At 46.8% G+C, this 144,179-nt stretch overlaps 1 protein-coding gene and 1 long non-coding RNA gene across 3 annotated transcripts; both read right to left on the minus strand.

Annotated features, from left to right (window-relative positions):
• Positions 1-622: 622 nt before the first annotated feature.
• On the minus strand, positions 623-59,644 carry MSL2 (MSL complex subunit 2). Of its 2 annotated transcripts, none has more exons than XM_073576495.1 (2): positions 59,495-59,644; positions 623-6,132 (listed from the first exon to the last, which is right to left on the minus strand). In XM_073576495.1, the coding sequence occupies exon 2, from the start codon at positions 6,050-6,052 to the stop codon at positions 4,547-4,549; it is 1,506 nt and encodes a 501-aa protein (XP_073432596.1). In that variant the 5' UTR covers positions 6,053-6,132; positions 59,495-59,644; the 3' UTR covers positions 623-4,546. The 2 variants fall into 2 exon arrangements, with proteins under 2 accessions (XP_073432596.1, XP_073432595.1); XM_073576494.1 differs by lacking the exon at positions 59,495-59,644 and adding an exon at positions 13,341-14,128.
• A 9,890-nt stretch (positions 59,645-69,534) lies between these two features.
• LOC141091216 (uncharacterized) lies at positions 69,535-77,694 on the minus strand. Its single transcript, XR_012232457.1, has 2 exons — positions 77,610-77,694; positions 69,535-71,172 (listed from the first exon to the last, which is right to left on the minus strand). It is a non-coding gene; the product is annotated as an uncharacterized lncRNA (long non-coding RNA).
• Between the last annotated feature and the right edge of the window lie 66,485 nt (positions 77,695-144,179).

Genomic DNA, 144,179 nt, shown 5'->3' on the forward strand with positions numbered 1-144,179 from the left:
CTTTAGGGGTTGTGTCAACATATACTTTTTTTTTTTTTTTTTATACTTTTGAATTGCACTTGCTCCCTCTTGTACAGGAATCGCATGGCTACAAGGCCACGAGGAGGAAGCTACGAGTCCACAACACTCATTCACCCCTCTGTATACAGCAACTAGAAAGAAAGAGGGGGTAATCTGTCTCCATGGTGGAGAGTTTGGGTGGTCTCTGACAGCAGGCTCCCAGCTTCTGTGTGCGCTCTCTTGACAGCAGATTATTCTGGAATGACATTCCTTAATAGTACATAGAGCGGCCCAACCTTTTAAGACTATGAGCCAGTCACAAGTAGTTAGAAGACACCAGCAAAGTTAGGACGCAGCATGTCGAGATCCCAAACAAATAGCAGTCGTAAGTCATAAAGAAGTCATTGCTGGAAGTGAAAAAGGGAGAGGAACTAGGAAAGCGTCAGCACGAAAAAGGCAGGGAAGAGACGAGCAGTACTCCTTTATTTTATATTACTGGCAGCTGTTGGGAAAATATTTCATGGTGTTATGAAGAGCCAAGTAAGGAAACCACAGAGAACCAAGGAAAAAAAAAAATTAAAAATAAAAATTGGATCAAATCAGTAAGCCACAACAAGGACCATAACGAAATACAATTTGGTTTTAATAAGACATCACAGAACCTCATTTAATAATTATAAAAAATAAAATAAAACAGGTGCCAGTGCAGGCAAATAATGACAAGAATTACTAAATTATATTACTCCCCATACTCTCATTATCAAAAATAGTTTGAAAATCTTCTTGCAAAAACAAAAAAATAATACAAGGAGAAGAAGGGGCAGATGGGACCTGTGTGGGGAGCGAGTTATACAGGACAGACATTACACCTTCCTATGGCTTTTTGCCTTGATTTTTCCCCTACACAGCAGATCTACCGGACATTCACAAGGAGGACATCGTGAAACGAAACAAGACGGGACAAAGTGTCACTCACACGGTGTGGTACGGAGGCATTTCTCTGCATCCCAAACCAATCTTCTAAGAAGCAGCAGATAAGAACTCGAGAAATCTTACATCCCAACGCTATTCATGGTGAATCATCTGGCCAACTTACTAATCAGACTTCTTCCCATCTAGAGACTCCATTGTCCAGCACAATTGAAATGATTGAGTCATGATTGCCTAAGATTTTGATCAAATCTGTCCAAAATAATGAGACAAGTGTAACCACCGATCACTGCAGAAGCTGGACCTTCCTATCCAGACAATGTCAGAACGTGGAGGCAACCAACCATGGCTAACATGTCCTAATCCTCAAAGACAGAATGAGAAAAGCCTGACCCACTGGTAACAGCCTGGACTTACAGCAAGATACTCGCTCCATCAGGATATTGTGTGAACAGGGACTACAAAAAGGATAGTGGAGACGTGGTGTATCAACATATGAAAAATACCTGCAGTGACAACCATGCGAAGGCCAGACTACACCACCGGTATTACCTCCATCCACTTCTAGCGCACAGTTAATGTCTTCCTCACAATAACAAATCTGAAGGTGGAGAAAAGGCCAGAATGCAGAAATCTGATAAATGGAAATGGCCAACTTCAACAGCAGAGCCTCCCGAATCCTGAGTGGTGTGATTGCACATACTCTGCTGGGTGTAGTAGATGACTACCTACATCGGGCACTCGAGAAGCGCATTTCCCTTTTAAAAAAAAAAAAAAAAAAAAAATAATATGTAATAGGGACACAAATATAATGTAACATCCCACCTGTGCAAGTAAAATACCACATCAGGTCTCAATAAGTTAATGAATTTCTGCATTTATAACACTAATATCAGTGATTTAAATTTGAGGGAAAAACTATCGACAGCAACAGAAAAGGAAGTTGTACTTAATGTCCATATCAACACAATGCATCGAGCCACATAAGATTTCGACCATGAAATCTAGAATACTCCAATTCTAAATGTATACAACATGAAGGCTTTACCTGAGAGTCAGAAGATCCAGAAGAACATTCCCCGCTATCAATACTGCTATTAAGTGCGATGTAGCACAATGGAGGTGATGGAGCTTTGATAGTCACATGCAACAGCCTGTGTTTGGACATGATCAATATACAGTTCATGTATGTAGAGTCTACATCACATGCATCCTCCAGCTATTAAAAACAGGTCACATTAGAAAAAAAAAAAAAAATACTTTAACGGTAAATCCATTTCAAGGTATCTACTCCCATAAACTTTTAAGTGGTAAGGACATTAAAAAGTAACTTAAGTCTATGTAATATACTTCATTACCTAATTGTGCGCCTTTCTCTCCTAAAGACAATGCTGAAAGTGCTGTTTTATCTGCCCAGCTCATGCTTTTTAGAAGCTGTTTTCAACTGCTGCTCTAGAAAGAATCTGTACTCACTTTCCTTGTGTGAGGGCCTCGGCGCCCTGCCCCATACTCAGTGAGGGTCCGTGACAGTTCTGCTAGAGCAGCAGGTGAAAGCATTTTGTGCAAAGTATGAGCAGGGCAGATAAAACAGTACTTTCAACATCACGTTTGGGAGAAAAGGAAGCAAAATAAAAGGCAAATCAAATATATAACAGTCATAACTTTGCAAATGCTAATAACCACAACAAATTAAATAAAGTGTCCACTCTTTAAAAAGGACTAGTAAACTATATCCCATTGGAAAAGTAGATGATTGCTATTAAATGTTATCCACAACATTGCAAGATACTTGTTCACAGAAAAGGTGACATTTTGCTAACCAGTGCGGATCAGAGCTCCACCAGACTCCAGATTGTGGTTATAAAATGTGCCATCGCACTTGTGCACCATCACTCCACAGAACTTCCGGAGACCGCCCTACATTGAATGAGGCCATTTCAAGACCTTGCCTCGTGAGCAGTGGTGGTCTGGGGACCCTGCACTGATCAGCAAGTTATCACCTCTCATGTATGTAGATGAGATCTTGCAATGTTAGAAATAACCTTTTGAGTTAAGAAGAGATAATATCCAGCACACCCTACAATGACTCGAAGGGCAGAAATGCCCTCAACACGACATGATATTTGCGTTGACGAATAGCAAAGAGAGGAAAGAAAAAAAAAAAAAAAAAAAAAAGTTGTGAACAAATCATACACGACTCTTGGGCGTCTTGGCCTAATTTAGGAAATTCTTTCAAAAGGATGAGAGGCACCATGCCAGCTCATTGTATAGCAAACTACAGATCCTGTAAAGGTACTCAAGATGCAGATGGTGAATGGTTCTCAGATTTACTCTATATTCGATGTGGTGTACTTAGAAAAACATTGGGTGACAAGGTAGTTCTGTCTTGTGACAAATAATTTAATATCTAAAATCTGTTCCATTAGTGCATTAGTAACAGATTAGGGTCACAAGAAGCAGTCACAAGACCAGGACCCCCCCATGGTTTATAATAAGATGGACTTTGAGCCAAACGTAGATCAGATTTTCTTGTTTCAAAGGGAGTCAAGAAGTCTTGCGGCCATAAGAGATGCTAAAATATGGCCACATTTCAGCCATCTGAAAGTAGCACAACTCAACTACATAATGGAAGTAGCAGGCTGCTTCATAATTGCCTAGTGTGGACATTATATTGAGTTGACGTGAAACAAGTGACACATGTACAATTACATTTGTGGCAGAACTTGTCTCTAAGCCTCAAAAGAAAAGAAAAAAAAAGTCTGATAATTGCAGCCCTGTTGTCCTGTTCTCTAAAGGACTGATCCGAAAATACAAGACGTACAAGTCTGACATCTTCCATCCGTTCCAGGCAGATGGTCACTATGATTAGAGGTAAAGGAGGCCACATACATATGATATTCAGTACACCCACCATGTGTATAGACATTTTTATAAAACGATAACTGTGAACCATCGACTAACAAGTCATCTAGCAGACATGACTTACAGCTCCAAGATCTCATCTAGGACATTCGTAAGTGTTGGGGAGATGACGAGGACTGAAGGATGGGTTACTTCTTTGGAATGCAGCGTGTACGTTAGAGGGGGATGTGATTTATCATTAAATTTACAGGGATAGGGGGATATATTGCTGAATGTAACCCTCATATGGATAGTTTCAATCTAAACTACCATGGAATTTGGAATTCTAGATGTAAAGATCAAGCATTTTAATTGCCCATTATAGCTATGGATGCAGATGGCTATGGTTAAAACAATGTATGACAGGAAACAAGAGGTTGTTGTGAGGTTGCTCTTTCTTGCCAAAGATCATTTTCTATAAATCAGGTGCATCAGAGAAATTTAAAAAAAAAAAAAAAAATATCTTCTCGTCAAACCCTCATTGTGAAGAATAGAAAACCGACGAATGACGTTAGGGTTCCAGTTCCTCCTACAACAGAATTCTTCACCCCGTCCTCCCACCCAGTCCCGAGCCCACAAACATGAACACATAACTTAGCAATAAACACACTTGATACAAGTGATCTATATGCAGAAGCTCTGGCAAGTAAACCCAACAGAACCATAGCTGCCATAAAACTGCAACCATTTTCCAGCCAGGAAAAAGCCGGCTCAACTAACAGTCAAATCGCAAGTCTATCGCTTCATCTAAACTTTTGTCATCGTGGGAAGTGGCAGCTAAAAACGTCGCTACGGGAGAACCCGCAACATTAATGACACTGGCACTTGTGCTGGCATTGCGCACGGCAATGCTGGTCACATTAATGCCCAAAGTAAGCCGGGTCTGTTCTAAAGCCTTCTCGGGCACCGCAAACGCCTCCAGCTTTTTCTCCCCATTTGCCATGTAAGAGTTTTGGCAGCCACGGCAAATACAGTCCAGACAAGCTTTCCGATTGGAGTAGCAAGGACATCGCTGGCCTCGGCATGTAAGAACACTTGGATTTTGAGTAGCACGTCCGCATTTGCAGCCTTTTTTTTCTGGAGGCTTTTTATAAACAGTTTTCGTTGGGCTCCCAGGAACCACATTATTGCTGGGGAGTTTGTCCTTCATCTTGTCCTTAGTTTTCAGCAATGGTGGCTTGGATTTTGGATGTGTTTTCTTATGCATGTGCTCAGGATTTTTCTTCAAGGTTTTATTGGATAAAAGAATAGTCTTGCTGATTTTAGATGAGCTTCCCCCATTGGGGACTGTAACAATGGGCTGCAAGAAGTTTCTATTTTCCCGAGTTAGTAGAAAAGGAGTCTGGGCTGGCCCTAGGATAATGCTGGAGATGGGAAGTGGCAGAACTTTCTCGCTGTCGCTCTCGGAACGTGACCGCTTGCGGTTTGTTTTCACCATTTTTAGGGTCGCTGCTGTACAGGAGACACCAAGAGGTGGCACGTGGCTGTCAGACAACAGAACAGTATGTGTAAGGGGTTGCGGGCAAATATCCAAAAAAGTTCCATTTGACATGGAGGTGTCCAGAGTGTGATGCAGGTCACAGTCAGTGACGTCTGAACTGGAAACAGTTTCTAGACTCTGGAGAACTTCCTCTACACTAAGCAGCAGAGGGTCACTGCTTTTCAGGTCATCACTATAGCCACATATATCGAGTCCAGCTGCACATAGTTCACTAGTGGACACCGGGTCACAGACCGTCTCCAAGCTCTCTGACAAATCCTCAGTTTTAATATCAACAGCTGTGCAACAGAGATCAATGGTGCCGGGGCTTTCAGGCGACGAGATATTTATAGTTTCAGACGACAGCCCGTTGCAGTTGGGCAAACCATTCGCAACTGTGCATTCACTATGGAAATCGGGTGTATGTTGGGGAATGGGGCAGAGGTTTGCCTCGGGTTCAGTAGCTAGTTCTGAATTAGAAGGTAAGGAGAAATGAGAAGGACACAGCGGTGAGGGGGGCTCAGAAGTTTTTCCATGTTCCTCCTCAGGTGTAGATTCTTCAGGAAGAAATGCCAAAATGTCACCCGAGCAATCAGGAGTATTTAATAGGTCCTGTGCCAGCGGTGTGTGAGTGATGTACTCACAAAGCTTTTTGTAGCAGCTCACCAAGATGCCCAGTTGCGTGTTCTCCTCAAACTGGTCATAGTCCTTACACCAGCTGCAGGAGGGCTTCATCATCATCTTCTTGCCTTTGCACTGCTTGCAGACGTAATGTTGACAAGTTGAATTGATTGGAGATATGGGGTCTTCAAGCAAGTTTCCTGGTAAGAAAAACAAAGATTTGGTACAGTTAATTCTCTAGACACAAATACTGGTAATAAAAGCCAAAAGCGGTATATTACATCACATACTGATTGGTGTGAGATGTACACGGTCTGTATAAGCCACTACATGATGGCTGTGAGGCTCCGCACTGTCCTTAAAGCAAGATCAACCCTCCAAGCCACATATACAGTAGGTATGCAGTCCGTAGAAGATAAAGGTGACGGTGGGTTTACATTTCAATCTGTTTCTGCAGTCCAGGGAAATCAGCGGTGTTATCCATATGCAGATGAGGCATTAAAGGAGCTGTCCAATCCAAATTGATAATCTGGAGTCACACAGAGTGACTGCAGATTTGACTCCCCCAGCACCCACACTGTGCGCTGCAGAGATTCGCCAGTTTCTGACCCGGGGCCGGAGGGTATGTATGAGCTATACATACTCCCGGCTAGTGAGCATGGACCTGCTCTCCTCCATAACCATGTATAGGGCTAGGCCGCACCCCATCTTGTGACGTGGCCAAATAAAGGACATGGCCTAGCTCTATACAATTGTATGGAGAGCGAGGCCATGCCTACTGACCGGGAGTACATATAGCACATACATACCCTCTCCGGCCCTGGGTCTGAAACTGGCGAATCTCTGCAGCGCAGTGTGCGTGCGCTGGGGGAGGGGGGAATTTGGACTTGACAAACCCTTGAAGTGCTCTAGTCGTGACAAAGCACTTAACCTTGGGAATCAAAGGCTCCTTGTTTCTACATCCCGCACCACCCTCTTCAGGCCACTATCTGATTTCTTTGCCCAGCAGCTGGTATCACACAGACTGGCCATCAAGCTAAAGAGGCTTGTGTTGACCAGGGAAATCACCTCAAGAGGAAGAGGCTTGGAAATGCCCAATTTACATGAATATAACTGCTTGCAACAGATAGAAATATAAATCATTTGACACCTTTATATAAGGGTTATAGGGATGGAAGTCCCCTTAAAAGGGAATCTGTCACCACTTTTCTGTCCTACCAGCTAAAAATATTTTATTCAGTATCAGCTATGCATTCCCTAAATACTTATGTAACACCCCCCCCCCCCGACTCATGTATCACCCATAAAAACCTTTTACATTTCTCCCGCGCTGTATGCTAATAGGGTCCATCGGGCGTGACTTCGGGTCACTCACTCCACCCCTCTCCTTGGCTGCTGCACGCAGTCCTTGACGTGGATGACAGAGATCGCTGCGAGTTATCATGCCTGAGCAGTCAAATGGTTTCTTGGGCAAACTATACTGCACGCGCGTGAGAAACCATTTGACTGTGCAGGCGTGATAATTCGTAGCAATCTGCATCATCCATGTCAAGGACTGCGTGCAGCAGCCAAGGAGAGGGGTGGAGTAAGTGACCCAAAGTCACACCCATCGGACCGGACGGACCCTGTTAGCATACATTGCGGGAGAAATATAAAAGGTTTTTATGGGTGATACATGGGGAGTCAGAAGGTTACCTAAGTATTTAGGGAATGAATAGCTGACAGTGAATTATATTTTTAGCTGGTAGGGCAGAAAAGTGCTGACAGGTTCCCTTTAATGCTTCTGTAAGTGAGCATGACACAATAAGGTACATATAGCCTATGGCAGATGGTGGACACCATGTCCAGACAGCACAGCCTCACAATACAGGTGGGCTTTTTTGTGCTCCAAACTTCTTTTGTGTGGTGTCTGTCTTTGTGTCAACTAAGCGCGGTTATACAACTGTTCCAGTAACTCCACCTTATCTGCTGGCTCAGTGCACACATGCATGGCTGCACAGACATTGTGGTGTCTGAATCAGATGCTATATCAGGTCAGCGGCTCCCACGTTGTCGTACAGAGACATGAATTCTTCCCCACAGCGGGCCATAAGCTTTATTTATGGCATTTAGTCCTAGCTTTACCAGACATTTAACCCAGGAAACATCTAAACTTGTGCAAAAATGTAAAAAGACTGCAAGGTTGTGGCAGTTTCATGCCACGCATGGAGTTTACGCTCATCACCTAGAAATAAAAAGGCCACACACGAGGACCATAATCTGCATAGACAATGACGCCTGCTCTAAACTTGAGTTGCCTTTCATGGCCAGCATATACATGTGGTGCAATGTCAACGTACAACATCTCACATGGAGAAAACCTCCTGCAGCTCATCACGGCCCTCATGTATCCCTACACCAAGGCATACAAAAAAGCAGAATAGTCTGCGAGTGTTTTCTCCCTGCTGTCAGCACTAACACTCCCCCAGCACATACCAGCGATTAAGATGTCCAACACAGAGGAGGCGCTGCACAGCACCAATCGTGTGATAAGGGACGGCTTACAAGAAAAAAGGGAAGAGGCCGACAGTCACCAATGTACAGCGAGAGCCGCACCTCCAGCACAGACACAACACAGGAAGACAAGGGGAGTGTGCTGCACTAATTTCACACAATCAGTATGCCATTGTATTTAGCTGTGCAATAAACGCAGCATCTTACAGTTCCAGAAAAGGGGACGAGATTTCTGGAAATCTCATGCCGTTATTTTTTAGACTCCTCTGCAATGCATATGTGAAATCTGCTACATATCTCTTGGGCACACTGAGGTTTATGTGCAGATTTTCATTGTAAGCAGAATATCTACAGGTATACATGTTTTTAATGTACTTTGCTATGGAAAAGCAAAACGTAGTGCAAAAGTGCACACATGGTTATATCAATAACAGTCTGAATGTGTGTTCAGGTTCTTCAGATGTGCATGGCACGATCACGGGTCGCTCAGTGTGTGGGCTGCCACTGCTCATGGCAGCACATATCCTACATACACAGGATGATGCCCTACCGAGAACAATGATCTTTTGTACGGCCAATAAATCATTTCACCCTATGATCGAGCATTTCGCTTGTTCGTTGGGTGATCAGCAGCCTGTTTACATTGCAAGATTATTGGGAAATGAACCTTGCTTGGAACACTCATCCCTGATAACCGTGCACTATAAATGGTCCTTCCCCTTATAAGACTAAAGGGGCCAAAGTGACATTAATCCAAAATATCAGACTGTAATTGCGCTCACCAATTCATTTCCACAGCAGAAAAAGCTGGCTATATTGTGATATAGGCATAAATCCTGAAAGTGAAACTGAACGTGTACTCAGTGGGACTTTTGACAGAGGACATTACCAAGACCAGCTCTTCATACAACCATCTTGCAGGGGTTGCCCAGGTTTGGGGATAAAGTCTGCAGTCACTATGTGACAGCAGACTTGTGAATGCCCAGCACACGTTGTCACAATTCTCTGATGCTGGGAAACAGAAGGGCACGTGAGCGCAAGTTTTGCGATTTGAACCCATGCGGCTGGTCACATGCTGACTAGACATGCACTACCTCACTTAATACAAATGGATCGAGTCTAGTTGGACAAGTCTAGTAGGAATGTGGCTGGAAGTATGCAAATCACCTACTTGGGGGGGGGGTCACATGATTGCCCGGTCCCGGCAAGGGAGAATCGTGACAGCACACACTGTGACCACAGACTTGTGACGCGCTCTGCATTTCAGAAGAGTGAAAAATTTGCGCTTTTGTTTTTTTTTTACTTCCTTATCACTTTTCTAAAAATCAAACATAGCTTACAGAAAGGTGGCATGGCTGTGCAGCAAATTTACAGTAATGCATGTCAGAAAATACCGCTTAAAGAAATTGTCCACTGCTTGGACAACTTCTCATACTCCACGACTGGCACTGATAAAATAAAGCGTATACTGCCCTCCTGTGTTGGCACTGTTACCGCGGTGTCGGCACTCCGTCTCCCGTGACACCAATCAGTGCTAGCATCACTGTCCTCACCTCCTGCTGAACTGAGAAGGAAGAGGCAGTCTGAGATCAGCAGCAGCCCTGACTCCCTCTTCATGTTCAATTTGTCCAAAGGGAAAGAGTGACGTCAGGGCCCTTGGGGCGCCAGGGTCACAACAACCGCACAGAAGCCCCGGGATAGTGAGTGCTGCCACCATGGGAATAGCGCCGGCACAAGAGGGACAGACGTTTTGATCAAGGGCTTTTCCTAGTAGTGGTGAACCCCACCAAGACAAAAAAAAAAAAGTTTTGCAGCAATGATCCCAGAAAACTGATGACGTGGGCTGCCAGTACCAGTTCATCATACATAGTACGCTCACTCAGACGTATGTGAAACCTCAACCATGTGTCGCCGTGATACATACATGCTTACAAGACTGACTGGCAGCCAGTGCGTACTACTCGCACCACGACACACAGATGTGTGATGTTCATGTGTAACACATAGGCCAGGTATAGAGATGTGTCATGGCAACCTGAACAATTGTGCGGCTTGATGATATTTCAGAGCTGACAGGTGCAACCTACAGCAAGCAAGTGGAGACGGTAGTCAGCTCGTGTATACAGGGAGTACACAAGTGCTGACTCCCTCGCTAATAGGCCACTAGGACTCTTGCAGACTTCCAGGGAAAATCAGTCCAAGCACAAACCACAAAGCACAGACAGTCCATGGGCCATTCCGGTATATGTCTACCAGGCTGTGGAGAAAAGGTCTGGAGCCTGCAGGCAATGCATTGAGATTCCTGCTTAGACAGGAGTTTCCCGGACTTCTGCATGAGCCCTTAGCTCAGCATGGGAGCTGTAGACACTGTACCTGTAGAAATGTAGATGTAATGAGGAGCACAGCAGACACCACCCCGGGCCACATGTGGCAGCACTGGGAGGCAGCACACACCATCCTGTCCACATGTAGCCAGCACACACCCCACAGCGCTGGGAGGCAGCACACACCATCCTGTCCACATGTAGTGGCTCACACCCCACAGCTCTGGGAGGCAGCACACTCCACCCTGGGCCACATGTGGCAGCTCACACCCCGCAGCTCTGGGAGGCAGCACACTCCACCCTGGGCCACATGTGGCAGCTCACACCCCACAGCACTGGGGGGCAGCACACACCACCCTAGGCCACATGTAGCACTCACACCCCGCAGCTCTGGGGGGCAGCACACACCACCCTGGGCCACATGTAGCAGCTCACACCCCGCAGCACTGGGAGGCAGCACACACCATCCTGTCCACATGTAGCAGCTCACACCCCACAGCGCTGGGAGGCAGCACACACCATCCTGTCCACATGTAGTGGCTCACACCCCACAGCTCTGGGAGGCAGCACACACCACCCTGGGCCACATGTAGCAGCTCACACCCCGCAGCACTGGGAGGCAGCACACACCATCCTGTCCACATGTAGAGGCTCAAACCCCGCAGCGCTGGGAGGCAGCACACACCATCCTGTCCACATGTAGAGGCTCACACCCCACAGCACTGGGGGGCAGCACACACCACCCTGGGCCACATGTAGCACTCACACCCCGCAGCTCTGGGGGGCAGCACACACCACCCTGGGCCACATGTAGCAGCTCACACCCCGCAGCACTGGGAGGCAGCACACACCATCCTGTCCACATGTAGCAGCTCACACCACACACCATCCTGTCCACATGTAGAGGCTCAAACCCCGCAGCGCTGGGAGGCAGCACACACCATCCTGTCCACATGTAGCGGCTCACACCCCGCAGCACTGGGAGGCAGCAGACACCATCCTGTCCACATGTAGCGGCTCACACCCCGCAGCACTGGGAGGCAGAACACACCATCCTGTCCACATGTAGCGGCTCACACCCCGCAGCACTGGGAGGCAGCAGACACCATCCTGTCCACATGTGGCAGCTCACACCCCACAGCACTGGGAGGCAGCACACACCATCCTGTCCACATGTAGCAGCTCACACCACACACCATCCTGTCCACATGTAGAGGCTCAAACCCCGCAGCACTGGGAGGCAGAACACACCATCCTGTCCACATGTAGCGGCTCACACCCCGCAGCACTGGGAGGCAGAACACACCATCCTGTCCACATGTAGCGGCTCACACCCCGCAGCACTGGGAGGCAGCACACACCATCCTGTCCACATGTAGCGGCTCACACCCCACAGCACTGGGAGGCAGCACACACCATCCTGTCCACATGTAGCGGCTCACACCCCACAGCAGCAGACACCATCCTGTCCACATGTGGCAGCTCACACCCCGCAACTCTGGGGGGCAGCACACACCACCCTGGGCCACATGTAGCAGCTCACACCCCGCAGCACTGGGAGGCAGCACACACCATCCTGTCCACATGTAGAGGCTCAAACCCCGCAGCGCTGGGAGGCAGCACACACCATCCTGTCCACATGTAGAGGCTCACACCCCACAGCACTGGGGGGCAGCACACACCACCCTGGGCCACATGTAGCACTCACACCCCGCAGCTCTGGGGGGCAGCACACACCACCCTGGGCCACATGTAGCAGCTCACACCCCGCAGCACTGGGAGGCAGCACACACCATCCTGTCCACATGTAGCAGCTCACACCACACACCATCCTGTCCACATGTAGAGGCTCAAACCCCGCAGCGCTGGGAGGCAGCACACACCATCCTGTCCACATGTAGCGGCTCACACCCCGCAGCACTGGGAGGCAGCAGACACCATCCTGTCCACATGTAGCGGCTCACACCCCGCAGCACTGGGAGGCAGAACACACCATCCTGTCCACATGTAGCGGCTCACACCCCGCAGCACTGGGAGGCAGCAGACACCATCCTGTCCACATGTGGCAGCTCACACCCCACAGCACTGGGAGGCAGCACACACCATCCTGTCCACATGTAGCAGCTCACACCACACACCATCCTGTCCACATGTAGCGGCTCACACCCCGCAGCACTGGGAGGCAGAACACACCATCCTGTCCACATGTAGCGGCTCACACCCCGCAGCACTGGGAGGCAGCACACACCATCCTGTCCACATGTAGCGGCTCACACCCCACAGCAGCAGACACCATCCTGTCCACATGTGGCAGCTCACACCCCGCAACTCTGGGGGGCAGCACACACCACCCCGGGACACATGTGGCAGCTCACACCCCACAGCGCTGGGAGACAGCACACATCATCCTGTCCACATGAAGCGGCTCACAACCCACAGCTCTGGGAGGCAGAACACACCATCCTGTCCACATGTGGCAGCACACAGCCCACAGCTCTGGGAGGCAGCACACACCACCCCGGGCCACATGTGGCAGCTCACACCCCACAGCAGCGCTCACACCCCACAGCAGCGCTCACACCCCCGCTCACCGCAGACACAGCAGGCCAGGGCCTGCCTGAAGAAGGGCAGCATCCTGCAGATCTCGGCGGCAGAGGCCTGGGGGTCCCCGGGGTCGTAGTTCAGCACCAGTCGGCTCGCTGAGATGAACAGAGAGGTGGCATTCACCGGGTTCATTGCAGCCTCCTCCCAGGTGCGGGCTCCACATGCAGAGAATCAGATGCGCGGCTCTCGGGCTCTCCTCCCCATGGATCGGCGGCCTGAACACTGCGGGCTCCCTGCACATGTCCCCGCTCCTCACCCCCAGGTCATGGCCTCTGGGGGGCGCTGTCTAGTGCAGCCTCGCCGGGGTCCTCATCATCACATCCCGTCCTCCTCCATCCGCAGCGCAGTGTAGGCCGCAGAGGCCCCGGGCTGCTAATCCTCCGCCTAGGCCTCCTCCGCGGCTGCAGTGCCTGACAGGAAACGGCTCCGGCCGGGTTCTCAGTGATGGGCCTGCAGAACACAGGCCGAGCAGCATGCGTCCGGAGGATGGCGCTGTGTCCCGGCGGTGTCCGCGCGCTGCCGGTATTATTGTATGTTTAGGGGGGAGGGGCAGCTGGTGACGTCGCGAACGCGCCTGGTCTTCGTTCAATCTCCGGTCCAGCCGCGCTCCCAGTGGCGGGAAAGACGGTCAGGTGACCCGCGCGCGCACTCGGTGCTCGTCACCGGGAGGAAACGAAAAAAAATAAAAGGCGTGGCCGCAGCTATGGGCAGTGAAGGAGTGCGCTATGGAGACGCGCAGGCGCAGTAGTGGTAAAGAGGCGAGGCAGGACGATGAACCTATGGCGCAGGGAGGGCGGCCCGCGAGTTTGCACTTCGAAGGGAGGTTGTGTAGTGGGAGTGTCAGGGAAGTGACAGTCTCTGGGAGCTGCAGCCGCTCATTGGCTGTGCTGCTCCGTACTTTGATTGGCTGCCAGGATGCAATTGGCCTGACGCCGATTGGTGCATCAGGGCAGCGAAGGCGCGCATTCGGGAGCGCGCTCAGTCAGTACGGGCTTGCGCCTGTGATAGTTGCTGTATGCTGTGGGCGCGCATTCCCGACCTGAGCTATACACTGTATAGGAGAGCATCCCCGTCCTGAGCTATATACTGTATAGGTGAGCATCCCCGTCCTGAGCTATACACTGTATAGGAGAGCATCCCCGTCCTGAGCTATACACTGTATAGGAGAGCATCCCCGTCCTGAGCTATATACTGTAACCAGAGCTATATACTGTATAGGAGAGCATCCCCGTCCTGAGCTATATACTGTATAGGTGAGCATCCCCGTCCTGAGCTATACACTGTATAGGAGAGCATCCCCGTCCTGAGCTATACACTGTATAGGAGAGCATCCCCGTCCTGAGCTATATACTGTATAGGTGAGCATCCCCGTCCTGAGCTATACACTGTATAGGAGAGCATCCCCGTCCTGAGCTATATACTGTATAGGTGAGCATCCCCGTCCTGAGCTATATACTGTATAGGTGAGCATCCCCGTCCTGAGCTATACACTGTATAGGAGAGCATCCCCGTCCTGAGCTATATACTGTATAGGAGAGCATCCCCGTCCTGAGCTATATACTGTAACCAGAGCTATATACTGTATAGGTGAGCATCACCGACCTGAGCTATACACTGTATAGTAGAGCATCCCCGTCCTGAGCTATATACTGTATAGGTGAGCATCCCCGTCCTGAGCTATATACTGTATAGGAGAGCATCCCCGTCCTGAGCTATATACTGTGTAGGAGAGCATCCCCGTCCTGAGCTATATACTGTATAGGAGAGCATCCCCGTCCTGAGCTATACACTGTATAGGAGAGCATCCCCGTCCTGAGCTATATACTGTGTAGGAGAGCATCCCCGTCCTGAGCTATATACTGTATAGGTGAGCATCCCCGTCCTGAGCTATATACTGTATAGGTGAGCATCCCTGTCCTGAGCTATACACTGTATAGGAGAGCATCCCGGTCCTGAGCTATATACTGTATAGGTGAGCATCCCCGTCCTGAGCTATACACTGTATAGGAGAGCATCCCCGACCTGAGCTATATACTGTATAGGAGAGCATCCCTGTCCTGAGCTATATACTGTATAGGAGAGCATCCCCGTCCTGAGCTATACACTGTATAGGAGAGCATCCCCGTCCTGAGCTATATACTGTATAGGTGAGCATCCCCGTCCTGAGCTATACACTGTATAGGAGAGCATCCCCGACCTGAGCTATATACTGTATAGGAGAGCATCCCTGTCCTGAGCTATATACTGTATAGGAGAGCATCCCCGTCCTGAGCTATATACTGTATAGGAGAGCATCCCCGTCCTGAGCTATATACTGTATAGGTGAGCATCCCCGTCCTGAGCTATACACTGTATAGGAGAGCATCCCCGTCCTGAGCTATATACTGTATAGGTGAGCATCCCCGTCCTGAGCTATACACTGTATAGGAGAGCATCCCCGACCTGAGCTATAAACTGTATAGGAGAGCATCCCTGTCCTGAGCTATATACTGTATAGGAGAGCATCCCCGTCCTGAGCTATATACTGTATAGGAGAGCATCCCCGTCCTGAGCTATATACTGTATAGGAGAGCATCCCTGTCCTGAGCTATACACTGTATAGGAGAGCATCCCCGACCAGAGCTATACACTGTATAGGAGAGCAGACCTGAGCTATATACTGTATAGGAGAGCATCCCTGTCCTGAGCTATATACTGTATAGGAGAGCATCCCCGTCCTGAGCTATACACTGTATAGGAGAGCATCCCCGTCCTGAGCTATATACTGTAACCAGAGCTATATACTGTATAGGAGAGCATCCCCGTCCTGAGCTATATACTGTATAGGTGAGCATCCCCGTCCTGAGCTATACACTGTATAGGAGAGCATCCCCGTCCTGAGCTATATACTGTATAGGAGAGCATCCCCGTCCTGAGCTATATACTGTAACCAGAGCTATATACTGTATAGGTGAGCATCACCGACCTGAGCTATACACTGTATAGTAGAGCATCCCCGTCCTGAGCTATATACTGTATAGGTGAGCATCCCCGTCCTGAGCTATATACTGTATAGGAGAGCATCCCCGTCCTGAGCTATATACTGTGTAGGAGAGCATCCCCGTCCTGAGCTATATACTGTATAGGAGAGCATCCCCGTCCTGAGCTATACACTGTATAGGAGAGCATCCCCGTCCTGAGCTATATACTGTGTAGGAGAGCATCCCCGTCCTGAGCTATATACTGTGTAGGTGAGCATCCCCGTCCTGAGCTATATACTGTATAGGTGAGCATCCCCGTCCTGAGCTATATACTGTATAGGTGAGCATCCCCGTCCTGAGCTATACACTGTATAGGAGAGCATCCCCGTCCTGAGCTATATACTGTATAGGTGAGCATCCCCGTCCTGAGCTATACACTGTATAGGAGAGCATCCCCGACCTGAGCTATATACTGTATAGGAGAGCATCCCTGTCCTGAGCTATATACTGTATAGGAGAGCATCCCCGTCCTGAGCTATATACTGTATAGGAGAGCATCCCCGTCCTGAGCTATATACTGTATAGGAGAGCATCCCTGTCCTGAGCTATACACTGTATAGGAGAGCATCCCCGACCAGAGCTATACACTGTATAGGAGAGCAGACCTGAGCTATATACTGTATAGGAGAGCATCCCTGTCCTGAGCTATATACTGCATAGGTGAGCATCCCCGTCCTGAGCTATATACTGTATAGGTGAGCATCCCCGTCCTGAGCTATACACTGTATAGGAGAGCATCCCCGTCCTGAGCTATACACTGTATAGGAGAGCATCCCCGTCCTGAGCTATATACTGTATAGGTGAGCATCCCCGTCCTGAGCTATACACTGTATAGGAGAGCATCCCCGTCCTGAACTATATACTGTATAGGAGAGCATCCCCGTCCTGAGCTATATACTGTAACCAGAGCTATATACTGTATAGGTGAGCATCACCGACCTGAGCTATACACTGTATAGGAGAGCATCCCCGTCCTGAGCTATATACTGTATAGGTGAGCATCCCCGTCCTGAGCTATACACTGTATAGGAGAGCATCCCCGTCCTGAGCTATATACTGTATAGGAGAGCATCCCCGTCCTGAGCTATATACTGTATAGGAGAGCATCCCTGTCCTGAGCTATACACTGTATAGGAGAGCATCCCTGTCCTGAGCTATACACTGTATAGGAGAGCATCCCCGACCTGAGCTATACACTGTATAGGAGAGCAGACCTGATCTATATACTGTATAGGAGAGCATCCCCGACCTGAGCTATATACTGTATAGGAGAGCATCCCCGTCCTGAGCTATATACTGTATAGGTGAGCATCCCCATCCTGAGCTATATACTGTATAGGAGAGCATCACCGACCTGAGCTATATACTGTATAGGAGAGCATCACCGACCTGAGCTATATACTGTAACCAGAGCTATATACTGTGTAGGAGAGCATCCCCGTCCTGAGCTATACACTGTATAGGAGAGCATCCCCGTCCTGAGCTATACACTGTATAGGAGAGCATCCCCGTCCTGAGCTATATACTGTAAAGGAGAGCATTCCCGTCCTGAGCTATACACTGTATAGGAGATCATCCCCGACCTGAGCTATATACTGTATAGGTGAGCATCCCCGTCCTGAACTATATACTGTTTAGGTGAGCATCCCCGTCCTGAGCTATATACTGTAACCAGAGCTATATACTGTGTAGGAGAGCATCCCCGTCCTGAGCTATATACTGTATAGGTGAGCATCCCCATCCTGAGCTATACACTGTATAGGAGAGCATCCCCGTCCTGAGCTATACACTGTATAGGAGAGCATCCCCGTCCTGAGCTATATACTGTATAGGTGAGCATCCCCGTCCTGAGCTATACACTGTATAGGAGAGCATCCCCGTCCTGAACTATATACTGTATAGGAGAGCATCCCCGTCCTGAGCTATATACTGTAACCAGAGCTATATACTGTATAGGTGAGCATCACCGACCTGAGCTATACACTGTATAGGAGAGCATCCCCGTCCTGAGCTATATACTGTATAGGTGAGCATCCCCGTCCTGAGCTATACACTGTATAGGAGAGCATCCCCGTCCTGAGCTATATACTGTATAGGAGAGCATCCCCGTCCTGAGCTATATACTGTATAGGAGAGCATCCCTGTCCTGAGCTATACACTGTATAGGAGAGCATCCCTGTCCTGAGCTATACACTGTATAGGAGAGCATCCCCGACCTGAGCTATACACTGTATAGGAGAGCAGACCTGAGCTATATACTGTATAGGAGAGCATCCCCGACCTGAGCTATATACTGTATAGGAGAGCATCCCCGTCCTGAGCTATATACTGTATAGGTGAGCATCCCCATCCTGAGCTATATACTGTATAGGAGAGCATCACCGACCTGAGCTATATACTGTATAGGAGAGCATCACCGACCTGAGCTATATACTGTAACCAGAGCTATATACTGTGTAGGAGAGCATCCCCGTCCTGAGCTATACACTGTATAGGAGAGCATCCCCGTCCTGAGCTATACACTGTATAGGAGAGCATCCCCGTCCTGAGCTATATACTGTATAGGAGAGCATTCCCGTCCTGAGCTATACACTGTATAGGAGATCATCCCCGACCTGAGCTATATACTGTATAGGTGAGCATCCCCGTCCTGAACTATATACTGTTTAGGTGAGCATCCCCGTCCTGAGCTATATACTGTAACCAGAGCTATATACTGTGTAGGAGAGCATCCCCGTCCTGAGCTATATACTGTATAGGAGAGCATCCCCGTCCTGAGCTATATACTTTATAGGTGAGCATCACCGACCTGAGCTATATACTGTAACCAGAGCTATATACTGTGTAGGAGAGCATCCCCGTCCTGAGCTATATACTGTGTAGGTGAGCATCCCCGTCCTGAGCTATATACTGTATAGGAGAGCATCCCCGTCCTGAGCTATATACTGTATAGGAGAGCATCCCCGTCCTGAACTATATACTGTATAGGTGAGCATCCTCGTCCTGAGCTATACACTGTATAGGTGAGCATCCCCGTCCTGAGCTACATACTTTATAGGTGAGCATCACCGACCTGAGCTATATACTGTAACGAGAGCTATATACTGTGTAGGAGAGCATCCCCGTCCTGAGCTATATACTGTGTAGGTGAGCATCCCCGTCCTGAGCTATATACTGTATAGGAGAGCATCACCGACCTGAGCTATACACTGTATAGGAGAGCATCCCCGTCCTGAGCTATATACTGTGTAGGAGAGCATCCCCGTCCTGAGCTATATACTGTGTAGGTGATCATCCCCGTCCTGACCTATATACTGTATAGGAGAGCATCACTGACCTGAACTATATACTGTATAGGAGAGCATCCCCGTCCTGAACTATACACTGTATAAGTGAGCATCCCCGTCCTGAGCTATACACTGTATAGGAGAGCATCCCCGTCCTGAGCTATATACTGTATAGGAGAGCATCCCCGTCCTGAGCTATATACTGTATAGGTGAGCATCCCCGTCCTGAGCTATATACTGTATAGGAGAGCATCCCCGTCCTGAGCTATACACTGTATAGGAGAGCATCCCCGTCCTGAGCTATATACTGTATAGGTGAGCATCCCCGTCCTGAGCTATATACTGTATAGGAGAGCATCCCCGTCCTGAGCTATACACTATAGGAGAGCATCCCTGTCCTGAGCTATACACTGTATAGGAGAGCATCCCCGTCCTGAGCTATACACTGTATAGGAGAGCATCCCCGACCTGAGCTATACACTGTATAGGAGAGCATCCCCGTCCTGAGCTATACACTGTATAGGAGAGCATCCCCGTCCTGAGCTATACACTGTATAGGAGAGCATCCCCGTCCTGAGCTATACACTGTATAGGAGAGCATCCCCGTCCTGAGCTATACACTGTATAGGAGAGCATCCCCGTCCTGAGCTATACACTGTATAGGAGAGCATCCCCGTCCTGAGCTATACACTGTATAGGAGAGCATCCCCGTCCTGAGCTATATACTGTATAGGAGAGCATCACCGACCTGAGCTATATACTGTATAGGAGAGCATCCCCGTCCTGCGCTATACACTGTATAGGAGATCATCCCCGTCCTGACCTATATACTGTATAGGGGCGCATCCCCGACCTGACCTATATACTGTAACCAGAGCTATATACTGTATAGGTGAGCATCCCCGTCCTGAGATATATACTGTATAGGGGCACATCCCCGACCTGAGCTATATACTGTAACCAGAGCTATATACTGTATAGGAGAACATCCCCGTCCTGAGCTATACACTGTATAGGAGAGCATCCCTGTCCTGAGCTATACACTGTATAGGAGAGCATCCCCGTCCTGAGCTATATACTGTATAGGAGATCATCCCCGTCCTGAGCTATACACTGTATAGGAGAGCATCCCTGTCCTGAGCTATTCACTGTATAGGAGAGCATCCCCGTCCTGAGCTATATACTGTATAGGTGAGCATCCCCGTCCAGAGCTATATACTGTATAGGGGCGCATCCCCGACCTGAGCTATATACTGTATAGGAGAGATTCCCCGTCCTGAGCTATATACTGTATAGGAGAGCATCCCCGTCCTGAGCTATATACTGTATAGGAGAGCATCCCCGTCGTGAGCTATACACTGTATAGGAGAGCATCCCCGTCCTGAGCTATATACTGTATAGGAGAGCTTCCCCGTCCTGAGCTATATACTGTATAGGAGAGCATCCTCGTCCTGAGCTATACACTGTATAGGAGAGCATCCCCGTCCTGAGCTATATACTGTATAGGAGAGCATCCCTGTCCTGAGCTATACACTGTATAGGAGAGCATCCCCGACCTGAGCTATACACTGTATAGGAGAGCATCCCCGACCTGAGCTATATACTGTATAGGAGAGCATCCCCGACCTGAGCTATATACTGTATAGGAGAGCATCCCCGACCTGAGCTATATACTGTATAGGAGAGCATCCCCGACCTGAGCTATATACTGTATAGGAGAGCATCCCCGTCCTGAGCTATATACTGTATAGGTGAGCATCCCCGTCCTGAGCTATATACTGTATAGGAGAGCATCACCGACCTGAGCTATATACTGTATAGGAGAGCATCACCGACCTGAGCTATATACTGTAACCAGAGCTATATACTGTGTAGGAGAGCATCCCCGTCCTGGGCTATACACTGTATAGGAGAGCATCCCCGTCCTGAGCTATATACTGTATAGGAGAGCATCCCCGTCCTGAGCTATATACTGTATAGGTGAGCATCCCCGTCCTGAGCTATATACTGTATAGGAAAGCATCCCCGTCCTGAGCTATACACTGTATAGGAGAGCATCCCCGTCCTGAGCTATACACTGTATAGGAGAGCATCCCTGTCCTGAGCTATATACTGTATAGGAGAGCATCCCCGTCCTGAGCTATACACTGTATAGGAGAGCATCCCCGTCCTGAGCTATACACTGTATAGGAGAGCATCCCCGTCCTGAGCTATACACTGTATAGGAAAGCATCCCCGTCCTGAGCTATATACTGTATAGGAGAGCATCCCCGTCCTGAGCTATACACTGTATAGGAGAGCATCCCCGTCCTGAGCTATACACTGTATAGGAGAGCATCCCCGTCCTGAGCTATACACTGTATAGGAGAGCATCCCCGACCTGAGCTATACACTGTATAGGAGAGCATCCCCGTCCTGAGCTATACACTGTATAGGAGAGCATCCCCGTCCTGAGCTATACACTGTATAGGAGAGCATCCCCGTCCTGAGCTATACAATGTATAGGAGAGCATCCCCGTCCTGAGCTATACACTGTATAGGAGAGCATCCCCGTCCTGAGCTATACACTGTATAGGAGAGCATCCCCGTCCTGAGCTATACACTGTATAGGAGAGCATCCCCGTCCTGAGCTATATACTGTATAGGAGAGCATCACCGACCTGAGCTATATACTGTATAGGAGAGCATCACCGACCTGAGCTATATACTGTAACCAGAGCTATATACTGTGTAGGAGAGCATCCCCGTCCTGAGCTATACACTGTATAGGAGAGCATCCCCGTCCTGAGCTATATATTGTATAGGAGAGCATCCCCGTCCTGAGCTATATACTGTATAGGAGAGCATCCCCGTCCTGAGCTATACACTGTATAGGAGAGCATTCCCGACCTGAGCTATACACTGTATAGGAGAGCATCCCCGTCCTGAGCTATATACTGTATAGGAGAGCATCCCCGTCCTGAGCTATACACTGTATAGGAGAGCATCCCCGTCCTGAGCTATACACTGTATAGGAGAGCATCCCCGTCCTGAGCTATACACTGTATAGGAGAGCATCCCCGTCCTGAGCTATACACTGTATAGGAGAGCATCCCCGTCCTGAGCTATATACTGTATAGGAGAGTATCCCCGTCCTGAGCTATACACTGTATAGGAGAGCATCACCGACCTGAGCTATATACTGTATAGGAGAGCATCACCGACCTGAGCTATATACTGTAACCAGAGCTATATACTGTGTAGGAGAGCATCCCCGTCCTGAGCTATACACTGTATAGGAGAGCATCCCCGTCCTGAGCTATACACTGTATAGGAGAGCATCCCCGTCCTGAGCTATACACTGTATAGGAGGGCATCCCCGTCCTGAGCTATATACTGTATAGGAGAGCATTCCCGTCCTGAGCTATACACTGTATAGGAGAGCATCCCCGACCTGAGCTATATACTGTATAGGTGAGCATCCCCGTCCTGAACTATATACTGTTTAGGTGAGCATCCCCGTCCTGAGCTATATACTGTAACCAGAGCTATATACTGTGTAGGAGAGCATCCCCGTCCTGAGCTATATACTGTGCAGGTGAGCATCCCCGTCCTGAGCTATACACTGTATAGGAGAGCATCCCCATCCTGAGCTATATACTGTATAGGAGAGCATCCCCGTCCTGAGCTATATACTTTATAGGTGAGCATCACCGACCTGAGCTATATACTGTAACCAGAGCTATATACTGTGTAGGAGAGCATCCCCGCCCTGAGCTATATACTGTGTAGGTGAGCATCCCCGTCCTGAGCTATATACTGTATAGGAGAGCATCCCCGTCCTGAGCTATATACTGTATAGGAGAGCATCCCCGTCCTGAACTATATACTGTATAGGTGAGCATCCCCGTCCTGAGCTATACACTGTATAGGTGAGCATCCCCGTCCTGAGCTATATACTTTATAGGTGAGCATCACCGACCTGAGCTATATACTGTAACCAGAGCTATATACTGTGTAGGAGAGCATCCCCGTCCTGAGCTATATACTGTGTAGGTGAGCATCCCCGTCCTGAGCTATATACTGTATAGGAGAGCATCACCGACCTGAGCTATACACTGTATAGGAGAGCATCCCCGTCCTGAGCTATATACTGTGTAGGAGAGCATCCCCATCCTGAGCTATATACTGTGTAGGAGAGCATCCCCATCCTGAGCTATATACTGTGTAGGTGAGCATCCCCGTCCTGACCTATATACTGTATAGGAGAGCATCACCGACCTGAACTATATACTGTATAGGAGAGCATCCCCGTCCTGAACTATACACTGTATAAGTGAGCATCCCCGTCCTGAGCTATACACTGTATAGGAGAGCATCCCCGTCCTGAGCTATATACTGTATAGGAGAGCATCCCCGTCCTGAGCTATATACTGTATAGGTGAGCATCCCCGTCCTGAGCTATATACTGTATAGGAGAGCATCCCCGTCCTGAGCTATACACTGTATAGGAGAGCATCCCCGTCCTGAGTTATATACTGTATAGGTGAGCATCCCCGTCCTGAGCTATATACTGTATAGGAGAGCATCCCCGTCCTGAGCTATACACTGTATAGGAGAGCATCCCTGTCCTGAGCTATATACTGTATAGGAGAGCATCCCCGTCCTGAGCTATACACTGTATAGGAGAGCATCCCCGACCTGAGCTATACACTGTATAGGAGAGCATCCCCGTCCTGAGCTATACACTGTATAGGAGAGCATCCCCGTCCTGAGCTATACACTGTATAGGAGAGCATCCCCGTCCTGAGCTATACACTGTATAGGAGAGCATCCCTGTCCTGAGCTATACACTGTATAGGAGAGCATCCCCGTCCTGAGCTATACACTGTATAGGAGAGCATCCCCGTCCTGAGCTATACACTGTATAGGAGAGCATCACCGACCTGAGCTATATACTGTATAGGAGAGCATCCCCGTCCTGAGCTATACACTGTATAGGAGAGCATCCCCGTCCTGAGCTATATACTGTATAGGGGCGCATCCCCGACCTGAGCTTTATACTGTAGCCAGAGCTATATACTGTATAGTTGAGCATCCCCGTCCTGAGCTATATACTGTATAGGGGCGCATCCCCGACCTGAGTTATATACTGTAACCAGAGCTATATACTGTATAGGAGAGCATCCCCGTCCTGAGCTATATACTGTATAGGAGAGCATCCCCGTCCTGAGCTATACACTGTATAGGAGAGCATCCCTGTCCTGAGCTATACACTGTATAGGATAGCATCCCCGTCCTGAGCTATATACTGTATAGGAGAGCATCCCCGTCCTGAGCTATATACTGTATAGGTGAGCATCCCCGACCTGAGCTATATACTGTATAGGAGAGATTCCCCGTCCTGAGCTATACACTGTATAGGAGAGCATCCCCGTCCTGAGCTATATACTGTATAGGAGAGCATCCCCGTCCTGAGCTATACACTGTATAGGAGAGCATCCCCGTCCTGAGCTATACACTGTATAGGAGAGCATCCCCGTCCTGAGCTATATACTGTATAGGAGAGTATCCCCGTCCTGAGCTATACACTGTATAGGAGAGCATCACCGACCTGAGCTATATACTGTATAGGAGAGCATCACCGACCTGAGCTATATACTGTAACCAGAGCTATATACTGTGTAGGAGAGCATCCCCGTCCTGAGCTATACACTGTATAGGAGAGCATCCCCGTCCTGAGCTATACACTGTATAGGAGAGCATCCCCGTCCTGAGCTATACACTGTATAGGAGAGCATCCCCGTCCTGAGCTATATACTGTATAGGCGAGCATTCCCGTCCTGAGCTATACACTGTATAGGAGAGCATCCCCGACCTGAGCTATATACTGTTTAGGTGATCATCCCCGTCCTGAGCTATATACTGTAACCAGAGCTATATACTGTGTAGGAGAGCATCCCCGTCCTGAGCTATATACTGTGCAGGTGAGCATCCCCGTCCTGAGCTATACACTGTATAGGAGAGCATCCCCATCCTGAGCTATATACTGTATAGGAGAGCATCCCCGTCCTGAGCTATATACTTTATAGGTGAGCATCACCGACCTGAGCTATATACTGTAACCAGAGCTATATACTGTGTAGGAGAGCATCCCCGTCCTGAGCTATATACTGTGTAGGTGAGCATCCCCGTCCTGAGCTATATACTGTATAGGAGAGCATCCCCGTCCTGAACTATATACTGTATAGGTGAGCATCCCCGTCCTGAGCTATACACTGTATAGGTGAGCATCCCCGTCCTGAGCTATATACTTTATAGGTGAGCATCACCGACCTGAGCTATATACTGTAACCAGAGCTATATACTGTGTAGGAGAGCATCCCCGTCCTGAGCTATACACTGTATAGGAGAGCATCCCCGTCCTGAGCTATACACTGTATAGGAGAGCATCCCCGTCCTGAGCTATACACTGTATAGGAGAGCATCCCCGTCCTGAGCTATATACTGTATAGGAGAGCATTCCCGTCCTGAGCTATACACTGTATAGGAGAGCATCCCCGACCTGAGCTATATACTGTATAGGTGAGCATCCCCGTCCTGAACTATATACTGTTTAGGTGAGCATCCCCGTCCTGAGCTATATACTGTAACCAGAGCTATATACTGTGTAGGAGAGCATCCCCGTCCTGAGCTATATACTGTGCAGGTGAGCATCCCCGTCCTGAGCTATACACTGTATAGGAGAGCATCCCCATCCTGAGCTATATACTGTATAGGAGAGCATCCCCGTCCTGAGCTATATACTTTATAGGTGAGCATCACCGACCTGAGCTATATACTGTAACCAGAGCTATATACTGTGTAGGAGAGCATCCCCGTCCTGAGCTATATACTGTGTAGGTGAGCATCCCCGTCCTGAGCTATATACTGTATAGGAGAGCATCCCCGTCCTGAGCTATATACTGTATAGGAGAGCATCCCCGTCCTGAACTATATACTGTATAGGTGAGCATCCCCGTCCTGAGCTATACACTGTATAGGTGAGCATCCCCGTCCTGAGCTATATACTGTAACCAGAGCTATATACTGTGTAGGAGAGCATCCCCGTCCTGAGCTATATACTGTGTAGGTGAGCATCCCCGTCCTGAGCTATATACTGTATAGGAGAGCATCACCGACCTGAGCTATACACTGTATAGGAGAGCATCCCCGTCCTGAGCTATATACTGTGTAGGAGAGCATCCCCATCCTGAGCTATATACTGTGTAGGTGAGCATCCCCGTCCTGACCTATATACTGTATAGGAGAGCATCACCGACCTGAACTATATACTGTATAGGAGAGCATCCCCGTCCTGAACTATACACTGTATAAGTGAGCATCCCCGTCCTGAGCTATACACTGTATAGGAGAGCATCCCCGTCCTGAGCTATATACTGTATAGGAGAGCATCCCCGTCCTGAGCTATATACTGTATAGGTGAGCATCCCTGTCCTGAGCTATATACTGTATAGGAGAGCATCCCCGTCCTGAGCTATACACTGTATAGAAGAGCATCCCCGTCCTGAGTTATATACTGTATAGGTGAGCATCCCCGTCCTGAGCTATATACTGTATAGGAGAGCATCCCCGTCCTGAGCTATACACTGTATAGGAGAGCATCCCCGTCCTGAGCTATATACTGTATAGGAGAGCATCCCCGTCCTGAGTTATACACTGTATAGGAGAGCATCCCCGACCTGAGCTATACACTGTATAGGAGAGCATCCCCGTCCTGAGCTATACACTGTATAGGAGAGCATCCCCGTCCTGAGCTATACACTGTATAGGAGAGCATCCCCGTCCTGAGCTATACACTGTATAGGAGAGCATCCCCGTCCTGAGCTATACACTGTATAGGAGAGCATCCCCGTCCTGAGCTATACACTGTATAGGAGAGCATCCCCGTCCTTAGCTATATACTGTATAGGAGAGCATCACCGACCTGAGCTATATACTGTATAGGAGAGCATCCCCGTCCTGAGCTATACACTGTATAGGAGAGCATCCCCGTCCTGAGCTATACACTGTATAGGAGAGCATCCCCGTCCTGAGCTATATACTGTATAGGGGCGCATCCCCGACCTGAGCTTTATACTGTAACCAGAGCTATATACTGTATAGGTGAGCATCCCCGTCCTGAGCTATATACTGTATAGGGGCGCATCCCCGACCTGAGCTATATACTGTAACCAGAGCTATATACTGTATAGGAGAGCATCCCCGTCCTGAGCTATATACTGTATAGGAGAGCATCCCCGTCCTGAGCTATACACTGCATAGGAGAGCATCCCTGTCCTGAGCTATACACTGTATAGGATAGCATCCCCGTCCTGAGCTATATACTGTATAGGAGAGCATCCCCGTCCTGAGCTAAATACTGTATAGGTGAGCATCCCCGACCTGAGCTAAATACTGTATAGGAGAGATTCCCCGTCCTGAGCTATACACTGTATAGGAGAGCATCCCCGTCCTGAGCTATATACTGTATAGGAGAGCATCCCCGTCCTGAGCTATACACTGTATAGGAGAGCATCCCCGTCCTGAGCTATACACTGTATAGGAGAGCATCCCCGTCCTGAGCTATATACTGTATAGGAGAGTATCCCCGTCCTGAGCTATACACTGTATAGGAGAGCATCACCGACCTGAGCTATATACTGTATAGGAGAGCATCACCGACCTGAGCTATATACTGTAACCAGAGCTATATACTGTGTAGGAGAGCATCCCCGTCCTGAGCTATACACTGTATAGGAGAGCATCCCCGTCCTGAGCTATACACTGTATAGGAGAGCATCCCCGTCCTGAGCTATACACTGTATAGGAGAGCATCCCTGTCCTGAGCTATATACTGTATAGGAGAGCATTCCCGTCCTGAGCTATACACTGTATAGGAGAGCATCCCCGACCTGAGCTATATACTGTATAGGTGAGCATCCCCGTCCTGAACTATATACTGTTTAGGTGAGCATCCCCGTCCTGAGCTATATACTGTAACAAGAGCTATATACTGTGTAGGAGAGCATCCCCGTCCTGAGCTATATACTGTGCAGGTGAGCATCCCCGTCCTGAGCTATACACTGTATAGGAGAGCATCCCCATCCTGAGCTATATACTGTATAGGAGAGCATCCCCGTCCTGAGCTATATACTTTATAGGTGAGCATCACCGACCTGAGCTATATACTGTAACCAGAGCTATATACTGTGTAGGAGAGCATCCCCGTCCTGAGCTATATACTGTGTGGGTGAGCATCCCCGTCCTGAGCTATATACTGTATAGGAGAGCATCCCCGTCCTGAGCTATATACTGTACAGGAGAGCATCCCCGTCCTGAACTATATACTGTATAGGTGAGCATCCCCGTCCTGAGCTATACACTGTATAGGTGAGCATCCCCGTCCTGAGCTATATACTTTATAGGTGAGCATCACCGACCTGAGCTATATACTGTAACCAGAGCTATATACTGTGTAGGAGAGCATCCCCGTCCTGAGCTATATACTGTGTAGGTGAGCATCCCCGTCCTGAGCTATATACTGTATAGGAGAGCATCACCAACCTGAGCTATACACTGTATAGGAGAGCATCCCCGTCCTGAGCTATATACTGTGTAGGAGAGCATCCCCATCCTGAGCTATATACTGTGTAGGTGAGCATCCCCGTCCTGACCTATATACTGTATAGGAGAGCATCCCCGTCCTGAGCTATATACTGTATAGGAGAGCATCCCCGTCCTGAGCTATATACTGTATAGGTGAGCATCCCCGTCCTGAGCTATATACTGTATAGGAGAGCATCCCCGTCCTGAGCTATACACTGTATAGGAGAGCATCCCCGTCCTGAGTTATATACTGTATAGGTGAGCATCCCCGTCCTGAGCTATATACTGTATAGGAGAGCATCCCCGTCCTGAGCTATACACTGTATAGGAGAGCATCCCCGTCCTGAGCTATATACTGTATAGGAGAGCATCCCCGTCCTGAGCTATACACTGTATAGGAGAGCATCCCCGACCTGAGCTATACACTGTATAGGAGAGCATCCCCGTCCTGAGCTATACACTGTATAGGAGAGCATCCGCGACCTGAGCTATACACTGTATAGGAGAGCATCCCCGTCCTGAGCTATACACTGTATAGGAGAGCATCCCCGTCCTGAGCTATACACTGTATAGGAGAGCATCCCCGTCCTGAGCTATACACTGTATAGGAGAGCATCCCCGTCCTGAGCTATACACTGTATAGGAGAGCATCCCCGTCCTGAGTTATATACTGTATAGGTGAGCATCCCCGTCCTGAGCTATATACTGTATAGGAGAGCATCCCCGTCCTGAGCTATACACTGTATAGGAGAGCATCCCCGTCCTGAGCTATATACTGTATAGGAGAGCATCCCCGTCCTGAGCTATATACTGTATAGGAGAGTATCCCTGTCCTGAACTATATACTGTATAGGAGAGCATCCCCTACCTGAGCTATACACTGTATAGGAGAGCATCCCCGTCCTGAGCTATACACTGTATAGGAGAGCATCACCGTCCTGAACTATATACTGTATAGGAGAGCATCCCTGTCCTGAGCTACAGTTGTGGACAAAAGTATTGACACCCCTGCAATTCTGTCAGATAATACTCAGTTTCTTCCTGAAAATGATTGCAAACACAAATTCTTTGGTATTATTATCTTCATTTAATTTGTCTTAAATGAAAAACACAAAAGAGAATGAAGCAAAAAGCAAAACATTGATCATTTCACACAAAACTCCAAAAATGGGCCAGACAAAAGTATTGGCACCCTCAGCCTAATACTTGGTTGCACAACCTTTTGCCAAAATAACTGCGACCAACCGCTCCAGTAACCATCAATGAGTTTCTTACAATGCTCTACTGGAATTTTAGACCATTCTTCTTTGGCAAACTGCTCCAAGTCCCTGAAATTTGAAGGGTGCCTTCTTCAAACTGCCATTTTTACATCTCTCCACAGGTGTTCTATGGGATTCAGGTCTGGACTCATTGCTGGCCACCTTAGAAGTCTCCAGTGCTTTCTCTCAAACCATTTTCTAGTGCTTTTTGAAGTGTGTTTTGGGTCATTGTCCTGCTGGAAGACCCATGACCTCTGAGGGAGACTCAGCTTTCTCACACTGGGCCCTACATTATGCTGCAAAATTTGCTGGTAGTCTTCAGACTTCATAATGCCATGCACACGGTCAAGCAGTCCAGTGCCAGAGGCAGCAAAGCAACCCCAAAACATCAGGGAACCTCCGCCATATTTGACTGTAGGGACCGTGTTCTTTTCTTTGAATGCCTCTTTTTTTCTCCTGTAAACTCTATGTTGATGCCTTTGCCCCAAAAGCTCTACTTTTGTCTCATCTGACCAGAGAACATTCTTCCAAAACGTTTTAGGCTTTTTCAGGTAAGTTTTGACAAGCTCCAGCCTGGCTTTTTTATGTCTCGGGGTAAGAAGTGGGGTCTTCCTGGGTCTCCTACCATACAGTCCCTTTTCATTCAGACGCCGACGGATAGTACGGGTTGACACTGTTGTACCCTTGGACTGCAGGGCAGCTTGAACTTGTTTGGATGTTAGTCGAGGTTCTTTATCCAACATCTGCACAATCTTGCGTTGAAATCTCTTGTCAATTTTTCTTTTCCGTCCACATCTAGGGAGGTTAGCCACAGTGCCATGGGCTTTAAACTTCTCGATGACACTGCACACGGTAGACACAGGAAAATTCAGGTCTTTGGAGATGGACTTGTAGCCTTGAGATTGCTCATGCTTCCTCACAATTTGGTTTCTCAAGTCCTCAGACAGTTCTTTGGTCTTCCTTCTTTTCTCCATGCTCAATGTGGTACACACAAGGACACAGGACAGAGGTTGAGTCAACTTTAATCCATGTCAACTGGCTGCAAGTGTGATTTAGTTATTGCCAACACCTGTTAGGTGCCACAGGTAAGTTACAGGTGCTGTTAATTACACAAATTAGAGAAGCATCACATGATTTTTCGAATAGTGCCAATACTTTTGTCCACCCTCTTTTTTATGTTTGGTGTGGAATTATATCCAATTTGGCTTTAGGACAATTCTTTTTGTGTTTTTTCATTTAAGATAAATTAAATGAAGATAATCATACCAAAGAATTTGTGTTTGCAATCATTTTCAGGAAGAAACTGAGAATTATCTGACCGAATTGCAGGGGTGTCAATACTTTTGGCCACAACTGTATATACTGTAACCAGAGCCATGTAAGTGAGCATCCCTGACCTGAGCTATATACTCTGAACAGAGCTGTATACTGTATAGGTGAGCATTCCCGACCTGAGCTCTATACAGTAACCAGAGCTATATACTGTATAGTAGAGCATCCCCGACCTGAGCTCTATACAGTAACCAGAGCTATATACTGTATAGGTGAGCATCCCCGACCTGAGCTCTATACTGTAACCAGAGCTATATACAGTGAACAGAGCTGTATACTGTATAGGGGAGCATCCCCAACCTGAGCTATACACTGTGAACTGAGCTGTATACTGTATAGGTGAGCATCCCCGACCTGAGCTCTATACTGTGAACAGTGCTATATACTGTACAGGTGAGCATCTCCGACCTGAGCTCTATACTGTGAACAGAGCTGTATACTGTATAGGTGAGCATCCCCGACCTGAGCTATATACCGTAACCAGAGCTATATACTGTATAGGGGAGCATCCCCGACCTGAGCTCTATACTGTGAACAGTGCTATATACTGTATAGGTGAGCATCCCCGACCTGAGCTCTATACTGTAACCAGAGCTATATACTGTATAGGTGAGCATCCCTGACCTAAGCTATATACTGTAACCAGAGCTGTATATTGTATAGGTGAGCATCCCCAACCTGAGCTATATACTGTCAACAGAGCTATATACTGTATAGAAGAGCATCCCCGACCTGAGCTCTATACTGTAACCAGAGCTATATACTGTGAACAGAGCTGTATAATGTATAGGTGAGCACCCCTGACTTGAGCTCTACACTGTGAACAGTGCTATATACTGTATTGGAGAGCAACCCTGACCTAAGCTATATACTGTAACCAGAGCCATGTAAGTGAGCATCCCCGTCCTGAGCTATATACTGTGAACAGAGCTGTATACTGTATAGGTGAGCATCCCCGACCTGAGCTCTATACTGTTACCAGAGCTATATACTGTGAACAGAGCTATATACTGTATAGGAGAGCATCCCCGACCTGAGCTCTATACTGTGAACAGAGCTGTATACTGTATAGGTGAGCATCCCCGACCTGAGCTCTATACTGTAACCAGAGCTATATACTGTGAACAGAGCTGTATATTGTGTAGGTGAGCATCCCCGTCCTGAGCTATATACTGTGAACAGTGCTATATACTGTATAGCTCAGGACGGAGATGCTCATCTACATTGCACTGGTTACATTATATAGTTTAGGTCAGGGAAGCTCACCTGCATTGCTCTAGTTACAGTATATAGTTTAGGTCAGGGATGCTCACCCATACAGTACACAGCTCTGTTCACAGTATATAGCTCAGGACGGGGATGCTCCCCTATACAGTATATAGCTCTGTTCACAGTATATAGCTCAGGACGGGGATGCTCACCTATACAGTATATAGCTCTGGTTACAGTATATAGCTCAGGTCGGGGATGCTCACCTATACAGTATACAGCTCTGTTCACAGTATATAGCTCAGGTCGGGGATGCTCCCCTATACAGTATATAGCTCTGTTCACAGTATATAGCTCAGGTCGGGGATGCTCACCTATGCAGTATACAGCTCTGTTCACAGTATATAGCTCAGGTCGGGGATGCTCTCCTATACAGTATATAGCTCTGGTTACGGTATATAGCTCAGGTCGTGGATGCTCCCCTATACAGTATATAGCTCTGGTTACGGTATATAGCTCAGGTCGGGGATGCTCCCCTATACAGTATATAGCTCTGGTTACGGTATATAGCTCAGGTCGGGGATGCTCCCCTATACAGTATATAGCTCTGTTCACAGTGTATATCTCAGGTCGGGGATGCTCCCCTATACAGTATATAGCTCTGTTCACAGTATGTAGCTCAGGACGGGGATGCTCCCCTATACAGTATACAGCTCTTTTCACAGTAAATAGCTCAGGTTGAGGATGGTCACCTATACAGTATATACAGTAGCTCTGGTTACAGTATATAGCTCAGGTCGGGGATGCTCACCTATACAGTATATATCACTGTTCACAGTGTATAGCTCAGGATGGAGATGCTCTCCTATACAGTATATAGCTCAGGTCGGGGATGATCACCTATACAGTATATACAGTAGCTCTGGTTACAGTATATACAGTTGTGGCCAAAAGTATTGACACCCCTGCAATTCTGTCAGATAATACTCAGTTTCTTCCTGAAAATGATTGCAAACACAAATTCTTTGTTATTATTATCTTCATTTAATTTATCTTAAATGAAAAAACACAAAAAGAATTGTCCTAAAGCCAAATTGGATATAATTCCACACCAAACATAAAAAAGAGGGTGGACAAAAGTATTGGCACTGTTCGAAAAATCATGTGATGCTTCTCTAATTTGTGTAATTAACAGCACCTGTAACTTACCTGTGGCACCTAACAGGTGTTGGCAATAACTAAATCACACTTGCAGCCAGTTGACATGGATTAAAGTTGACTCAACCTCTGTCCTGTGTCCTTGTGTGTACCACATTGAGCATGGAGAAAAGAAGGAAGACCAAAGAACTGTCTGAGGACTTGAGAAACCAAATTGTGAGGAAGCATGAGCAATCTCAAGGCTACAAGTCCATCTCCAAAGACCTGAATTTTCCTGTGTCTACCGTGTGCAGTGTCATCGAGAAGTTTAAAGCCCATGGCACTGTGGCTAACCTCCCTAGATGTGGACGGAAAAGAAAAATTGACAAGAGATTTCAACGCAAGATTGTGCAGATGTTGGATAAAGAACCTCGACTAACATCCAAACAAGTTCAAGCTGCCCTGCAGTCCAAGGGTACAACAGTGTCAACCCGTACTATCCGTCGGCGTCTGAATGAAAAGGGACTGTATGGTAGGAGACCCAGGAAGACCCCACTTCTTACCCCGAGACATAAAAAAGCCAGGCTGGAGCTTGTCAAAACTTACCTGAAAAAGCCTAAAACGTTTTGGAAGAATGTTCTCTGGTCAGATGAGACAAAAGTAGAGCTTTTGGGGCAAAGGCATCAACATAGAGTTTACAGGAGAAAAAAAGAGGCATTCAAAGAAAAAAACACGGTCCCTACAGTCAAACATGGCGGAGGTTCCCTGATGTTTTGGAGTTGCTTTGCTGCCTCTGGCACTGGACTGCTTGACCGTGTGCATGGCATTATGAAGTCTGAAGACTACCAACAAACTTTGCAGCATAATGTAGGGCCCAGTGTGAGAAAGCTGGGTCTCCCTCAGAGGTCATGGGTCTTCCAGCAGGACAATGACCCAAAACACACTTCAAAAAGCACTAGAAAATGGTTTGAGAGAAAGCACTGGAGACTTCTAAGGTGGCCAGCAATGAGTCCAGACCTGAATCCCATAGAACACCTGTGGAGAGATCTAAAAATGGCAGTTTGGAGAAGGCACCCTTCAAATATCAGGGACCTGGAGCAGTTTGCCAAAGAAGAATGGTCTAAAATTCCAGCAGAGCATTGTAAGAAACTCATTGATGGTTACCGGAAGCGGTTGGTCGCAGTTATTTTGTCTAAAGGTTGTGCAACCAAGTATTAGGCTGAGGGTGCCAATACTTTTGTCTGGCCCATTTTTGGAGTTTTGTGTGAAATGATCAATGTTTTGCTTTTTGCTTCATTCTCTTTTGTGGTTTTTCATTTAAGACAAATTAAATGAAGATAATAATACCAAAGAATGTGTGATTGCAATCATTTTCAGGAAGAAACTGAGTATTATCTGACAGAATTGCAGGGGTGTCAATACTTTTGGCCACAACTGTATCACCCAGCAGGGATCTAGTCTTTGGCCGAAAAGTTCTCCGAGCCGTTGTCCCTCCCTAGTGCCAAATTAGTTGGTATTCCTCCGTATACCGTCGTGGAAGGTGACTAGAGAAAATAGAATTAGACTTACCGGTAATTCGGTTTCTAGGAACCTTCCACGACAGCACTATTTCCCACCCTATACTCCTGGATAAAAATCTGGGAATCGGAAGGTAAACCAGTGCTATGGTCTCAGTTATAAGTCACTGGCAGGTGGGAGGGCCTTTTTAACCTCTCTGTGTTTCCTGTCCCCCATCAGGGCAAAGAGGCAACCTCCGTATACCGTCGTGGAAGGTTCCTAGAAACCGAATTAGAAACCTAATTCTATTTTCAGCCATGGGTCTGCAAGGAGCATCATCATTTCCAATATTTAGTTCATTCTCATGTTTTCCTGTAACAGAAATCAATATTTTGATAATAAACACTTCTCTATGATTCTCATAGATTATTACCTCTATGCAGTAGCGTAGTTACTGGGGGAGGGCAGAGGGGGCAGTCGCCCCGGGCCGCATCCCATGAAAGGGCCCCCCCAATCCATGAAAGCTTCTGTCATAAGGCTGCCTTCCTGATAATCTACACACAGGCTAGCAGAGTGTCAGAGTCCTCAGTGCAGAGTAATGGAGCTGACCTGATAACTTTCTGACATGCTGGCCTCAGCTCAGTCAGCTCTGCTCCTTGCTCTGGCTCATGCAGGTTGGAGCTCCCCTGGGTCCTAGTGCTGACCCTTGAGTTTCCTCTGACACTGGGCCTGACCTTATCTCATGCTGTTAGCCTGCAGCACTGGATGAGAAATTGCCAGGGCCCCTGCAAATTTCATCTGAAGGCGGCCAGAATGTATTATGCTAAGTAAATTCAGGTATGTAATGATCACTGTGGGGTGTATGTGATAAGATGGGGGTAGGGTGGGAGCTGAAGGGGGGGTGGTGGAGGGAGGACAGGGCGGGGGTGGGCTTATTATTAGTGTTTACTTACTGTTTTGCACTACACCACATGTGCTGTTTGGGGGGCTGAAAAGGAGGTAGGGGGCTTATTCTTACAGCCAGGGGTCTTATATGCCCAGCCTGTGAGTATAACAAGTCCCCATACAGTAACCGCGGCATGAGCTGCATTATATGTAATACTGTTATAGTAAATGACTTATTATAATAAAGTTATTAAAGCTCTCCTGACCAGTGATACAGGACGCTCATGGGTTGTGCAGCGTCTATCAGCAGTGGCTGTAGTGCCCCAGCCGGGTATGTTCCCACGATCAGTAAACGTTGCGGGTTGGACGGTGCGTACATCCACAGCGCCCAACCCGCAGCGTCCAGATGTTACAGCATAGTGGATGGGATTTCAAGAAATCCTATGTCCATTATGCGTGCACCGACATCCGCAGCTCACCCGCAGAGACGGACGTGTGCTACGTCAAAAGCGCTGCCAATTCCTGAACTTCTGCACATACCCAAAAGCTGCAGCGTTTCAGAGAAAAACATACTAATAGCTGCTGGGGAGCGAGTGGCGCTGTGCACTACTCCTACAGACAGGTCCCTGGCGGCTTCTCCCCGGCTGCTGATGGTGACTGACAAGTCTCTGCTATACGCGCACGTAGGATGACACTTTTCAGTCACTGTCAGCGGGTGCGAAGAGGTCGCCAGGGACCTGTCTGTAGGACTAGTACACAGCGCCGCAAGCTCCCCAGGAGCTATTAGTGTTTTTTCTCTGAAACCTCACAGCTTAAGGGTTTGTGCACACGTGGATTGCTGTGCGGATCCGCAGCGGATTTGCCCCTGCAGATCCACTGCAGATCCGCAAGAGATTACAGTACAATGTTTTCCTATGGAAAAAAAAACGCTGTGCACATTGTTGTGAGTTCATTTTCCCCTTCGTCACTGAGGTCTGGGACACCAGTCTGATTCCTGCTCCTCTAAAGCTAAGTTTTCTGCTTTGCCTTTTTGCATTTGTGTTTTGCTTTTGTTTGCCTTGCTTTTCTGGTTTCTGCCATTCCCTGCTGGGCGAGCTGAATCTCCTTTTGCCGGTTGCTCTGTCTTCAGAATATTCCTGAGTACTGACATAGTCTTTTTGAAGCCTAGCGTCTTCAGGGCCTTTTTCACTGTCAGTCTGTTGGCTCTTATTTTCTTAGGGTTTTTCACGGATTGCAGACAGCAGCCTTCCTGTCCTTTCCTATCTAGTTAGCTTGGGCCCCGTCTTTGCTCAGTCTATCTTTCTGTCTGTGTTAGTGTTCTTTCTTCTTGCTTCACCGTCATTATATGTTGGGGGCTGCCTTTTGCTTTGGGGTCTGTTCTGGGGCAGTTTAGATTTCCCTTTCTGTCTTTAGGCTATATAGTCCTCCGGCTGCGATCGAGGGGTCTAGGACATCGTAGGAACCCCCCACGGCTACTGCTAGTTGTGTTGATAGGTTCAGGGGTCTGCAATCCGATAGCTGCCAACTTCTCTGGTTTTCTGGACTTAGCTAGCATTTCTGTTTTTGCCTCCTACGGTGACTTATTCATAACAGAATCACCCGCCATACTGCAGATCCTAGGGTACTCAATAGCAGGAAAGAATTGTGTTTAAAAAAAAAAAAAAGAGTGTGTATATTCTTTCCTCTATATCTCTGAGGCCGTAGGGGGAATTTTTTTTTCTCTCAATGGAAATAAGGCAATTGTCTGATCGTGTGGAGCAGCTCGCTGCGGAAGTGCGGGGAATTTCCACCTACCTTGCTCGTTCGCATGCTGTTGAACCAAAGATCCCTACACCTGATGTATTTTTTAGGGATCGGTCTATTTTGAGTTTCAAAAATAATTGTAAATTATTTTTTGCCTTGAAGCCTAACTCGTCAGGGAGCTCCGCGCAGCAGGTTAAAATTGTCATCTCTTTGCTGCGTGGCGATCCCCAGGATTGGGCGTTTTCTTTGAAACCAGATGATCCTATTCTGACTAATGTGAACGCATTCTTTCAAGCCTTGGGGTTGTTGCATGACGAACCTAATGCTATTGATCAGGCTGAAAAGACCCTGCTGGCATTGAACCAGGGTCGAGATTCTGCAGAGTTGTACTGTCAAAAGTTCCGAAAGTGGGCGGTCCTTACTACCTGGAATGATAATGCCTTGGCTGCTCTCTTTCGGAAGGGTTTGTCAGAAGCCGTAAAAGATACTATGGTGGGATTTCCTGTTCCCTCTGGTCTGGACGATTCTATGTCATTAGCCATTCAGGTTCATTGGCGTTTACGTGAATGCAGGATTGCACGAGAGGTGTTGCCACCGGTTGAACAGACATCTGAACCTATGCAATGTGATAGAGTTTTGTCTAGGGCGCAACGTCAGGAGTTCAGAAGGCGTAATAAGCTGTGTTTTTTCTGTGGAGATGCCTCGCATATTATTTCTGTTTGTCCTAAACGAGAGAAATGCTTTGCACACACGTTTTCTGTTGTTTCTTCTGGCAATTACTCTGATCTTCTCCCTGTCCACATTTTCCGCCAAGGCTTTTGTGGATTCGGGAGCAGCACTAAACCTAATGGACTTGGATTTTGCTAAACGTTGTGGATTTCCGATGACACCTCTGCAGACGCCTATCCCTTTGAGGGGGATTGATGCTACTCCTTTGGCTAAAAATAAACCTCAGTTTCGGACCCAGGTGGTCATGCGGGTCGCCCCAGACCATCAAGAAAATTGCAGATTTTTGGTGTTACATGGTCTGCATGATGCCGTTGTTCTGGGGTTTCCCTGGTTGCAAATTCATAATCCAGTTTTGGATTGGAAATCTGTGTCTGTGGTGAATTGGGGTTGTCGGTGTGCCTTTAATGAGGCTCCGGTTTTTTCCACCTCTCCTCAGTCGCATGATGTTCCTGACTATTTGGCGGACTTTTATGATGTATTTAGTGAGAATGAGACTGCATCTTTGCCTCCGCATAGGAGTTATGACTGTGCAATTGAACTGAGCCCGGGGTGTAAATTTCCCAAGGGTCGGCTCTTCAAGTTATCTGTACCCGAGCACGAGGCTATGCGATCCTATATTAAGGAGGCGTTGGAGAAGGGTCATATTAGACCATCCTCTTCACCCTTAGGTGCCGTTTTTTTTTTTGTGGCCAAAAAGGATGGTTCTTTAAGGCCTTGTATTGATTATCGTGCCCTCAACAAAATTACTATTAAATATCAGTATCCGTTACCCCTGATTTCGGATCTATTCTCTAGCGTTAGAGGTGCTTGCTGGTTTACCAAGCTTGACCTCAGGGGGGCGTATAATCTTATCCGCATTAAGCAGGGGGATGAATGGAAGACGGCGTTTAATACTCCGGAGGGACATTTTGAGTACCTGGTGATGCCTTTTGGGCTCACTAATGCCCCTTCTGTCTTCCAGTGCTTCATGAACGATATTTTCCGAGACTTTGTCGATACATTTTTGATTATCTATCTGGATGATATTTTGATCTTCTCCAAGTATTGGGATTCTCATGTGGAACATATTCGGACTGTGTTCCGGATCTTGAGGGAGAATTCCCTGTATGTCAAAGGATCAAAATGCCTTTTTGGAGTACAGAGGATTTCATTTTTGGGATTTATTTTGTCTCCGTCAACTATTGAAATGGACCCGGCCAAGGTACAGGCCATTTATGATTGGGTTCAGCCCACTTCTTTGAAGGCCCTCCAGAAGTTTTTGGGTTTTGCTAATTTTTATCGGAAATTTATAGCAAAATTTTCTAGTATTGCCAAGCCATTGACTGATCTGACTAAGAAGGGTGCTGATGTGTTGAATTGGTCTCCTGAGGCTGTTGCTTCCTTTCAGGAGCTGAAGCGAAGATTTACCTCCGCCCCGGTTTTGCGGCAACCTGATGTCTCACTCCTGTTCCAGGTAGAGGTGGATGCTTCTGAGATTGGTGCAGGAGCTGTTTTGTCCCAAAAGGATCCTGTAGCATCTAAAATGAATCCCTGTGCTTTCTTTTCCCGAAAGTTCTCTCCATCTGAACGTAACTATGATGTGGGGAATCGGGAACTGTTGGCCATGAAATGGGCATTTGAGGAGTGGAGACATTGGTTGGAGGGAGCTAAACTTCAAGTTGTGGTCCTCACTGACCACAAGAATTTGATTTACCTAGAGTCGGCTAAACGCTTGAACCCTAGACAGGCTAGGTGGGCCTTGTTTTTTACACGTTTTGATTTTGTGGTCTCTTTTCTTCCTGGAACTAAGAATGTCAAATGTCAAGGCAGACGCCCTCTCTAGGAGCTTCTTTGCTGATTCTCCTGTGGTGACCAAGCCTGCTACCATCTTAGGCGAAGGGGTGGTTCTTTCTGCCATCTCGCCCGATTTGAGACTTGCTCTGCAAGAGTTCCAGGAGGACAAACCTGAGCGTTGTCCCAGTGGAAAGTTATATGTTCCTGACCAGTGGAAGAAGAGAGTGATGTCTGAAGTTCACTGCTCTGCATTGACTGGTCATCCAGGTATTTTTGGTACTAGAGATCTGGTGAGTCGCTCTTTTTGGTGGCCCTCCTTGTCTCATGATGTCAGGAATTTTGTGCAGTCCTGTGGGACTTGCTCCCGGTCTAAATCTTGTTCTCGCTCTAGTGGGTTGTTGATGCCTTTGCCGGTCCCCAGGAGGCCATGGACCCATATTTCAATGGATTTCATCTCTGATATGTCGGTCTCTCAAAGAATGACTGTTATTTGGGTGATTTGTGATAGGTTCTCTAAGATGGTTCATCTTGTACCACTCCCTAAGTTGCCGTCTTCCTCTGAGTTGGTGCCCCTGTTTTTGCAACAGGTGGTTCGCTTGCACGGGATTCCTGAGAACATTGTATCTGACAGAGGAGTTCAGTTTGTGTCTAGGTTTTGGAGGACTTTCTGTTCCAAGCTGGGAATTCAGTTGTCCTTCTCCTCTGCTTTTCACCCTCAGACCAATGGGCAGACAGAGAGAACAAACCAGACCTTGGAGTCGTATTTGAGATGTTTTATTTCCGCTGATCAGGATGATTGGGTTTCATTTTTGCCCTTGGCCGAATTTGCTTTAAATAATAGAGCTAGTTCTGCCACTTTGATGTCACCTTTTTTTTGTAACTTTGGGTTTCATCCTCGATTTTCTTCAGGGCAGGTGGAGCCTTCTGCCTGCCCAGGTGTTGACACTGTGGTGGAGAGAATGCACCAGATCTGGGACCAAGTGGTGGATAAGTTATCTCTCTCCCAGGAAAAGGCCCAGCGGTTTTCCAATCGACAAAGGACCATTGGTCCCCAGTTTAAGATTGGTGATATGGTGTGGTTATCATCAAAAAATATTGCTATGAAGGTGGCTTCTCCTAAGTTTAAGCCTAGATTTATTGGACCTTACAAGATTTTGGAGATTATTAATCCGGTCTCTTTTCGTTTGGCTCTTCCTGTCACATTTAAAATCCATAATGTGTTCCATAAGTCCTTGTTGAAGAGGTTTGTTGAACCAGTTGTTCCTGGGGTGGCACCTCCGGACCCTGTATTGGTTGAAGGTAACATGGAATATGAGGTAGAGAAAATACTGGATTCCCGTCTGGCTAGACAGAGACTCCAGTATTTGGTTAAGTGGAAGGGTTATGGTCAGGAGGATTCCTGGGTCTCTGCCTCTGATATTCATGCCAAAGATTGGTGTGCGCCTTTCATCGGGCTCACCCTGATCGCCCTGGTGGCGTGGTTGAGGGTTCGGTGACCCCTCCTCAAGGGGGAGGTACTGTTGTGAGTTCATTTTCCCCTTCATCACTGAGGTCTGGTGAACTCCCTATTCTGGTGAGGGAAGGTAGTGAGCCTGATTATCAGGCACCTGAGCCTAATGATGATGAGGAAGCGATACCTTGTGTACGCGAAACGCTCGTCGGGGTATATGACCAAGGTCTAGACGGGACTCTATACATACCACTATGGGTAATTATTTTGTATCACTTCTTTTATAAACCTTTCCTTCACCGCGCACTGAATTATACACTTGTAGAGGCGCTAATTAGTGTCTATGGGAGGTTGTTTACCTAGCGGTATAGGAATTGTATGCTTTGGGGAAGTCAGTACTGTTTAATCCCTATCGCTGGATAACATGTGTTTCTAAACCTTTTCTAACTTTTTATATGACCTTTCTTGAATGGTTCATGTGTTATTTAAATTTTGGGTCCCGCTTTTCCTGGTCATTATATTGACCCATGGAGTTAGTCTCATGATATTTATGTATGCCCATGCATGTTTGTTAACATATGATGTTTGTATTATATATATTTATTAAAGTATAACTTTTGATAAATACAATTTTTCTCTGTACTTTTGGCTATATATACTCGTTGTTCCTCCTTTTCTGAAGTATGATATTGAGTCGCCTTATAGCATGGACATTTGATATCTTTTGCTGGTGTTTCTATTTACAGCTGTGCACATACTGTAGAAAAATCCGTGCAGAAACACAGCGGTTTATTTTCCGCATCATGTCAATTCTGTCAGGAACACCGCACTGCACTTGCTCACTGAGCCAGTGCGCGTATCCTGAGTAAAGCGAACTGTGCTCAAAGATACCTGTGGAGCGGGCAGCAGCCGAGTAGGTGCGTACTTCAGAACAGCAGGCCCTGAAGCATGTGACTGCTGGGGGGCGTGGCCTAAACTCCAGAGAGCTAGGAGCTGCACGAGAACTCCTAGCAGGGTAATTGTGAGACAAAGTTACCAAGGAGCATAGACAGGGAGGATAGTCAGGACATAGCCAATGAGTCATACACAGAGATAGCTGCAAGGTACAAGAGGGGCGAGCAGAGAGTAGTCAGTGTAGTGAAACCTCCACCAAGGGGATCTGGTGAGGGAAGAGAGGTTACACACTAAGAGCAGCAACCCTGAGCAACAGCACAGGTGCCACAGGTAACGAGAGAGAATAGTCAGACGAACTGAGTCAGAAACTAGCAGGAGCAGACGTACCAGAAGGAGCAGCAATACACGTAGTCAAAATACCAAAACGAGAGTCAGAAAGCCAGAACATGAGCACGGGGTCCAAAACGTGAGACGAAATACGTGGTCGGGGTCCAAGGCGGGGAGTCAGATGCCAGAGAGGGAACGTAACAGCAGAGACGAATACCAAGAGACGGGGTCAGAAATCAGTCCGGGTCACACACGTGTACATCAGTCAAAGGCTGGAGGAACACCAAGGTATAAGGGTCAGAGGCTCTAAACTGGAAGCTTGAGCTATCACCAACACTGGTCAGCAGGCTGTGAGAGACTGAAATAGCCCAGCTAGCTCCAGAACGAGGCTGAGGAGATTAACTCCCGCATGACCAGTCCGGAGTGAAGACAGCAGAAAATAAACTCCGGACTGGACCATGACAGTCAGATCACAGGCAATGAGTCATACACAGGGAGGGTAGCGAAGTACAGAATCAACAGGCAAACTCACAACGGGGAACAGAACCGGATCAGAACCATATAAACAAGCTATAACAACGAACAGGCACAGGCACATAGAGGTCACCACACTCGGCCAAAGGCAAAAGTATAACTGACAAGGATTGGAGCTTCCCAGGGGTTTAAGAAGCTCCCCCAGAACCATAGAGAGGCCACAATCATTAACCCCAGGTGTGCAGGTCAAAACCTGCAGTGAGCTCCAGACATTAACCCCTGACGTGCAGCTCAAAAACCTGCACTGGGATCATGACAAATTCTTTGTGCGTATTCCGCAGTGTTTTTACACCCATTCCATTATAGGAATCCGCACAAAAACCCAAATAAATCCGCAGGAAATCTGCAGGTAAAACGCGCTGATTTTTACCTGCGGATTCTGCCACAAATAGCAGATTCTGTGCAGAAAACTCCAAACATGAATCCACAACATGTTCACATACCCTTACAGAGACATTCATACCTGGTGAGATGCTACAGCCGGTGCTGATACACACTGCATATAGTTTGAGCAGCCTGTTTCACCTGTCGGGCTCCCTGTAAAGGGGTAGTCCAGGCTTGAGATAAAAGTCTGCAGTCAATCTATGTGACTGCAGACTGCCAAATCATGACAAGGTGCAGTGTGCCTGCTGCAGCGTCGGACTGGCCCACCAGAGAACCGGAGGATTCTCCGGTGGGCCCTGGCATCTGGTGGGCCCTGGCACCTGCTGGCATACAGGGCCAGCAGTTGCCTAGGGTCCCCGCTGCTCTAAGGGACCCCAGCCAGGGTTGTGTCGCACACCATGCAGCTGCTATGGGGGCCCATGCCAGCGGAGCAGCAGCAGGTGACAGGAGGCAGGAACCCCAGTCCCCGCTGCTAAAGAGAAATGAATATTCACTGCTTTCCATGCCCACATGGGCGTGGGAAGCAGTGAATATCATTTCACGGTCTCCACTCCCCCAGGGGCCCCGCCCCCCAGCCCAGTAAGCCGCTATGCGGCTGTAAATCAAGTCCGACGCCGCCCTCAATTGTAAAGGGAGAGAGGGCGTCAGCGTAAGCTGACGCTCTCTCTCCCATCAGTCCCCTCTGCTGACTTACAGCCGGTGCGCGATGACGTCACCATCGCGCACCCGCTGTGTGTCTGGCAGACGGGGCAGCTCCTGACACAGAAGCCGGGATCAGCGTGGGAGCAAGGAGGAGAGGTGAGTATTGTGATTTGTTTTTTTATATCTCTATCTCTCTCTATATCTATTTTTCTTTCTCTATATGATATCTATCTCTATATCTCTCTATCTCTCTATCTCTCTATCTATCTATCTGTCTCTATATCTATCTATCTCTATATCTATCTCTATATCTACCTCTCTGTCTGTCTATCTATCTCTCTATCTCTATATCTCTCTATCTGTCTATATCTATCTATCTATTGATCTCTATATCTATCTATCTATCTATCTATCTGTCTCTATATCTATCTATCTCTATATCTATCTCTATATCTACCTCTCTGTCTGTCTATCTATCTCTCTATCTCTATATCTCTCTATCTGTCTATATCTATCTATCTATTGATCTCTATATCTATCTATCTCTATATCTATCTAGCTAGCTATCTGTCTATCTATCTATCTATCTATCTCTTTATCTTTCTAGCTATCTCTATATCTATCTATCTCTATATATATCTCTATATCTATCTGTCTCTATCTATCTCTCTCTATATCGATCTCTAAATCTATCTATCTCTATATGTATCGCTATCTATTATCTGTATCTATATATCTATCTATATATCTCTATATCTATCTATTCAGGATTGAGAGTCCTCAGTAGTTGATACCTTTTAATGGCTAACTGAAAAGATGGTAATACATTGCAAGCTTTCGAGACTACTCAGGTCTCTTCATCAGGCTAGCTGATGAAGAGACCTGAGTAGTCTCGAAAGCTTGCAATGTATTACCATCTTTTCAGTTAGCCATTAAAAGGTATCAACTACTGAGGACTCTCAATCCTGAATATTTTTCTATCTACTGGCTAACACGGTACAAACATATACATCTTTCCTATATCTATCTATCATCTATCTATCTCTATATCTATCTTTCATCTATAGCTACAGTATCTATCTATCGATCTATCGATCTATCCATTTATCCCATATCTATCTAACTCTATATCTATCTATCTATCTATAGCATTATACCCTATGAGGGGGGGCAGCATTATACCCTATGAGGGGGTGCATTATACCCTTTGGGGGGGCAGCATTATACCCTATGAGGGGGTGCATTATACCCTATGAGGGGGGCAGCATTTTATTCTATGAGGGGTGCATTATACCCTATGAGGGGGCAGCATTATATCTTATGAGGGGGCAGCATTATACCCTATGAGGGGGCAGCATTATATCTTATGAGGGGGCAGCGTTATACCCTATGAGGAGGCAGCATTATACCCTATGAGGAGGCAGCATTATACCCTTTGTGGGGGGCAGCATTATACCCTATGAGGGGGTTCATTATACCCTATGAGGAGGCAGCATTATACCCTATGAGGAGGCAGCATTATACCCTATGAGGAGGCAGCATTATACCCTATGAGGAGGCAGCATTATACCCTATGAGGGGGCAGCATTATACCCTATGAGGAGGCAGCATTTTACCCTATGAGGAGGCAGCATTATACCCTATGAGGAGGCAGCATTATACCCTATGAGGGGGGCAGCATTATACCGTATGAGGGGGGCAGCATTATACCGTATGAGGGGGGCAGCATTATACCCTATGAGGGGGGCAGCATTATACCCTATGAGGGGGTGCATTATACCCTATGAGGGGGTGCATTATACCCTATGAGGGGGCAGCATTATACCCTATGAGGGGGGCAGCATTTTATTCTATGAGGGGTGCATTATACCCTATGAGGGGGCAGCATTATACCTTATGAGGGGGCAGCATTATACCCTATGAGGGGGTTCATTATACCCTATGAGGAGGCAGCATTATACCCTATGAGTGTCATGGTCACGTGTGTCAGGACGCAGATGATGCCGCAAGGCGAACCCATAACACACGTGACCCTGGATACACCGCCTCCAGTGGGGCGCATTTAAATAATAAAAACGTGCAGGTGGATACGCCGCCTCCACCTGGCGAATTTAGGTATTACACGTTATACATACAATATCTGGAAACACCGCCTCCAGTAAGGCGCATTTAAATAATAAAGGGGGGAACCTGGGTAACTTTAACAACGGTGGGCCCTGCAATAGGGAAAAGGGAATTGGAGACCTCCTGAGCTCCCCTGAGCCAGTGTCCCTGCACTCCTAACGTTCCCTATGCCGGTTTCGCACCGGGCGCCGCACGCGTACCTCAACGCCCTTGCTCACCCTGAACCTAAACCCTCACTAGGGAATAGGTCGGTGCGGAAACTAATCCCACCACTGCACTAATAGCACACATGAGGAAAGAGACAATACAGGGGAAACACCACTTAGCTTTGCTCTGTTGCGTGCGCTCCTAGCAACAGAGCCCTCCACCTGAGTGCATCTTCTCCTCCACCCGGATCCATCACCATAACAGGATCCTTCACCTTAGTGCAACCTTGGAGCAGAGTCCAACACCAGTTGCAGCTGCTTAGTACCAGAGTCCCAAGGACGAGTTCAGCTGCTGACACGAAGTCGAGCATGCTTGAGTCCAGCTCAGCGGCCAAGTCCCACATGGTGAGTGCCACTCTCCATAGTCGCCACTCCACCAGCCCATGCAGACACTTCCTGCTGACACCATCACTGCGACTCCACCACGCCATGCCAGCCCTTCGTCCAGACACCATAGCTGAAACACATCCCCCCTGGCTAAGCTGCGCAGGACTCCTCACCAGCTCCATCCTTCATCCAGGCTCTCCAAAAACAGAGTGAACACACTCTCACAATATCACAGGCAGTGATTGCACACCTCTAGCACACCTTTATAGGGTGTAACACCTGATACGTGATTAAGTGCACAAAACCTAAAGTGCAATATCAAAACCACCACCGGGGACAGTCAAGACACCTTGGAACTTTCCAAAGTAAAAAAAGTTCACCCAGTGATTTAAAACTGTCAGATCACTTCAGATCATGACAATGAGGAGGTGCATTATACCCTATGAGGTGGCAGCATTATACCCTATGAGGGGGCAGCATTATACCCTATGAGGAGGCAGCATTATACCCTATGAGGGGGCAGCATTATACCCTATGAGGGGGCAGCATTATACCCTATAAGAGGGTTCATTATACCCTATGAGGAAGCAGCATTATACCCTATGAGGAGGCAGCGTTATACCCTATGAGGAGGCAGCATTATACCCTATGAGGGGGGCAGCATTATACCCTATGAGGGGGTGCATTATACACTATGACGAGGCAGCATTATACCCTATGAGGGGGCAGCGTTATACCCTATGAGGAGGCAGCATTCTACCCTATGAGGAGGCAGCATTATACCCTATGAGGAGGCAGCATTATACCCTATGAGGAGGCAGCATTATACCCTATGAGGAGGCAGCATTATACCCTATGAGGGGGCAGCATTATACCCTATGAGGGGGCAGCATTATACCTTATGAGGGGGCAGCATTATACCCTATGAGGGGGTTCATTATACCCTATGAGGAGGCAGCATTATACCCTATGAGGAGGTGCATTATACCCTATGAGGAGGCAGCATTATACCCTATGAGGGGGCAGCATTATACCCTATGAGGGGGCAGCATTATACCCTATGAGGGGGCAGCATTATACCCTATGAGGGGGCAGCATTATACCCTATAAGAGGGTTCATTATACCCTATGAAGAAGCAGCATTATACCCTATGAGGAGGCAGCGTTATACCCTATGAGGAGGCAGCATTATATCCTATGAGGGGGGCAGCATTATACCCTATGAGGGGGTGCATTATACACTATGAGGAGGCAGCATTATACCCTATGAGGGGGTAGCGTTATACGCTATGAGGAGGCAGCATTATACCCTATGAGGAGGCAGCATTATACCCTATGAGGAGGCAGCATTATACCCTATGAGGGGGCAGCATTATACCCTATGAGGGGGCAGCATTATACCCTATGAGGGGGCAGCATTATACCCTATAAGAGGGTTCATTATACCCTATGAGGAGGCAGCATTATACCCTATGAGGAGGCAGCGTTATACCCTATGCGGAGGCAGCATTATACCCTATGAGGGAGGCAGCATTATACCCTATGAGGGGGGCAGCATTATACCCTATGAGGGGGTGCATTATACCCTATGAGGAGGCAGCATTATACCCTATGAGGAGGCAGCATTATACCCTATGAGGGGGCAGCATTATACCCTATGAGGAGGCAGCATTATACCCTATGAGGAGGCAGCATTATACCCTATGAGGAGGCAGCATTATACCCTATGAGGGGGCAGCATTATACCGTATGAGGGGGGCAGCATTATACCCTATGAGGGGGTGCATTATACCCTATGAGGGGGACAGCATTTTATTCTATGAGGGGGCAGCATTATACCTTATGAGGGGGCAGCATTATACCCTATGAGGGGGTTCATTATACCCTATGAGGAGGCAGCATTATACCCTATGAGGAGGTGCATTATACCCTATGAGGAGGCAGCATTATACCCTATGAGGGGGCAGCATTATACCCTATGAGGGGGCAGCATTATACCCTATAAGTGGGTTCATTATACCCTATGAGAAGGCAGCATTATACCCTATGAGGAGGCAGCGTTATACCCTATGAGGAGGCAGCGTTATACCCTATGAGGAGGCAGCATTATACCCTATGAGAGGGGCAGCATTATACCCTATGAGGGGGCAGCGTTATACCCTATGAAGAGGCAGCATTATACCCTATGAGGAGGCAGCATTATACCCTATGAGGAGGCAGCATTATACCCTATGAGGGGGCAGCATTACACCCTATGAGGGGGCAGCATTACACCCTATGAGGGGGCAGCATTATACCCTATGAGGGGGCAGCATTATACCCTATAAGAGGGTTCATTATACCCTATGAGGAGGCAGCATTATACCCTATGAGGGGGGCAGCATTATACCCTATGAGGGGGTGCATTATACACTATGAGGAGGCAGCATTATACCCTATGAGGAGGCAGCATTATACCCTATGAGGAGGCAGCGTTATACCCTATGAGGAGGCAGCATTATACCCTATGAGGAGGCAGCATTATACCCTATGAGGAGGCAGCATTATACCCTATGAGGGGGCAGCATTATACCCTATGAGGAGGCAGCATTATACCCTATGAGGAGGCAGCATTATACCCTATTAGGAGGCAGCATTATACCCTATGAGGGGGTGCATTATACCCTATGAGGGGGGCAGCATTTTATTCTATGATGGGTGCATTATACCCTATGAGGGGGCAGCATTATACCTTATGAGGGGGCAGCATTATACCCTATGAGGGGGTTCATTATACCCTATGAGGAGGCAGCATTATACCCTATGATGAGGTGCATTATACCCTATGAGGAGGCAGCATTATACCCTATGAGGGGGCAGCATTATACCCTATGAGGGGGCAGCATTATACCCTATAAGAGGGTTCATTATACCCTATGAGGAGGCAGCGTTATACCCTATGAGGAGGCAGCATTTTACCCTATGAGGGGGGCAGCATTATACCCTATGAGGGGGTGCATTATACACTATGAGGAGGCAGCATTATACCCTATGAGGGGGAAGCGTTATACCCTATCAGGTGGCAGCATTATACCCTATGAGGAGGCAGCATTATACCCTATGAGGGGGCAGCATTATACCCTATGAGGGGGCAGCATTATACCCTATGAGGAGGCAGCATTATACCCTATGAGGGGGCAGCATTATACCCTATAAGAGGGTTCATTATACCCTATGAGGCAGCATTATACCCTATGAGGGGGGCAGCATTATACCCTATGAGGGGGTGCATTATACACTATGAGGAGGCAGCATTATACCCTATGAGGAGGCAGCATTTTATTCTATGAGGGGTGCATTATACCCTATGAGGGGGCAGCATTATACCTTATGAGGGGGCAGCATTATATCCTATGAGGGGGTTCATTATACCCTATGAGGAGGCAGCATTATACCCTATGAGGAGGTGCATTATACCCTATGAGGAGGCAGCATTATATCCTATTAGGGGGCAGCATTATACCCTATGAGGGGCCAGTATTATACCCTATAAGAGGGTTCATTATACCCTATGAGGAGGCAGCGTTATACCCTATGAGGAGGCAGCATTATACCCTATGAGGGGGGCAGCATTATACCCTATGAGGGGGTGCATTACACACTATGAGGAGGCAGCATTATACCCTATGAGGGGGCAGCGTTATACCCTATCAGGTGGCAGCATTATACCCTATGAGGAGGCAGCATTATACCCTATGAGGAGGCAGCATTATACCCTATGAGGGGGCAGCATTATACCCTATGAGGGGGCAGCATTATACCCTATGAGGAGGCAGCATTATACCCTATGAGGGGGCAGCATTATACCCTATAAGAGGGTTCATTATACCCTATGAGGAGGCAGCATTATACCCTATGAGGGGGGCAGCATTATACCCTATGAGGGGGTGCATTATACACTATGAGGAGGCAGCATTATACCCTATGAGGGGGCAGCGTTATACCCTATGAGGAGGCAGCATTATACCCTATGAGGAGGCAGCATTATACCCTATGAGGAGGCAGCATTATACCCTATGAGGGGGCAGCATTATACCCTATGAGGGGGCAGCGTTATACCCTATGAGGAGGCAGCGTTATACCCTATCAGGAGGCAGCGTTATACCCTATGAGGGGGCAGCATTATACCCTATGAGGAGGCAGCATTATACCCTATGAGGGGGCAGCATTATACCCTATGAGGGGGTGCATTATACCCTATGAGGGGGGCAGCATTATACCCTATGAGGGGGTGCATTATACCCTATGAGGGGGGCAGCATTATACCCTATGAGGGGGGCAGCAAGTTATTCTATGAGGGGTGCATTATACCCTATGAGGGGGCAGCATTATACCTTATGAGGGGGCAGCATTATACCCTATGAGGGGGTTCATTATACCTATGAGGAGGCAGCATTATACCCTATGAGGAGGTGCATTATACCCTATGAGGAGGCAGCATTATACCCTATGAGGGGGCAGCATTATACCCTATGAGGAGGCAGCATTATACCCTATGAGGGGGCAGCATTATACCCTATGAGGGGGCAGCATTATACCCTATAAGAGGGTTCATTATACCCTATGAGAAGGCAGCATTATACCCTATGAGGAGGCAGCGTTATACCCTATGAGGAGGCAGCATTATACCCTATGAGGGGGGCAGCATTATACCCTATGAGGGGGTGCATTATACACTATGAGGAGGCAGCATTATACCCTATGAGGGGACAGCGTTATACCCTATCAGGTGGCAGCATTATACCCTATGAGGAGGCAGCATTATACCCTATGAGGAGGCAGCATTATACCCTAAGAGGGGGCAGCATTATACCCTATGAGAGGGCAGCATTATACCCTATGAGGAGGCAGCATTATACCCTATGAGGGGGCAGCATTATACCCTATAAGAGGGTTCATTATACCCTATGAGGAGGCAGCATTATACCCTATGAGGGGGGCAGTATTATACCCTATGAGGAGGCAGCATTATACCCTATGAGTAGGCAGCATTATACCCTATGAGGGGGCAGCATTATACCCTATGAGGGGGCAGCATTATACCCTATGAGGAGGCAGCATTATACCCTATGAGGGGGCAGCATTATACCCTATAAGAGGGTTCATTATACCCTATCAGGAGGCAGCATTATACCCTATGAGGAGGCAGCATTATACCCTATGAGGAGGCAGCATTATACCCTATGAGGAGGCAGCATTATACCCTATGAGGAGGCAGCATTATACCCTATGAGGGGGCAGCATTATACCCTATGAGGAGGCAGCATTATACCCTATGAGGAGGCAGCATTATACCCTATGAGAAGGCAGCATTATACCCTATGAGGAGGCAGCATTATACCCTATGAGGAGGCAGCATTATACCCTATGAGGGGGCAGCATTATACCGTATGAGGGGGGCAGCATTATACCCTATGAGGGGGTGTATTATACCCTATGAAGGGGGCAGCATTTTATTCTATGAGGGGGCAGCATTATACCTTTTGAGGGGGCAGCACTATACCCTATGAGGGGGTTCATTATACCCTATGAGGAGGCAGCATTATACCCTATGAGGAGGTGCATTATACCCTATGAGGAGGCAGCATTATACCCTATGAGGGGGCAGCATTATACCCTATGAGGGGGCAGCATTATACCCTATAAGTGGGTTCATTATACCCTATGAGAAGGCAGCATTATACCCTATGAGGAGGCAGCGTTATACCCTATGAGGAGGCAGCGTTATACCCTATGAGGGGGGCAGCATTATACCCTATGAGGGGGTGCATTATACACTATGAGGAGGCAGCATTATACCCTATGAGGGGGCAGCGTTATACCCTATGAGGAGGCAGCATTATACCCTATGAGGAGACAGCATTATACCCTATGAGGAGGCAGCATTATACCCTATGAGGGGGCAGCATTATACCCTATGAGGAGGCAGCATTATACCCTATGAGGGGGCAGCATTATACCCTATGAGGAGGCAGCATTATACCCTATGAGGTGGCAGCATTATACCCTATAAGAGGGTTCATTATACCCTATGAGGAGGCAGCATTATACCCTATGAGGGGGGCAGCATTATACCCTATGAGGGGGTGCATTATACACTATGAGGAGGCAGCATTATACCCTATGAGGAGGCAGCATTATACCCTATGAGGAGGCAGCGTTATACCCTATGAGGAGGCAGCATTATACCCTATGAGGAGGCAGCATTATACCCTATGAGGAGGCAGCATTATACCCTATGAGGGGGCAGCATTATACCCTATGAGGAGGCAGCATTATACCCTATGAGGAGGCAGCATTATACCCTATTAGGAGGCAGCATTATACACTACGAGGGGGCAGCATTATACCGTATGAGGGGGGCAGTATTATACCCTATGAGGGGGTGCATTATACCCTATGAGGGGGGCAGCATTTTATTCTATGATGGGTGCATTATACCCTTTGAGGGGGCAGCATTATACCTTATGAGGGGGCAGCATTATACCCTATGAGGGTGTTCATTATACCCTATGAGGAGGCAGCATTATACCCTATGAGGAGGTGCATTATACCCTATGAGGAGGCAGCATTATACCCTATGAGGGGGCAGCATTATACCCTATGAGGGGGCAGCGTTATACCCTATGAGGAGGCAGCATTATACCCTATGAGGGGGGCAGCATTATACCCTATGAGGGGGTGCATTATACACTAAGAGGAGGCAGCATTATACCCTTTGAGGGGGCAGCGTTATACCCTATCAGGTGGCAGCATTATACCCTATGAGGAGGCAGCATTATACCCTATGAGGAGGCAGCATTATACCCTATGAGGGGGCAGCATTATACCCTATGAGGGGGCAGCATTATACCCTATGAGGAGGCAGCATTATACCCTATGAGGGGGCAGCATTATACCCTATAAGAGGGTTCATTATACCCTATGAGGAGGCAGCATTATACCCTATGAGGGGGGCAGCATTATACCCTATGAGGGGGTGCATTATACCCTATGAGGAGGCAGCATTATACCCTATGAGGAGGCAGCATTATACCCTATGAGGGGGTGCATTATACCCTATGAGGGGGGCAGCATTTTATTCTATGAAGGGTGCATTATACCCTATGAGGGGGCAGCATTATACCTTATGAGGGGGCAGCATTATACCCTATGAGGGGTTTCATTATACCCTATGTGGAGGCAGCATTATACCCTATGAGGAGGTGCCTTATACCCTATGAGGAGGCAGCATTATATGCTATGAGGGGGCAGCATTATGCCCTATGAGGGGCCAGCATTATACCCTATAAGAGGGTTCATTATACCCTATGAGAAGGCAGCATTATACCCTATGAGGAGGCAGCGTTATACCCTATGAGGAGGCAGCATTATACCCTATGAGGGGGGAAGCATTATACCCTATGAGGGGGTGCATTATACACTATGAGGAGGCAGCATTATACCCTATGAGGGGGCAGCGTTATACCCTATCAGGTGGCAGCATTATACCCTATGAGGAGGCAGCATTATACCCTATGAGGAGGCAGCATTATACCCTATGAGGGGGCAGCATTATACCCTATGAGGGGGCAGCATTATACCCTATGAGGAGGCAGCATTATACCCTATGAGGGGGCAGCATTATACCCTATAAGAAAGTTCATTATACCCTATGAGGAGGCAGCATTATACCCTATGAGGGGGGCAGCATTATACCCTATGAGGGGGTGCATTATACACTATGAGGAGGCAGCATTATACCCTATGAGGAGGCAGCATTATACCCTATAAGGAGGCAGCATTATACCCTATGAGGGGGCAGCATTATACCCTATGAGGGGGCAGCATTATACCCTATGAGGAGGCAGCATTATACCCTATGAGGAGGCAGCATTATACCCTATGAGGGGGCAGCATTATACCCTATGAGGGGGCAGCATTATACCCTATGAGGAGGCAGCATTATACCCTATGAGGGGGCAGCATTATACCCTATAAGAGGGTTCATTATACCCTATGAGGAGGCAGCATTATACCCTATGAGGAGGCAGCATTATAACCTATGAGGAGGCAGCGTTATACCCTATGAGGAGGCAGCATTATACCCTATGAGGGGGGCAGCATTATACCCTATGAGGGGGTGCATTATACACTATGAGGAGGCAGCATTATACCCTATGAGGAGGCAGCGTTATACCCTATGAGGAGGCAGCATTATACCCTATGAGGAGGCAGCATTATACCCTATGAGGAGGCAGCATTATACCCTATGAGGGGACAGCATTATACCCTATGAGGGGGCAGCATTATACCCTATGAGGAGGCAGCATTATACCCTATGAGGAGGCAGCATTATACCCTATGAGGAGGCAGCATTATACCCTATGAGGGGGCAGCATTATACCCTATGAGGAGGCAGCATTATACCCTATGAGGAGGCAGCATTATACCCTATGAGGGGGCAGCATTATACCCTGTGAGGAGGCAGCATTATACCCTATGAGGAGGCAGCATTATACCCTATGAGGAGGCAGCATTATACCCTATGAGGGGGCAGCATTATACCCTGTGAGGAGGCAGCATTATACCCTGTGAGGAGGCAGCATTATACCCTATGAGAAGGCAGCATTATACCCTATGAGGAGGCAGCATTATACCCTATGAGGAGGCAGCATTATACCCTATGAGGAGGCAGCATTATACCCTATGAGGAGGCAGCATTATACCCTATGAGGAGGCAGCATTATACCCTGTGAGGAGGCAGCATTATACCCTATGAGGAGGCAGCATTATACCCTATGAGGGGGCAGCATTATACCCTATGAGGGGGCAGCATTATACCCTATGAGGAGGCAGCATTATACCCTATGAGGAGGCAGCATTATACCCTATGAGGAGGCAGCATTTTTCCCTATGAGGAGGCAGCATTATACCCTATGAGGGGGCAGCATTATACCCTATGAGGGGGCAGCATTATACCCTATGAGGAGGCAGCATTATACCCTATGAGGAGGCAGCATTATACCCTATGAGGGGGCAGCATTATACCCTATGAGGGGGCAGCATTATACCCTATGAGGAGGCAGCATTATACCCTATGAGGAGGCAGCATTATACCCTATGAGGAGGCAGCATTATACCCTATGAGGAGGCAGCATTATACCCTATGAGGAGGCAGCATTATACCCTATGAGGAGGCAGCATTATATCCTATGAGGGGGCAGCATTATACCCTATGAGGAGGCAGCATTATACCCTATGAGGAGGCAGCATTTTTCCCTATGAGGAGGCAGCATTATACCCTATGAGGAGGCAGCATTATACCCTATGAGGGGGCAGCATTATACCCTATGAGGGGGCAGCATTATACCCTATGAGGAGGCAGCATTATACCCTATGAGGAGGCAGCATTATACCCTATGAGGAGGCAGCATTATACCCTATGAGGAGGCAGCATTATACCCTATGAGGTGGCAGCATTATACCCTAAGAGGTGGCAGCATTATACCGTATGAGGGGGGCAGCATTATACCCTATGAGGGGGTGCATTATACCCTATGAGGGGGGCAGCAGTTTATTCTATGAGGGGGTGCATTATACCCTATGAGGGGGCAACATTATACCCTATGAGGGGGTTCATTATACCCTATGAGGGGGTTCATTATACCCTATGAGGAAGCAGCATTATACCCTATGAGGGGGCAGCATTATACCCTATGAGGGGGTTCATTATACCCTATGAGGGGGTGCATTATACCCTATGAGGTGGCAGCATTATACCCTATGAGAGGGCTATATTCTATTAGATGGCTGCATAATATACTGTATTCTGTGAGGAGGCTGCATTATACTATATCAGGGGGCTGCTTTATATTCTATGAGGGGGCTACCCCAACTCCTGCTACATAATTCAGACATGTACTACCTTATATTATATCCGGATATTAGCGTGTTTTACCGCACAATTGGTGGTCTTGTATTTATCTCTATGTAGCTACATAGTGGGCCCCAAGATTGATTTTCTCTGTTGGGCCCTAGGTGCTCCAGTCCAACGCTGGTCTGCTGCCATGAGTCCGATCAGGTGCGAACAGGCAGTCATGCAAGTGCACGTTTGCTACTTGCACATGCTGACTAGACACGTTGGGCATCTTTCAATACAAAAGAATTGCGAGAAGCCAAAAGAGTGCAGTCGACACATGTATACTTGTATACTTGCCGTCACATGACCACCTGCTCACATCACCGATACAAGGGCCATTATTACTGTACATGGGGGACTCAGGGGACTTTATTAAATGTTAATATAAGTAGAACTCAGCACTCAAGAGAGGTATATAACAAGAATTACATTATATTCACAATCCATTTAGTCCAATGTGAATACAATTTCAGGGGGGCTGTCATATGGTGTGGGGGCCATTATAGAGTGTAAGGACTACTGTTTGGGCCTTTATACAGTTTGGGCGCTAATGAGAGGTCCATCATACAGCTTGGGGGCTAATATGGAAACTACTGTGAGAGGCCCTCATACAGTGTGGGAGCCAATATAAAGTATGGGGACTACTGTAGGGCCATTGTACAATGTGAGAGCTAATATGGGTGCTATTCTACAGTTATTGGCCATCATATAGTGTGGAGACTACTGTAGAGGCTAATATAAAGTGTGAGGGCCAATATATAGTATTGGACTTACTGTGGGAGCCATTAGACAGTGTGGAGGTCATTATATAGTGCGGTGTTACTGTGGGGGCCTTTATCCACTGTGATGACTACTGTGGAGTTCATTATATTGTGTTTTAGAGAGCAGTGGGCCCATCATATTGCTTATAGGGCAACTGTGGGCCCCTCATACCGTGTATAGGAGAGCTGTGGACCCACCCTGCTAAGTATAGGGAAGCTGTAGGCTCTTCATACTGTGCATGGAGGAGCTGTGGACTCACCATACTGTGTATAGGGAACATGTGGGCCCATAATACTGTATATATGGAAGCTGTGGGCCACCCATATTTTATTTAGGGGAGCTGTAGGGGAAATATACTGTGTATAGTGGATCTGGGAGTCCCTTATACTGTGTATAGGGGAGCTGTACATTTTGGGACTCGGGACAATATTAAACGTTAAGTGGGCACTTAAGAAACATTATTGTTATGGGGCGCTCAGAGTTTTGTGACTGTCAAAGGTGGCAGTATCAGTAGGATGAGAAGTTTGTGCAGGCAGGGAATAGATGGGAACGATGCTGGAAAAGTGAGAAATCATATGTGTCTTTGTTTTAATCTGTGCAGCTGAGACCTGGCTGAAGAAGTTGTCATGATGGTCTGGGCCAGATGGAAAAGACAGGAAAAGTGAATGTTTACATCAGAAAGTCCATCACCTGTAAGTCACTATTTATACCTGTAGTGTAAACTCCTGTATGTTTTGCAGCAGAGATATCTAGCACCATATGGCAGTAATAACAGTGTTTTTTTTATAGAGATTTATTTTCAGTAATACCATGGTCATCAGCAAGTTCCCCTATGCTGACAATTAGGGTGTGCCACTATAGTTGTAATCAGGGTTACCTGGTTAGGCGCCAACTCAGATGTTTCGCCCCCCCTCTGAGCTAAACCCCTAGCTACGCCTCTGCTTTCCCCTTTATAGAGCTGGAGGTGAGACTCCATATAACCAGCAGACTGTACATCACTAATGGCACAAGCATGTGAACTCCACACGGGAGAGTGGCCATGTAGTTTCTCACCTATACACAAGGAATAGATTAGTCAAACCGGTGAGGAACTACAAGTCCCAGCACCTGCCCACTAACGATTTCCACAACGCTGCTGCCGTCTTGCGCGTCTTTATCCTCCACACAGACCACAGAAAACAAGATAGGAGCTTTGATGACGTCAGGCCATGTGATCAATCACGTGTCTGGGAGGAGCCAGTCTTCGGGCTGTGCCGTATAGCACGTGTAGGGGGCGGTGTAGGCCGGTTACATGCCTATAGTATAGTATTAGGTTATATTACCCTGTGGCTTCACCAGACTGTGTCACAGGACGTACTGACATGGGGCGTAACTGACATGGGACGTACTGACACGGGACTTACTGACACGGAGAATAGCCGACACGGGACGTACTGACATGGGGCGTAACTGACACAGGACATACTGACATGGGGCGTAACTGACACAGGACGTATTGACATGGGGTGTAACCAGTGGCGGATTATAATGAGGTCAATTTGGGCAGTTGCCCCGGGCCCAGTGGGGTTAAGGGGCCCACAGCCCAGGCCAGTAAATTGCCCCATTATAATCCGCCACCGCGCAGGGCCGGATTATAGGCAGGGCAGGCGGGGCTTCAGCCCCGGGGCCCCCACCACAAGAGCTTCTAAGGGGGCCCCCACCACATTCCTGCTGGCTGCTGCAATGGCACTCCATCTTCTCCCCACCTAAAAGTGAGTGACCGTGGGGGCGGCATTATGTGCTCTGCTACCAGCAGCATCTACAAGTAGCGTGAACGCTGATGCTGCTGGTAGCGTGCAAAGGCTTGTGATGAGATCACAGGAGGTAAGGTGTCAGGGCCCCCGATCATGTGACCCCTGTCTCCTCCCCTCCTGTGACCTCATCACAGGTCCTGTGCGCACAGCACTGAGAGCAGCCATGTATGTGGAGTGCGGCTCTGCGGGTGGAGGTCGGTGCTGGAGGCTCCATTATTCTCTATGTGGAGTGCGGCTCTGCGGGTGGAGGTCGGTGCTGGAGGCTCCATTATTCTCTATGTGGAGTGCGGCTCTGCGGGTGGAGGTCAGTGCTGGAGGCTCCATTATTCTCTATGTGGAGTGTGGCTCTGCGGGTGGAGGTCGGTGCTGGAGGCTCCATTATTCTCTATGTGGAGTGTGGCTCTGCGGGTGGAGGTCGGTGCTGGAGGCTCCATTATTCTCTATGTGGAGTGCGGCTCTGCGGGTGGAGGTCGGTGCTAGAGGCCCCATTATTCTCTATGTGGAGTGCGGCTCTGCGGGTGGAGGTCGGTGCTGGAGGCTCCATTATTCTCTATGTGGAGTGCGGCTCTGCGGGTGGAGGTCGGTGCTGGAGGCTCCATTATTCTCTATGTGGAGTGCGGCTCTGCGGGTGGAGGTCGGTGCCGGAGGCTCCATTATTCTCTATGTGAAGTGCGGCTCTGCGGGTGCAGGTCGGTGCTGGAGGCCCCATTATTCTCTATGTGGAGTGCGGCTCTGCGGGTGGAGGTCGGTGCTGGAGGCTCCATTATTCTCTATGTGGAGTGCGGCTCTGCGGGTGGAGGTCGGTGCTGGAGGCTCCATTATTCTCTATGTGGAGTGCGGCTCTGCGGGTGGAGGTCGGTGCTGGAGGCTCCATTATTCTCTATGTGGAGTGCGGCTCTGCGGGTGGAGGTCGGTGCTGGAGGCCCCATTATTCTCTATGTGGAGTGCGGCTCTGCGGGTGGAGGTCGGTGCTGGAGGCTCCATTATTCTCTATGTGGAGTGCGGCTCTGCGGGTGGAGGTCAGTGCTGGAGGCCCCATTATTCTCTATGTGGAGTGCGGCTCTGCGGGTGGAGGTCGGTGCTGGAGGCCCCATTATTCTCTATGTGGAGTGCGGCTCTGCGGGTGGAGGTCGGTGCTGGAGGCTCCATTATTCTCTATGTGGAGTGGGGCTCTGCGGGTGGAGGTCGGTGCTGGAGGCTCCATTATTCTCTATGTAGAGTGCGGCTCTGCAGGTGGAGGTCGGTGCTGGAGGCTCCATTATTCTCTATGTGGAGTGCGGCTCTGCGGGTGGAGGTCGGTGCTGGAGGCTCCATTATTCTCTATGTGGAGTGGGGCTCTGCGGGTGGAGGTCGGTGCTGGAGGCTCCATTATTCTCTATGTAGAGTGCGGCTCTGCGGGTGGAGGTCGGTGCTGGAGGCTCCATTATTCTCTATGTGGAGTGTGGCTCTGCGGGTGGAGGTCGGTGCTGGAGGCTCCATTATTCTCTATGTGGAGTGCGGCTCTGCGGGTGGAGGTCGGTGCTGGAGGCTCCATTATTCTCTATGTGGAGTGCGGCTCTGCGGGTGGAGGTCGGTGCTGGAGGCTCCATTATTCTCTATGTGGAGTGCGGCTCTGCGGGTGGAGGTCGGTGCTGGAGGCTCCATTATTCTCTATGTGGAGTGCGGCTCTGCGGGTGGAGGTCGGTGCCGGAGGCTCCATTATTCTCTATGTGGAGTGCGGCTCTGCGGGTGGAGGTCGGTGCCGGAGGCTCCATTATTCTCTATGTGAAGTGCGGCTCTGCGGGTGCAGGTCGGTGCTGGAGGCCCCATTATTCTCTATGTGGAGTGCGGCTCTGCGGGTGGAGGTCGGTGCTGGAGGCTCCATTATTCTCTATGTGGAGTGCGGCTCTGCGGGTGGAGGTCGGTGCTGGAGGCTCCATTATTCTCTATGTGGAGTGCGGCTCTGCGGGTGGAGGTCGGTGCTGGAGGCCCCATTATTCTCTATGTGGAGTGCGGCTCTGCGGGTGGAGGTCGGTGCTGGAGGCTCCATTATTCTCTATGTGGAGTGCGGCTCTGCGGGTGGAGGTCGGTGCTGGAGGCCCCATTATTCTCTATGTGGAGTGCGGCTCTGCGGGTGGAGGTCAGTGCTGGAGGCCCCATTATTCTCTATGTGGAGTGCGGCTCTGCGGGTGGAGGTCGGTGCTGGAGGCTCCATTATTCTCTATGTGGAGTGCGGCTCTGTGGGAGGAGGTCGGTGCTGGAGGCTCCATTATTCTCTATGTGGAGTGCGGCTCTACGATTCGTGACCCCCGTCACGTGACGAGGGGGGCCCACAGAGTCTGAACTGCCCCGGGCCCTGGCTACCCTTAATCCACCCCTGGGTGTAACTGACACAGGACGTACTGACATGGGGCATAGCTGACACGGGACGAACTGACATGAAGTGTAGCTGACACGGGGAGTAACTGACACGGGAAGTACTGACACGGGGAGTAACTGGCATGGGAAGTACTGACACGGGGAGTAACTGAAACGGGACGTACTGACACGGGGAATAGCCGACACTGGATGTAACTGACCCAGGACGTACAGACATGTGGTGTAACTGACACAGGACGTACTGACATGGGGCGTAACTGACAGGACGTAACTGACACGGGAAATAGCTGACACGGGACAAACTGACATGGGGTGTAGCTGACACGGGGAGTAGCTGACACGGGGAGTAGCTGACACGGGGAGTAGCTGACACGGGGAGTAGCTGACACGGGGAGTAGCTGACACGGGGAGTAGCTGACACGGGGAGTAGCTGACACGGGGAGTAGCTGACACGGGGAGTAGCTGACACGGGACGTACTGACACGGGACGTACTGACACGGGACGTACTGACACGGGACGTACTGACACGGGACGTACTGACACGGGACGTACTGACACGGGACGTACTGACACGGGACGTACTGACACGGGACGTACTGACACGGGACGTACTGACACGGGACGTACTGACACGGGACGTACTGACACGGGACGTACTGACACGGGACGTACTGACACGGGGAGTAGCTGACACGGGATGTAACTGACACGGGGAGTAGCTGACACGGGGAGTAAGTGACACAGGACGTACTGACACGGGGAGTAACTGACATGGGAAGTAACTGACACGGGATGTAACTGACACGGGACGAACTGACATAGAATGTAGCTGACACAGGATGTACTGACACGGGGAGTAACTGACATGTGGAGTAACTGACACGGGACGTACTGACACGGGACGAACTGACATGGGGTGTAGCTGACACGGGGAGTAGCTGACACGGGGAGTAGCTGACACGGGGAGTAGCTGACACGGGGAGTAGCTGACACGGGGAGTAGCTGACACGGGGAGTAGCTGACACGGGGAGTAGCTGACACGGGGAGTAGCTGACACGGGGAGTAGCTGACACGGGGAGTAGCTGACACGGGGAGTAACTGACACGGGGAGTAACTGACACGGGACGTACTGACACGGGACGTACTGACACGGGACGTACTGACACGGGGAGTAACTGACATGGGACGTACTGACACGGGGAGTAACTGATGACGTACTGAGACGGGGAGTAACTGACACGGGACGTACTGACATAGGACGTAACTGACAGGAATAAAGAAAAATTATCAACATAATAACTTGTTGGTCCCTAAATCTAGAGAAGTGCAATAGATTTCTTGTGCATCAGACATGGAATATATGTAGCATCATAGCACATCCCCTTAGAAATGAAATTTTAGGAGAAAAATGGAAACATTGCAAAACGAGTATCATTTAAAACTTAAATTTTAATGAATTAAAAAAAAAAATAAATTTTAGCGATAAAAATTTAAGCAGAAAGAACCGTGTTGCAACAGTGTATCAGCAGTGATGCGCTGTAATCAAGTAACCAGAGGACGGTAAATAGAATAAAATATACCAATATCATATGGTAAAGACAGATTGACGTGTGATTTTTGTATTTTTAATATAGGGCTCCAAAGAGGCTGCAAAATATTTGTTATTCCCTCTAACTAAAACTACAAAATCTCAGACAGCTAATTGTAAGGTGCAAGTGCATTGTTACATAGCAAGAGATCTACTTAATCCAGGTACACTCTAGTGGTTGTGGTAAATGGTCGGTCACTGTCAGCCTTGAGTACTAGGCATCATATTTCCATCGTAGCACTTGATTTGGTAGGGGAATGATAGAGGAGTAAGGGTATGTGCACACGCTGCGGATTCCTACAGTACCATTCAAATGAATGGTAAAAAAAAATCCGTGCGGATTTGCTGCGGTTTTGAAACCGCAGAAAGAAGTGACATGTCAATTATTTCTGCGGAATCCGCAGCGGGTTCCTATCTCCACCATTGTGGAGATGGTGAATCCGCAGGCAAAACCGCAGATAATCCGCAGGTCTTTTGACCTGCGGTTTATCTGCAGTTTTTGCAAAATCCGTGCGGATTAATCCGCAGCGGATTCCGCAGCGTCTGCACACACCCTAAGTCAAATCAAAGTCAATATACTTACAAGGTGGCTAGTGCCTTATGAGGTATATGCAGTGCACCACCACCCCGAAGCCGACGTTTCCTCTATGCTTTTTCAAAAAGGGGCATTGATTAACAGCTGGCTGTGTGTCCCTTAAAAAGTCCATGGGGGTCGCTGATTAGATGTGACGTCAGCATTCAGTGTTTTATTGGCGCATGTTAGCTTGACGTTGCCCATCCCCTTGTAAGGCTAGTTTCACATTAGCGTTTTTTTGCGCAGCGCATCGGGCGCATAAAAAACGCAAAGAAAAACGCAAAACAAACGCGCGTTTTTTTAACGTCATGCGCACGCTGATGTGTAAAAAAAAACGCAGCGTTGTTTGCGTTTTGCATGCGTTTTTTGCATGCGTTGGCGTTTTTTATGCGCATGCGTTTTTAAGTGTGACGTTTTTTCCATTGTCTAGAGAATATTCTAGACTTGTTTAACTCAAAAACGCATGCGCAAAAAACCGCAAGCGTTCCCATAGGCTCCAATGTGGTGTTTTTGCGCATTCCGTGCGCAAGCGTGCGCATGCGTTTTTTTGACGAGACAGGGCGGAACCAAAAATGCAACATGTTGCGTCTGGCGCGCCTGGCGCAAAAGACAAAAAAACGCATGCGCACGAAAACGCAAGTATGCGCAAGACCATGCGCACGTCATGTTAAGTATAGGTGCGCAGTGCGCATGCGCACGATGCGCTGCGCACAAAAGCGCTAATGTGAAACCAGCCTAAAGTGACTTCCGGTATTGCCGCGGAACGCTTGCATTCCCTACTGCGCAGAACCGAAGTCCAGGAGGCATCCGAGCCGACATGCGCACACACTGATCTCCGAGGTAGAGAGGGGAGGATCCCAAAGAAGGTTAGTGGCTTCCCAATGAAATTTAGAGACTGCTCACTCTCTGCAGTAGCATTGTGCATAGAGGGTAATGCTTATTATCGCAAACAGGGCGGTGCTCAGTATCGCAAACAGAGCGGTACTCAGGCTCAGACTGGCCGATAGGGTAACAGGGGAATCCCCCGGTGGGCCCCTGGGCAGATCTGGGCCCCTAACCCCACTGTATGAGAAGTACTTGGCATAATTCAATTGATTTTGTATAGTAAAAGGCAACGTCATCATTCATTAATAAAACTACCCAGTTTATTATTACATAGAGATATAGGTAAATTTGTGAACGAGGGTAGTGTATTATTTGTATGCAGGTGGGCCCCCAAAGTCAGTGTTACTGGTGGGCCCTTGGCACCCCAATCCGACACTACTCAATGTCAAATGAAAGGTTAATGGCTTCGTTCTGCAGATTAGAAATCGCTCACGTTCAGCAGAGTTATGCAAAGAGGACAGAGCCTACTGCAAAAAAAATGTAGACTAACTGTTCTGTCTCCGACATCTAATTTGTAATCTCTGATTATCTGTTTGTTAATATTTGCAGTGTTTTGACTCCCTCTAGTGGCCAGAGTCATAATCACAGTCTTATCCTGTTGTTTTTTCCATTCTTAAGGGGATCTGTCACCCCATTTTTCGCCTATCAGCTGCCAGTACCGCCATGAGAGGCTTATCTACAGCATGCTGTAGATAAGCCCCCGATGTAACCTGAAAGATAAGAAAAACACGTTAGATTATACTCACCCCGGCATTCAGTCTGGTCCGATGGGTGTCGCCATCCGATCCGGCGCCTCCCATCTTCATACGATGATGTCCTCCCTCTGTCCTATTGAGGGCAGAGCAGAGTACTGCAGTGCGCAGGCGCCAGTGCTCTCTGACCTTTCCCGGCGCCTGCGCACTGAAGTAATTTACTCTGCCCTCAACAGGGCAGAGAAAGTACGCCTGCGCAGGAGCCGACGGAGAAGCAAGAAGGAGGACGTCATCGTATGAAAATGGGAGGCGCCGGATCGGAATGCGCCACCCACCGCCCCTGACTCCGCCCCCGAGTGAGTATAATCTAACATGTTTTTCTTATCTTTCAGGTTTCATCGGGGGCTTATCTACAGCATTACAGAATGTCGTAGATAAGCCCCTGATGGCGGTGCCGGCAGCTGATAGGCCGAAAATTAGGTGACAGATTCCCTTTAATGTCTGAATCTCTTTCCTTCTTTTGCAGAGCATTATGGTAGCTTTCCCTCCACTTTCCTCCATTTTCCTTCAGCCTGTATCTGAGAAAGATGTCTCCCACTACTTTCCCCTTGCGATTGCATTGCCGGTAGGTGTTTATGTTCTTTATAGCTAATTCCTGTCCTAATTTCAGCCTGGTTTAGTCCTGCTCCCTGGTCAGCTACTAGTGTGTAAATATTCATTCACAATGTATGTCATGCATAATGTGTATATCTGTTGTACCCTGTACTGATTATGTGTATTATATTGTTTTCAGTGTCACCGCATCATTATAGCATCAAGTTCAATAAAATCACAGACCCAATCACAGTCTCCTTATTGGAACTGGTATAGTGGTTTAGCTGTCTGTATAGCTGCAATAGTCTGCTTCATTCAGTGAGGACAGAACACTAACATACATAAATTGTTTAACAGGGATAAGATGTGGCTTTCAGTGCACTGTATGTGTTAATGTGCAAGCAATAAGGGCAATGTGTACACAGGGCCGGCCCGAGAGATTACGGCGCCCTAGGCGAAACTATTTTGTTGCGCCCCTACTATTCTTGGCAGTAGATGAAAACTTGGGATATAAATTTAGGAGCAAAATAAACCACAACAATGATTAATTAACTCTCTCCTAACTCTTTAATCTTCTGAGAAGTTGTATAGGACAAATATATACAAAGTAATCAATAACACAAAACAAAAACGACCATAGGTAATTAAAATTTTTGTTTCCTTGCCTTTTTTTTTTTAAAGGATGACACTAAGTCACCGAGATTAATTTGTTTAGCAACTTCAGATTCTATCGAAATTGTTGCCAACCCAACCAACCTCTCTTGCGTCATATTTGCCCTTAAATATGTGCACTTTTCTTTCCATCCCTAAAACTTTTTGCCTTTTGAAAAGATTTTTTATAATTTTTTCTATTTTTTTCTCTGGCGCCCCCTTTGGAATTGAATTGTACCAGTAAAGAATTAAAGTCCCTAATTTAAAAATGATAATGGTAAGTGATGAAAATTATTTACAGAAATTTGATATGCTGCCACTATGAGGCTAATTTTAATATAAAGAGAAGTGTAGACTAGAAGGACAATAGAGACTGGGGTAAAAGAAATGTGTGTGATAGTAACATAGTTATTAAGGTTGAAGGAAGACTTTAAGTCCATCTAGATCAACCCATATCCTATCCTAACTTGTCCTAACATGTTGATCCAGAGGAAGGCAAAAAAAACCCCATGTGGCAAACAGTAAGCTTCACATTGGGGAAAAAAATTCCTTCCCGACTCCACATACGGCAATCAGACTAGCTCCCTGGATCAATGCAATATCAAGGAAACTAGTGTATATAACCTGTAATACTATACTTTTCAAGAAAGGTATCCAGTCCCTTCTTAAATTTTAGTAGGAAATCACTCATTACAATATCATACGGCAGAGAGTTCCATAGTCTCACTGCTCTTACAGTAAAGAATCCGCGTCTGTGAGTATCCTTAAACCTTCTTTCCTCCAGACATAGAGGATGCCCCCTTGTCCCTGTCACAGGTCTAAGAGTAAAAAGATCATTAGAAAGGTCTTTGTACTGTCCCCGCATATATTTATACATTGTAATAAGATCACCCCTAAGCCTTCGATTTTCCAAACTAAATAACCCCAAGTGTAATAACCTGTCTTGGTATTGCAGACCCCCCAGTTCCCTAATAACCTTGGTCGCTCTTCTCTGCACCCGCTCCAGTTCAGCTATGTCTTTCTTATACACTTGAGACCAGAACTGTACACAGTATACTAAGTGTGGTCGCACTAGTGACTTATATAGAGGTAAAATTATGTTCTCATGAGCATCTATGCCTCTTTTTTAACGCATCCCATTATTTTATTTGCCTTTGCAGCAGCTGCCTGACACTGGCCGCTAAATGTGAGTTTGTCGTCCACCCATATACCCAAGTCTTTTTCAGTGACAGTTTTGCCCAGTGTTTTACAATTAAGCACATAATTATACATCTTGTTCGTTCTACCCAAGTGCAGCACCTTATGTTTATCCCCATTAAAGCTCATTTGCCATTTATCAGCCCAAGCTTCTAGTTTACATAAATCCTCCTGTAATATAAAATTGTCCTCCTCTGTATTGATTACCCTGCAGAGTTTCGTGTCATCTGCAGATATTGAAATTCTACTCTCTATGCCCCCTACAAGGTCATTAATAAATATGTTAAAAAGAAGCGGGCCGAATACTGACCCCTGTGGTACCCCACTGCTAACCGTGACCCAGTCCGAGTGTGCTGCATTAATAACCACCCTTTTGTTTCCTATCCCTGAGCCAGCTCTTAACCCACTTACACATATTTTCCCCTATCCCCATTGTTCTCATTTTATGTATTAACCTTTTGTGTGGCACCGTATCAAAAGCTTTTGAAAAGTCCATGTACACTACGTCCACTGCATTCCCTTGGTCCAGTCCGGAACTTACCTCTTCATAAAAGCTTATCAGATTAGTCTGATAGGAATGGTCCCTTGTAAACCCATGTTAATATTGGGTCATGAGGTTATTCTTCTCCAGATACTCCAGTATAGTATCTCTTAGGAAACCCTCCAGGATTTTACCCACAGTTGAGGTTAAACTTACTGGCCTATAATTTCCAAGTTCAGCTTTTGTCCCCTTTTTGAATATTGGCATCACATTTAATAATAATAATAATAATAATTTTATTTCTATAGCACCGACATATTCCGCAGCATTTTACATTTCAGAGGGGACTTGTACAGACAATAGACATTACAGCATAACGCTAATCACATAGATCATAACAGATACCAAGAGGAATGAGGGCCCTGCTCGCAAGCTTACAGTCCGTAAGGAAAAAAGGTAGACACGAAAGGTGGGTGGTAAAAGTTGCCTTCATTGTTCGGACCAGCCATAATGTTAAGTGTGTAACAGTACAGACACAGAGGGCTAATGGATGCATAAAGCATGTGGAACATGATGCAGGGAACCTGGTTATGGTAAAACTTTTGACTGTGAGACACATGGATAGTTAGGTTAATGTGTTGAGGCGATAGGCCAGTCTGAATAAATGCGTTTTTAGGGCACACTTAAAATTGTCAGGATTGGGAACTAATCATATTGACCTGGGAAGTGTATTCCAAAGATTTGGCGCAGCACGTGTATAGTCTTGGAGACGGGAGTGAGAGGTTCTGATTATTGAGGATGCTAACCTCAGGTCATCAGCAGAACAGTGGGCACGGGTAGGGTGGTAGATTGAAACGAGGGAGGAGATGTAGGGTGGTGCTGAGTCATGGAGGGCTTTGTGGGTGAGGGTAATAAGTTTGTACTGGGTTCTGGAGTTGATGGGTAGCCAGTGTAATGACTGGCACAAGGTAGAGGCGTCGGTGTAACGATTGGTCAGGAATATGATCCTGACTTTGGTAAGAGGGAGACCAATTAGAAGAGAGTTACAATAGTCCAGATGAGAATGAATAAGAGAAACAGTAAGAGTTTTTGCGGAGTCGAAGTTAAGAAAAGGTCTAATTCTAGAAATGTTTTTGAAATGCAGATAACAAGAGCGAGCCAGTGATCGGATGTGGGGGGGTGAATGAAAGTTCGGAGTCAAGTATGACCCCAAGACAGCGGGCATGTTGCTGGGGAGTAATAGTGGAACCACACACAGAAATGGCAATGTCAGGCATAGGTGCATTAGTGGAGGGAGGAAACACAAGGAGTTCAGTCTTTGACAGGTTCAGTTTCAGATATAGTGAAGACATGATGTTAGACACAGCGTTTAGACAATTGCTGGTGTTTTCTAAAAAGGCGCAGGCGAGATGTCAGGAGAAGAAGCATATAATTGGGTGTCATCAGCATAGAGATGGTACTGGAAACCAAATCTACTGATTGTTTGACCAATAGGGGCAGTATACAAAGAGAAGAGGAGGGGGCCTAGAGGAACCCCAACAGTAAGTGGAAGATGTCGGGATGAGGAGTCAGCAAAAGATACAGTAAAGGAGTGGTCAGAGAGATAGGAGAAGAACCAGGAGAGAACGGTGTCCTTGATGCCGATGGAGCGGAGCATAGTGAGGAGGAGCTGTTGATCCACAGTGTCGAATGCTTCAGAGAGATCCAAGAAAATTAGAATGGAGTAGTGACCATTTGATTTAGCTGTTAGTAGATCATTAGACTTTAGTGATGGAAGTTTCAGTGGAGTGTAGAGAGCGGAAACCAGATTGGAGAGGGTCGAGAAGAGAGTTATCTGAGACATATCGGATAAGACGGGAGTAGACGAGGCGTTACACATTTGCATTCTATAATGCTGTAGATAATCCTCCAATCCGCCTGTAAGACAAGAAAAATAACCTTTATTATATATTATCCCGTCCGATGGGTGTCGCAGGTCTTGGTCCGGCACCTCCCATCTTCTTGCAATGCCGTCCTCCTGCTTGATTCATGACTCCCGAGAATTCTTATCTGCCCTGTTGAGGGCAGAGCAAAGTACTGCAATGCGCAGGCGAGGGGCCTTTCAGTATAATATAGGTACCATACAGTGTAATGCACTCCACATGGTCCTTGATAGAGTATAATGCAGTATATTGCAGCCCCCCTCACTGTCTACTGCACCCCCCTCTTAGAGTATACTGCACCCCCCTCTTAGAGTATACTGCACCCCCCTCTTAGAGTATACTGCAGCCCCTCTCACAGTAAACTGCAGCTCTTTCAGAGTATAGTGCAGTGCCCTCAGAGTATAGTGCAGCCCCCCTCACACACACAGTAAAATGCAGCCCCCCTCACACACACAGTATAATGTAGCCTCCTACACATACACAGCATAATGCAGACCCCCACTCACAATATAATGCAGCCCCCACAGTACACACATACATGCACACACAGCACACATATACAATACTCACCCCTCCTCCCCGTTCCCCGTGCAGCTCCAGGCTCTGCTTCGGTCTCATCAGCTCCACTGCTTGCACAGCGTGGCACACGATGATGTAACATCATCGTGCGCCCTCTAAGTCAGAAGCAGAGGGGCCCCTGAAGGAGCGGGGGCCCTAGGCAGCTGCCTGGTCTGCGTGCCCCTAACACTGGCCCTGTATACAGGTTTTCACAATGTGGCTACCCCCTTTATTATGGTTTACTTTCCACATTCCCCATTATGGGATCCTCATTGCAGGATGTTTAGCGACTGTTATTTCGCCTTAGTTACCATATTATCAGTCACAATTTGGTAGAGTTTCATTGATTAAATTAATCTGTCGTAGCTCTTGACTTTTGTTACTTGTATGCATAGTTTTTCTATAGCATGGAGGACTGGGTGATGGCTTTATTTGGCATGGTTGATGGCGGTCGAGTCCATTTAAGCTGTCAAATGGCCTCTTTGGTGGCGGTTTGGGAGTCAGGTGGAGGCTGCAGACAAGTTAAGGTGGACTTATTTTAACTAATAGAGGAAGTAAAACCTCATAGTGGTGAACAGGCTCGGCTTTGGTGGCCAGCCTCAAGGATGTTGTAATGGTAACGTCAATCAGGGGTGGGCACGGTGGTAAAACACAGGAGTGAGGATAATAGGGGCATTGGTGCCCTGAAAGTTTACTGGCTCTGTTTGAATGGCCCCCAGTGCGTGCCGCCCCTTTAGGGCTGTCTGTCCTGGTGCTGTATGTCAGACAGCTGGGGTATCACAGAACTCGTGAATCCCAATGTACTAGCACGTCACCTGACTCCTGCTGTCATTGTTTAATCCTGTGATTTAAATAAAACTGTGGCCATTTTGACAACCAAAATAAAGTGTTTTGTGTATTTATTCCGGTGTCTAGGTTTACTGTAGTTATGGTTGTTTTAAGATGGAGTGGGGGTCCGTCCCATATCCAAAAGTCAAGCATTTTCAGGAAGAGGTTAAGAAAAAATAGCTGCAGGCATTTAATAGCATTAGTTCAGAAGAATATAGAAAATGTTTTGAATAGTGGAAAAATCATTGGGACAAGTGCGTATCATCTAACGGACAGGATTTTGAAGGAAATTAATGTATTCGCGATGTTATCCTTGTTTATAAAATAACAAGTTCCTTTGAATGAGTGTCACTAATTATCCCATGAGGCTGTGAGTTATTTGCAGTCTGTGATTGATGATTTTCTTTATTTATCTATATAACTATTTCTGATGTTGTAAACTTGATATATAAAACCACATTGGCAGTTATGATGACGTCACAGGACGCTTGTTATCATAGACCTCACATGATATCACAGTTGCTTTAGAACATACAAGGTTCTAATCCGGAACCATCTTGTCTTCCAGCTTGCAGAGGACGAGTCCAGTTAGGAAACTCTCCAATAAACGCCCAGACCTGGTCACATCAGAGAGGGATGAGGAGTAAATCGCTGTACAGCGTTAGGCACAGCACAGCAGGGCCTGGAAATGATCTGCAGTGTCCTGTTGGGTGATCTGCAGTTATCAAGAGAGAAAACTTTCCAAGGTCCAGCCCGGAAGGTGGGTGTGCGTGCATGTGCCTATGTATGTGGGTATACATACGTGTGTGTCCCCAAAACACGCAGTATTTGTGTATATCCCCAGCAATAAAGGGGTGGGAGTGTGACTAGAGCACTAATGGGGTGTGTGTTTGTTGGTTTGTGTGATAACCCCAGCAATAAAAAGGATGTCTGTGGATGTGTGTGTCAGTGTGTGTTTTAGCTCCTCAGGCAGTGAAGTTCCAGTGTATTATCTTCTTTACTTAAATATTAGATTTTATTGCACTTTTACAGAATAAAATATAAATAAATGAAAATAAACATGAATAAAAATATTTTTTTTACTTCAATAAATTTTTATTGCATATTTTCGAAAAAATCCCCTAAAACACAATTTATTAAAGTACATTAAAAAACACCTATCCCAGTGAAAAAATGGCAAATGCCATGAATGAAAAGACCTAATCTGGGATGCTACATAGCCCTACATTAAGGCTTACTGATACCTTCCTAGCCGTGAAGGTTGGCACCCTATAAGAACGAATTTTGGCGCCCCCACTCAACGAGGACTGTCCCTCACTCCCCTACCAGTCTCTAATAAGACAGGAGGGAAAACAATAATCCGATAGTGCAGAAATGAATCAATCAATAACCATTATATCCATATACGATACCCAGATGATGCATGATGACCATAACCATCATGCATCATCTGGGTATCGTATATGGATATAATGGTTATTGATTGATCCTCCTGATGAACTGCTACAGGCGGAGAAACGCGTCGGGGTACACCTGCACATAAGTGACTCTGTTTATTATACTATGATTCATAATATACCCCTGAGAGGGGCGAATCTGTATTATCTGTCTCTTTGACATATTAGTCTGTCACAAATGATCATGATGTGGTGATATTAGAATTTTATATATCTGTGATATTATTCTGGGGTCCTGCTTTAGCCTAAGGCAATTTGAATATTCATTGTTGTATTATCTGAGGGGCATACCTGCACATGACAAGCAATTCAATAGTTTAAAATATACCCCTGTGTTGGGGGCTGATTTTTATCATCTGTCTGTTTGATATATTAGTTTATAAGCGATCAGGATGCGGAAGTACCAATTGTTTGGGGTCTTGCTCTAGCTTAGGGCAATTTGAATATTCATTTCTGCACTACCGGATTATTGTTCTCCCTCCTGTCTTATTAGGGACTGGTAGGGGAGTGAGGGACAGTCCTCGTTGAGTGGGGGTGCCAAAATTCGTTCTTATAGGGTGCCAACCTCCACGGCTAGGAAGGTATCAGTAAGCCTTAATGTAGGACTATGTAGCATCCCAGATTAGGTCTTTTCATTCATGGCATTTGCCATTTTTTCACTGGGATAGGTGTTTTTTAATGTACTTTAATAAATTGTGTTTTAGGGGATTTATATGTTCGCACTACTTTTTGATTCCCATGAGTTATACATTTCATATGTTCAATATATTTTCGAAAAAGAAAACATATAAGTAACAACACCCCTAACGTAGGTGTTTAAACAAGGGAAACATAAGCATAAATGCGCATACTCATAGATTGACATAATGTATAAAGCAGGAAACATATCGACACTTGCATATAAAAAAAAAATCGTCTGAAAAGATATATATCTTCAATGCAAAGGGGCAGACCTCTGACTAAGCAACCACGGTTCCCATATTCGATCAACCTTTTTCTTGGTAACTGACGAGTGCGCCAGAGTTTGTTCTTATTGACAATGTATATTGATTTTGTCCACCACTTCTCTCATGGTGGGAAGAGCCATCCCCTTCCATTTAGCAGCAAAGGTGAGCCTAGCCGCAATCAGAATATGTGACACTATACCCCTGATATTTATAGGAAAATCAGTTGTCCCTATATGCAACAGTCCCATTGACGGTGTCAAGTTAACCTGAATCCCAGTCACCTCCCTTAACAACATATTTATAGTATTAAAAAAAACGATTGCCACCAGACAGGACCACCACATGTGGCTCAACGATCCCAAACCACCGCAACCTTTCCAGCAAGCCGAAGTCTGGTTTGGCCCATAATTTACCAGTTGTCTTGGACACCTATACTGCCTAAGATGCATCTTCTTTAACTGTTCTAGGTGACCAATACAAGATGACACTCTACGTATTTCTCTTAAACTATCCCTCCATTCCTCTGGATCCCATGTTGTTCCCAATTCCTCCTCCCATTTTAGCATATATGATAATTTAGCATCCACCTCTGGATCATTTAATACACTATAAAGGATTGAAACACCTCTGGGGCCTGGTTCGGGTCGTAGGAGGAATCCCATGACTTTGTGATTCACAGGGGGTTTAAGGAAGAGGGAGTCTGGCATAGTTTGGAGCAGATGATCTGTAGGTATTGGTAAAAAAGACGCCTAATACTAGGGAATTTGGAACAGAGTTGATCGAATGGGATGACAAGAGAGCCATCTATCAGGTCATGAATAAAAATATTTACTAAAAAGTCACAAGGACATACATCATCACATGATTAACAATACAGTGAATAATTCATTTTCAACTATCAATTCATTTCTGTCAGTTTGCCTGAACTGTCAATCACACTGATCTATAGCTCTACACGTAGCAATTCAATCCTTGGTCTATTTTTTTATCACAAGATGGTATCTCAAGGAGCACATCTCCTGACACTAATATATTTTTACACTATTTATTTACCTATTTGAGATTTGTCACAATTCAGTATATGTTGAATGCCTTTATCTGATAGAAAATAAATTTAATTGTACAACTTCAGATTAATTCTTTTAGACATGTGACTGTGTACGCTCCTCCCTCTGCTCCTCAACCCTTTTTAGATTTTTTTTTATATATATACCATGTGTTTAGATGGGTGTTTTGAGGTGAATGTGTGTGTTGAGGTGAGTGTGTGTTGAGGTGAATGTGTGTGTGTTAAAGTGAGTGTGTGTGTTAAAGTGAGTGTGTGTGTTGAAGTGAGTGTGTGTGTTGAAGTGAGTGTGTGTGTTGAAGTGAGTGTGTGTGTTGAAGTGAGTGTGTGTGTTGAAGTGAGTGTGTGTGTTGAAGTGAGTGTGTGTGTTGAAGTGAGTGTGTGTTGAGGTGGGTGTGTGTTGAGGTGGGTGTGTGTTGAGGTGGGTGTGTGTTGAGGTGGGTGTGTGTTGAGGTGGGTGTGTGTGTTGAGGTGACTGTGTGTGTGCTGAGGTGAGTGTGTGTGTTAGGCCAGGATCACACATGCGAGAAATACTGCCGAGTTTCACATGTATTGCTATGCCGCCTCACGCTCCGATCCGAGTGCCGGCGGCAGTGCCGGTATTAACATTTCTCGCATATGTGATCCTGGCCTTAAGGTGAGTGTGTGTGTTGAGGTGTGTGTGTTGAGATGAGGTGAGTGTGTGTGTGAGTTGTCTGTTGAGTTGAGTGTGTGTTGAGGAGAGTGTCTGTGTTGGTGTGTATGTGTTGAGGTGACTGTGTGTCTTGAGGTGACTGTGTGTCTTGATGTGACTGTGTGTCTTGATGTGACTGTGTGTCTTGATGTGACTGTGTGTCTTGATGTGACTGTGTGTCTTGATGTGACTGTGTGTCTTGAGATGACTGTGTGTGTTGAGGTGACTGTGCGTGTTGAGGTGAGTTGTGTCTTGAGGTGAGTGTGTGTGTGTCTTGAGGTAACTGTGTGTGTGTCTTGAGGTGACTGTGTGTTGAGGTAAGTGTGTGTGTTGAGGTGAGTGTGTGTTGATGTGAGTGTGTGCGTTGAGGTGTGTTGAGATGAGGTGAGTGTGTGTGTGTGTTGTGGGTTGACATGAGTGTATGTTGAAGTGAATGTGTGGTGAGGTGAGTGTGTGTGTTGAGGTGAGTGTGTGTGTGTTGAGGTGTGTTTTTGTGTATTTTAGGGCTCATACTCACTTGCGAGAGACTCGCATGAAAAGTGTGTGTATATATAATATGTATATATATGTATATATATATATAGAACCGTATATACTTGAGTATAAGCCCACCCAAGTATAAGCCGAGTCCCCTAATTTTGCCATGGAAAACTGGGTAAGCTTAATGACTCGAGTATAAGCCGGGTGTACATTGTTGCCTCATCCCTGTCCTGCGCTGTGTGGCTCGCCCCCCTCCCAGTACCCGTGGCTTGGCTCCCTGTCCTCCCCCGTCCTCCTCCGTGCTGCACCCGTCCTCTGTGCTCCAATGCCCTCTGTGCAGCCCCCGACCTCCTCTGTGCAGCCCCCGACCTCCTCTGTGCAGCCCCCGTCCTCTGTGCAGTCCCCGTCCTCCTCCTTCATACTCACCCTGCTGTGCCGTCGCTGAACGTCCCTGAGTCCTCCGTTGTCCAGCGCTGACAGCTTCTTCCTGTCTTCAGCGGTCACATGGTACCGCTCATTAAGCTCATGAATATGCTTCCACGCCCATGGGCGTCCATATTCATGAGCTTAATGAGCTGTACCATGTGACCACTGAAAGCAGGAAGAAGCTGTCAGCGCTGGGACAAGGAGGATGCAGGGGACGTTCAGGGAGGCACGGGAGGGGCGAGTATGACTTCCCAGCCACCGGCTCTTGCCGCCGCTCCCCCTTCCCCGCTGAATGACCGAGGGGGCATTTTCAGCACAAAAAAAATGTGCTGAAAATCTTGTCTTATACACGAGTATATACAGTACGAGATATATATATATATATATACAGTAGATAGATAGATACAGGAGTTGGCAAAATAATGGAAACATCAACAAAAGTTAGTTTAATATGGTGTAGGTCCACCTTTTGCGGCGATTACAGCCTCAATTCTCCGAGGTATGAATTCATACAAGGTGTGAATTGTTTCCAAAGGAATTGTAGCCCATTCTTCAGTTAAAACACCCTCCAGTTCTTTGAGCGACGATGGCGGCGGAAATCGACGTCTAACCATAAATGCTCAATAATGTTGAGGTCTGGGGATTGTGGGGGCCAGATGAGATGCTCAACTTCATTACAATGTTCCTCGTGCAATGCTTTAACGAATCTAGTTGTATGAATTGGTGCATTATCATCCTGAAAGATGGCGTTCCCCTCCGGGAACAGTGCTTGAACCATAGGATGCACTTGGTCGCCCAAAATGCCCAAATAATCTCGGCTGTTAATTCTTCCATGAAGGGATATCATTGGCCCGGCGGATCTCCACGAATTAGCACCCCAGATCATCACAGAACCTCCACCATGTTTTTCGGTTGGGAGAAGGCAGTCTGGATGGAATGCTTCTTTCGGCTGTCTCCAAATGTACACTCGGTCGGAGGTCGGAAATAGGGTAAACGATGATTCGTCTGAGAATATCACATGTTTCCACTGCTCAAGGGACCAATTCTGGAGGTTTCTACACCACTCTAAACGCTTGGAAACATTTGTCATTGAGAACAGCGGTTTTCGAATTGCAGCTCTTCCGTGGAATCCAGATTTGTGCAGCTCCCAACAGTTTTCGTGGAAACTGGGTTCTGTAGGTGTTCATTGAGCTCAGCAGTGATCTTTGGAGCTGTGGTCTTGCGATCCTCTCTCACAATTCGCTTTAAAGTCCAACGGTCTCTCACAGTCAACTTTGCATGTTCATAACTTGTTCGGAGATTATGATGCCAAAACGTTAGGTGTTTCCTTTATTTTGTCCAACCCCTGTATGTGTGTGTATGTATATATATATGTATGTGTATATATATATATATATATATATATATATATATATATATACACAGTATATATATTGTAGTGCTGTGGTAGCCCACTTATGCAGTGATGAGGCAGTGACCCTGTTATGATTGTGTCACCGAGGAGGAAAACAAAACCAAGCTAAGTCACAGAAAACCAGAGAGGTTGGTAACTACGCAGATTGCAGACCCCTGATCCTAACCACACAACTAGCAGCAGCCGTGCAGCGTACCTACGATGATTCTAAACGCCTCGTCACAGCCGGAGGACTAAATAAGCCTAAAGCAAGAAAAGGGGAAATCTAAACTGTCCCAGAGCAGACCCCAAAGGAATAGACAGCCCCCACACATGTATTGACGGTGAAACAAGATGAAAGCACAAACACAGGTAGGAAAATAGGCTGAGCAAATGATGGGGCCCACGCTAACTAGAAAGGACAGGAAAGGATTGACACTATCACGCCAAAAAACCCTGCAAAAAATGTCCAACACTTCTGATAGCAAAAAAAATCCTGAAGTCACTAGACCACCCACTATATCAGCACTCTGGCATATTCTGAGAACAGAGCAAAAAGAGGCCAATCTAATAAGGGACAAAAAGCAAACTGGCACATACAGTAACATAAGAATGGAAATTCAGCACAGCCCCAGCCGGGGCTGGCTGACCACACAAAAACTGAATAGACAAAACCAAATCAAATGTGAACATTAGCAGAGAAAACTTAGCTTGAGAAGACAGGAACTGAGCTGTAAACCAAGACCACAGGAGGCAGGAAAAAATCACCAGCATGGGAATAGGGAGTCGGCTGTCTTAAATCCAGTCTGAGACTCCAGATGTCCAATCGTCGTCCTCATTATCAGGTGGCAGGTCTCTGTTAATTAGATCAGCTTCATTACCTCCTGCCACCACCAGAGGGAGCCCGGAAAGAGAACTCATGACTCCTCTGTCAGCACAAACAGTTCCCTCACCAGAAACCAGAGGCAGACCAGAAAATGAGTTCACAACAGACCCACAAAGTTCAAACACAAAGTCTCTTCAATGTGTTACTTCACACATTAAATGTTCACTTCACACAAGTGCATATCATTAGTGTTCAGTTCACACCAGTTCATAGCACTACATAGTACACGGCATCCTTTAAATCACAGTCACTAAACTCACTGGACTTCCCTTTGTCCAGTTTCCGTGGTGACTGCAGCACCGTGTCAACTTCTCTTACTCAAGGCCTCCTTTAGTTTGCAGTCACTACACATGCTAGGTCACCTCTGACCAGTTGCCTCGGGTGACCGCACCTCTGTGTTAATGTCTCTTTACTCAAACACACAGCCGTACACAGTACTTGATATCCTCCGGACCGCAGCTGGGCACCATATCCACCTGATTGCAGCCATTTCACACGCCAGTCCTCCTTCGGGCACAGGACAGTCTTCCTCCGGTTCACCTCTGCGTACATGACCTTTCCACATCCGAGACCAGTCCCCGTGGATGGCAGCACCACTGTGTACGCTGCGGGAGTCAGGCCTATTGTCTCCTCTCTGACCTGGGTTGCCTCACACAGGCCGTGCTCTGCACAGTAACAAGCACCAACTCACTCTGGCCCTGACACTCCTGAGACACTCAAACCCTTTCCTGCTGGGCTTTTAACAAAGGATCTGTGGCCTTATGCCACATGATAAACCAGGCCTGGAATGAAATGGACTGCATGACTACCATCCTGCAGTCTGTTTCACAACACAATATCCCAGAGCAGGTTTTTACTACATTTGCTTGGACACTAGCATGTCCAAGACTAACACTTATTTTTATTATTTTTAGTTTGCATTGCAGTCACAGCTACACCCGTGACTGCCATACACTCCTATAGTCTTTATACGCTTCTGTGCACATCTTGGGGAGAACACACAGTGACCCCTACCTGTGACACGGGTCACTGCCTCACAATAAATGTATATATATATATATAATAGGTGGAGCTATCGGGACAACTTCAAGTCCAATTAAGTGGACGAAAAATATCATATATGTTAACTGAAATCTAACTGCAAAATGCTGTCATTTTCTGTTGTTAGATCTTTTGATCCTGTTGGATCATGGAGAGATTTGAAGTTTTCAGTTTATTGTGGCCAAGAATTGCAGTATGGAGTCCTGTGTTTTCCTTTAGTTCTTTGAGTAGTAGGTGGTATGGATTAAAATAAAGAGTTCCTACCCTGCCTATCTCCCCCATTACAATAAATAATATGTCCTAAGTATAGTAAACTATTGAGAGAAGACACTTAAAAGAAAGAAGTGATATGCTACATATACAGCTTGTTATTGTTGTTAAAAAAAATTTTTTTTTTTCTTTTTTGAAAAAATAAACAAAAATAAACAAAAATCTATTGAAATAGAAAATAAAGAGTTCCTTTGAATGAGTGTCACAAATTATCCAATGAGACTGTGAGTTATTTGCAGTCTGTGATTGATAATTTTCTTTATTATTTCATATAACTATTTCTGATGTTGTAAACTTGATATATAAATCAGCATTGGCAGTTATGATGACATCACAAGGCGCGTGACGTGTGTGTCCCCAAACCATGCAGCACTGAAGGGTTTTGTATGATGACCCAGCAATAAAGCGATGAGTGTGTGACCACAGGACACTTGTCATCATAGACCTCACATGACATCACAGTTGCTATAGAACATACAAGGTTCAAATTCGGATCCATCTTGTGTCACAGCTTGAAAAGCACGAGTCCAGGTAGGAAGCTCTCTAATAAATGCCCAAACCTGGTCACATCAGAGAGGGATGAGGAATAACTCTCTGTACAGCATTAGGCACAGCACAGCAGGGCCAGGGAGTGATCTGCAGTGTGTCCTGTGTGGGTGATGTGCAGTGTGTCCTGTGTGAGTGATCTGCAGTGTGTCCTGTGTGAGTGATGTGCAGTGTGTCCTGTGTGAGTGATGTGCAGTGTGTCCTGTGTGAGTGATGTGCAGTGTGTCCTGTGTGGGTGATTTGCAGTGTGTCCTGTGTGGGTGATGTGCAGTGTGTCCTGTGTGGCTGATGTGCAGTGTGTCCTGTGTGGCTGATGTGCAGTGTGTCCTGTGTGGCTGATGTGCAGTGTGTCCTGTGTGGCTGATGTGCAGTGTGTCCTGTGTGGCTGATGTGCAGTGTGTCCTGTGTGAGTGATGTGCAGTGTGTCCTGTGTGGGTGATGTACAGTGTGTCCTGTGTGGGTGATGTGCAGTGTGTCCTGTGTGGGTGATTTGCAGTGTGTCCTGTGTGGCTGATGTGCAGTGTGTCCTGTGTGAGTGATGTGCAGTGTGTCCTGTGTGGCTGATGTGCAGTGTGTCCTGTGTGGCTGATGTGCAGTGTGTCCTGTGTGGCTGATGTGCAGTGTGTCCTGTGTGGCTGATGTGCAGTGTGTCCTGTGTGAACTGTGTTCTCCTCATGCCCATGATTTGTGCAGATGATTATTAACTGCATTGTTTGCTTCTTTCCTGACCCTTCTCCAATGCTGTACTGAGAATTGTGGAGTGAGTATCATAAGACCTGCATTTATCAAGGGAGAAAACTTTTAAAGGTCCAGTACAGAAGCTGGGTGTGCGTGCATGTGTCTGTGTATGTATGTGTGTGTACATCCGTGTGTGTCCCCAAAACACACAGCATTGAAGTTATTTATGTATGTCCTCAGCACTAAAGGGGTGTGTGCGACCCTAACACTAACGGGGTATGTGTGTTGGTTTGTGTGATGGCCCCAGCAATAAAGGGATGTGTGTGTGTCGGTGTGTGTTGTGTCCCCAGCACTGAAGGAGAGTGTGTGTGAAGGTTTGTGTATCCCAGTGCTAAAGGGGTGTGTGTTTGTGTCCTCAGCACTGCACCCTGATGGGGTGTACACAAGTATGTGTATGTTGAGATAAGTGAGCATGTGTGTATGTTTGTTGACTGAAGTGTGTATGTGAGTGTGTATTTGTCGAGAGGTGAGAATACATAAGTGTGTTAGGGTGAGTATGTATGTGAGTACGTTTGTGTATACAGTTGTGGCCAAAAGTATTGACACCCCTGCAATTCTGTCAGATAATACTCAGTTTCTTCCTGAAAATGATTGCAAGCACAAATTCTTTGGTATTATCTTCATTTAATTTGTCTTAAATGAAAAAACACAAAAGAGAATGAAGCAAAAAGCAAAACATTGATCATTTCACACAAAACTCCAAAAATGGGCCAGACAAAAGTATTGGCACCCTCAGCCTAATACTTGGTTGCACAACCTTTAGCCAAAATAACTGCGACCAACCGCTTCCGGTAACCATCAATGAGTTTCTTACAATGCTCTGCTGGAATTTTAGACCCTTCTTCTTTGGCAAACTGCTCCAGGTCCCTGATATTAGAAGGGTGCCTTCTCCAAACTGCCATTTTTAGATCTCTCCACAGGTGTTCTATGGGATTCAGGTCTGGACTCATTGCTGGCCACCTTACAAGTCTCCAGTGCTTTCTCTCAAACCATTTTCTAGTGCTTTTTGAAGTGTGTTTTGGGTCATTGTCCTGCTAGAAGACCCATGACCTCTGAAGGAGACCCAGCTGTCTCACACTGGGCCCTACATTATGCTGCAAAATTTGTTGGTAGTCTTCAGACTTCATAATGCCATGCACACGGTCAAGCAGTCCAGTGCCAGAGGCAGCAAAGCAACCCCAAAACATCAGGGAACCTCCGCCATGTTTGACTGTAGGGACCGTGTTCTTTTCTTTGAATGCCTCTTTTTTTTTTTTCTCCTGTAAACTCTATGTTGATGCCTTTGCCCAAAAAAGCTCTACTTTTGTCTCATCTGACCAGAAAACATTCTTCCAAAACGTTTTAGGCTTTTTCAGGTAAGTTTTGGCAAACTCCAGCCTGGCTTTTTTATGTCTTGGGGTAAGAAGTGGGGTCTTCCTGGGTCTCCTACCATACAGTCCCTTTTCATTCAGACGCCGACGGATAGTACGGGTTGACACTGTTGTACCCTCGGACAGCAGGGCAGCTTGAACTTGTTTGGATGTTAGTCGAGGTTCTTTATCCAACATCTGCACAATCTTGCGTTGAAATCTCTTGTCAATTTTTCTTTTCCGTCCACATCTAGGGAGGTTAGCCACAGTGCCATGGGCTTTAAACTTCTTGATGACACTGCGCACGGTAGACACAGGAACATTCAGGTCTTTGGAGATGGACTTGTAGCCTTGAGATTGCTCATGCTTCCTCACAATTTGATTTCTCAAGTCCTCAGACAGTTCTTTGGTCTTCTTTCTTTTCTCCATGCTCAATGTGGTACACACAAGGACACAGTACAGAGGTTGAGTCAACTTTAATCCATGTCAACTGGCTGCAAGTGTGATTTAGTTATTGCCAACACCTGTTAGGTGCCACAGGTAAGTTACAGGTGCTGTTAATTACACAAATTAGAGAAGCATCACATGATTTTTCGAACAGTGTCAATACTTTTGTCCACCCTCTTTTTTATGTTTGGTGTGGAATTATATCCAATTTGGCTTTAGGACAATTCTTTTTGTGTTTTTTCATTTTAGACAAATTAAATGAAGATAATAATACCAAAGAATTTGTGTTTTCAATCATTTTCAGGAAGAAACTGAGTATTATCTGACAGAATTGCAGGGGTGTCAATACTTTTGGCCACAACTGTACTTGTGTTTTGAGGTGAGTGTGCATGTATGTGCATATATGTGCATATCTGCATGTGTTCGGGTAAGTCTGTATTTGTTGAGGTGAGTATGCATGTGTATGTGTTTGTATGTGTGTGTTAATGTGAGCGTGTATTTATATATATATATATATATATATATCGTAATTAGTGTGTATGTTCAATCAGTGAGTGTGTGTGTTAGGGCAGTTTCACACGTCAGTGTCTCCGGTACGTGTAGTGACAGTTTTCTCACGTACCGGAGACACTGACACATGTAGACACATTCTCATGAATGTGTCTATGCAGATGTCAGCGTGTTTTCATGGACCGTGTGTCCGTGTGCAAAACACGCTGACATGTCCGTTTTTGTGCAACAGCACGGATCACACGGACCCATACAAGTCAATGGGTCCGTGTAAACACGTACCGCACACGGATGCTGTCCGTGTGCGATCCGTGTGCGTTTTTAAAAGTCAAAGGGTTAACATTAAAAATAATTTTTCAAAAACACGGACAGCATACGGACAGCACACGGATGGTACACATGGACATGCGGATAGCACACGGACACGGATAGCTCCAGTACCGGTTTTTCCGGTACCGGAATTATCTGGACGTGTGAAACTGCCCTTAAGGTGAGTGTGCATGTGTATGTATGTGACCGGGTTCACACGGCCATTGATTCTCTCGGGGACGATTGTGCATATACTCTAGGCTCAATCTCTGCTGCGAGCGTGAGCTGAGTGTCAGTGCTCTGTGCTCCATCTCACATGAGAGAATAACAGCACAGGTGCGGACGAGGCGGAGAAAGTATGTCTCTGTCTCCTACATTGCCAGCATCCAAGGTAATGGCACTGCACTCAGATGACATCCGATCTGAGCTGCCCCATAGTATAAGGGCTCATACTCACTTGCGAGAGACTCGTGCGGCTGCATAGAAATACATGCAGCCGCACGCTCCGGTCCGAGTGCCGGCGGCAGTGCCAGGTTTTCATGCGAGTGAGTATGAGCCTTAACACTGGGCCAAGTGCTGTGCGATACAACATCAGCTAGCACTGGGCCATGTTTACACTCCTGTGAGCCCTATGTGTCAGTATGGGGTGTGATAGTCACGGGTCTGGCAGTGAAAAGCCTCAGCAGTTTTTGCTGGAGAAAATAGCAGCCTCTTCAGGACACTTGCGGTATTACATGGTGCTCTATGAAAAGAATGAGTCTCTATGTAAGACATGATATCTCGGAGTCTTGTAGAACAAGATATTGGAAGACAGGTTATGATTTATTATCAGTCATTTTCTCCTTTACCATTGACTAGTCCTTATACACATTTGGCTGATTTCACTCTGGAGATTTGATAGAAAAATAATAACACGACCTGTAACGCCATTTTTCCTGCCAAAACAATGGAAATTGTGGCCGAACTTCCAACCGAGTGTGCATGGGTACGTGAGTGTCAGGAGGAACGCCTGTTGGCCTATTGATTGTTCGGCCAACAGCTATCAGGGCACTGTTCACATGACGTAAGGCATCGTTAGAGGTGCACATCTGGAGGCTCTCCAGACTCAGACGTCTCATGGAAGATTGAAATATTTCCCACTGTGCGATACAGAGGGTTATGCTGCTGTTAGTCTTCCTTGTGAAAAAACAAATATTCTGAACACCTTTGTATGGAATAGTGTAGATGACTGCCCTGTTTCTTACCTAAGAGCTCGCTCACTTGAGTGTATGACACGGCCGAGATGTTTTATCAGACGGCACTCGGCCCAGTGTTATTCTATGGGAAGTGCAGAACGGCGTTTTTATCTTATGCTGCAAGTGGCTCCATAAATCAGACTCTGTGCACCCAGTCTATGTCTATAGGTGCATGTGAAACATCAGACTGCACTAGGACGTGATTCGAGTACAGTCTGATATATGTGGTCACAGACAATGGAGAAATTACGCTCTTCATCTTCTCCGCACTTGTGCTGCGCGTCTCACATGAGAGAATCCATTCACAATAAGATGACACTCAGCTCATACTCTGATCGGAGTGTCATTATCACGATCGAGCTGATTCTCTCAGATGAAAGAATCTACGGTTGTGTAAGTGAGCCTTAGTGTACAGATGTATAGGAGCGTCCATACATGTGTGGTTGTGTGTGTGTGTTGAGGTGAGTGTATAGGTGTGTCAGGGCCGGACTGGGACTAAAATTCAGCCCTGGCATTTGAAGTTACACAGGCCCACTAGTCACATGGTGACTATATAATATTTTTGTACACTTGTAGTTTACAAGAAGTGAGAGGAGATTAACACGACTATATAACCTGTAGTCACAGCTGTGGCCAGTATTTCAGCTCAGTCCTATTTATTGCTTTTAGGTACAGTACTCCTCCCAAATCTCTGTCCCCTTTTGTATGCATGATTACAGAATTCCTGGCAGAACTGCTATCCATTGGGCAACCAGACCCCCTGGTCATAGCTGCCCCTATCATACCTCCCAACTTTTGAAGAAGGGAAAGATGGACAAAGACTGCGCTGCAAATTTTGGCCACGCCCAGCCACACCCATTTCACAACTAGTCACACCCATGTCCACACCTAATCGAACCCATTTAGCACTGCTGATCACTCTGACTGGTACTGAGGGCACAGTGGCTGGCATTATGGGCACACTGACTGGCACTAAGGAAGAGAGAAAACAGAGAGAGAGAAAAAAGAAAACAGAGAGAACGAGAAAGAAAGGAGAAAGAACAGTGAGAGACAAAGAAAGAACAGAGAGAGACAGAGAAAGAACAGAGAGAAAGAAGTAAAGAAAAGAAAGAAAGAACAGAGAGAAAGAGAGGAAAGAAAAAGAAAGAAAGAGGGGAAGAAAGAACAGAGAGAGAGAAAAAAGAAAGAACAGAGAGAGAAAGAAAATGAGGGAAAGACAGAACAGAGAAAGAAAGAAAAAGAGAGAAAGAAATAAAGAAAGATTCTACAAAGATACTATAGCAGCCCGGCTCCCATTGTAGTGCCCACCTGAACCTCCCGGTGCAGGACCTATCATGATCCGCTCACATGGCCGGCATCCCCGATTCCAAGGCGATCCCGCTGTCTGCGCTGTCGGAGGAGGACACGGTGATGGATCTGAAGCATTCCTAGTTCCGTCACAGTCTCCTCAAGAAATTATCTCTTTTCCGGTCAGCTTCCAGCACATGACTCCTCGGGGCTCCGCCGTGTACTCCTGTGTCCGTGGGAAAAGCCCGCTTTGTATGCTTTGTACACACTTGGCTCCGCTCCGTACATCCCGTACACATATGGCTCCTCTCCGTATACCCCATACACACGCGGCTCCGCTCCGTACACCTCGTACACGCGCGGCTCCTCTTCGTACACCTCGTACACGCGCCGCTCCTCTCCGTACACCTCGTACACGCGCGGCTCCGCTCCGTACACATCGTACACACGCGGCTCCTCTCCGTACACCTCGTACACGCGCGGCTCCGCTCCATACACGCGGCTCCGCTCCGTACACCTCGTACACGCGGCTCCGCTCCGTACACCTCGTACACGCGGCTCCGCTCCGTACACCTCGTACACGCGGCTCCGCTCCGTACACCTCGTACACGCGGCTCCGCTCCGTACACCTCGTACACGCGGCTCCGCTCCGTACACCTCGTACACGCGCGGCTCCTCTCCGTACACCTCGTACACGCGCGGCTCCTCTCCGTACACCTCGTACACGCGCGGCTCCGCTTTGTACACCTCGTACACGCGCGGCTCCGCTCCGTACACCTCGTACACCCACGGCTCCGTTCCGTACACCTCGTACACGCGTGGCTCCTCTCCGTACACCTCGTACACACACGGCTCTGCTCCGTACACCTCGTACACGCGCGGCTCCTCTCCGTGCACCTCGTACACGCGCGGCTCCTCTCCGTACACTTCGTACACACGACTCCGCTCCGTACACCTCGTACACACACTGCTCCGCTCCGTACACCTCATACACACACAGCTCTGCTACATCCACATTGTAAATCCTGACCCCACACATACTTACCTCAACCAGCACCATGACAACAGCAAAGCAGAGTCTTGCAGACGGTAGAGGCAAGGCTGAGCGCACAGGACCTGTGATGAGGTCACAGGAGGGGCGGAGTCAGGGGTGACATGATCGGGGGTCTGGACAAAGGCTCCTGATCATGTGACCCCCCTGACTCCTCCCCTCCTGTGACCTCATCACAGGTCCTGCGAACAGAGCGAGCAGGCAAGCGAGTGCGACGCTGTGAGTGGCTGCGGGGGCGGCGGGGGTCTCATGCTACGGCGAGGATGGGGTGCGTGGGGGGGGCGTGGTGGCTTATCTCCCTGCAGTGCGGGAGGAACTTGAAACTATCACCGCCCTGCCCACAGAGGGCCGGCGGCAGGAGCAACAGTGGCCGCAGCAGCTGGCAAGCAGCCAGATGATCGGGCGCTGCCGCCCGCGGCCCACGTGACAGCGGCCCAGCGGGAAAATGCCCGGTTGGTTATATTGCCAATCCAGGCCTGAGGTGTGTGCATTTGTATGTGTATGTTCAGGCAAGTGTGCATGTGTGTGTATAAGTGTATGTTCATTGAGATGAGTGTGCTTGTGTGTGTGTGTGTGTCTATGTATGTGTGTTGAGGTGAGTGTGCATGTGTTTGTGCTTGTGTGGGTTGAGTCACATGTGCATGTATGTGTATATCTGTGTGTACATGTGTTAGGATATGTGTTTTATGTATATGTGTTGATTTGAGTGTGCATGTTTGTCTGCTTGTATGTATGCATGTGTGGAGGTGAGTATATACTGTATGTGTGTGTTCAAGCGAGTGTGCATGTGTATGTATAAGTGTTGTGAATTTGCTTTCTGTCCTACCTCTGGTTACTACTGAAGGTAGTGGAGCTGGTCATATTGACAGAAGGGTTGCAAGTTCTCTTTCTGGGCTCCCTCTGGTGGTTACTGATCTGATGATTAACAGAGGCTTGCCACCTGATAATGAGGACGACGATTGGAGATCTGGGGTTTCAGACCGGATTTAAGACAGCCGACTCCCTCTATACCTGCTGGTGATTTTCCTGCCTCCTGAGGTCTTAGTTTCCAGCTCAGTGCCTGCATGCTCAGCTAAGTGTTCTTTTGCTATTGTTCACATTTGATTTGGTTTTGTCTATTTCAGTTTTGTGTGGGTCAGCCAGCTGCAGCTGGGGCTGTGCTGAATCACCATCCATATTTTACTGATTGTGCCAGTTTGTTTTTGTCCCTTATTAGATTGGCCTCTTTTTGTTCTGCTTTCAGAATATACCAGAGTGCTGATATAGTGGGCGAAGTCGTGCGACTTCAGTATTTTTCTATCAGACGTGTTGGACTTTTTTGCAGGGATTTTTGCGTGATTGCAGACAGTGTCTTTCCTTTCCTGTCCTGTCTAGTTAGTGTGGGCCCATCGTTTGCTCAGCCTATTTTCCTACCTGCGTTTGTGTTTTCATCTTGTCTCACCGACAATATATGTTTGGGGGACTATCTATTCCTTTGGGGTCTGTTCTGGGGCACTTTAGATTTCCCCTTTCTTGCTTTAGGCCTAGTTAGTTCTCCGGCTGTGCCGAGGCATCTAGGATCATCGTAGGCACACTCCACGGCTACTGCTAGTTGTGTGGATAGGATCAGGGGTCTGCAATCCGCTTAGTTACTCTCTGGTTTTCTGTGGCTTGCTTGGTCTTGCTCTCCTCCTCGGTGACCCAATTATAACATATAAGTGTATGTGTGTTGGAGTTAGTTTGCATGTATGTGTGTTTGTATATATGTGTGGATTGAGGTGAGTGTGCATGTGTATGTGTGTTGAGGAGAGCGTGCATACATGTGTGGGTGTGCATACTGTATGTGTGAGCTTCCATGTGTGTATAAAGAGTATAAAGGTAAGCTATCGCTTGATTTGCTTGGACTCTGTCTTCATCATGCCCATGATTTGTGCAGATTATTAACTGCCTTGTTTCCTTCTTTCCTGACCCTCCACCAAGTCTGTACAGAGAATTGTGAAGCAAGTATCATAAGACCTGCATTTATCAAGGGAGAAAACTTTTCAAGATCCAGCACAGAAGGTGGGTGTGCGCGCATGTGCCTGTGTATGTCTGTGTGTGTGTACATACGTGGGTGTGTCCAGAACTGCAGTATTGAAGCAGTTCCTGTCAGCGTGTGTGTTGAGGTGAGTGTGTGTTCAGGTGTGTTTGTGTGTGTTGATGTGAGTGTGTATGTTTCTGTCAGTATGTGTGTTGAGGTAAGTGTGTGTTGAGGTGAGTGTGTGATGCGGTGAGTGTATATTTTTTAATATGTATGTTAAGGTGAGTGTGTGGGTGTTGAGGTGAGTGTGTGTTTTGAAGTGAGTGTGTTGTTGAGTGTGTGTCAGGTGAGTGTGTGTTGAGGTGAGAGTTTTTGTTCAGGTGAGTGTGTTGAGATGAGTGTCTGTGTGTTAAGGTGAGCGTGTGTGGTGAGGTGTGTGTGTTGAGATGAGTGTGTTTTGAGTTGTGTGTGTATTGAGGTAAGTGTGTGTGTGTGCTGAGGTGAGTGTATGTGTGTGTTGAGGTGAGTGTGTGTTGAAGTGAGTCTGCGTGTTTAGGTGAGTGTGTGTTGAGGTGTCAAGGATTTATTTGTCTATCCCACCGCTGACACCAATATGTCAGGGATTTGTGGGGGGGAGTTTGCCCCCCCAGTTGTCAGGAATTTATATATTGTATATATGGTCGGGTGATATATAAATCCCCACAACTTGTGTTACCACTTTCCAGTTCCGGTTCGGAACTTGTAGCCCTCTGGCGCCCCTCTTACCCTCAGGTCAGTCAGGTAACTGCACCTAGGTTAAGTAGTCGCCGGAAAGGCTGCCTGGTCGCGTCCTGGCTATCGGGCACTCTGCAGTGAGGGTGGTATGTATATCACCAGTCTTAGTCAGGAAATACACACTTAAACCTCTGATCTGTCACTGCCAGGGTTTCCCAATAACACCAGGGACACTTTGTTGCCACCAGTTCCCCGTTCGATACTAAAAACTATACTGGGTCAGGAACCCACCCACCAGTTAGGGTAATTTGGCACGGAGGACATAACAGTTCAATCATAGAGCCAAAAGAGCAAGCAAGTAAATTTGTAAGTTTACTCCGGAAAAAGATAAGCAGTGTTTACGAAAATACAAAAGATAGTACAAAAAGAGACAAAATACAATATGTACAGACAGTTACAAATAAAAGGGATTAAAATAAGAGACTAAAGGCCCTTTTACATTTAGCGATGCACCAGCGATCCAACCAGCGATCCGACCCGGTCAGGATCGCTGGTGCATCGCTAAATGATCGCTAGTGAGCTTTCATACAGAAAGATCTCACAGCGATACAGCGGACGATACTTACCATTCACACACAGCGATCCTGCGTCCTCCCGCCCGCGTCCACGCATCGCTCGTCGTCACAGCAGGAAGCCCAGCAGGAAGCAGACGACGAGAAATGGAGCCGGACATTCTCGCGCGATCAGCGACAGACAGCGGGGGAGCCGGTCGGAGGTAAGTATCACACATAGCGATATCGCTAGCAATATCGCTATAACGTCACAAAACCAGTGATGTTTTAGCGATATTGCTAGCGATATTGCTTAGTGTAAAACCCCCTTTACTCTATCACAGATAAGACGTGTTAATAAAGGGGAGGGGAGTTCCCAAAGACAAAGATTCAGCTCACAGCATGGATGTTCGCTGTCGTCCCCAGGTCTGAACACCTCTCTGATGGAGCGTCTGAATTTTATGCTTTTCTCCTGCTGACCTCACTGGGGGCTGAGTCAGAGAATATACGCCCCTTTTTGACGAGTTATTAAAAACCTACTCACTATATCTCTGGCTGGGGGGCTCATAGAGTGACGGCAGGGGGATTATATTTTCTCTTACGAAATGATCTTTCATTTAAGACCAAACATGACGTCTCCGGGAGGGCAGAAACCCTATCCTCGGTTTCTGGTGACCCTAGAAGTCATAATTAGCTGGTACACAGAAACGGAAAACCAACCATAGAAAAAGCAAACATCATAATACTGGTTGCATATACAATGATATCTATGACAGAGAATATCAATGTGTAGACATAAAATAGAAAAAAATTGGAACATTCTCACCAATTTCGTTTAGCCATAGAAAGGGAAGGAGATGATCCTGGTTTATGAATCCCACCTCAGGAGAGAGACCGACATTACCCTGTCAATCCCTATGGGTCTAGCAGTAGTCTAACACAGGACGACATTCTGAGGGAAAGTGCAGGGCATGCCCAGCTTAGGGAGCGCTGTGGACTGCCCTTGTGAGGGCGGGAGTCAATGGGTGTTAGACTCCTGCTAGACCCATAGGTATTGACAGGGTAATGTCGGTCTCTCAGTTAGTGAATATATATTTCCCTTAAAAACAATTTTAATTCCTTATTATAGTAAAAAACACCTATCCCAGTGTGTAGGGTAAAAAAACCCTATATAACCCACAATATTGACACACAAAATTGCCTGCAATAACCCTGCAATATGCCTCACTGACTCCTTCCTTGCCGTGGAGGTTGGCACCCTAAGAGACGATTTTTTGGCGCCCCCACTCACCGTGGACTGTCCCTCTCTCCCCTAATATCACCCTATCAATATAGGGGGGAAAACAATATAGCAGAGAAAAGAAATGAAAGGAATAGATCCTTACACAATATATAACATTTCATTTAGTAGGTTCAAACCCAGAATTAGCAGGCAACAAAGAAAAAGGCCAAACAACATTAAGGCCCATAATTGCCACAATGATCCAAATCTAGAAAAAATGTTAAACACACAGCGGCATATTCACATCCTAGGAGTAACAATTTTTCCCCCATAAATAAAGGACTTATTCATATATGATAATACCAATGTAACAGCCCCTCAATCATAGGGACATAAGGTCTTTGAAATAGAGCCATATACAATAATGCAAATGATTGAAATTTATCATATATTTAGGCCACCTCAAAAAATATTACACACATAGCGTTATATCCATTAACCTAGGAGCAATGATCTCCCCCATTGATGAAAGACTTATTCACATATGGTAATACCAATAGGTAGCCCCTCAATCGTAGGGACATAAGGCCTTAAAAAATAGAGCAATATTCAATGATGCAAATAATTGGAACTTAGCGCATGTTCAGGCCACCCCGACGTGTTTCCCCGTTTGCACGGTTCATCAGGAGGAATGCATATCGATGCCGGATGCCATGATGATGTAAGGCATAACCGGCGCTCTTAGACAGGGGATTTAAATAACCCCCGTTTAATCAATCCCATTATCAGGCTCCTCCTACCTATAATCGGCGGTAACACACTCGGGTCGCACTGTTATTACATGCTCCACTTCCCCTCCATCTACGGTCCACGCTGGCGTGCGTTCCACACCTCAGCCCCAGGCACTCTATCAAGTCACGGGACAGGCTCCGATCACGTGACCAATGTCACTTCCGATCTCGGGGATCCTACACTCCGCTCATATGACCATCATTATTTTTAACATTCATGATCTACAGCATCATAAAAATAGCGATCGTATATCGCAAAGTCTCTCATCCATCTCGGCTCATGGATATAGCTCAGAGTTAAACAATATAAAATAAGCGATGTTTGGTACATACATATGGACAAGGATGATAACCCCAGGATATTACCCATATTTAGGTGAACATCCCCTTCATAGGGTTAATATCCAATCTCACCATGGGCAATATGAGAAATTGGATAATCATGATACATATATATTTCTATTTTTCCCACCGACACAGTTTAACCTCAGGGAGTAGAGCATGCCTAATTTTCTTTCTAACTGATAAAATCAGAAAACCATAGAATATTAATAAAATACAACGTCCCACAATCAAGTGCTTGTTAGAAGAATCCAGATACATGCAGAATATGCAGCTTCTCGACACAGATCCATCAACAAGTACAGGCAATACCCAAACCAGAGGTCCAAAACAGTACAGTCTATTGTTTAGATAAAGCAAGTATACAATAGACACTCATTCAAACCCCTCAGGGTAAGGGACTGTAGCCTAAATATCCATTCAGCCTCTCGTCTCTGTATTATCTTGTCCAAATCCCCCCCTCTTATTTTGGGCTTGACCAGTTCTATCATACTAAATGTGATCTCACTCAATGTCGGTCTCTCTCCTGAAGGTGGGATTCATAAACCAGGATCATCTCCTTCCCCTTCTATGGCTAAACGAAATTGGTGAGAACGTTCCAATTTTTTTCTATTTTATGTCTACACATTGATATTCTCTGTCATAGATATCATTGTATCTGCAACCAGTATTATGATGTTTGCTTTTTCTATGGTTGGTTTTCCGTTTCTGTGTACCAGCTAATTATAATTGCAACATTATTCTCTGCGTATATAGACTTTCTGACTACTGCAGAATAGATCTTATTTTTATCCTGAGGTGGTTGTTTTTTCAGTCAGATGGCATCTGACTGCTCCAGGATAATTATACAACCACTTTATTTGTGTTTTCACTAGGGTGGCACTTTCATTTTATCTTTTTAATTGTTGTAATAAAGGTTAAATTTTAATTCTCACTTCTGCTGTATATTATACCTTTTGGTGAGATCTGTAAGAACATATTATTGGTGCAGCTACAGCATTTTTTTTTGCTGTTTTCACATGACCCTAGAAGTCGCAAAATGCTGTCGGGCGTAACTTAAGTATACCGATTCTGAAAATATGTTTCCTGCTTCTGGGATTATTGTGTGTTATGAAATTTGAGTTTGAATAGATAAAGGAGAGTTTAAATCAGTGGAGGGAAGAACTGCTTTTAACTAGTCAGGACCATGAAATAAAGTACTATGTGTAGAAGCGAAGGGGGAGGGATAGTGTCTCACAGAGCAGAGAGAGGGAGGGGGGAAACTGCGAGGGGGATCGTTTGTGAAGCATGCCATTCACAAACCAAGGAGATGCAACAGGCAGCTTTGGATGGATGCTTCGGTTATTTAGGCAATAACTCATATTTTCCTGACACCTCCCCCTTTTGACTGCGCTATGGAGGCAGGACCTCTCAGTACTCCTCCAGGCGCACCTGTGTGGGCTTGCCCCGCCTAGATAACCCATCAGCATTGCCATGCTTGCTGCCCTTTTTGTGTTTAACGGTAAAGTCGTACTGCTGGAGGGCAAGGCTCCAGCGTAGCAACCTTCTGTTGTTTGTCCAATCGACTGTAAGGGGTAGCTTTTTCTTGGTTAGGTCCGTCAAGTGCTTTGCAAGGCTACTATTGTTTTGTACAAAGCGCCTGTTGTACCCTACAGGGCCAGGAAGGACATCACCTGCTCCTTGGTCCTGGAGGTGGGCCAGGGCGCGATAGCGTCCACTTTCCCAGGCTCTGGCCTCATAGAACCCCCGCCTACCCAGTGCCCCATGTAGTGGACCTCTCTCATGCCCATCTGGCACTTTTTTGGCTTCATGGTCAGGCCTGCTTGGTGGATGCTCCCTATCACCTCCTGGAGATGCTGAAGGTTATCCTCCCAGGTGGAATTGAAGACAGCAATGTCATCCAGGTACACCACCGCGCACCTCTCCAGTCCCTGGAGCAAGTGATTAACCATCCGCTGGAATGTGGCAGGGGCATTCTTCATGCCAAATGTCATGACCGTGGACTCGTACAGTCCAAAGGGGGCGATAAAGGCAGACTTCTCCTGTGCTTCGGAGCTCAGGGGAATCTACCAATATCCCCGACTCAGATCCACAATGGATAGATAGCGTGCGCCAGCTGACCGCTCAAGCAGCTTCTTGATGCACGGCATCGGGTGCGCATCGAAGGCTGTTATGGCATTGAGCCCCTGTAGTCCACACAGAAGCTGGTGGTCCGATCCTTCTTTGGCACCAGGACTACAGGTGAGGCCCACACTCTCTTGGACCGCGTAATCACCCCCAGCCGTAACATCTCATCGATCTGACGCATGACGTGCTGCACCTCGTCCGAGATCGGATAGGATGTCCGCCATAGTGGGGCATGATTCTCGGTGTCCACCTCGTGGACCGCTACCTCAGTCCTTCCAGGTCTGTAGGTAAACATGTCCCAGAAGGATTCCAGCGTGGCTCGCCACTGCGACCGCTGGTGTGCGGATAGCAAGGCGCTTACATCCACATCCTCTATAGACCCGCCGGCCTTAGCTTGGGCCAGCATGTCCAAGAGGGGGTCTTCCTCCCTGTCCTCGGGCAGGTTGCAGACTGTCACAATCCATGGTTGGATCTGTGGCAGATCTGGCCTCACATATAACCTTTTTTTTCCTTCAAGCCTCTGGCTTAATGTTAGTTTTTGCCCCCGGTGGCCGCCAGTATTATTACAACCTTAGTGGCTGCTAATGGGTTTTTGCCTCCGGTGGCCGCTGGGGTTATTACAACCTTAGTTGCTGCTAATGGGTTGCCCCCGGTGGCCGCTGGGGTTGGTACATGTGTAAATTAGCCAGCAGGTGTTAACCCTCCCCTCCTTCCTATAAAAGGATGTCAGATGCTCTGGATCACTTTTGGTGATACTGGTCATTTCCTAACCAACCTTGGAGGAGAGAGGAGCTATTGGGAGCAGTGCTTTGCAGCTCATCCAGAGCTTTTGTGTTTCAGCTGTTCAGTTGGAAGCTGTATCCAGGTGCCATACTCTGTTGCCTCAAGAGCATTGGCAACACAGAAAGCTAAGTTGTTTGTTTTCCCTGTTCATTATTTTCCCTAATGCTATATTAGTACAGCGGTGGGACCAGTGTCCGCACTAGCCAGTTCCCTAGTAAGGGATAGGTGCAGGGCTAGTAAGGGATTCAGGTATCCTGGTCGACAGGTGAAGAGCCTGAATAGGAAACGTGAGGCACAGCCTCAGGAGAGTGCAGGAGGTATCCACGTCCCCTATTGTAGGGCCCACCGTTGTAACTGTGTCCCCGGTGTTCCCTTGTTTGTCTTGTCGTTCTAGTTACCGACCTGCTGGTCGCGTCACACAAGACAAGTCACTACGTGACACAGACCAGTAGGACGAAAGCTCCACGTTCTTGATGAGTCTTCATCATATTAATGTGAAAGGCCTTGTGCCTACCCCGAACGTGGTCAAGAATGACCAAGTAGGTGACTGGGTTGAACTGTTGGTTTGTGACGTACAGGCCCTCCTAGGCTGACTGAAGCTCATCATTTGGTACGGGGACCAGCACCCACCCCTTCTGACCCACCTAGTAGGTCCATTCCCGGGCGTTCTGGTCGTACCAGTGCTTCTGGTCATTGTGGGCCTGCGTCATGTTGTCATGTACCAACTGCATTAAGGTCTGCATCTTGTCACAGAAGCGCATGACATACTCCATGATGGACACTTCCGAAGGGCTCAGCTCTTCTTCCCAGGATTCCCTTACCAACCCAAGGGGTCCCCGGACTCGCCTGCCATACAGGAGCTCAAAGGGGGAAAACCCCGTTGAGGCCTGCAGAACCTCTCAGTAAGCGAATAGCAGGTGTAGGAGGTACCACTCCCAGTCGCATCCTTGGGTCTCAACCAACATTTTTAGCATCTGTTTGAGGGTTACCATTGGTTTGGGGGTGATACGTGCTCGATACCAGATGCTTCACCTGCATTTTCTTACAGAGAGCCTCCATTAGGACGGACATAAATTGAGTCCCCTGGTTGGTAAGCAACTCCCTGGGAAATCCTACTCGTGAAAAGATGGCCAACAGGACATCCGCCACCTTATCCGCCCTGGTTGAGGACAGAGCCACTGCTTCCGGGTACCGGGTAGCACAGTCTACCACTGTAAGGATGTACTGCTTTCCAGAGCTGCTGGGTATGGCCAGTGGTCCCACAATGTCCACAGCAATCCTCTGGAAAGGCTCCTCTATCACTGGGAAAGAGATCAGGGGAGCCTTGGGAGCAGGCCTTGACTTTCCCACTCTTTGACAGGTGATACAGGAGCGGCAGTAGTTTGTTACATCTGTCCTCATCTTGGGCCAATAGAAGTGTTGAGACAGCCGGGCCTTAGTTTTGCTGATCCCCAAGTGTCCAGCGAGTGTAATCTCCTATCTTCAAAAAGGGGAAGAAGGTGTACCCAGGCAACTATAGGCCGGTGAGTCTGACTTCTATACCAGGATAGATCTTTGAACAAATTATTAAACAACATGTATGTCAGTACCTGGATAAGAATGAAGTGATTAAACAGAGTCAGCATGGGTTTGTAACTAATAAGTCATGTCAGACTAACTTAATTTCCTTCTATGACGGAATCACTGATTGGGTGGATCAAGGAAATGCTGTAGATATAGTATATCTTGACTTCAGCAAAGCATTTGACAAAGTATCTCATACAATCCTTATTGAAAAAATGACTAAGTATGGAATGGACAAGGCAACTGTTAGGTGGATTCATAACTGGCTTAGTGATCGGACCCAAAGAGTGGTCGTAAATGGCTGCACATCCAGTTGGAAGAATGTCTCAAGTGGGGTACCACAGGGCTCTGTCCTGGGCCCTGTATTGTTCAACATCTTTATCAACGATTTAGATGAAGGAATTGAGGGTAAACTGATTAAATTTGCTGATGACACAAAGCTAGGAGGTATAGCTAATACTAGAGAAGAGAGAGAGAGGATTCAAAAAGATATAAATAAACTGGAGAAGTGGGCAGCAACTAACAGAATGGTTTTTAACAGGGAAAAATGCAAAGTACTACATCTGGGCAATAAAAATGAAAAAAGCATATACAGAATGGGAGGAATAGGGCTAAGCAACAGCACATGTGAAAAAGACTTGGGTATACTAATAGATCACAGACTGAATATGAGTCAACAGTGTGATGCAGCAGCAAAAAAGGCAAATGCAATTCTAGGATGTATTAACAGAAGCATACAGTCTAGATCACGTGAAGTCATTATTTCCCTCTAATCCTCTTTGGTCAGACCTCATCTGGAATATTGTGCCCAGTTTTGGGCACCACATTTTAAAAAAAACATCAACAAACTGGAGCAAGCTCAGAAAAGAGCAACCAGAATGGTGACTGGTCTGCAAACCCTGTCTTATGAGGAAAGGTTGCAGGATTTGGGATTGTTTAGTTTGCAAAAGAGAAGACTGAGAGGAGACTTAATAGCTGTCTTCAAATATCTAAAGGGCTGTCACATTGTAGAAGGATCAACTTTATTCTCATTTGCACAAGGAAAGACTAGAAGCAATGGGATGAAACTGAATGGGAGGAGACACAGATTAGATATTAGAAAAAACTTTTTGACAGTTAGAGTGATCAATGAGTGGAACAAGCTGCCACAAGACGTGGTGAGTTCTCCTTCAATGGAAGTCTTCAAACAGAGGCTGGACAGACATCTGACTGGGATGATTTAGCGAATCCTGCTTTGAGCAGGGGGTTGGACCAGATGGCCCAGGAGGTCCCTTCCAACTCTACGATTCTATGATTCTATGAAAGATCTGATTGTGGACAAACTCAATGATAGGAGAAATATCTATGTAATTCTATATATGCCGTTATATGTCTCTAATAGTGGAGATGATGAAGAAAAGTTGAGGAGGAGGATGGAGATGTTATATAAGTGGAAATGTATGGATAATGAGAGGATTATATAGACATTATACTGTCTATGAAATGAGGAATATACAACATGGCCTCACATATATTTGGTCATGACGCATACTGAATTGTACATAGTGTTTCTATATGGAGTATGTGTGCTCATAGATATGAGGGGGGCATTTAGTTATCAGAGCAGATATACAACGATGGTCTCATGTGACAGCAATATGTATAGATAACCTTTTCTGTTACATAGAGCCAATAATTTCCCCTATAAGTCTGAACTCAGACGTCTGTGTTTCTTGGTCGGTATATGGACCACAAGGCCAAAGCCAGACGCGAGTCCCCTCACCCAAACTTAAGAGCAACATATATGCTTATAAGGCTTTTGAGTTTAGATCTGAGGACCCCAGGCCGGTCCAGATATCATAGTCCGCAGAAAGATCATGAATAGTGATGAGCGAGTATACTCGTTGCTTGGGTTTCCCCGAGCATGCTCGAGTGGCCTCCGAGGATTTTAGTGTGCTCGGAGATTTAGTTTCTGTCAATGCAGCTGCATGATTTACAGCTGCTAGACAGCCTGAATACATGTGAGGAATGCCTGTTTGTTAGGGAATCTCCACATGTATTCAGGCTGGCCAGCAGCTGTAAATCCTACAGCTGAGGCGACAGAAACTAAATCTCCGAGCACGCCAAAATACTCGCAGATCACCCGAGCAACAAGTATACTCGCTCATCACTAATCATGAATTATACCAGCCGACTCTGTGACACCATTACCCATCACTCCGCCATATGCATTGTTTCTAATGATTAATATTATGTCAATAGTATACTCACTTTAAATTACCACAGAAGATCTAATGGTGGATGAATTTACTGTCAGGAGAAACATTGATATATTTATTATATGATGTTATATTTCTAATAGAGAAGAAAGTGAAGAACAGCAAGAAAAGGGAGGAAATGAGGAGAAAGAGAAAAAACGAGCAAGGAAGCAATTGCGTAAGTGGAAAGACACCCAACTTAATGACTTTCATGTGTACCGGAGTCCGTGAGATAGTACTGACCTCCCAGCATGGTCCGAGGATATTACATCTAACCTGATAGAGGGGATGAAATCATCGATCGCTTCTACCGGACAGGAGAAGCGATCAGTGATTGTTTCTCCTGTCTCCTGCTTTGCTGATCATAGAGAATAATATGGGATGTGGCGGCTGTGTGCTGCTATGTTCAGTGTGCTGCTCTTCTAAAGAGAGACTGTCACCCTGAAAATGCAAACTCAGCTGGTTAAAAATATTATTTAGGGGACTAGATGTAAATGTAGTGAGTGACCAGCTTCCAAAAGGAACCGGAAATCGGAGAGTGTCCACAAGAACACTGAGTGAGTGAGCGCTCCACCTTGTGAGCGCTCGACCATGTGCACGTGACCATGGGCTCCTCCAGTATCAGTGCTCATGCACATGAATAGGGATCTGAATTTAGGAAGTGCTCTCTGTGAGAATGCGAGAGAATATGAGCGCTGTCAATCAAGCTCAGGGATCTCACTGGTAAGTGCAGCGAGCCATGGGTGCGCCAAAGCACCTTCATTTAACATAGTAACATAGTTACTAAGGTTGAAGGAAGACTTTAAGTTCATCTAGTTCAACCCATATCCTATCCTAACTTACCCTAACATGTTGATCCAGAGGAAGGTAAAAAACCCCATGTGGCAAACAATAAGCTTCACATTGGGGAAAAAATTCCTTCCCGACTCCACATACGGCAATCAGACTAGCTCCCTGGATCAACGCAATATTAAGGAAACTAGTGTATATAACCTGTAATATTGTACTTTTCAAGGAAGGCATCCAGTCCCTTCTTAAATTTTAGTAGGGAATCACTCATTACAACATCATATGGCAGAGAGATCCACAGTCTCACTGCTCTTACAGTAAAGAATCCGCGTCTGTGAGTATGCTTAAACCTTCTTTCCTCCAGGCGTAGAGGATGCCCCCTTGTCCCCGTCACAGGTCTAAGAGTAAAAAGATCATTAGAAAGGTCTTTGTATTGTCCCCGCATATATTTATACATTGTAATAAGATCACCCCTAAGCCTTCGATTTTCCAAACTGAATAACCCCAAGTGTAATAACCTGTCTTGGTATTGCAGACCCCCCAGTTCCCTAATAACCTTGGTCGCTCTTCTCTGCACCCGCTCCAGTTCAGCTATGTCTTTCTTATACACTGGAGACCAGAACTTTACACAGTATTCTAAGTGTGGTCGCACTAGTGACTTATATAGAGGTAAAATTATGTTCTCCTCATGAGCATCTATGCCTCTTTTAATGCATCCCATTATTTTTTTTGCCTTTGCAGCAGCTGCCTGACACTGGCCGCTAAATGTGAGTTTGTCGTCCACCCATACACCCAGGTCTTTTTCAGTGACAGTTTTGCCCAATGTTTTACAATTAAGCACATAATTATACATCTTGTTTGTTCTACCCAAGTACATGACATTACATTTATCCCCATTAAAGCTCATTTGCCATTTATCAACCCAAGCTTCTAGTTTACATAAATCCTCCTGTAATATAAAATTGTCCTCCTCTGTATTGATTACCCTGCAGAGTTTAGTGTCATCTGCAAATATTTGCATTTGGTTTAAATATGAATTTTTCTGCAACTACATCAGTGAAATGTATATTTACTGGTATGATTTTTACTTTATATTTAGGGACTAGTTCCTCTGTATAAATATTTAAGAAGCTTTTAATTTTCATTTTGGAGCTGACAGACTCCTTTTAAAAAATGAGAAGGAAAAATTAAGTGTGAATGTACCCAAAAGCTGTGGCAGTGAGGAAACATCAGACATACAGCAGAGACCTCACATACGTACATAGGGCATCACGATATCATGGACAAGCTACAATTATTGGGGTCTAATTCTACAATATCTTGTTTTCTTCCTGAACTAGAAGACCGAAAGGCTGGTTCAGGAGATGTATGAGGAACATGTAAGTAACATAAGGACATAACATATTTCCGCCTCAGTATTCTCCTTCTTCTTCTGATGGTCTTTGTTATACATTATTATCAGAGATGTGCAAACGTGCTCGGTGATAGTCGGATATCACTTGAGTACATCTGGATGATCGGATGTGCTTGGCACTCGGCGTGCATTAGTCGGTGCTTGATTTTGAAACTCGAATCCCCACCCTGCATGTTTGGTGTCTGTAACATAGCCAATAAGCATGCAGGGATTGCCTATGAGTTACTGTAGTGCCGTAGCCATCTTGGTGGCATTACTGTGATTGGCTGGCCATATGACATCATCAGGGGTTATAAAAGGATAGGCGCCACCACGCTCGGCACACTGATGCCTATGCATAGCTCAGGGACAGCTGTTATTGGAGGAGAGAGTGTTTGTCCAGGGCTGTGTGTGCACTCTTGAACATGTAACAAGGACGACTGGGGTTGGGGGTAGTTATGGCCAAGTTACTTAAAGGCACAGTCCACAGACAGAATCCACTGAGCAAACGGTCAGCAAGCGCCCCCAGCCCCTTGTACTTAAAATAGACAGGACTGACACAGATCCTTCCCACGGGTTACCTATTCTTTCCAGCCACTGTAGTCCGGCTATCAAAATCCAGGGTCACCGCTGTGATCCAATAGGAATAACTTTATCTCACGTATTGCAAACACAGCATAATACCACAAAAGCACATTTCAGGACTAACAAGGCATAACATATAAAATGTGCAAACAGGGCCGCATGGGCTCCATGTGGGGGAGGGGCAAACGAGGTTCTCTGCCACGTCCTTACAAACGCATCAGAGAGCTCTAGCAGTGATACTGGTGCTGATTCTGAACATTCATACTAACAGCCCTTGTAAGTGCTAAATCTGTGCTTTGCTGTTTGTATCAGATACATTCTGCATTTAGCCTACAGAGTGACCATTGCACGAGCAGGGAGAGTTACAAAATAAAGTCTCTCGGCAAGGCTGAGGGCGTTTTTTTTTGGTGAAAAAAATTGACTATAGTATTATGTTCTATCTGGTACATTTCAGTGGTGTATAACACTCAAAAGAACATTGAAAAAATGTTTCTGAATTCAATTACTCACCCATAGAGTATTTCGAGCTTTGTGGTAAATTTGTGTGATATATAATAGCTTGGAAAAATTTTTCTGAGCTGATCTTTGTTGCTTTTTTTTATATTTAGTGCGATCTTGCTCCCCTCTCAAATATCATTTGTTTTTTTATGGATATCACCCTCGCTGTATTTCTGCTTCACCTTCATACTACTTGCAGCACTGCATGATCCGCGCGGTGGGACTGGAAAGGAGGTGACCTGATCTTTGTTGCTTCTTTTTTGATATTTAGTGCGATCTTGCTCCCCTCTCAAATATCATTTGTTTTTTTATGAATATCACCCTCGCTGGACTTCTGCTTCACCTTCATACTGCTTGCAGCACTGCATGATCCGCGCGGTGGGACTGGAGAGGAGGTGAGCTGATCTTTGTTGCGTCTTTTTTGATATTTAGTGCGATCTTGCTCCCCTCTCAAACATCATTTGTTTTTTCTATGGATATCACCCTCACTGGATTTCTTACTACTTGCAGAACTGCATGATCCACGCGGTGGGACTGGAAAAGAGGTGAGCTGATCTTTGTTGCTTCTTTTTTGATATTTAGTGCAATCTTGCTCCCCTCTCAAATATCATTTGTTTTTTTTAATGCATATCACCCTCACTGGACTTCTGCTTCACCTTCATACTACTTGCAGCACTGCATGATCCGCGCTGTGGGACTGGAGAGGAGGTGAGCTGATCTTTTTTACTTCTTTTTTGATATTTAGTTTGATCTTTCTCCCCTCTCAGATATTATTAGTTTTTTTATGGATATCACCCTCGCTGGACTTCTGCTTCACCTTCATACTTTTGCATCACTGCATGATCCGTGCGGTGGGACTGGAGAGGAGGTGAGCTGATCTTTGTTGCTTCTTTTTTGATAATTAGTGCGATCTTGCTCCTCTCTCAAGTATCATTTGTTTTTGTATGGATATCACCCTCGCTGGACTTCTGCTTCACCTTCATACTTTTGCATCACTGCATGAGCAGCTAGGTGGGACTGGAGAGGTGGTGAGCTGATCCTTGTTGCTTCTTTTTTGATAATTAGTGCGATCTTGCTTCCCTCTCAAATATCATTTGTTTTTTCTATGGATATCACCCTCGCTGGACTTCTGCTTCAACTTCACACTACTTGCAGCACTGCATGATCCGCACAGTGGGACTGGAGAGGAGGTGAGCTGATCTTTGTTGCTTCTTTTTTGATATTTAGTTCAATCTTGCTCCCCTCTCAAATATTATTTGTTTTTTTATGGATATCACCCTCGCTGGACTTCTGCTTCACCTTTATACTTTTGCATCACTGCATGAGCAGCTAGGTGGGACTGGAGAGGTAGTGAGATGATCTTTGTTGCTTCTTTTTTGATAATTAGTGCGATCTTGCTCCCCTCTCAAATATCATTTGTTTTTTCTATGGATATCACCCTCGCTGGACTTCTGCTTCACCTTCATACTACTTGCAGCACTGCATGATCCACTCGGTTGGACTGGAGAGGAGGTGAGGTGATCTTTGTTGCTTCTTTTTTGATATTTAGTGCGATCTTGCTCCCCTCTCAAATATCACTTGTTTTTTCTTTGGATAACACCCTCGCTGGACTTGTGCATCACCTTCATACTACTTGCAGCACTGGATAATCCGCGCAGTGGGACTGGAGAGGAGGTGAGCTGATCTTTGTTACTTCTTTTTTTATATTTAATTCAATCTTGCACCCCTCTCAAGTATCATTTGTTTTTTTATGGATATCACCCTCACTGGACTTCTGCTTCACCTTAATACTACTTGCCACACTGCATGATCTGCGTGGTGGGACTGGAGAGGAGATGAGCTGATCTTTGTTACTTCTTCTTTGTTATTTAGTTCGATCTTGCTCCCCTCTCAAATATTTTAAATTCGTTTATTAACCATAAGCAGTTATATAACACACACATTTGGTACAAGATACCAGGCTTGATACAAAGTATATATATTGTGATAAAACACTCCGGGATCGCCTTTGCTGGGGTCAAAGGTCACGTGCATTCAGCATGAAACTCAGGTGCAGAGCTGGGATTCGGGTGTAACTGACCCTGGGACAGGTTTATTAACGGTGAAAGCAATGCAAAAGGAAATAAAACATAAAACAAATCCTTGCCTGTCCGGCACTAACTAAACAATGGACAACCTAACTACCAACTGGCGGGCTTCTCCCGTCCAGCCAAACCAGAGTTGCAGTGGGCACTGCTTCCACTCACGTGTGTCTCTCACACAGACAGGCTCTCTGTGTTCCCAGGCTGAGACACTCACACAACCACCTGGCATCCTTTTATATCCACCTCCCATTATCCATTAGTAAGCAGGTGCGATACTGACCAGACTAGGCCACATAGGAAAGGAATCTGGGCGAGATATACCTGCCCTCATCCACTATTCCCACATGATTCTCACATATCCCCCCCCTCTGCTCAGACCACTCCGGTCGAGCAATGACACCCGCCAAACAGTGCACTCGGGACAGGGCATCTCCATTTCCCATCTGTACCCCTGGGCGGTGCTCCACCGTAAAAGTGTAGGCCTACAGGGCAAGGAACCACCGGGTCACCCGGCTATTCCGTTCCTTGTTCAAGTGCATCCACTTGAGAGGGGCATGGTCAGTGATCAGCCTGAACTTTCGGCCCACAAGGTAATATTTGAGGGCCTCTAGAGCCCACTTAATGGCGAGGCACTCTTTTTCCACGACTGCATACCTTTGCTCGTGTTTATTCAGCTTCCTGCTGAGATAGAGGACTGGGTGTTCCACTCCGTCCCTCACTTGTGAGAGTACTGCCCCGATACCGGTATCAGAGGCATCCGTTTGTACCACAAACTCGCTGCGGAAGTCCAGAGTCACCAGTACGGGCTGAGAGCAAAGTGCCCGTTTTAGGCTATGGAAGGCTTCTTCAGCCGATAAACTCCATTTAATCATGACGGAGTCTTTCCCTTTTGTAAGATCCGTCAGGGGGGTAGCGATGGCTGCAAAATTGGGTATGAACCGGCGATAATAGCCGGCGATCCCCAGGAAGGCTTGCACCTGCTTCTTGTTGACAGGTTGTGGCCAGTCCTGAACCACCTGAATCTTATCAACCTGGGGTTTAACAACACCCCTCCCAATTACATACCCCAAATACCGGGCTTCTTCTAGCCCGATGTGACATTTCTTGGGGTTCGCGGTTAGACCTGCCTCCCACAGGTCGTCAATCACAGCTTGTACTTTTTGGAGATGAGTCTCCCAGTCCAAGCTGTAAATGACAATGTCGTCCAAATAGGCCGAAGCGTACTGCCTATGTGGCCTCAGGACTCGATCCATCAGTCTCTGGAAGGTCGCCGGTGCTCCGTGCAGTCCAAACGGCATATACACATACTGAAATAAACCTTCCGGCGTAGCAAATGCCGTCTTTTCTCTGGCAGCCTCCGCCAGAGGGATCTGCCAATACCCCTTTGTTAGGTCTAGGGTCGTAATATACCGGGCTTTTCCTAACCGATCTATCAACTCGTCGACCCGGGGCATGGGGTAGGCATCAAATTTTGAGACCGCATTCAGTTTCCTGAAGTCATTGCAGAACCGGATGGTGCCGTCCGGTTTAGGAATTAGCACAATCGGGCTGGACCAAGCACTGTGCGATTCCTCAATGACACCTAACTCTAACATTGCCTTCACTTCTCGGGAAACGGCTTCACGGCGTGCTTCCGGGATTCGGTAGGGCTTTACGTGAACTGTGACACCAGGTTCCGTTACGATGTCATGTTTTATTAGCGTAGTCTGCCCTGGTTTTTCTGAGAAAAACTTTTGGTTGTGAAGTAGAAACTGCCTGACCTCAGTCTTTTGCCGCTCCGAGAGAGTCTCTGCAACCCGTACCTCCGGTACGGTATGCGAGCAGACAGGACGGGCCAGCTCCGCTGACAAGGCAGACCGATCCTTCCAGGGCTTTATCAGATTTACATGATAAATCTGTTCAGGTTTCCGTTTACCTGCCTGGTATACTTTGTAGTTTACTTCACCAACTCTTTCCTTGATCTCAAAGGGGCCCTGCCACTTTGCCAGGAACTTACTGTCCACCGTGGGGACCAGGATCAACACCCTATCTCCGGGTGCAAACGTACGGATCTTGGCGCCCCTATCATAGATTCTTTTTTGGGCTCCTTGAGCCTGTATCATGTGTTCTTTGACGATAGGCATAACAGCCGCAATACGGTCCTGCATTTGTGTGACGTGATCTATCACTGTTTTAAACGGAGTGACCTGACCCTCCCAGGTTTCTTTTGCAACGTCTAACAGTCCGCGAGGACGTCGGGCGTACAATAACTCGAAAGGCGAGAATCCCATGGAAGACTGGGGTACTTCCCTGATGGCAAAAAGCAAATACGGAAGTAAATAGTCCCAGTTCTTCCCATCCTTGTCTATCACCTTTCTCAGCATCTGCTTCAGAGTTTTATTGAACCGTTCGACCAACCCGTCTGTTTGAGGGTGATACACGGATGTGCGTAATGGTTCGATTTGTAACAATCGGCAGAGCTCCTTCATTACCCTGGACATAAAGGGGGTCCCCTGGTCGGTGAGTATCTGTTTTGGTATACCGACCCGACTAAACACATGCACCAGTTCCTTGGCAATCGTCTTGGTGGCCGTGTTACGCAAAGGGATGGCCTCCGGGTAACGAGTGGCATAATCCAAGATGACCAGGATATGTTGGTGTCCACGTGCAGACCGTGGAAGGGGCCCAACTAAATCCATCCCAATCCTCTCAAACGGGACTTCAATAATAGGTAGGGGTACCAAAGGGCTACAGAACCGGGGCTTAGGTGCAGAGGCTTGGCAGTCAGGACAAGACTCACAATATACACGGATATCGTGATGCATGCCTGGCCAAACAAAACAGTGTAATATCCTTTCGGTGGTTTTCTGGACTCCCAGGTGACCTCCCATCACATGTCCGTGGGCCTGGTCCAGCACCTGCCGCCGGTAGGGTTTTGGCACGACTAATAGTTGCACCGTATCTTCCCCCTTTTTCTCTATCTGATAGAGTAAATCATTCTCCAGAACCATGTAAGGATATGCCAGCCTAGAGCCAGGTTCTACGGGTACCCCGTTTATCACTTTTACATTTGTCCTAGCCTGAGAAAGGGTAGGATCCTTTATTTGCTCGCTTTGGAAGTCATCTTTCTGAACTTCTAAATCCGGCAAATGGGGAGGTGGACGGCTGTCGGCCTCCTCCTCTTCCCCGGTCTCCTCCGTATCACCCGCCATGACTGAAAACGGGAACTGCAGGTCATTTCCCGCAGACTCTTCCCCCGAGTCTTCCGGGGAGACCTCTTCCAGGGGTTCGGGACCCCCACGCGCCCTGGGAGAAGAATCATGTACACGATTACCCAAGGGCATCAACTGATTCTCCCACAATTGCCAGAAGTGGGGAAAATCCCGGCCCAGGATAACATCATGCAATAACGCCGGGACGAGTCCCACTTTATGTTGCACAGACCCATAGGAAGTTGTAATGCATATGACTGTGGTGAGGTACGAACAGGTGTCTCCATGCACACACGTTGCAGAAAATTTGTCTGATGGTCCAGTCGGGGCTGACACCAGACTGGCCTTCACCAGAGTCACCACACTTCCCGAGTCTAACAATGCCACCACATTTTTGCCATCAACAGTTAAATCACACAAGTGTTTTTCCACATCCTTTTGACCGGCATTCACACTCGCTACCCGTGCAACCATAGACATGCGGTTTTTAGAGTCTGTGACGTCGCACTGCATGGGTTCAGTAGTGACCGGACAGTTCGCAGCAATATGTCCCATCTCTTGGCAGCGGAAACACCTAACGGGCCCCTTGCTTAGACCATAGTTCGTTACTCTCGGCCTCGCAGTGCGGGCAGTCCCATTTTCCTCCCCCACTGTCTTAGGGATTTTTCCATCTCCCCTACTCCCTGGAACAGTCTTACCGGTTCCACGTGGAGATGATGAAGAACGAGGTGGGGTAACGTCGTCTCGGAGTCCTTCCGCCACGTAGTAACGTTCAACCAGATCCACCAGTTGATCTGCCGTCGTAGGATTTCCATGGCTTACCCACTTCCTCAGGGCTGGCGGTAGAGCTCTCAGGTACTTGTCCATGACGACTCTCTGGATTATCTCTGGAGCTGTCAGCACCTCGGGTTGTAGCCACTTCTTCGTCACGTGGATCAGGTCGAACATCTGTGACCGCGGTGGTTTATCCGGCTGATAAGTCCATTGATGCACTCTCTGTGCACGGACAGCGGTCGTCACTCCCAGCCGGGCCAAGATCTCGGCTTTCAGTTTGTCAAAGTCCTGCGCAGCTTCAGGCTCTAAGTCATAATAAGCCTTTTGGGCCTCACCGGAAAGAAACGGGGCAATCAGGCCGGCCCATCTTGCCTTCGGCCATTTTTCTCGCAACGCCGTCCGTTCAAACGTAGTCAGGTATGCCTCGACGTCATCTTCTGTCGTCATCTTCTGCCAGTACCGACTCACGTGAATCACTCTCGACTCGGCTTCCAGGTTAACCTCAGGTAAGCTTGCCAAGCGCTGCGCCACCTGCTGGAGAAGCGAACGATCGGTAACTGTCATGTCCACCAACTCCTTCAGCTGGGCCATCATCACCCGATTAGCTTCTTGCTGGACGGCGGTGGACTGTACCAGCGCTTTCACCACGTCCTCCATGCTCATGCTTGCAACGTGATGCCCGCGTTCTCCACCACAATGTGATAAAACACTCCGGGATCGCCTTTGCTGGGGTCAAAGGTCACGTGCATTCAGCATGAAACTCAGGCGCAGAGCTGGGATTCGGGTGTAACTGACCCTGGGACAGGTTTATTAACGGTGAAAGCAATGCAAAAGGAAATAAAACATAAAACAAATCCTTGCCTGTCCGGCACTAACTAAACAATGGACAACCTAACTACCAACTGGCGGGCTTCTCCCGTCCAGCCAAACCAGAGTTGCAGTGGGCACTGCTTCCACTCACGTGTGTCTCTCACACAGACAGGCTCTCTGTGTTCCCAGGCTGAGACACTCACACAACCACCTGGCATCCTTTTATATCCACCTCCCATTATTCATTAGCAAGCAGGTGCGATACTGACCAGACTAGGCCACATAGGAAAGGAATCTGGGCTAGATATACCTGCCCTCATCCACTATTCCCACATGATTCTCACAATATGCTCAGATAACATGAAAACGTGAAGCATAACATGTACACCAAACGTGTATAAATAAAGCAAACATAGTATCAATTAAATCACAGTAGTATTGTGTCATGGTATTATACCAGTAATAAAACCTGCCTAGCTTCTAAACGCTACCTACATCTACCAAAACATTAAACTATTCCGCAGCCTACATCTATCTATACAATGAGCAGTTTATTGTGCGACATCTCCGCTCTGCAAAGTGAGACGAGAGGAGTTCCACCTCCCCCAAATCTTCTCGAATTTACCCAGGCATCCTCTATTCTGATACAGTGTACGTTCATATGGCATAATCGAATTTACCAGAGAGATCCAGGACCCAAGAGAAGGAGGCGAATTCCCCATCCACCGTAATGCTAGTATCTTCCGTGCCATGAATAGAGTCTCCCGTAGAAAAACACCAACATAATGACCCCATACTTCCTCATCCCACACTCCAAACTGACAGGTCAGTGGTTCAAAGGGAACAGGGGATTGTACCAAGGATGTTAATAATGACGTCACCCCCCTCCAGTATTGCGCAACAACAGGACAGCACCAGATGATATGGATAAAGTCTGCATCTATTGAATGACATCTCAAACATTCCGATGACGGGTATCGGCCCATCTTAAAGAGTCGAATTGGAGTCAAATACGATTGATTAATAATATACAATTGCATCATCCTATTGTTGGCAGACGGAGATACCCAGATAGGTGACTCCAGGATTTCTTCCCATTCCTCACCCTGTGTATCTGGGATGAGTCTCTCCCATTTCTTCTTAACTGAATCTAGGGTACATTCTGTCCCCACTGACAACAAATATGTATATAGAGAGGAGATGAGACCCTGAGGGCCCTGTGATTTGAGAATCCCTATCAGGGGTAGAGACGAAATGTCATTATCTATACCCGTATATCTCATGTACGACTGGAAAGCTGACCTTAACTGTAAATAATGGAAAAACTGGGATCTCGGGACACTACGATTAACTTGTAATTGCTCAAAGGATACCAATGTTCCATGATCATATAGATCACCTACCGTAGAGACACCATACTGAACCCAGAACTCAGCAGATGGATGCTCCAGTAGTACCGGGAGGTAGTCATTATTCCATAGGGGCATTTCAGCTATAACATCCCCAAATCTAACCACCCCCCTAATCTATCTACATATCGATCGTCCCAGACGAAGCAGAGGTAGCAGTTTCGGAACATTTATTTTCTTCATTTCCAAAAAACCCAGTGGGCAACTAATTCCTGTAGCATGAAGTAGATGACTCTCAGAATTCGGGAGATGACCTCCAGGCATCCATGTACTTATGGCCTTGACCTGTCCAGCTAGATAATATAAAAAAAAATCGGGTAATGCTGCCCCTCCTCCCCTCTTGGGCCTCTGCAGAGTGGCTAGTCTTAGTTTAGGCCTGGCTTTCCCCCAAGTAAAGTATGTGGTTTGGGAATTCAGATTAGCAAAAAAGGATTTGGGCACCACCACCGCACTATGTTGAAGAAAGTAGCTAAGCTTGGGGAGTAATATCATTTTAATTAGGTTAATACGTCCGGCTACAGACAGTGGAAGTTTACCCCAAATCGCGAATTTACCTTTGACCGTCTCCAATAATGGTTGTATATTGAGTTGCAGATCAAATTTACTACCTTGAGAGATGTGAACACCCAAATATTTAAAATTGGTTACAATGGGCAGTAGGGAGAGAGACTCCAGTCGTGGCATTGGAGCATGGGAAAGAGGCATCAAAGCAGATTTCTCCCAGTTTATTTATAGGCCAGAATATGTACTGAATTTATTTATGGTAGTGATCACTCTTGTCAGGGTCTCCTCCGCCTTGTCCATAAATATCACCATATCGTCAGCGTATAGGCCTATGGTATCCGTCCGACCTGCTATTTCTATACCAACAATATTAGGGGAAGATCTTATACGAATTGCCAGCGCCTCAATAGCAAGAGCAAAATGGGCCGGGGAAAGGAGACACCCCTGACGAGTTCCCCTATACAGTGAGAATGATTCAGATATGGAGTTATTTACGATGACCCGGGCTTTGGGCTTCATGCATAAAACATTAACCCATTCTTGGAATCTATCGCCAAATCCATACCTCTGCATACATGCACGGAGAAAAGGCCATTCAAGCGAGTCAAAGGCCTTAGCCGCATCTAGCGATGCCAGTGTCCATTCATTATCTGATACCAGAGAGCTATATTGAACCACTGACTGGACTCGTCTGATATTTATGGAGGTGCTCTTCCCCGGCATAAAACCCGTCTGATCGGGGTGTACAAGATCAAATATAACTGAATTTACTCTTTTGGCCAAAATTTTTGTAAAAATGTTATAATCCACATTTACTAGTGATATAGGCCTGTAAGATCCACAATCTAAAGGGTCCTTCCCCTCTTTTTTAAGAACTATTATATTGGCCTCGTAAAAGGACTCTGGCATGCATCCCCCCTCCCAGATCCCACGAAACACTGTCAACAAAAGGGGCGCCAGTATATCCTGATATTTCCTATATAACTCCACAGGAAATCCATCCGGCCCAGGGGCCTTCTCGTAGGCCATGTCTTTTATGGCGTCCTCTATCTCCTCCAGAGTAATCTCAGCTTCCATAAAGTAACCTACTCAAAAAATGAATACACCAAACAGAGTCCAAAACATTAAGACTCAAATAAATTTATTACATAATTACCAATTGACACTCCTTGAAAAAGCCACGGTGGGCGAAACGTACGTTGGAGGGAGCCTGGACACATTGAGCCACATATCACGGGTATATATGATTTGGATTTATATATAATTTTTGTGCATTTTTTATGCACTTTATTAGGAGCTGATTTTTCAGCCCATATATATTATGCACTTAATTATTACTATTATCCTTATCATTTTTGTATGATTATTTATTTATAGTGCTCACTTTGTCCTTTTTATATGTATTTTTTACATGTATTTTTCTGTAATTATGGTATGTTACTATGTCTGGTTCTGTATACTCATTGGTAATTATGTAATAAATTTATTTGAGTCTTAATGTTTTGGACTCTGTTTGGTGTATTCATTTTTTGAGTAGGTTATTGTATTTATAATGAATATCCATTTATGACTTATTATTTGGTGAATTTTTTCATTTAGTTGTTGGCTTATTCAGCGTCCATAAAGGCCCGCTGGGAAGGACTCAGCGTGGGAAACTCTATATCTGACAAATAATTTAGACACTCCGGGCCGTCCACATCAGTCTTAGAATTGTACAATGAACCATAATAGTCAGAAAAGCACTCTAATATCTCCTCAGTTGAGGAAACCAAAGTACCTCCTGAATCACGAATCTGTAGAATTGTGTTGGTTGCATTATGCTGCTGCACTAAGTAGGCCAGAAATTTACTTGCCTGATTCCCCATTTCAAAATAAGACTGCCGGGCAAAAAATAATTTACGTTTCATCTTGGTATCAGTGTATTGAGCATATAACCTTTGAGCGGCCAGCCATTCTACCCTATTACTGTTAGTTTGATCCGATATATAGGCTGCCTCCGAGTCTTTCAGACGTCGCTCCATCTCGCCATCCTCCTCCGATGTCACCCACTTAATGTGAGAAATCATAGAGGATAGACAACCCTGTAAATAGGCTTTAAGAGCATCCCAAAATACATTAATATTTCGGGGTTCGGGGTGGGACGAGACGAAGCAACGTAACTGATCTATTGTTCTATTAGGGGATGTTATCAACTTCAGCGAAAAAGGGTTCAGCCTCCATGCCATCCTATTAGTCAATGGCCCAAATTTAAGCTTGAGAATAACTGGACTATGATCCGAAATTCCCCTACTTCCATGTTTGATATCATCCACACATGCTGCCTGATTACTGGACCCGAAAATGTAATCTATGCGAGACAGAGAGCGTTTAGTGGAGGAATGGCAAGTGAAGTGTACTCCCTCGTCTCTGGATGGCACACTCTCCATAGATCCAGCCACCCACTACCCGCCATGAATTGTGACAGTTGGGACGTGCCCTGGGGGGAGATGGCTTTTCATGACCAAATTAAAATCTCCCATACAGATGACATGTGCGTTCGAGTAATTTAAAGCAAAGCTCAGGGCCTTTTGAATAATTGACATATTGGCCGGAGGGGGATTATAAATACAAAGAATGACATATTTCTGAGAGTTAATCAGCGCATGCACGAACGCAAATCGTCCCTCAGGGTCCTTCCGGGCCTCCCACCGAACATCCTTATGAATTAACAGTGAAACTCCCCTTGAGCAGCTGGTGTGAAAAGCATGTATAAACCATTGCACCCACGGTTTCTGTACCCACCGAACCGTATCTCTAGTCAGGTGCGTCTCTACCAGGGCCACAATGTGAGGACGGTAATGTCTAACTTGTGAGAACACCTTCATTTTTTTCCGAGGGGTTTTTATGCCTCTCACATTCCAGGTCATACAAATCAGCTCAGAACCCATTCCTCCCTATCTGAACATGGTGCATAGAGGTGCCCGATCCAGGTGCAGAGACCCCACACAGATAATAGAATTTGGCGTCGGCTGCGGCCTACATCTAAACAACTATAAAAATTAAAACGTTTGAAAAAGAAAAAGCAAAACAGGAAACTAGTAAAAGAGGCGTACAGTCTTACACCCCTATCAAAAAATAAACAAGGGGATACCATCACTGACTACAGCGTCCGGTATAGCTGGTATCTGGGAACTCGCCGAGAGAGCTTCAATTAGACCGTTAATTGAGAGGATCTAAAGTGACAGCCGCCACATTAGGATTTTTTCGCAGGGGATCCCCTGTGGGACCACAGCCACTCAGTCGCCTCCGCCGAATCTGTAAAAAATACGGAGGAACCTTCATGAATAACTCGAAGTCGAGCTGGATACATCATTGACTATACAATGTTTCTGTCCCTGAGTCCTTTCTTGACCTCGGTGAATTGTGCCCGCTGTTTCTGCAGTTCCATGGAGAAATCCGGAAAGATGGAAACGACAGCATTGTCGAACTTAATAGGGCTTTTCAGTCGTGCAAGACGTAGAATGGTACAGTCATGTAAAAGTTTGGGCACCCCTATTAATGTTAACCTTTTTTCTTTATAACAATTTTGGTTTTTGCAACAGGTATTTCAGTTTCATATATCTAATAACTGATGGACTCAGTTATATTTCTGGATTCAAATGAGGTTTATTGTTCTAACAGAAAATGTGCAATCTGCATTTAAACAAAATTTGACCGGTGCAAAAGTATGGGCACCCTTATCATTTTCTTGATTTGAACACTCCTAACTACTTTTTACTGACTTCCTGAAGCACTAAATTGGTTTTGTAACCTCATTGAGCTTTGAACTTCATAGCCAGGTGTATCAAATCATGAGAAAAGGTATTTAAAGTGGCCACTTGCAAGTAGTTCTCCTATTTAATTCTCCTATGAAGAGTGGCATCATGGGCTCCTCAAAACAACTCTCAAATGATCTGAAAACAAAGATTATTCAACATAGCTTTTCAGGGGAAGGATACAAAAAGTTGTCTCAGAGATTTAACCTGTCAGTTTCCACTGTGAGGAACATAGTAAAGAAATGGAAGAACACAGGTACAGTTCTTGTTAAGCCCAGAAGTGGCAGGCCAAGAAAAATATCCGAAAGGCAGAGAAGAAGAATGGTGAGAACAGTCAAGGACAATCCACAGACCACCTCCAAAGACCTGCAGCATCATCTTGCTGCAGATGGTGTCACTGTGCATCGGTCAACAATACAGCGCATGCATAACGCCTTTTTGTATGACCAAACAACTCAATCTTTGTTTTATCAGTCCACAGGACCTTCTTCCAAAATGTAACTGGCTTGTCCCAATGTGCTTTTGCATACCTCAGGCGACTCTGTTTATGGCGTGCTTGCAGAAACGGCTTCTTTCGCATCACTCTCCCATACAGCTTCTCCTTGTGCAAAGTGCGCTGTATTGTTGACCGATGCACAGTGACACCATCTGCAGCAAGATGATGCTGCAGGTCTTTGGAGGTGGTCTGTGGATTGTCCTTGACTGTTCTCACCATTCTTCTTCTCTGCCTTTCTGATATTTTTCTTGGTCTGCCACTTCTGGGCTTAACAAGAACTGTACCTGTGTTCTTCCATTTCCTTACTATGTTCCTCACAGTGGAAACTGACAGGTTAAATCTCTGAGACAACTTTTTGTATCCTTCCCCTGAAAAGCTATGTTGAATAATCTTTGTTTTCAGATCATTTGAGAGTTGTTTTGAGGAGCCCATGATGCCACTCTTCATAGGAGAATCAAATAGGAGAACTACTTGCAAGTGGCCACTTTAAATACCTTTTCTCATGATTTGATACACCTGGCTATGAAGTTCAAAGCTCAATGAGGTTACAAAACCAATTTAGTGCTTCAGGAAGTCAGTAAAAAGTAGTTAGGAGTGTTCAAATCAAGAAAATGATAAGGGTGCCCATACTTTTGCACCTGTCAAATTTTGTTTAAATGCAGATTGCACATTTTCTGTTAGTACAATAAACCTCATTTGAATCCAGAAATATAACTGAGTCCATCAGTTATTAGATATATGAAACTGAAATAGCTGTTGCAAAAACCAAAAGTGTTATAAAGAAAAAAGGTTAACATTAATAGGGGTGCCCAAACTTTTACATATGACTGTATCTCTGTCCTTACAATTGAGCAAGCGTGCCAGGAAAGGTCGAGGTGGGGCTCCTGGAGGCAGTGGTCTTGTCGGGACCCTGTGAGCTCTTTCAACAGCGAACATTGAGGAGAATGCATCCCCCAGAGAGGTCTTAAGCCAATCCTGCAAAAACTGCTCAGGATGCTGACCTTCTGAGCACTCAGGCAGACCAACGATACGGATATTATTCCGGCGCATTCTGTTTTCCAGGTCATGCGCCTTCTGCTTCCAAGCATTCATGGAGCCCACCACCTTTGTTAACTTAGCCTCCATGGGTGTAATGGTATCCTCTACCCTAGACACCCTGGTCTCCACCTCCGTAATGCGTCCCTTCATGGCCTGCATGTCCTGACGAAGTCTCCCCACCTCCGTATAAACATCCTCAATTTTCTCCATCAGGGATGTCCTGGTCAAGGAGACAGCCTGTATCAATTGCGCAGATGCTTGTTTAAGGGTCAGTTCCTCCTGTTCCATCTCCTCCTCACACCCAGAAGGGCGATTTTTGCGCTGAACCTGAGAGGAAGTGCTCCTATTATGTCGTGCACTTTCAGCGGGGTCCGGTCTAGCAAACTCCTTCAATTTCTCCGCTGCCGCTGCCGCTCCTGCCCCTTTTAGTCGGCTTATGGTTATCTGCAGCACGGTCAAATGGAGCAACTAAAATGCGTGGTCTAGGTGTCACCCACCAGAGATGGAGGCCACACACAATTGTGAGCACTATGCAGGAGAGTCTCTTGCGGCCTGGGGAGGGAGAGGGCAATCACAGCAGGGTTATTAATAGATATTTATAGATCCAGCACAGACCGCAGATAGGAGGCCACATACAATTGTAAGCACTGTGCAGGAAAGTCTCTTGCGGCCAGGGGAGGGAGAGGAAGACCCACAGAGACAGCAGGAGTGGGGGAGGGTGCTCAAAGCCTCCCTCGGTAGTGGCACCAGCTGGCGCAGGGAGGGGTTAACGGAGGGGGAAATACGCAGGGACCAATTTTTCAGGGCACTCACCGCGTGTCCCCTCTATCGGTCTGCCGCTATCTTCACTGCCCGCGGTTGAGCGGTGTGGGTCAGCGCTGCAGCTCTGAGAAGCAGAGCCGCCCACTCAAGATGGCCGCCGCCTCGTGGAGGAGTAGGATCAGCTGCCCGCTTCGGTCTCCTCAGCCGCCGGCCCGCAGAAACCACCTCACGTCCTCCCGCAGGGGGGTCCCCACTTCCAGGGGGTCTAGATCGCCGCCAGTAGGTCACTCAAAAAAGGGTCTAGATGCCAGGATTAGTCCAGGATTTTGAGGAGCTCTCACAGCAGAGTCCTCTCCTTCTCGCTACATAGCCACGCCTCCCTGCCCTCTCAAATATTATTTGTTTTTTATGGATATCAACCTCGCTGGAATTCTGCTTCACCTTCATACTTTTGCGTCACTGCATGATCCACGCGGTGGGACTGGAGAGGAGGTGACCTGATCTTTGTTGCTGCTTTTTTGATATTTAGTTCGATCTTGCTCCTCTCTCAAATATCATTTGTTTTTTTATGAATATCACCCTCGCTGGACTTCTGCTTCAACTTCATACTACTTGCAGCACTGCATGATCCACGCAGTGGGACTGCAGAGGAGGTGAGCTGATCTTTGCTGCTTCATTTTTGATATTTAGTGCGATCTTGCTCGACTCTCAAATATCATTAGTTTTTTTATGGATATCACCCTTGCTGGACATCTGCTTCACCTTCCTACTACTTGCAGCGCTTCATGATCTGTGCGATGGGACTGGAGAGGAGGTGAGCTGATCTTTGTTGCTTCTTTTTTGATATTTAGTGTGATCTTGCTCCCTCTCAAATATCATTTTTTTTTTTATGGATACCTCCCTCGCTCGACTTCTGCTTCACATTACTACTACTTGCAGCACTGCATGATCCACGTGGTGGGAATGGAAAGGAGGTAAGCTGATCTTTGTTGCTTCTTTTTTGATATTTAGTGCGATCTTGCTCCCTCTCAAATATCATTTTTTTTTTTATGCATACCACCCTCGCGGGACTTCGGCTTCACATTACTACTACTTGCAGCACTGCATAATCCATGCGGTGGGACTAAAGAGGAGGTGAACTGATCTTCGTTGCTTATTTTTTATATTTAGTGCGATCTTGCTCCCCTCTCAAATCTCATTTGTTTTTTATCTATACCACCCTCGCTGGACTTCTGCTTCACCTTCATACTACTTGCAGCACTGCATGATCCACACGGTGGGACTGGAGAGGAGGTGAGCTGATCTTTGTTGCTTCTGTTTTGGTATTTAGTGCGATCTTGCTCCCCTCTCAAATATCATTTGTTTTTTTATGGATATCACCCTCGCTAGAATTCTGCTTCACCTTCATACTACTTGCAGCGCTTCATGATCCGCGCGGTGGGACTGGAGAGGAGGTGAGCTGATCTTTGTTGCTTCTTTTTTTTATATTTAGTGTGATCTTGCTCCCTCTCAAATATCATTTGTTTTTTTATGTATACCACCCTCGCTGGACTTCTGCTTCACATTACTACTACTTGCAGCACTGCATGATCCACGCGGTGGGACTGGTGAGGAGGTGAACTGATCTTCGTTGCTTATTTTATATATTCAGTGCGATCTTGCTCCCCTCTCAAAGGTATCATTAGTTTTTTTATGGATATCACCCTTGCTGGACTTCTGCTTCACCTTCATACTACTTGCAGCACTGCATGATCCACACAGTGGGACTGGAGAGGAGGTGAGCTGATCTTTGTTGCTTCTGTTTTGGTATTTAGTGTGATCTTGCTCCCCTCTCAGATATCATTTGTTTTTTTATGCATATCACACTCGCTAGAATTCTGCTTCACCTTCATACTACTTGCAGCGCTTCATGATCCGCGCGGTGGGACTGGAGAGGAGGTGAGCTGATCTTTGTTGCTTCTTTTTTGATATTTAGTTCGATCTTGCTCCTCTCTCAAATATTTGCTTTTTTATGAATATTACCCTCGCTGGACTTCTGCTTCACCTTCATACTACTTGCAGCACTGCATGATCCACGAGGTGGGACTGGAGAGGAGGTGAGCTGATCTTTGTTGCTTCATTTTTTATATTTAGTGCGATCTTGCTCCCCTCTCAAATATCATTTGTTTTTTATGGATATCACCCTCGCTGGACTTCTGCTTCACCTTCATACTACTTGCAGCACTGCATGATTCTCGCAGTGGGACTGGAGAGGAGGTGAACTGATCTTTGTTGCTTCTTTTTTGATATTTACTGCTATCTTGCTCCCCTCTCAAATATCATTTGTTTTTTATGAATATCACCCTTGGTGGACTTCTGTTTCACCTTCATACTACTTGCAGCACTGCATGATCTTCGCGGTGGGACTGGAGAGGAGGTGAGCTGATCTTTGTTGCGTCTTTTTTGATATTCAGTGCGATCTTGCTCCCCTCTCAAATATCATTTGTTTTTTTGATGGATGTCACGCTCGCTGGACTTCTGCTTCACCTTCATAGTACTTGCAGCACTGCATGATCCACGCTGTGGGACTGAAGAGGAGGTGAGCTGATCTTTTTTACTTCTTTATTGATATTTAGTTCGATCTTGCTCGCCTCTCAAGTATTATTTGTTTTTTTATGGATATCACCCTTTCTGGACTTCTGCTTCACCTTCATACTACTTGCAGCACTGCATCATCCGCACTGTGGGACTGGAGAGGAGGTGAGCTGATCTTTGTTGCATCTTTTTTGATATTTAGTGCGATCTTGCTCCCCTCTCAAATATCATTTGTTTTTCTATGGATGTCATGCTCGCTGGACTTCTGCTTCACCTTCATGCTACTTGCAGCACTGCATGATCCACGCAGAGGGAATTGAAAGGAGGTGAGCAGATATTTGTTGCTTCTATTTTGATATTTAGTGTGATCTTGCTCACCTCAAATGTCATTTGTTTTTTTATGGATATCACCCTTGCTAGAATTCTGCCTCACCTTCATACTAGCAGCACTGCATGATCCACGCGGTGGAACTAGAAAGGAGGTGAGCTGATCTTTGTTGCTTCTATGTTGATATTTAGTGCGATCTTGCTCCCCTCTCAAATATCAATTTTTTTTATGGACATCACCCTCGCTGGACTTCTGCTTCACCTTCATACTACTTGCAGCACTTCATGATCCGTACAGTGAGACTGGAGAGCAGGTGAGCTGATCTTTGTTGCTTCTATTTTGATATTTAGTGCGATCTTGCACCTCTCTCAAATATCATTTGTTTTTTTATGTATATTACCCTCGCTGGACTTCTTCACCTTCATACTACTTGCAGCCGTGCATGATCCGCTCGGTGGGACTGGAGAGGAGGTGAGCTGATCTTTGTTGCTTTTTTTATTTTTAGTACGATCTTGCTCCCCTCTCAAATATCAATTTTTTTTTATGGATATCACGCTCGCTGGACGTCTGCTTCACCTTCATACTTCTTGCAGCACTGCATGATCTGTGCGGTTTGACTGGAGATGAGGTGAGCTGATCTTTGTTGCTTCTTTTTTTATATTTAGTGCGATCTTGCTCCCCTCTCAAATATCATTTGTTTTTTATGGATATCACCCTCGCTGGACTTCTGCTTCACCTTCATACTACTTGCAGCACTGCATGATTCTCGCAGTGGGACTGGAGAGGAGGTGAACTGATCTTTGTTGCTTCTTTTTTGATATTCACTGCTATCTTGCTCCCTTCTCAAATATCATTTTTTTTATGGATATCACGCTCGCTGGACTTCTGCTTCACCTTCATACCACTTGCGGCACTGCATGATCCGTGCGGTGTGACTGGAGATGAGGTGAGCTGATCTTTGTTGCTTCTTTTTTTATATTTAGTGCGATCTTGCTCCCTTCTCAAATACCTTTTTTTATGAATATCACCCTTGGTGGACTTCTGTTTCACCTTCATACTACTTGCAGCACTGCATGATCTTCGCGGTGAGACTGGAGAGCAGGTGAGCTGATCTTTGTTGCTTCTATTTTGATATTTAGTGCGATCTTGCACCTCTCTCAAATATCATTTGTTTTTTTATGTATATTACCCTCGCTGGACTTCTTCACCTTCATACTACTTGCAGCCGTGCATGATCCGCTCGGTGGGACTGGAGAGGAGGTGAGCTGATCTTTGTTGCTTTTTTTATTTTTAGTACGATCTTGCTCCCCTCTCAAATATCAATTTTTTTTATGGATATCACGCTCGCTGGACGTCTGCTTCACCTTCATACTTCTTGCAGCACTGCATGATCTGTGCGGTTTGACTGGAGATGAGGTGAGCTGATCTTTGTTGCTTCTTTTTTTATATTTAGTGCGATCTTGCTCCCCTCTCAAATATCATTTGTTTTTTATGGATATCACCCTCGCTGGACTTCTGCTTCACCTTCATACTACTTGCAGCACTGCATGATCTTCGCGGTGGGACTGGAGAGGAGGTGAACTGATCTTTGTTGCTTCTTTTTTGATATTCACTGCTATCTTGCTCCCTTCTCAAATATCATTTTTTTTATGGATATCACGCTCGCTGGACTTCTGCTTCACCTTCATACCACTTGCGGCACTGCATGATCCGTGCGGTGGGACTGGAGAGGAGGTGAGCTGATCTTTGTTGCATCTTTTTTGATATTCAGTGCGATCTTGCTCCCCTCTCAAATATCATTTGTTTTTTTGATGGATGTCACGCTCGCTGGACTTCTGCTTCACCTTCATAGTACTTGCAGCACTGCATGATCCACGCTGTGGGACTGAAGAGGAGGTGAGCTGATCTTTTTTACTTCTTTATTGATATTTAGTTCGATCTTGCTCACCTCTCAAGTATTATTTGTTTTTTTATGGATATCACCCTTTCTGGACTTCTGCTTCACCTTCATACTACTTGCAGCACTGCATCATCCGCACTGTGGGACTGGAGAGGAGGTGAGCTGATCTTTGTTGCATCTTTTTTGATATTTAGTGCGATCTTGCTCCCCTCTCAAATATCATTTGTTTTTCTATGGATGTCATGCTCGCTGGACTTCTGCTTCACCTTCATGCTACTTGCAGCACTGCATGATCCACGCAGAGGGAATTGAAAGGAGGTGAGCAGATATTTGTTGCTTCTATTTTGATATTTAGTGTGATCTTGCTCACCTCAAATGTCATTTGTTTTTTTATGGATATCACCCTTGCTAGAATTCTGCCTCACCTTCATACTAGCAGCACTGCATGATCCACGCGGTGGAACTAGAAAGGAGGTGAGCTGATCTTTGTTGCTTCTATGTTGATATTTAGTGCGATCTTGCTCCCCTCTCAAATATCAATTTTTTTTATGGACATCACCCTCGCTGGACTTCTGCTTCACCTTCATACTACTTGCAGCACTTCATGATCCGTACAGTGAGACTGGAGAGCAGGTGAGCTGATCTTTGTTGCTTCTATTTTGATATTTAGTGCGATCTTGCACCTCTCTCAAATATCATTTGTTTTTTTATGTATATTACCCTCGCTGGACTTCTTCACCTTCATACTACTTGCAGCCGTGCATGATCCGCTCGGTGGGACTGGAGAGGAGGTGAGCTGATCTTTGTTGCTTTTTTTATTTTTAGTACGATCTTGCTCCCCTCTCAAATATCAATTTTTTTTATGGATATCACGCTCGCTGGACGTCTGCTTCACCTTCATACTTCTTGCAGCACTGCATGATCTGTGCGGTTTGACTGGAGATGAGGTGAGCTGATCTTTGTTGCTTCTTTTTTTATATTTAGTGCGATCTTGCTCCCCTCTCAAATATCATTTGTTTTTTATGGATATCACCCTCGCTGGACTTCTGCTTCACCTTCATACTACTTGCAGCACTGCATGATTCTCGCAGTGGGACTGGAGAGGAGGTGAACTGATCTTTGTTGCTTCTTTTTTGATATTTACTGCTATCTTGCTCCCTTCTCAAATATCATTTTTTTTATGGATATCACGCTCGCTGGACTTCTGCTTCACCTTCATACCACTTGCGGCACTGCATGATCCGTGCGGTGTGACTGGAGATGAGGTGAGCTGATCTTTGTTGCTTCTTTTTTTATATTTAGTGCGATCTTGCTCCCTTCTCAAATACCTTTTTTTATGAATATCACCCTTGGTGGACTTCTGTTTCACCTTCATACTACTTGCAGCACTGCATGATCTTCGCGGTGGGACTGGAGAGGAGGTGAGCTGATCTTTGTTGCGTCTTTTTTGATATTCAGTGCGATCTTGCTCCCCTCTCAAATATCATTTGTTTTTTTGATGGATGTCACGCTCGCTGGACTTCTGCTTCACCTTCATAGTACTTGCAGCACTGCATGATCCACGCTGTGGGACTGAAGAGGAGGTGAGCTGATCTTTTTTACTTCTTTATTGATATTTAGTTCGATCTTGCTCGCCTCTCAAGTATTATTTGTTTTTTTATGGATATCACCCTTTCTGGACTTCTGCTTCACCTTCATACTACTTGCAGCACTGCATCATCCGCACTGTGGGACTGGAGAGGAGGTGAGCTGATCTTTGTTGCATCTTTTTTGATATTTAGTGTGATCTTGCTCCCCTCTCAAATATCATTTGTTTTTCTATGGATGTCATGCTCGCTGGACTTCTGCTTCACCTTCATGCTACTTGCAGCACTGCATGATCCACGCAGAGGGAATTGAAAGGAGGTGAGCAGATATTTGTTGCTTCTATTTTGATATTTAGTGTGATCTTGCTCACCTCAAATGTCATTTGTTTTTTTTATGGATATCACCCTTGCTAGAATTCTGCTTCACCTTCATACTAGCAGCACTGCATGATCCACGCGGTGGAACTAGAAAGGAGGTGAGCTGATCTTTGTTGCTTCTATGTTGATATTTAGTGCGATCTTGCTCCCCTCTCAAATATCAATTTTTTTTATGGACATCACCCTCGCTGGACTTCTGCTTCACCTTCATACTACTTGCAGCACTTCATGATCCGTACAGTGAGACTGGAGAGCAGGTGAGCTGATCTTTGTTGCTTCTATTTTGATATTTAGTGCGATCTTGCACCTCTCTCAAATATCATTTGTTTTTTTATGTATATTACCCTCGCTGGACTTCTTCACCTTCATACTACTTGCAGCCGTGCATGATCCGCTCGGTGGGACTGGAGAGGAGGTGAGCTGATCTTTGTTGCTTTTTTTATTTTTAGTACGATCTTGCTCCCCTCTCAAATATCAATTTTTTTTATGGATATCACGCTCGCTGGACGTCTGCTTCACCTTCATACTTCTTGCAGCACTGCATGATCTGTGCGGTTTGACTGGAGATGAGGTGAGCTGATCTTTGTTGCTTCTTTTTTTATATTTAGTGCGATCTTGCTCCCCTCTCAAATGTCATTTGTTTTTTATGGATATCACCCTCGCTGGACTTCTGCTTCACCTTCATACTACTTGCAGCACTTCATGATCCGTGCAGTGAGACGGGAGAGCAGGTGAGCTGATCTTTGTTGCTTCTATTTTGATATTTAGTGCGATCTTGCACCTCTCTCAAATATCATTTGTTTTTTTATGTATATTACCCTCGCTGGACTTCTTCACCTTCATACTACTTGCAGCCCTGCATGATCTGCTTGGTGGGACTGGAGAGGAGGTGAGCTGATCTTTGTTGCTTCTTTTTTCATATTTGTGCGATCTTGCTCCCCTCTCAATTATCATTTGTTTTTACTATGGATATCACCCTCGCTGGACTTCTGCTTCACCTTCATACTACTTGCAGCACTGCATGATCCACGCAGTGGGACTGGAGAGGAGGTGAGCTGATCTTTGTTGCTTCTTTTTTTATATTTAGTGCGATCTTGCTCCCCTCTCAAATATCATTTGTTTTTTTATGGATATCACCCTTGCTGGACTACTGCTTCACCTTCATACTACTTGCAGCACTGCATGATCCGCTTGGAGGGACTGGAGAGGAGGTGAGCTGATCTTTGTTGCTTCTGTTTTGATATTTAGTGCGATCTTGCTCCCCTCTCAAATATCAATTTTTTTTATGGATATCACGCTCGCTGGACTTCTGTATCACCTTCATACTTCCTGCATCATTGCATGGTCCACGCGGTGGGACTGGAGAGGAGGTGAGCTGATCTTTGTTGCTTATTTTTTGATATTTAGTGCGATCTTGCTCCCCTCTCAAATATCATTAGTTTTTTTATGGATATCACCCTCGCTGGACTTCTGCTTCACCTTCATACTACTTGCAGCACTGCATAATCTGTGCGGTGGGACTGGAGAGGAGGTGAGCTGATCTTTGTTGCTTCTTTATTGATATTTAGTGCAATGTTGCTCCCCTCTCAAATATCATTTGTTTTTTTATGGATATCACCCTCGCTGGACTTCTGCTTCACCTTCATACTACTTGCAGCACTTCATGATCCGTGCAGTGAGACGGGAGAGCAGGTGAGCTGATCTTTGTTGCTTCTATTTTGATATTTAGTGCTATCTTGCACCTCTCTCAAATATCATTTTTTTTTTATGTATATTACCCTCGCTGGACTTCTTCACCTTCATACTACTTGCAGCCCTGCATGATCCGCTCGGTGGGACTGGAGAGGAGGTGAGCTGATCTTTGTTGCTTCTTTTTTGATATTTAGTGCGATCTTGCTCCCATCTCAAATATCATTTGTTTTTTCTATGTATATCACCCTCGCTGGACTTCTGCTTCACCTTCAAACAACTTGCAGCACCTCATGATCCTCGCAGTGGGACTGGAGAGGAGGTGAGCTGATCTTTGTTGCTGCTTTTTTGATATTTAATTCAATCTTGCTCCCCTCTCAAGTATCATTTGTTTTTTTATGGATATCACCCTTGCTGGACTACTGCTTCACATTCATACTACTTGCAGCACTGCATGATCCGCGCGGTGGGACTGGAGAGGAGGTGAGCTGATCTTTGTTGCTTCTATTTTGATATTTAGTGCGATCTTGCTCCCCTCTCAAATATCAATTGTTTTTATGGATATCACGCTCGCTGTACTTTTGCTTCACCTTCATACTTTTTGCAGCACTGCTTGATCCGTGCGGTTTGACTGGAGAAGAGGTGAGCTGATCTTTGTTGCTTCTTTTTTTATTTTTAGTGCGATCTTGCTCCCCTCTCAAATATCATTTGTTTTTTTATGGATATCACCCTCGCTGGACTTCTACTTCACCTTCATACTACTTGCAGCACTTCATGATCCGTGCAGTGGGACTGGAGAGGAGGTGAGCTGATCTTTATTGCTTCTATTTTGATATTTAGTGCGATCTTGCTCCTCTCTCAAATATCATTTGTTTTTTTATGTATATCACCCTCGCTGGACTTCTGCTTCACCTTCATACTACTTGCAGCCCTGCATGATCCGCTCGGTGGGACTGGAGAGGAGGTGAGCTGATCTTTGTTGCTTCTTTTTTTATATTAAGTGCGATCTTGCTCCCCTCTCAAATATCATTTGTTTTTTCTATGGATATCACCCTCACTGGACTTCTGCTTCACCTTCATACTACCTGCAGCGCTGCATGATCTGCGTGGTGGGACTGGAGAGGAGGTGAGCTGATCTTTGTTACTTCTTTTTTAATATAAAGTCCGATCTTGCTCCCCTCTCAAATATTATTTGATTTTTTATGGGTATCAACCTCGCTGGACTTTTGCTTCATCTTCATACTTTTGCATCACTGCATGATCTGCGCAGTGGAACTGGAGAGGAGGTGAGCTGATCTTTGTTGCTTATTTTTTGATATTTCATGCGATCTTGCTCCCCTCTCAAATATTATTAGTTTTTTTATGGATATCACCCTCGCTGGACTTCTGCTTCACCTTCATACTACTTGCAGCACTGCATGATCTGTGCGGTGGAACTGGAGAGGAGGTGAGCTGATCTTTGTTGCTTCTTTATTGATATTTAGTGCAATCTTGCTCCCCTCTCAAATATCATTTGTTTTTTTATGGATATCACCCTTGCTGGACTCTGCTTCACCTTGACACTACGTGCAGCACTGCATGATCCGCGCTGTGGGACTGGAGTGGAGTTGAGCTGATCTTTGTTGCTTATTTTTTGATATTTAGTGCGATCTTGCTCCCCTCTCAAATATCATTAGTTTTTTTATGGATATCACCCTCGCTGGACTTCTGCTTCACCTTCATACTTTTGCATCACTGCATGATCCGCGCGGTGTGACTGGAGAGGAGGTGAGCTGATCTTTGTTGCTTATTTTTTGATATTTAGTGCGATCTTGCTCCCCTCTCAAATATCATTAGTTTTTTTATGGATATCACCCTCACTGGACTTCTGCTTCACCTTGATACTACTTGCAGCGCTGCATGATCCGCGCCGTGGAACTGGACTGGAGGTGAGCTGATCTTTGTTGCTTCTTTTTTATATTTATTGCAATCTTGCTCCCCTCTCAAATATCATTTGTTTTTTTATGGATATCACCCTTGCTGGACTTCTGCTTCACCTTCATACTACTTGCAGCACTGCATGATCCATGCGGTGGGACTGGAAAGGAGGTGACCTGATCCTTGTTGCTTCTTTTTTGATATTTAGTGCGATCTTACTCCCCCTCAAATATCATTTGTTTTTTTATAGATATCACCCTCGATGGACTTCTGCTTCACCTTCATACTACTTGCCGCACTGCATGAACCGTGCGGTGTGACTGAAGATGAGGTGATCTCTTCTTTTTTCTTCTTTTTTGATATTTAGTTCGATTTTGCTCCCCTCTCAAATATCATTTGTTTTTTTTATTGATATCACCCTCGCTGGACTTCTGCTTCACCTTCATACTACTTTCAGCACTACATGAATCTTGCAGTGTGACTGGAGAGGAGGTGAGCTGATCTTTGTTGCTTCTTTTTTGATATTTAGTGTTATCTTGCTCACCTCTCAATTACCATTTGTTTTTTTCTATGGATATCACCCTCGCTGGACTTCTGCTTTACCTTCATACTTTTTGCAGCACTGCATGATCCGCGCGGTGGGACTGGAGAGGAGGTGAGCTGATCTGTGTTGGTTCTTTTCTGATATTTAGTGCAGTCTTACTCACCTCTCAAATATAATTTGTTTTTTTTAATGCATTTTTTTAATGCATATCTTCCTTGCTGGACTTCTGCTTCACCTTCATGCTACTTGCAGAACTGCATCAACCGCGCTGTGGGACTGGAGAGGAGGTGAGCTGATCTTTGTTGCTTCTTTTTTGATATTTAGTGCGATCTTGCTCCCCTCTCAAATATTAGTTGTTATTTTTATGGATATCACCCTTGCTGGACTTCTGCTTCATCTTCATACTTTTGCATCGCTGCATGATCCCTGCGGTGGGACTGGAGAGGAGGTGAGCTGATCTTTGTTGCTTCTCTTTTGATATTTAGTGCGATCATGCTCCTCGCTCAAATATCGTTTGTTTTTTATGTATATCACCCTCGCTGGACTTGTGCTTCACCTTCATACTACTTGTAGCCCTGCATGATCTGCTTGGTGGGACTGGAGAGGAGGTGAGCTGATCTTTGTTGCTTCTTTTTTCATATTTGTGCGATCTTGCTCCCCTCTCAATTATCATTTGTTTTTACTATGGATATCACCCTCGCTGGACTTCTGCTTCACCTTCATACTACTTGCAGCACTGCATGATCCACGCAGTGGGACTGGAGAGGAGGTGAGCTGATCTTTGTTGCTTCTTTTTTTATATTTAGTGCGATCTTGCTCCCCTCTCAAATATCATTTGTTTTTTTATGGATATCACCCTTGCTGGACTACTGCTTCACCTTCATACTACTTGCAGCACTGCATGATCCGCTTGGAGGGACTGGAGAGGAGGTGAGCTTATCTTTGTTGCTTCTGTTTTGATATTTAGTGCGATCTTGCTCCCCTCTCAAATATCAATTTTTTTTATGGATATCACGCTCGCTGGACTTCTGTATCACCTTCATACTTCCTGCATCATTGCATGGTCCACGCGGTGGGACTGGAGAGGAGGTGAGCTGATCTTTGTTGCTTATTTTTTGATATTTAGTGCGATCTTGCTCCCCTCTCAAATATCATTAGTTTTTTTATGGATATCACCCTCGCTGGACTTCTGCTTCACCTTCATACTACTTGCAGCACTGCATGATCTGTGCGGTGGGACTGGAGAGGAGGTGAGCTGATCTTTGTTGCTTCTTTATTGATATTTAGTGCAATGTTGCTCCCCTCTCAAATATCATTTGTTTTTTTATGGATATCACCCTCGCTGGACTTCTGCTTCACCTTCATACTACCTACAGCACTGCAAGATCCACGCCGTGGGACTGGAGTGGAGGTGAGCTGATCTTTGTTGCTTCTTTCTTGATATTTATTGCAATCTTGCTCCCCTCTCAAATATCATTTGTTTTTTTTATGGATATCACCCTTGCTGGACATCTGCTTCACCTTCATACTACTTGCAGCACTGCATGATCCGCTTGGAGGGACTGGAGAGGAGGTGAGCTGATCTTTGTTGCTTCTATTTTGATATTTAGTGCGATCTTGCTCCCCTCTCAAATATCAATTTTTTTTATGGATATCGCGCTCGCTGGACTTCTGTATCACCTTCATACTACCTACAGCACTGCAAGATCCACGCCGTGGGACTGGAGTGGAGGTGAGCTGATCTTTGTTGCTTCTTTCTTGATATTTATTGCAATCTTGCTCCCCTCTCAAATATCATTTTCTTTTTTTATGGATATCACCCTTGCTGGACTCTGCTTCACCTTCATACTACGTGCAGCACTGCATGATCTGCGCGGTGGGACTGGAGTAGAGTTGAGCTGATCTTTTTTTTGCACTTTTTTTTATATTTAGTGCGATCTTGCTCCCCTCTCAAATATCATTTGTTTTTTGTATGGATATCACCCTCGCTGGACTTTTGCTTCACCTTCATGCTACTTGCAGAGTGCATGATCTGTGCCATGGGACTGGAGAGGAGGTGAGCTGATCTTTGTTGCTTCTTTTTTGATATTTATTGCGATCTTGCTCCCCTCTCAAATATCTTTTTTTTTTTTATGGATATCACCCTCGCTGGACTTCTGCTTTACCTTCATACTACTTGCCGCACTGCATTAACCGCGCAGTGTGACTGAAGATGAGGTGATCTGATCTTTTTTCTTCTTTTTTGATATTTAGTTCGATCTTGCTCCCCTCTCAAATATCATTTGTTTCTTTTTATTGATATCACCCTCGCTGGACTTCTGCTTCACCTTCATACTACTTTCAGCACTGCATGATCCGCACGGTGGGACTGGAGAGGAGGTGAGGTGATCTTTGTTGCTTCTTTTTTGATATTTATTGCGATCTTGCTCCCCTCTCAAATATCTTTATTTTTATGGATATCACCCTCGCTGGACTTCTGCTTCACCTTCATACTTTTTGCAACACTGCATGACCCGCGCGGTGGGACTGGAGAGGAGGTGAGCTGATCTTTGTTGCTTCTTTTTTGATATTTATTGCGATATTGCTCCCCCCTCAAATATCATTTGTTTTTTTATGGATATCACCCTCATTGGACTTCTGCTTCACCTTCATACTACATGCAGCACTGCATGATCCGCGCGGTGGGACTGGAGAGGAGGTGAACTGATCTTTGTTGCTTATTTTTTGATATTTATTGTGATCTTGCTCCCCTGTCAAATATCATTTGTTTTTTTATGGATACCACCCTCGCTGGATTTCTGCTTCACCTTCATACTACTCTCAGCACTGCATGATCCGCGTGGTGGAACTGGAGAGGAGGTGAGCTGATCTTTGTTGCTTCTTTTTTGATATTTAATTCAATCTTGCTCCCCTCTCAATTATCATTTGTTTTTTATGGATATCACCGTCGCTGGACTTCTGCTTCACCTTCATACTACTTGCAGCACTGCATGCTCCGCGCGGTGGGACTGGAGATGAGGTGAGCTGATCTTTGTTACTTCTTTTTTGATATTTAGTTGATCTTGCTCCCCTCTCAAATATTTTTTTTTTTTTAATGGATATCACCCTCGCTGGACTACTGCTTCACCTTCATACTTTTGCATCACTGCTTGATCCGCGCGGTGGGACTGGAGAGGTGAGCTGATCTTTGTTGCTTCTTTTTTTATATTTAGTGCGATCTTGCTTCCCTCTCAAATGTCATTTGTTTTATTATGGATATCACCCTCATTGGACTTCTGCTTCACCTTCATACTACTTGTAGCCCTGCATGATCCGCTCGGTGGGACTGGAGAGGAGGTGAGCTGATCTTTGTTGCTTCTTTTTTGATATGTAGTGCGATCTTGCTCCCCTCTCAAATATCATTTTTTTTTCTATGGATATCACCCTCGCTGGACTTCAGCTTCACCTTCGTACAACTTGCAGCACCGCATGATCCGCGCAGTGGGACTGGGGAGGAGGTGAGCTGATCTTTGTTGCTTCTTTTTTGATATTTAATTCAATCTTGCTCCCCTCTCAAGTATCATTTGTTTTTTTATGGATATCACCTTTGCTGGACTACTGCTTCACCTTCATACTACTTGCAGCACTGCATGATCCACGCTGTGTGACTGTAGAGGAGGTGAGCTGATCTTTGTTGCTTCTATTTTGATATTTAGTGCGATCTTGCTCCCCTCTCAAATATCAATTGTTTTTTATGGATATCACGCTCGCTGTACTTCGGCTTCACCTTCATACTTTTTGCAGCACTGCATTATCCGTGGGGTTTGACTGGAGATGAGGTGAGCTGATCTTTGTTGCTTCTTTTTTTATATTTTGTGCGATCTTGCTCCCCTCTCAAATATCATTTGTTTTTTTATGGATATCACCCTCACTGGACTTCTGCTTCACCTTCATACTACTTGCAGCACTTCATGATCCATGCAGTGGGACTGGAGAGGAGGTGAGCTGATCTTTGTTGCTTCTATTTTGATATTTAGTGCGATCTTGCTCCCCTCTCAAATATCATTTGTTTTTTATGGATATCACCCTCGCTGGACTTGCACTGCATGATCCGTGCACTGGGACGGGAGAGGAGGTGAGCTGATCTGTGTTGCTTCTTTTTTCATATTTAGTGCGATCTTCCTCCCCTCTCAAATATCATTTGTCTTTTTTTGTGGATATCACCCTCACTGGACTTCTGCTTCACGTTCCTACTACCTGCAGCACTGCATGATCCGCGCGGTGGGACTGGAGTGGAGTTGAGCTGATCTTTTTTTGCTTCTTTTTTTGATATTTAGTGCGATCTTGCTCCCCTCTCAAATATCATTTGTTTTTTGTATGGATATCACCCTCGCTGGAATTTTGCTTCACCTTCATGCAACTTGCAGCGTGCATGATCTGTGCCATGGGACTAGAGAGGAGGTGAGCTGATCTTTGTTGCTTCTTTTTTGATATTTAGTGCGGTCTTGCTCCCCTATCAAATATCATTTGTTTTTTCTATGGATATCACCCTCGCTGGACTTCTGCTTTACCTTCATACTACTTGCCGCACTGCATGATCCGCACGGTGGGGCTGAAGATGAGGTGATCTGATCTTTTTTCTTCTTTTTTGATATTTAGTTCGATCTTGCTCCCCTCTCAAATATCATTTGTTTTTTCTATGTATATCACCCTCGCTGGAACTCTGCTTCACCTTCATAGTACTTGCAGCACCACATGATCCACGCGGTGGGACTGGAGGGGAGGTGAGATAACATATAATTTGTTATCTCTTAATATTTGCAGCACCTGTATAACATTCCCCTGGTGAGTCTCCAAATCAGGAGAGTAAACCAAAATATCATCTAGATAGACCACCACAAACCTTCCCACCAAATGATGGAAATCATCATTGATGAAATGCTGAAATACCGCAGGTGCATGGTCAGACCGAAAGAATAATCAGACTCGAAATGACGTTCAGAGGTATTGAACGCCTTCTTCCTTTCATCTAATTCTCTGACTCTAACCAGGTTGTAGGTCCTCCTTAATTCCAACTTGGAGAACACCTTAGCTCCCACAACCTGGATGAACAGATCAGGAATCAGAGGAAGAGGGTATGGATCTCAGATGGTAATTTTATTTAATTCCCGTAAATCTAAACAGGGACGAAGACCGCCATCTTTTTTCTTCACAAAGAAGAACCCTGCTGCCACGGGCGAAGATGAGGGTCTGATGTGTACATTCTCAAGCCTCTCCACAATGAAATCCTTCATGGCTTGTCTCTCAGGACCAGAAAGATTATACAGTATGGAGTTTGATTGTTTAGCTCTGTGGGTCAGGTTAATGGGACAGTCATATTCACAATGAGGAGGCAAATCATGGCACCCTCTCACAGAGAAACCGTCCTTAAACCCTGAAAAAAATCCGGGTAAGGTTTCTATAGAGACTGTGGAAAGGGAAATATTTAAACAGTTCTCATGGCAGTAATCCCCCCACTCAATGATCTCCCTGGCTTGCCAATCCACCAACAAATTATGTTTCATTAACCAAGGAAGACCCAATATAATTGGGGTGGGAAGACCATCCAGAACATAGTAAGGAATTATTTCAGAATGAACTGACTCCACCCTCAGTCTTTTATTCTGTAAAATTTGAGTGAGAGATTTTTGTACAAGTGGCGCTGAGTTGATGGCATAGATGGGAATGGGCTTAGCTAAAATACAGCAGGCCAGCCCGTGAGTTCTGCCAAACTCAGCATCAGCCATGCTGACTCCAGCTCCACTATGAACAAACACAGAAATCTCCTTGGTTTTGCTCTCCAGCACCACCTCTGCTGTCAGGACATACCAGGAACTGCAGGATGATGATAGATGCACCCCCTGATTATTCCACTCTAGACTACCAAGTGTTAAACGAGTCTCCTTTTGTTTTGGCATCAAAGGACAGGCCCCAATAAAATGTCCCTTTTTTCCACAAAAAACCCACACACCTTTTTTTGTCATTATCTCGGGAAATGTACGATGCAGAGACACCTCCTAACTGCATGGGTTCCTCCACCCTCTCCCGTACGGGTTCACCGCTAGACTGCTCCCCTGGCAAAGGGGCAATACCCTGAAAAAGTGGCTCTGGAGAAGGTGGTATTATGCATCTGTAAACACGTAACGACATAGCGGCCTCCAAGAACTCAGAGGTTTCATACACTGCCAAGGCATCTTTCAGCCTTTCAGTGAGACCCTGAAGAAATTGGCTTCTGAGAGCTGGGTCATTCCACTTAGTGTCAGTTGCCCACCTGGGAATTCGGAGCTATATGTCTCCACTGAACGATACCCCTGTTGAAGGCGACGCAACCTGGACTCAGCCAATGCGACTCGGTCAGGGTCATGATAGATAAGGGCTAGAGCCACAAAAAATTCCTTCATAGACTGGAGAGAAACCGAATACTGCGGCAAAGAGAAAGCCCAGGACTGCGGATCTCCATGTAGTAGAGAAATCACAACATCGACTCATTGCTTTTCATTTCCAGAGGAGTGCGAACAAAGTTTAAAATAAAATTTGCAAGCTTCCTTAAACACAAAAAACTTGTCTCTTCCTCTGGAAAATCTGTCTGGGAGGGCAACCTTGGGTTTAGGTTGGACTGGCTTACCTGCAATCCCAACATTGGCAACCTGCAGCCGCTGTCGCTGCTGCTGAACCTCATATCTGAGGTCATTCACCTCCAGAGACAGGCAGCGTAGCTGCTCTGTCAGCCCTGCAACCAGATCCATTCCAAGGGAGAAAAGGAAAAAAAAAAAGCAGAACCGAAAAACACACACAAAAAAAAGTCAGTTTTTTTTTTCCTTAAATATGCACGGCCGGTGATAATGTCATGCACAGTGTAGGAAAGACTAAGTGAAACACAAAGGGATGAGCGAAAGGGAGTCCAACACTAATGAAGGGGAGAGTGGAGACCCCTAGGCAGATCTAAAGTCACCCTGTCTGCCCAAAATGTCCCTATATAGGTTCTGTATCTATCAGCGAGCAAGAACCTAATCCCTGCCTGGCCCTGGCAATAAGCCCTGCTTAACCCCTTTACCCCCAAGGGTGGTGTGCACGTTAATGACCGGGTCAATTTTTACAGTTCTAACCACTCTCCCTTCATGAGGTCATAACTCTGGAACGCTTCCATGGAAACTGGTGATTCTGACATTGTTTTCTCGTGACATATTGTACTTCATGTTAGTGGTAAAATTTCTTTCATATAACTTGCGTTTATTTGTGAAAAAAACGGAAATTTGGGGAAAATTTTGAAAATTTCGCAATTTTCCAACTTTGAATTTTTATGTCCTTAAATCACAGAGATATGGCACACAAAAAACTTAATAAATAACATTTCTCACATGTTTACTTTACATCAGCACAATTTTGGAACCAACATTTTTTTTTGTTAGGAAGTTATAAGGGTTAAAAATTGACCAATGACCAGCGATTTCTCATTTTTACAACACCATTTTATTTTGAGGGACCACATTTGAAGTCACTTTGAGGGGTCTATATCATAGAAAGTACCCAAATGTGACCCCATTCTAAAAACTCCACCCCTCAAGGTGTTCAAAACCACATTCAATAAGTTTATTAACCCTTCAGGTGCTTCACAAAGATTTTTTGAATGTTTAAAAAAAAATGAACATTTAACTTTTTTCACAAAAAAATTACTTCAGGTCCAATTTGTTTTATTTTACCAAGGGTAACAGGAGAAATTGGACTGCAAAAGTTATTGTGAAATTTGTTCTGAGTACGCTGATACCTGATATGTAGGGGGGGAACCACTGTTTCGGCGCATGGCAGAGCTCGGAAGGGAACAAGCACCGTTTGACTTTTTCAGTGCAAAATTGGCTGGAATTGAGATCGGGCGCCATGTCACGTTTGGAGAGCCCCTGATGTGCCTAAACAGTGGAAACTCCCCGCAAGTGACCCCATTTTGGAAACTAGAACCCCCAAGGAACTTATCTAGATATATGATGAGAACTTTGACAGAAGTTTATAACGTACAGCCATACAATTAAAAAATCATATTTTTTTTCCACAAAAATGATCTTTTCAGCCCAAATTTTTAGTTTCCCAAGGGAGGTGGTACACAGCTGCTAGGTAATGGCGGGAGTATAAAGCGGTGTGGAAAGGTCACACGTGGGTTAACGTCACCTAGTGTGAACAGAAGCGAACTGTTAACTTACAGAGCCTCACTACCGCTGAACATAAATGCCAGTGCCTGTTTAGCTCACAGAGCCCGGCCAAGGAGCGCACAGAAAGCGGTCAAAGAACTCTGCCCCAAGAACACGGGGTCAGAGTCCCTCTAGACCTTCTGAACGCGCGGCGTCGCAACTGTGGACCCCGCTATGGACGCTGACTACGGAGTGTAGAGCACATGCACTGAGGCTTGACGAGCCACTGGTGTAGACTGATGCCTGTCTCAGACTCTGTCCTACCTACACCTAAGCCTGGGCGCTTAACAGGCTAGGCTGCACAACACCTGCGTACAAAGGGTAGGGGTTTCTTAATGAGTCATTCACCAGAGACATTCATACATGCATGCAACACTCACTCCTCATAGTCTGATAATGCAGTCTATACTAGCGCATGGCCGAGCGGCCATGTGAACCTTTTATAGCCGCATGCTTCCGGGACCTTCCTGGCCTTTCGGATGGACCAATCCGAGCTGGAGAAGGACCTGAGCATGTGACCTTCGGTCTCCAATGGGAGATCACTCCACAGGCATTCTCAGTGGACTGAAAGGAGGACTTAGCCCCTGGAGAGACTCGCTGCTGGCCAGCCTGTGTTGCTATATGTGGACCAGAGGTGGCAGCAGCCAGCAAGCCCCACAGTGCTGGTCTGAGTAGAGCGCTGGGAAAGACGAGTCTGCTGAGAAGGCTTCTCTGCGGCCGAAGGAGAATGGGAGACCGCCGAGTGCAAGGCTCTGGATTCCTGCTGTTCACTGGCAGGAACCTGACGCCTAACAGGAAGCAACGCCATTTGACTTTTGGCTGGAATTGAGATTCACTGTTTGGGCGCATGGCAGAGCTTGGAAGGGAAGGAGCACCGTTTGACTTTCTCCTTCGTCTCATTGGGGGACACAGAGACTGTGGGTGTGTGCTTCTGCCGTCTGGAGGCCGACACTAAGTGTACAAAAAAAGAGTTAGCTCCTCCTCCGCCGCATACACCCTCGCCCCTAGGCCGGGCGTAACTCAGTTTTTTGCTTAGTGTCTGATGGAGGCACACGCAGTCTGGAGCTCCAGACTAGATTTTTTTTTTTTTTTTTCCCTCCTTTTTCTATGAAGATAAGACAGGGGCGACGGATCCTATAGAGAGGATCCGATCTCCCCAAATCATCAACGGGCGACCACGTGTGAGTAACCCTCCACGTGTCCTCTCCCGCACCGAGGGACACATCTGGGACTTTTTGCCAGACAACCATTTTTCTTTTTTATTTTTTAAAGAGGGGCAACGCATCCTGATAAGAGGATTCGGTTTCCCCATAACTTCATCAGGCGAGCACGTGTGAGCAGAACCCAGGGGTCAGCCTCCACGTTGTTCCTCTCCTACAACAACAATTTATGGAGGCCCCTTCCACCCCTTGGTAGTGAGTCCAGGGGCTGAATTGGAGGCGCAGGTGAGCCGATCTAGTTACTGGACGTGGCCGAGTACAGGGGGAAGAAACCGGTACCAGAAGTCCCCCCCCTGCCGGGGATGGAGCCCACGGCGGATGGCCCTGCTCACCTTTAATATTAGGGAGATCCGTCTCTCTCGCTCGCCCATCGCCTCTCTCCTGGAGCGCACTGCAAGTTTGCCCCGGTGAGTAACGGTAGAGGTCGAGGCCGTTTGCCCAGAGTGGCGTTGCACCCGGACGCCGCACACCGCGTGTACCGGAGTGCGGCCGGAAGCCCGCCGGCGGCCGCGGCCCCCGCTGCAGGAGGAGGCCCGTGAGTATCGCGCGAGGCCCCGCGCGCCGACTTCCGGTGGTAGCCGGAAGTCCCGCCCACTGACGTCGCATGGGGAGACGCTCTGTATAGGAGCAGGAGGCCTGGAGGTCAAGGGGTGGAGAACGGTGGGCGCACAGGTCCCGGAGCGGAGACTTCCGCCCTACCACCTCGCGTCCACGCATCCGGAGTTTCCCGGTGTACTTCAAACAGGAGTGGGACGCTGCCGGTGGGTGAGTGTAACTCTGTTTGGAGAACCGCACTGGTTGTCAGGGAAGGGGTTACCCTCCTCCTCCTTCTACCCTGCCTTCAGCTTGTGCAAGTATGTCTGCCAAAGGGAAAGCTCACTCTTTCCTTTTACGCGGTTTGCGTGTCCTGTGGAGTCAGGCTGCCAAAGGCACAGGCGGGTAAATTTTGTGAAGCCTGCGAGTCGGAGCGCGCCCAGGAGCCCCCCACTGTTTCAGAACCCAGGGGTCAGGACCCCCCGGAATGGGCGGTGTCCTTATCGCATTCTATGCTGTCCCTTACAAGGGCAATTGAATCCCTTCAAGGCCCGGGCAGGAACAAGGATGGTGGTCTGCCAGCGGAAGATAGCTCGTCCTCGTCTCAGGACCCTCCAACCGTTAGAGGTCGCTCCAGTACCAGGCAAGCTCATATCAAAAGGGCTCGTTCCCCGTCGGCCGGGCCCTCCGGGGCTTCGGCGGCGGGTATTAGGGCATCTCGTTCCCCGTCGCTGAGCTCAGGGAGCGATCAGGATGAGGGCGAGGAGGAGGAGGCCTGGAATCTAGAAAGCCTGGGGTTCCAGGACTCTGTGGACAGTCTCATTGAGGCAGTCAACCAGACATTAGAGATCGAGGACGATGTGCCCACAGCCTCAGGTCACAAGGTCTCTTTCAAGAAATCCAGGCGACCACATAGAAGGTTTGCCACGCATCCGGAGTTTGAGGAGCTAGTCCAGAAACATAGAGAACACCCGGATAAGCGTTTTGCAATGCAAAAAGCGCTGCAAGCAAAGTATCCGTTTCCTCCTGAGCTCCATAAGGGTTGGGTAGAGTCGCCAGTAGTGGACCCACCGGTATCACGTTTAGCATCAAGATCGCTATTGTCGATACCCAGTGTTTCTTCTATAAAGGACCCAACTGATCGCCTCATGGACGGGCTTGCCCGCTCGGTATATGAGGCAGCAGGGTCGGCTCTGGCCCCCTCCTTTGCGGCAACTTGGGTGGCTAAAGCCATGGTTTCGTGGGGGGACGCTCTGTATAAGGCCCTCCAAGACAGGGATCTGCCCGCGGAGGTCTTGGAGGTGGCAAATCAGATATCAGGAGCGAGTGATTATCTTGTCAGCGCCTCACTGGACGCGGCCGAGTGTTCGGCTGTGGCGGCAGCAAATGCGATCGCCATTAGGCGTGCATTATGGCTGAGGCTGTGGAAAGCGGATTCTATCTCTAAAAAATCCTTAACCTCATTGCCTTTTCAGGGCAATCGGCTGTTCGGTGAGAAGCTTGATAGGCTTATCTCAGAAGCCACAGGGGGGAGAAGTAGTTTCCTCCCGCAGCAGAGAAGTTGCCCGGCATTCAGGCAAACGCAGAGGCGTTTTCGGCCCTTTCGTAGCCCCTGGGGGGGGACTTCGGCCAGGGCATACTCCTCCGCAAACGATGGCCAGAGTAGGGAAAAGCAAACCTCTTACAGGGCCAATCCGCTGGGTAGAGGCCGAGGCCGTTTGCCCAGAGCGAGGGGGGCCAGATCCCAAAAACCTCCAGCTAAATGACTGGAGGCGCTCCGTACCTACGGACGACAGAGTGGGCGGACGCCTACTAGGGTTCAGCCACGTTTGGGTCGCAGTGACACGCGACACTTGGGTGGCAGAACTAATATCGTCCGGGTACAAGATAGAGTTTGTCGGACGGCCGCCACAGCGATTCTTCCGTTCCCGACTTTCCAAGACAGATTCGCAGGCGGAAAGTTTGTTACAGGCTATAATGACGCTACAGCGCAAAGGGGTCATCGCCCCAGTGCCGCAGGGCGAAGAGTCGCAGGGGTTTTACTCCAATCTGTTTTCGGTCCCCAAAAAAGACGGGACTGTGAGGCCAGTACTGGATCTAAAGATCCTGAACAGATTCATCAGGGTCAGGCGATTCCGGATGGAGTCCCTCCGCTCGGTCATTGCAGCCATGGATCCAGGGGAATTCCTGGCCTCGATCGATGTGCAGGATGCATATCTGCATATTCCGATATTTCCCCCACACCAGAGGTTCCTGCGATTTGCGATCGGAGGACGACATTTCCAATTTGTGGCTCTGCCCTTCGGTTTAGCCACTGCCCCCAGAGTCTTTACAAAGATAATGGCGGTGGTTATGGCCATCCTGCATGCACGGGGCATAATGGTGTTACCTTACCTGGACGACCTTTTGGTAAAGGGGCCGTCGTTTCAGGAGTGCCAGGGCAATGTCAGTATCACTCTGGATACCCTGGCCCGTCTGGGCTGGTTGATCAATCGGAGCAAGTCGTCCTTGGTTCCAGCCCAAAGAATCGTGTTCCTAGGCATGATTTTCGACACCTCCCGGGGGCTGGTGATCCTCCCTCAGGACAAGGCGCGAAAAATCAAGCAAGGGGTACGGAACCTTCTACAGCCGGGCACCAGATCCATCCGGTACGGCATGAGTGTGTTGGGCAGAATGGTGGCGGCGATGGAAGCAATCCCGTTTGCCCAGTTCCATCTCCGTCCGCTTCAGCATGCGCTCTTGTCAGCATGGGACCGGAGGCTGCTGTCTCTCAGTCATCGGTACAAGTTGTCTCCGCTGGTCCGAGGTTCACTCCGGTGGTGGACTCGCGACTCGTCTCTGGTCCAGGGGAAACCCTTTCCCCCGGAACAATGGTTGGTGGTGACGACCGATGCAAGCCTGCAAGGTTGGGGAACAGTTTTCCAGAGTCACACAGCCCAGGGGCGGTGGTCCATTCAGGAGATAGTTCTCCCGATCAACATTCTGGAGATACGGGCAATACGATTGGCCCTGCAACATTTCCAGTGTTTCCTGAGACACCGGCCGGTGCGCATCCAGTCGGACAATGCTACAGCAGTAGCATATGTCAACCATCAAGGGGGCACGCGCAGCCAGGCAGCCATGCGCGAGGTCGGGCTGGTACTGCGTTGGGCAGAGAAGAACCGCGTGGTAATTTCAGCGGTGCACATTCCAGGAGTCGAAAACTGGGCGGCAGATTTTCTCAGCCGACAGGGGGTCGCGGCAGGGGAATGGTCCCTGCACCCCGAGATCTTTCAGCAGATCTGCCAACGGTGGGGGACACCAGACGTGGACCTTATGGCATCCAGAGAGAATGCCAAAGTACAAAGGTTTGTCGCTCGATCCCTCGATCCGCAGGCAATCGCAGCAGACGCTCTGGTGCTCCCGTGGAGCCAGTTTCGTCTCCCGTACTTGTTCCCCCCGCTGCCGCTGCTTCCAAGAGTTATCAGGAAAATAAGGAGAGAGAAGGTTCCAGCAATTCTGCTGGCCCCAGACTGGCCCCGGCGGGCCTGGTATGCAGATCTGGTTCAACTAGTGGTGGACGTACCCTGGCGTCTTCCAGATCGGCCGGACTTACTGTCCCAGGGGCCGATCTGCCATCCGAACTTAGGGGCCCTGTGTTTGACGGCGTGGCCATTGAATCTTGGCTGTTAACACAGGCAGGATTCAGGCGCGATGTGGCGGCCACGATGGTGAGTGCCCGAAAGCCTTCCTCGGCGAGAGTATATCATCGAACTTGGGAAGTTTTTTTCCGTTGGTGTAGGGATCGTGAAGTGGCTCCTCTGGTTTTTTTCGATCCCCAACGTACTGGCTTTTCTACAGGCAGGGCTGGACGCAGGGTTGGCTCCGAGTTCGCTCAGAACGCAAATCTCGGCCCTGTCGGTGCTTTTCCAACGAAAAGTCGCTTCCGTCTGGCAGGTTAGGACGTTTATGCAGGGGGTCGCACATTTAGTACCCCCCTATAAGGCGCCGACGGAATCATGGGACCTGAACTTGGTGCTCAGGGCCCTTCAGGAGGCTCCTTTCGAACCATTGCAAGAGGTCTCCTTACCTTACCTGTCCAGAAAGGTCGTTTTTCTAGTAGCTATAACGTCTATTAGGCGGGTTTCGGAATTGGCGGCCTTATCTTGTAAACCGCCGTTCCTGACCTTTTATAAAGATAAGGT

Source organism: Dendrobates tinctorius, unplaced genomic scaffold (assembly GCF_039654945.1).
Source record: "Dendrobates tinctorius isolate UK_male_01 unplaced genomic scaffold, ASM3965494v1 ptg000049l, whole genome shotgun sequence".
Taxonomy (NCBI): Eukaryota; Metazoa; Chordata; class Amphibia; order Anura; family Dendrobatidae; genus Dendrobates; species Dendrobates tinctorius.

Coding starts and splice junctions, on each gene's coding strand:
- MSL2 (XM_073576494.1), bottom strand. CDS start 13,485: ATGAACCCGGTGAATGCCACCTCTCTGTTCATCTCAGCGAGCCGACTG. Junction 6,133..13,340: donor CCTGGCCTGCTGTGTCTGCG/GTGAGCGGGGGT, acceptor TTTTCTTACCAG/GAAACTTGCTTGAAGACCCC.